Source organism: Microtus pennsylvanicus, chromosome 17 (assembly GCF_037038515.1).
Source record: "Microtus pennsylvanicus isolate mMicPen1 chromosome 17, mMicPen1.hap1, whole genome shotgun sequence".
In the NCBI taxonomy this organism is placed as follows: domain Eukaryota; kingdom Metazoa; phylum Chordata; class Mammalia; order Rodentia; family Cricetidae; genus Microtus; species Microtus pennsylvanicus.
In genome coordinates this window covers 28,659,886-28,804,064 of record NC_134595.1, presented here as the reverse complement: position 1 = coordinate 28,804,064, position 144,179 = coordinate 28,659,886, and the positions used below count along the sequence as shown (strand labels likewise).

The 144,179-nt window shown below is 48.7% G+C and overlaps 1 protein-coding gene across 1 annotated transcript; it reads left to right on the top strand.

Moving 5' to 3' along the window:
* The first annotated feature begins 78,152 nt into the window (after positions 1-78,152).
* Twist2 (twist family bHLH transcription factor 2) lies at positions 78,153-129,322 on the top strand. The gene is made up of 2 exons (XM_075951396.1): positions 78,153-78,843; positions 128,662-129,322. Exon 1 carries the CDS (start codon positions 78,326-78,328, stop codon positions 78,806-78,808), a length of 483 nt encoding a protein of 160 aa, XP_075807511.1. The 5' UTR covers positions 78,153-78,325; the 3' UTR covers positions 78,809-78,843; positions 128,662-129,322.
* Positions 129,323-144,179: the final 14,857 nt, after the last annotated feature.

Below are 144,179 nucleotides of genomic sequence, written 5' to 3'. Positions count from 1 at the left end.
TATAAACATGCCTCAAAGCTCACAGGTGCTTGCCCAAAGATGCAAAAAAAATACCAGGGACCTAGGCCTATGGAACAGGAAGAGAAGCTCCTGTCAGTCAAACAACGGACTTCCGGAAGATTTGTGCAATTGATCTAAGAACTCCATAAACCTCCTGCTTCTTTCTTCTCTATGCATTCATTAATTTCACAGTCCACAGGCTCTCCAGACTCTCGGGTCTAACTCGTGTCTCCTGGCCTCTCTGTGCTGTGACTCACAGGTCTCTGGAGCATCACTGTTGTCATGTGGTCCCCCCTTCTGCCACAATGCTACGTCTGACCGTGGTTTCCACTCACCTGGATGAAAAACTACTAGTCCCTTGGCTTCCCCACTCCCCTGGATTCTCACTGCTATGCCATTGCTTCAACCTCTACCTGGAGGTTCTCTATGGCTCCTTATGGCTACGTGGCATTTTGAGTCCCATCATCTGCCAACACTGGCCTCCTGGTCCCATCCATCCTCCTACACAGTGCCCAGCTCCTGACACACAGCTGCCTCAGGGACTTGGAACAGCCTCAGGGCTCTTTGATCTGCTTCTTCTGGATGCTTCTGGTTCTCTTCACACACTACCTTCTCCCCGACTGCCTATCAGATACTCAAGGCCTGGGGAGAAATCGTCATTAAGTTTGACCAAGACAGAGACAAGCCATTGGCAAGTGCTCTCAGGTAGCTGCTTCGAAGCAGGGGACCAGCACAAACACACAGCAGCTTAGCTCTTTATGTCCTGAGATAGCCTAGGGATCTGGCTGAATGGTCTAATTGAAGAGGGACCCACTACTGAACTCTCTAAGGAGTAGGGGAGTCTACTTTACTCCCCATATTTTAGCTGTGCTGAGGTAGTGATGATGAAGATGACTTCCCAGGTCCAGAGCATCTCAGAGTGATGAAGATCAGGATAACTTTCCAGGTCCAGAGCATCTCAGAGTGACAATGAAGATGAGGATGACTTCCCAGGTCCAGAGCATCTCAGAGTGATCTCGTGTTCGCACTACAGTATGCATCCTACTTGTGAGAGGACAGGCAGGGACTCATCATCACAGCCGGTCTGAGTCTCAGGGACGACAGCAGCCTGTGCTAGCTGCACAGATGGAACTCCACAAGGACAGCCAGAGAGGCCAGAACCATGCCTACCTGGTGACTGTGTTGGGTTGCATAGAGTAGGTGGGTGGGATGAGGGGATAGCCTCTGAGAAACAATGGTTGGTTTGGCTTAGGCTCTGCTTCGCTTTAGACCAATGTCTGAAAAGTTAGTCTGTGAAGTTGCTCCTCTGCAGTGAGGACCTCTGAGCTGCCATGGAGACCATCAAGAAGCCAGGTGCCATCTCATTTCTGCCCATACATTGCTCCTAACTTCACTTCCTGTACCTCACGCTCTCCATTCATAGACAAGGAATGTTCATTGCGGGCTCTTCCTGACACCCGGCATTGCAGAGTCTTCCTGTTCACCTGACACTGAAGATTCTGGTGGAGCAACACTCTCTGAACCTCCCAGGATGGGGGCAGCCCTAAGATCACGGCACGAGTGGCTGACAGTGGGAATGATACAGCCTTGTTCCTGGAAGATGGGGTCCAGGTTCTTGCGGTAAAATTCTGTGCTGGTGCATAGCTTGTCGAGCGTTTTACATCTTTAAATGAAGCATAGCCTGAGGGCAGGGGCTTCTTTGTCCGCCTAGGGGTTAAAGTCAGTGGACGGATGTTGTAAACAGTGACAGAATCCATATGAGCGCAGAGGCGAGGCGTAAGGCATCAACTAGCCGTCTTCCACGCATGAGGTGTTTTCCCCACTTCTGGCTACAGCCCCAGGCTCTCTCCGGCAGTCTCAGGCCGTGGTTCTGCATTTACCACATGGACATCTGCCGGGAGGTAAAGCAGCAGTTACCAGTCACCCACATGTCACACCGTAAATCTACACGATGACTCTATGAGGCACAAGAGTCCAGCAGCTTTACGAGGTGCCACCTCTGTGATTAATGGAGGCAGGGGGCTATGCAGGCAGGAATGGGGGAGAGACAAGAAAACATTGGCATGAATGCATAGGTACACATGTATAAACATGGCCAGACATGCATTCACATTGACACATACACAAACACACACGCATATGCACTCACATAGATATGTGTGTGCATATATGCATACACCTATATATGCATAAACAGTCAAACTCCTACATCTACACATATGCAGACACATACATACTCATATACACACTTACATGCAATCATGCATAGTCTATACAAGTGTATTTGTGTTCTCAGTGCACATACATGCATGCACACATTTACATACACATTCACATAAGCACACCCAGGATTCTAGCCCTGACCACGTTATCCCAGGGACAATCACTGCACTTCCATTCAGAATGTACTTCATGGACTATGGCTTCCCAATGATGGAATATAAACTGTTATGCTTGAAAGGTGTCAGTGAAGACCCAAACGTTTGCCTTTATCTAGCTATTACACTTGTGATATTCAGCTTCCTCTGTTGGAATTTTGTTTGCCGTATTGGGTCATTGATTACGTGTATTCAGAAGACCTTACTAGAAATGGTGTGATAAGGCCAGGTACCCGAGTGGCTTCTGGAGCAGGGGGGCAGCCAGAGCCCCATGGCCACTGCTGCTTGACACTGTTGTCAGGTTTAATAGTCACAGCTCCTCTCCGAGCGTGACATTGCTTGCCACATTTTCCAAGTGCAGAAAATGGGGTTTAGAGCGTGTCTGAATTCACAGAAATGAACAGTGGCGGGGCTGGGAGCCAAACCACACTGGCGGGTGCCAACGTCTGCTTGGTCTACTGTGTCCCGCTGTGGGTAACATGCACCCGTTAAGCTCACAGTAGATCATGGCTCTGTGCCCAACAGATCCCTTCAAAAACCAAGCAGGGTTTACTGAGAATCACAGCTATCACGAGTAGGTGCAACTCCGATCGTCTTTCCTTGGTAACTTTAATTTTTCCCAGGGGTGCAGCCACACCACGGTGTGGGTTCAGATCCTCCAGTCTTTCGCAGTGTGTAGCAAATAGGAGCCTTTAGCTTGAGAACTTCCTCAGGTGTTCACCAGAGACCCCTGTCGGGTGCTTATTAAAGGAATGGGGGGATGGGGGTCATGGTTGAGCAGGTGCACAGCTGCCAAGTTCGAGGTTATGTGGAATGAGCCAGTGGATGCTTGATGGCTCTCGCTTTGTCCCAGGGCCTAGCAGGCCCACAGCTGGCCGGCACCTTTCCCTGACAGAGCTTGGGCCAAGCGCAGGAGCCAGGGTCCATGAAACAGAGGGGCTAGCGGGAGGAAGGAAGGCAGCATTTGTCTGGTGGGGAGGGAGTCTAAAGGAGGGGGTGGGAGGAAAGTCACCGTAAGCCCGTGCCTCCCAGACGCCTCTGCCTCTGCCTATGTTCTCCCTTTTACACACCAAACTTTCTCCTTCGCCATACCTAGGAGCAGTCATGTCCTTCCTTTTATTTCTTCTTTTTCATTCATCTGGTGCCAAAACCCGGGACCAGTCAAAACCTCTCCTTTTATAATTTTTTTTCATTCCATGGAATTATTGGTTCTTCTGTTTTGCCTATGTTCAGAGAAGCTGTCACCTCAGTCCATGACAGTAGCAGGAACTGTGGGAAATAATGATGTGTAGGGAAGGAGTATATACCAGGCTGATAATGCAGGCCTGTAGGCTGACGCAGGGAGATTGCACATTCAAGGCCAGCCTGGGTTAAACTTAGTGAGGCCTCATCTTGAAATGAAAAGTAAAGAGAGGTTGGGGGTGCAGTTCAGTGGTAGGGTGCTTTCCTAGACTGTGCCGGGTCTTAGATTCAGTCCCCAGTTACATGGGGGCAACACACACACACACACACACACACACACACACACGTGCACACAGACATACACACACACACACACACAAGCGGAAGCATGTCTCAGTAGCTGAAGATGACATCTGTCCACCCCTGGTGACCCCTGCCTTTGGATTTAACAAGGTGCTTTTTCAGGACTGGAACATAAACTTTGGGGTCTGCACAGGCTCAGATTGAATGAGAGAACACCAGATAAAACCAGAATCCCCCAAATCTGTGTGAATTTGTAGAACTTGAAGGCGGGGGAACTTGTCCCACTGAAAGAGATTTTTCTCTGTGGGAAAACAGAAAAGTGGAGCTACCTTGTCAGTTGATGTAGAATATGAAGTCGATATTGTGGTTGAAGTGGGAAATGGAAGCATTTGTGCTATTCACAGGTCCAATGACCTGTAGGCATCATGGGGCTGGGAAGGGGTGAGGTGAGACTGGGAAGGGGTGAGGTGGGGCTGGGAAGGGATGAGGTGGGATGGGGAAGGATTGAGGGGGGACTGGAAGAGTTGAGGTGGTACTGGAAGGGGTGAGGTGGGGCTGGGAAGGGATGAGGTGGGGCTGGGAAGGGTTGAGGTGGGCTGAGGAGGGGTGAGGTGGGGCTGGGAAGGGGTGAGGTGGGGCTGGGAAGGGTTGAGATGGGCTGGGGAGGGGTGAGACAGAGACTCTGTGTCTCTGACATCACACCGCCTGTTTCCTTTCCTACCTCCAGTTTCACGGCATGTGGGCCATTGAGAAGCATTTTGTCCAGACTGTTGTACAGGGTGAAATTGACCTAGACTTGCCTGGCTTCTCTCCTCCCACTATCAGCTGCAGTGACCAGAAACACAAGAAGAGGACTGAAAAACAAAAAAGGTGGCACTTGAGTTCCTGGAGGATTCCCGTACTGCCCTTGCCAGCTTTTCTCTTCATGTCACCCCTGCCCTGTGTCTGACCCTCTCCCCAACTCCCCTGATGGACAGCTTGTCCTTTCTGGGCGTTAAGTAAAGCCTTTCTCTCACTGACAGGTATCTCTCAGACACTGGTTTCTCCGTTTCCAAACTTCTCACCAATTCCTGTTCCAGTCTCCTCTAAGCCACTTATATGTCCTCTGGAGTCGAGCTTCTCCATCCCAAGCTGTCTTCCTGTCGGGTGTGGCTGGTTCACAGCCTCATATCACTCATCCCAAACGTTTACCCCAACTCTAGCGCAGCTTTGCCTATGGCACTGTTCCCCAATAAAGCCCCAAGCTAGGCGGCTCTTCAGATTGTTGGAAGGGTCTCCTAACTCAAGTGAGTCACCGCAGGCTCCTGTCATTTGCTCCCGGACACACACCGAGGCCATCCATCCTGGAAACTGCCACATCTCCCCTCCATTCCAGTCAAGGCAAGCGGCTCCTTTTGGAAGGCGTTCTGTTCCCAACAGTGTTGGCTGGTTTTATGTCAACATGACACAGCTAAAGTCATCTGAGAGGAGGGAGCCTTAATTAAGAAAATGCCTCCATAAGATTAGGCTGTGGGCAAGTCTGTAAGGGGTTTTCTTAATTAATGATTGATGGTGATTAATGGGGGAGGGCCCAGTCCATTGTGGGTGGTGCCATCCCTGGGCTGGTGGTCCTGGGCTCTATAAGAAAGCAGGATGAGCAAGCCATAGGGAGTAAGCCAGTTAGAAGCGCCCCTCCATGGCCTCTGCATCAGCTCCTGCCTCCAGGTTCCTGCTCTGTGGGTTCCTGCCCTGACTTCCTTCCATGATGAACAGTGCTATGGAAGAGTGAACCAGATACATCCTTCCCTCCCCAATTCCCAGCAACCACAGGGCGGCTCACAACTGTCTCTAACTCCAGTCCCAGGGGATCTGCCGCCCTCTTCTGGCCTTGTGGGAACCAGGTGCACAGGTGGGGCAGAGATACATACATGCAAAACACTCATACACATAAAAGGAAAGAAAATCTAAAAAAAAAAAAAAACAAACCCTGCATCTATATATCATATGCTTCTATATAATTTTGCCCTTTTTCTGATTTTCTCAATGTTTAAAACTCTGCTTTTCATTATCAGAAAGATCCAGGCTTCTTCCCCACCCCCTTACCTCAGATCCACACTGTAAAATAAATAACACGACATTCCATTAAATTAGCCTCCATAAAATGGTGCAGGGCAGTGTTTTTTTTTTTTAAAGATGATGAAAAACTTGAAGACATCAATGGCTTTTTATCAGAGAAATTCCCCTCACCTCTGAAGAAGACTGGAATTAATTTAAATAGCACCAGAAATAGAAAAGGAGGGCTCCACCAGCCAAGTTCCTTTTCAAACGGCAAAACCGAACCTCTCCAAGGTGGATGTTTCTCATAGTTCCCATGCTGAAAGAGGTGACCTCGAAGATGCACCCGCCTGTCTGCATCTGGACACATCACATAGCTGTCAGGTGGATAACTCACGTTGGGCGTGTTTAAAACCCAGCTTGCCCTGTGTATGGAGCAGGTCCCACTTAGAAGTCATTTCAGTTTCAAAGGGAGATTACAGCCCTTTGAAATTCCCTTAAAGGAGAAATTCCACCTCTGCTTTTTATTATCCGATTGCATTAGTTCTTATATTAGGATAAAAAGAAACACATTCTGCTCTTTAAACAATAGCAAAGGGAAACATCACCCCTGGCAGCCTTTCTTTCTTGGGGGAATTCTAATCCATTCATATCCTCAAAGGCACTTTCATTCTTTGGGGAAGATTTGAGGGCCAATTAATTGTAGCCCCTTGGGACCCACCCATGCCCTTGAAGTTTTATCTTAGCAAAGACGTTAGATGCTATTTAAGAAGCCCGGGGTCCAAAAGGCATAAGAGTGGTGGGGGAGACCAATGACTCACCTGGGTGGATGGCGTGTAGAGTCCAGGTCCTGCCTGCTCAGTGTTGCAACCATCTCACCCAGACCTGAGAGGTCTGTGGCTATCCCAGCCCCCCTTTCCTGACCAGCAAGGGTACGTCGGCCTGGCATATGGGCATAGCTGGAAAGAGCATTTCCAGCCTGGAGCTTCGGTTAAAGGTCATCCTAACCCAGTGCTAATGTCTGTGGAGCCAGGGTTGAGCTGTTAGCTTGAGCGAGGTCTCAGCCGATGCAGCTTGAAGCAAACCTTTTGGAACTAGGAAGCTGGTTTTGAGCAGGATGCTCACAGGATGGCTGCAGGAACAGAGAGTAGTTCGCTGAGCTTAGTATTCCGCTGGTGGAAATATGCTTTGCTTTTTAAGTGTGCAGCCTTCTAGAGACTGTATGTCACCTAGCAATGCTTTACGTTTTCACAGTAGTTTCTAGAAATATTCAAGCTGAATATCTAGAGTGCAAACCATGCCACGGCGGGCATGTTCTCTGCCTGCCTGCATCGTTGGCATAAACTCTATGTTTCACGACTGTGTTTTGACCTGGTCTTCCATCATCACAGACTTCACTTTTCTCAAAAGCTTGGTTCCCTACTGTCTGGACCCTTTCTGATGAAAGTCTGTCACACTAACTCGGCTCCGGAGACTCACATGTCATTCATCATTGCCAAATGGCATCATTTGAGGAGAGAGAGAGAGAGAAAGAGAAAGAGATTCTAGATAACACAAGCCCCTATTTTCACAGAATTTTTTTATAAGCTATAGGGAGAAAACAAAACAAATAAGTGTACATTTTATTGGCTTTTACCACAGGGAAAGTCATCTGAGTCAGGCAGCGTCTTCGCTCACTCCTGGAGCTATAACAAGAGTCTTCAAACTGAGAACTTTTTAAATGGCAATTGTATAAGTCACACCACACAAGATGGTGCCAGCTGTTAGTGGCTGATAAGGGCCTTCTTGATGTATCTTCACATGGTGGAAGAACAGAAGACAAAGAGGTCCCCCTGGTTCCCATGGTCCTTAGTGAAAACAGAAACCTCTGTTCCAGCACTCCAATGGACCTGCTTGCTCACAACTGAGTCTGGAATCAAGTTTCAACATGAATTTGGGGGGACACAGACAGACGGAGTATAACACGCAGCTTCCAGGGGCCTTGAAGTAGAAGAGTATTAGGGGTACTATAAGGCGCATGCGACCAAGCTTTGTGGATTCCTTAAAGATGGTTCTAGAAGGAATAGGAAGACAAAGGGTGTTGAGGCCAGAGTAAGTACTGTGTGCGTGAGGACAGGCAGGCCAGTGTGGCTGTAGCAGAGAAATAATGGAGGTGAGGGGAGGCAGGGATGGGGTCCGGGCCCTGAGGTTCCATCACAGATAAGACCCAGTAAAATCACAGCAATGCCTTTGTTTATGTTTTCTATTTTAGTCATTTATGTTAGGTTTTTTTTTGGTTTTGTTTTGTTTTTAGAATTTTGTATACCAAGTTTTGCCCATATTCACCCCCCTTCCAGAACTATCCTTAGATATACCTCTTCCCTACCCACACAACTTGTGTCCCTTTTTTTCTCATCCACCAAATCCAGCTTGTGCTACCCGTATATCCACGGATGTGTGACCTCCCACCAGGACCTGGTTGACCCACCAGTGGCAACTCTCAGAGCAAACTGACTGTCCCTCTTCCAGCAGCTAACAGCTGTCAGCAGCTTCCTAGCTAGAGGTTGGAGTTCACGTCTGTCTCCCCCTCCATGCTGAGGGCTGGTCTGGTCTGAGCTGGCACAGGTATAGTGCATGCGGCCATAACTGCTGTGAGTTCATGCCCAGCTGCCCTGCTGTGTCTGGAGGACACTTTCTGCACGAGCATTCACCACCTCTGGCTCTCACAGCCTTCCTGACCCTCTTCCACAACGATCTCTGGGAGACAAAAAGATGCAGGATAGATGTTCTAGTCAGGATTTAGCTTTCTGGGGTCTTTTGTTCTCTACACCTGGGCCAGCGGTGGGTCCCTGTCCTGATCAACTTCTGAAAATAGATGCTTCTCTGATGAGGGCTGAGAAATGCGCTAATCCATGAGTATACCATTGTTCTGAAATGTTCACCCAGTGTATTTCGATTCTATTTACCTCTTTACCCTTACTATGTCCCCTAATTCCTTCTAGATCTACCCCACCTCCCCAGCCTCTCCCAACTTTGAGTCTTCTTCTTCTTTTCCAGTTTTTCAAGACAGGCTTTCTCTGTGCAGCCCTGGCTGTCCTGGAACTCGAACTGTAGACCAGGCTGTCTTTGAACTCAGAGATCCACCTGCTTCTGCCACCCGAGTGTTAGAATTAAAGTCATGTGCTGCCACCGCCTGGCTTTTCTCTTCAGATTGTATGGATCCTTCACCGTTTGCTCTTTTGTCTTTTAAGAACAGAATTTGTGCTTCTTAGATGCTTCTAGGCATGGGGCCATCCACTGGAGCGTGATGACCTTGACTTTTATTCTCAAGCAGGACAAGACAGAGCGGAGAAGCAGCATGGGTGTGACTCAGATACTGGAGGGTTCATCCCAGGGCTATGTTAAGAGTCACTGAGGCCTGTTGTGGGAGCTGCGGGCCTCTTCCCACAGCCTGGTTCCCTGGGCACCTGGCTAGCTTATGCCCTGAAATAATTACACAGAAACTGTATTCTTTTAAACACTGCTTGGCCCATTATATCTAGCCTCTTCTCGGCTAACTCCCACACCTGGACTAGCCCATTTCTAATAATGTGTGTAGCACCCCAAGGTGCGCTTACGGGGAAGATTCTAGCTTACGTCCATCCTGGGTCGGAGCTTCATCGCATCTGCTCCAGAAAGGAGAGCTGTCGAGTCTGAGCTCACTTCCTCTTCCTCCCAGCATTCTGTTCTGTTTACTCCACCCACCTATGTTCTAACCTATGAGGGCCAAGCAGTTTCTTTTATTAATTAGCCAATGACCTTCCTCCATCAAAGGCCAAGACTGTAGAGTGTGGGCACCTGTGTGCTTGCATGGACACGCAGTAGTGGGCCAGGCAGGACAAGGCATGTGGCCTTGGTGTCTTCACCTAGGATACCAGGGTTAGAGTATGTAAGGCTATTATGGAGACAGTTTAGGGAAAGAATTTGAGACTCACAGCCCAGTGCCAACAGTAACACAGCAGGGCTTAAGATTCTAGAGTGTTCATGACTTAGGTGGCTAGAGGTGAGGATAATTCTTCCCAAATCTTAAAGACTATACCAGGATCAAAGCCACAGTTTAAATACAGTTAGCAATTAGAGAACTCACCAGAATCTCGCTTAGTGGCTCATTCTATGTAACACTCCACTGGGCTTTTGCTATAGGCTGCAGTGTTGGGCCTCATGAGCCAGGGCATGAGGCTCAGTGTAACTTCCTGAGCCAAAATTGAGTTTGGAGAGGAGTGACTCAGCACAGCCTGACCTAGGCCTGCCTCTGCCCACCCACCACTGACGTGGCAGGATATTATTGGCTCTTTCTTCCTTACTCCACCTCACCCCATCCCAAGATTCCCGCCCACTACCTCAGCCCTATATAAGTTCCTGCCCTGATGCAATAAAGTGAGATCCTGCATTGACAGACTCCCAGCTCAGTGTGTGTTTCTCTGGGTTGTGGACGTGGGACCGGCTCTGCCTCAGCCCTATCTGCTGGAGACCTCGGCACTGTAGGCTGAGTGACAGGGGATTAGGGTAGGTGTTCAGAGGGTGTCCATGCAGCGGGCACTTGGGATGCTATTTTTCAAAGCTTTGGTCCACCCACAAATGGGTATAGAATAAGAAACAGAAATCCCCCCACCTCTCATGGTTCTCACAGCTTGTTGGCTGTGTATTGTTTCTGAGTCAGCAGCAAAATGTGTCTCTCTCATTCCAAGGTGTCAGAAATGTTAACTCCATCTTTCCACTCTCCCTCTGCTCCCTGCAGAAACACTGAAGGCTGTGGGTATCTTCGCTTCTTTCTGGGACATTTAATTGTAGACAGCCTGAAGAGGAAACTTAGAAGGACCTTGAGGACTCTTCCCAGGAAGGCTCACAGAACCCCTCCATTCATTCACTCTGTATTCTGCCCTCTGTTGTGGTCATGTGGATGGAAGGAGGCAGGCTCATCAGAACCTCTTTGTCCTTCACTGTATCCTGCTCCTATTGTGGTCATATGGTGCTGTCAGCCACAAGCATCACACAGTAAAAGTACAACTGACAGATCACTAGGCAAACTCATGGGAACAGTGAGGAGCCTGATTTTCAGAGTGCTGGAAACACCTGTCTTTTGAATAATCACTGTCAAGTCTGTAGAAATCTTTTGAAGCCATGACTCTTCTCCCTTCCATAATGGGACTCTTCCCGAAGTACCCCAGCAGTGTATAAATCATTCATTGAGACAACTTCTTGTATGGGCAACCGAATGACCTCCATGTTGTGTGAAAGTATTCATTCAGCCAAATCTTTGTTCTCATAGTCAAATCTACACAAAGCTAGTCCCCCACAATTGCTTCTATGGACAGGACTTATTGACAAGAGAGGGGCCCTGAGCAGGAGGCACTGATCAGAGAGACATCATGTTTGCTCTTACAGACAAATGGGTCTGGTGGTCCTGAATTCTTTAGCAGCAGCCTCAGGAAAGTATAATCTACTGACCTGTGTTTTACCCTAACAAGCTATTAATATTCTGTATTTACCCTTCACTTTAGTTTCAATTAACACAAGATCAAAGCACAGGAAATTAGCTGTTGGTACCTCTATCCCTAAAATATCCAGGAAAAAAAAAAAAAGCTTGGGTCACTAAACCAGCCCCAGAGAAAAAGATTCCTACTCACCTGGGTGCCAGCAGATGCTGCATCCTGATGCTTAGCCCAGGGGTCAAGCTCCATCTTGATCCTCCAGGTATCTGCTGGGGGAGCTTCGCAGCCACACCCCTTCTAAGACATAAGGCCTTGGTCTCATTGTTATTTACCAGAGAATGGTTAACTAATTCTGTGTGGGCATATAAACTGGAGACGTTGTGGGATGAGGAGAACAGAAAGGAGCATCAAAAGAGGAACATCGAAGAGAAACATCATAAGCAAACATCGAGAGAGCATTGGAGAGAGCACAGAAAGAATAAATAGTACATGATGAAAGGATTCATGTGAGCTAATTTATTTCATTTACCTCAGACCTTTTTAGTCAGTTTTCGCCTGCTAGAGCGGTCCTTTTGAATTCTGAGAGGTTTAGTAGGGCTCAACTTCAACTTAAACCTGGATAATATGGATGGGAGGAGGAGGGCTCATCAGAATGCCCCCCCCCATCATTCACCATGTATCCTGCTGCTATTGAGGTCACATGGATGGAAAGAAGAACAGGGTGTTCTGGTTCTCCAGCAGCACCATGGAGCACAGAGCCGCTGCTGCTTAGCAAACCTCAGCCATGTCTACCTTGTGACCAGGGTGTCCTGGTGGGTGGGTGGCCTCTCCAGCTGTGGTCTTGCTTAGGACAAATTCCTATTGCAGGGTCTCCCCACTAAGTGTGGGTGCTTAGAGGATGCTCACTGAGCTTACACATTTCGACTTTTCATTGATAAATCTTTGAAAATGGTAGCTGATCTTGCCTATGCTTTTTTTTTTTAAATCAGTTTGTCCTTATTTGATTTTAATTTCTGTACTATATGGGCTCAAATGCCAGAGTGGCCTTATATCAGGGGACAGCTTGGCCTTTGACTGTCCTCAGTAGGCAGCTGGTCCTTGGTCCGTACACTCTCAAGAGCCCATATGTTCTGAATGTCAAGGCACTCTGGTTTGGGTGCCCAGCTCTTGACGCTAGAGAGCAGTGCTGAAGGGGACAGCTCCCTGCTGGGCCTCTACAGATAGCAGCCTTGGGCCCTCAGAAGCCAGGGTCAGGTGCAGCCAACAGCTGGAGTCAAGGGCAGACAAAGACTCGCTGTACTAGCACTGCCTCTGATGAGCTGGGAAGTCCCACCTGCCCCTCCCACACGAGAATGATTTCCTACCCTTCATCTGAGCACTGTTCTCACACGGCCTTTCTTGGCAACATGTCTCTGTCTAAATCCATGTTCAGCAATACCAGAATCTGGAAATACATATCCCAATACATATCCTCTGAACCATGATGCTTACCTATTAGATCAGTGCGTCTGACGTATCCAACTGCCTGGGGTGGAGACCAGAATGGGAGACAGAGGGATGTTTGAACACTTGGAACTGGCTAGTCAATGAAGCTTAGACATGAGCCACCTATAACTGGGGGTCTAGGGAAAGTGTGTTCAGAACAGCGCAGGACACAGCTAGGTATTGGTTAGTAATTATGGTCAACTTCTTGGCCATAAAAGGCTATGCTAAATTCTTCATATGCCTGTCTCTTGGGACATTCAGCAGACACTTCAGGGCTTAGTGTGATAGAGCCTTCAGTCTCCGCTCCATTGAGTTAAATCCAGTTCCACTCCTCCCTGTGTCCCTTTGTCACCCATACCTGAAACCTGCCTGTCCTTCACAGAATGGACGGCAAGACACATGGAAAAGCCAGTGTGAATGTGACCCCTGACCTGTGATCTGACCCATGGAGGATGGCACCTTTTCTAGGGTTATTTTGAAGCTTCCCTCCCTTCCTCCATTTCCATAGACCCACGATCAAAAGTCCCACCTCATATACATATTTCCATACTATTTAAAGGCATCTTTCTTTTCCCGCAGCTATCCCCAAAGTAGATGGTGACGGCTTCATCTTACGCAAGTTGTGGGTTCGAGTAGTCCAAGGTCGCATAATCCCCTTAGGTCACGGCAGCTTTGGAAGAAGTTCTCCGCTAGCAGAAGCTCCCACCATCATCACATGAAGGAGCACGTGTCGAAGGTCTCAGCACAGTAGCAAAGGCTCCTGTTTATCTGTTTCCTCTGTGTGCAGCAATAGTGCTCAGCCCCTGAATGGAGAACAGGGTGCATTCAAAAGGATCAACTCGCCTTTTCCACGCTCAACCCAAAACCAGAGGTGCAGGGGGGGTGCTGGGTGGAGCCAGGGGTGGCGACTGTGTAGACACGGACCAGAATTCCTGTTGGTGAGAAGGAGATCCTGTTCTGCTCCCGCAGACCACTGTGTTTGGAAGATGATGCGTCTCTGCCCCCGGTCTGTTGATGACATGTGCCGTGTACTCTCTCAGACCTGTCATCTGTGGTCACTTCTAAGGAGGTCAGTTCTTGAAGGACTGTCACCCCTGGCCTCCACGGACATGTACTCAGAATGCATAGCCACCCTCCCTGTCAGGATTATGTTAAATGTCATTTGTGCGTGGGCGTCATTGTGTGCCCCCAGTGGCACCTCCACCTTGGGCTCCAGGCGTTCCCAGTCCTCGGGTCCTGAACAAGCCCCCATCCTTAGCTTCCACAACATCAATGGCAGGAATAGGAAGGAGCACAGTTATGTTTCTATTTCAGTGACAAGACACTCTGAGCATGGCTCGTTATAAAAGAAAGCATTTAACTGGACTTTTAGTTTCAGAGAGTTATACTCCATGATGGCGGAACAAAGGCATTGCAACAGGAATAGCCAAAAACTCAAACCCTGATCTGCATGTAGGAGGTGGAGGGGGGTACATTGGAAATGGTGCAAGTTTTTTAGAACCTCAAAGCCCACCCCTAGTGACAGAGCTCCTCCAACAAGGCCACAGCTCCTAATATTTTCCAAACAGTCCCACCAATTAGGGACCCAGTATTCAAACATATGCATTGGGGGGGGGGGTCATTCTCATTCAAATTACCACAAGTCCATTCAGCCCTTGCCCTCATGACTGTTTTAACCCAGCATGCTCTGCTTGCTTGCTTGAGTCCTTTGCCATAGGACAAGCTAGGACCCCAGACATCGTTAGCCTTTCTGCAATCCCCACATGGGGGCAAAGTGTCCCTTCTTAAACACCAGGTGTTCCTAGCTTTCCCAGCTCCCTCTGCCCACACAGCACTTCGATCAGCTTCTAGCTTGTTTGTTGTCTATCCCATGAGCTCAGTCTGCTCGAGGACTCCCATCTGTCTATTTCCTGCAGCCTTCGGGGCAGCGCCTGGCACAGGCGGCTTTTGGAAGCTTTGAGTGTTTAAGGAGAGGATGCATGCCCCCTCTTACTGATGGGATGGCGTCACACTTCGCTAGCCGAGAGCTCTCACAAGCCCCGCCTTCCTCATCTCATGTGACTTCTGCCCCTTCGGCTGTGATGGCTTTTCTGTCACATGACTAGATTGTGTTGTTTTAGGGCTCTGGTGCATACTGTCAGCTTCCACTCCACCCTGAAGTGTCGTCACGACTCTACACACAGCTTGAGGGCTGCATGTGGGAAATAAAAACCTGTAGTTTTTGTTTTCAATACTTTGGTGTGTTCTGTTGGATGTCACCTCATTCCCTTGTTTCTGTCTCACTTCTGCTCCTGGCAGGGAGCCAAATGACATCCTTTTTATGTCACGCATCTTCCCCCAAGTTTGCAATTTTCTTCTTTTTATTCCATTTAGTGACTTGTAGTTTTCTTTCTGTGATTGCAGCTTCTTATATTTCTTGTCTCTATGAATTTTCTAATTTTTTATTTCCATTGAATATAGAAAACTTTTGCTTACTCTTTCTGCTCTCTGTCTCTCTCTTTCTCTCTCTCTCTCTTCCCCATTCTTTTCTAAGATTCTCTTTGGCACTCCAACTTGAAGGTCCCTGTAGGGTGGGAAAAAATGAGACCCATACTCCACGGGAGCTGAAAACAGTGACCTGGAGGTTCAGCTGAGAAGGAGGTGTGAGGTGGACACGACTCATCAGTCCTGACCACAGAGTCCCTGTGAATGCCGCATGATGGAGGAAGGGACTGTGATGGCTGCCGCTCGACTGTGTCCTGTGCAGTTTCTGTGTGACAGTAGAGCTGAGTCCTTTGTTGTTGCCCTGTGAAGAAGTAGAAGAGGAGGAGGAGCCACCACCCCTGAAGTGGAACAAGAGCAAGAGCAAGGCTGATCCTAGGAGACTGGTACTCTGAGGCTCTGTGGGCTTGTGCTTCATCTGAATCCAGAAGAGGAAGGTGTCGCCAAGACAAACCCTTGCAGCAGCAGCAGCAGCAGCAGCAGCAGCAGCAGCAGCAGCAGCAGCAGCAGCAGCAGCAGCAGCAGCAGGAGGTAGCTGCATGAGGTCCAGAAGGAAGGAAGATAACAGTCACCCTGTGCAGTGATCTCACAGAGCTCACATGTCCAGGACCACGGTGCTCAGTCTGCTCTGATCTCCTCCCAGCATTTAATCCTTTTCAGAAAGGAGGTGTTCTGGAGATGGAGCTCAGTTGGTAGAGCACTTGCCTAGCACAAAGCCCTGCTTAGACCCCTAGTTCTGCATAATAGCCGGTATGGTGGTCCATGCCTGCAATCAGAGCACTTGGGAAGCGGAGACAGGGGGCGGGGGGTTGTTAGACATTCAAGGGCATCCTTTGGGCTATATATTGAGTTTGAGGCCAGGCTCAAGAAGAAAAAAGAAAAAGAAAAACGAGGAAGGAAGGAATCAAGCAAGAAAGAAGGACGAGATGGGTGAAGGGAGAGACAGAGGGAGGAAAAGGAGGAAGGGATGGAGGAAGGTACAGAAGGAAAGAAGGAGGAAAAAAGAAGGCCTAAAGGTTGCAGGACAGGGGTTGTGGTTTAAAATTAGATTCTTAGGCTCAGAGACCCCACTAGCCACCTTCTTCTCCCAAACAGATGAAGACCGCCTGATGGCTGAGCCCAGCGTGCTGCTGCAGAGGAAGAACAAGGCTGTAGTCCTGGGCACAGCTCTTCACCTGCTCATACTGCACTGGCCGGTTGCTTCCTGCCAAGCCTGCCGCTTTCTCCGGTGTCACAGCCCCTGATCTCTTCATTAACGTTCATGACCAGCAAGAAGAAGGGCATCTCTGACCTCCACCTCCTCCCACACCAGTCCCATGGCCAAGTTCTAGTGCCAGCCTCGGAAACATGGACATTTCAAAGGCTCTAAGTGTTTTCAGGAGGGTTCACAGCCCATCAAGAAACCGTGTGCAGTCACCAAGAAGTGTCTCCTGTATGACTGTAAGAGCCATTTCCTCTTCACAGACTGGTGTGGCCACTGGAAGCAGTCCCTGCCCACGTCACGTCTTATCTGTGTCTTGAATGCTTCATAGCCAGACTGAGCTCCCTGGACACACATCTGCATGCAATGGGACCATGTTGGACATTCTCTCTGGGGTCAACTGTGAACAAGAGTTCTAGTGTTCTTGCGGACACTGACCGTGCAATGACTAAATCAATCAAAACCCTGAGGAGATCTATAGGTCCTCACCAAGCCCATCCTCGAGACTTCTGGAAGTCCTGAGGACCTAGAGTTATTGTCTCAAGGAGACCTATCCAGATAGGTCTGGGAATGGCAAGATCCTATGTTTAGCGACAGCAAAAGAGTATAGCAAGTGAGTCAGACAGCAAAAGAGGGTCAAAGGAGATCTTGGGAGATGTCCAGGGGGAGACAATCTCCGAGAATCCCAGTGAGCAGAGCATGATGGGAAGAAACCAGAGTAACCATGAACCACGCCACAGGTGTTAGTTGCGCCCTGCTGGCTTCTCTTCACCCGTTCTCTGCATCGCTGGCTCTTCACTCCCTCTCAGAGCCTGCAGGTCAGGGAACAGTGCTAGAGACATAGGTGCAAACTAGCCCTGGCCTTGTGGGATCCGAGGCAGGAGGATGCTTACCAGTTACCAGGAGGGTTCCATTTGGAGGTCATGGAGAATGACGGAGGTAGGAGATGCTCCCAGAATGGGAGGCAGGAAGGCATCTTTGAGGGGCAGTAAAACAGGGTCTCCAAGGATGGAAGTGGAAAGCTCTCTAGGGAGATCCAGGTACTGTGAGTCAAGAGAAGAAGACAGGAGAGGCCAGATTTTAGGCACACCTGCTGAGGAAGAGCACGCAGGCTCTCCCCAGGCACGACAGGACAGTTTTTGGGAGCTTCTCTATTGCTAGGAGGCTATCCTGGTAATGGCAGTTGGGGATATAAACCCCAGCAGGTGAGGAGAGGGTGGAGCTCCCTCTCCTTAGCCCATCCCAGGTCTCCTGGAGACACCATGTGACTAGAGCATTGCTTCCTGATGTCTGGAGACCCGATAGACTGGGCTCTTGTATGGGAGTATAGCATTGAGCGTGAAGAAGAGCCAGAGGACTCTGGACATGGTTTGGGTAAAAAGCTGACAGAATCTGGGAGTGATTGGGCAGTAAGACAAAGTGGGATTGTCTCCCCAGTTTCTATCTCAAGCAGCTGACGGATGGATAAGAGACTGTTTAAACGGACAGCCATGGGCTGTGGAGTCTGAGATGCATTTGTCTTCTCCAAGTGAAGATCAATTGCTGAGGGTCAAAGGACACTAGCTCTCGGGGCTGGGATTCTTCTCAGAGGCAGTTGAAGAAGTGGCTGCAGGGACTGAGAAGAGGTGGACGAGGGCAGCACGGAAGTCCCTTCCCAGGGGCGGCAGCTGATGTCAAAGGCTGCAGAAGTCCTGAATTGTTCTTTCCTCTAGTTCAAGGACACCAGGCTCATCCAGAGAGTCACCCTGAGCCCGGTCCATTTCCCCCGGAGCCCGACCTCGTCCATCTGGGAATGCAGCAACTGCTGGGAGAACAGGGGTGTTCCGAAGTACTGTTAATGGCCTTCCTTGGTGGCCAGGAGCCCTGAGGCTGAGCATGGTCTTAGTCTGACATGGGATGTCAGGAAGAACCGAGTTCTAATCCTCAGTGAGTCAAAGACCAGTTCAGAGCCTTGTCTTATTCGCTAAATTGTTGTCTTGACCCCTCCTGCGTGAGTCTGCTATGGCCTTCAGCATCATCTGACACCCCCGGGGACAGCAGACCCTCACGCTGCACCCAGATGGCCCCTTCTCAGCACTCTGCAGCCAACCCTTCCGCAGATTCGGAGAGCTCAGACTTCCTACTCAGGCAGGTTGCCCTGAGCATGGACATCAGGCCTTGCAGCTGTGTGGGCTGAGTCAGAGTCCCGGCATCGAATGTACATCTCCGAAGAGCATAGAGCAGTGTAACCAGACAATGCTATCTTGGGTCTCATTGGTCCTGGGGACTAAGAGGAGGCTGCTGATGGCAGAAGAAATGACCAGAACAAGGATTAAAAAGAGACATGAGCCAGGCCAGGCCAGTATAACCAGATGCCTGTTGACCAGTGGCAGTCTTTAGTGGTCAGGGGCTAGACAAGAAGAGCCAACACCAGGGCTTAGAGAGCCTTTTGGAATACGGCTGTAACTGGAGAAGACAAGGCCAAGGTTCATGTCTGGAGTAGAGGAGATCAGAAGCACTCATCTAGGGCTGGAAATGGTTCCCCCAGCCAGGGGCTGCAGACAGGAGGGGAAGTTGCTTGTTATCAACCTATTAGCTGGAGGTTTACAGAGACTATGATCCTGAGTTACACAGAGACTCAGAAATCACATCCTAAAATTAATTTCCAAGCCCTGTGATATATAGTTTCCCAAACCATGATCTTCCTCTGTGAACCAAGTACCGTTTCTTCTTCTGTTCTCCTGGTGAACCTTCTCTGAGTCCCCGAAACTAAGGATCCCCAGAGGTTTCTCCTCAACTGTCTTCTTGGATCTCAGGTGGGAGGGTTGGGAGGCTTGAGCTACAGGATCGTCTGAAGGTGTCGGTACCCAGGAGGTGTTTACTCCTGCAGTTGGTTATCACTTCCAAAAAGGAGCTTCAGCTGTGGCCAAGCTCAGCTTGAATTTTCGTTATCTGTGGTGCCTCCTCCACAAATAGAAAGTGGAAAGCTTCAGGCTGCTCACAGGCTCCACCCACGGGGGCCTCTGAGGACAGAGAAACCTCCATCAACACAGCTGGACTTTCGTCACTAGACTTCTTGAGTGACTTTGATTTTTTTAAAAAAAATTTTCATCTTTTACAAGCTGGTCTATTTCATCTGAGATACTGAATGTATTTCTATAGTGCGTGTGTATGTACATGTGTGTACTTGTACACACACACAAGTATATATGTGCTGTGCATATGTGTTTTCACACTCACATGTGTGGGTGCGTATGTATGTGGAGGCCAGAAGTTGATGTCAGATATCTTCCTTGATCATATCATATTATATCACACGATCATATATACTACATTATATATTGAGGTAGGGTCTCTCACTGATAGTCCAGCTCTCCAGTTAGCTCTGGGAATTCCCTGCCTCTGCAATCCTCATGCTGGGATGACAGCCCATCTTTTGCCCGTCTGATATTTTCATGGATGTTGGTGATCTGAACTTCATGCTTACACGGCAAATGCTCTAACCTCCAAGACAGCTCCAGTCCGGTTGGCATTGTTTGTTCAGTATGCTAGCGTTATTCTTAATACCTTCACTGGCTGCTGTTTTGGGGCTCGGTGGTAATGTTCTGCCTTCTGTGTGCTTTGAAATCTGTATGCTGCTGCTGCACAGAGAATTCTGTGTCTGTAAGTTAAGCTTGCTGGTGCTGTAGTTTCTCAGTCTCTGTGGGTTCTGCCCTTATGTTCTGCCATTACTGATAGATATGTATTGAAATCTCTTTGATAATTGTGATTTGCCTGTTTCTTCCTCCAGGTCTGTGTGCTTTTGGCCTACAGGCTAAAGGACCCATGCATGGTTTCTATGAGTCCATTATGTTCCCTTATATGGGGCTTCTTAGATTTCTGCTACTTTAGTGGCCCTCTCGTGCTTACGGTGCCTGCCTGTAAGTTGCTGTTGCCTGTCTCCAGGCAATGCGGCCTACATTTCTTTGCTCCTGGGGTTTATGCTAACAGGGTCATTCATTGGGCTCATGCAAACGTTATAAATCCTATACCATGTTGACGGTTCAGTCAATTTTTAAAGGAGGTCAGAATAAACTAAAAGGAATGAGATTTTGCTTCTATTGTGACCATGGGCCCTGGCACCCCCATTCCTCTGTAAGGATTTGCTTTTCATTTGGTGCCATTTTCTTTCCTACTCGATTTCTTGAATATTTCCTATAGGAGGATCTGTTGGTGGTAAATTCCTCCGGCTTTTTTTTTTCCAGAAAAAAAAAAGGACTGATTTTGTTTTACTTTCTTTAGTCATCTTGACATTAAAACCAGCTCTGAAATCTTCGCCTGACAGCTGCTTTGTTTGTGATTTGAACGCTGCTCCCCTTGTCTCGTGGATGTTTCTGAGAAATTTACGCTCTTCTCACATAGTTCCCTGTATGTAAAATGTCATGCTCTACTTAAAGCTTTCCCCAGCCACCCTGGGGGTGTGAAACTTCACAGTACAGCTTTCTTAGTGTGAGGTGTGCTCCCCTTTGGTTGAGCGTATTGGCTCTTCGAGTTTAGAGTCCGGTCATCACGTATCTCCGCTTATGTACACGGTCCTCTCTCCTTCCCTTCCGGGACTTTCATGCCACATGGCTCAGGCCTGTGGAAGTTCTCTGGCCCAGCTTTCACTTTTTTGTGTGTGTGTGCTTTGTTTTGGGAAGTTCTCGTCGCTGCGTATTCAAGTTCACTCATAGTTTCTCCTGCAGTGAACAACCCACGGCTAATCCCTCCCTGCCATGTTTGATTTCAGATGCTACAGCTCTCCTGTCTAACGCTCACTCCGTCTTCTGTGTAGTTTCTGAGTCTCCACTAAAAATTTTTGAACATATGGGGCACAGTTATGGTCACGTAACTTCTCCATCTGTCAATCCAAATGTCTACATGAGTTCTGGGTTTGTTTGGGTTGACTGAGGTTTGTCCTTGTTACAGGTCATATTTTTCTGTTTCTTTGCCTGCCTGGTGATTTGTTTTTGATTGGATGCCAGATACTGTGAATTTCATCTTGTTGGGTGCTGGGTGACTTTGAACTTTCTTCAAGATGTGATGGAGTTTCTTCATGGTCTGGAGTCCAGCTTTTGATTTGTCAGGTGGGACCACTGCCGCTGGAATCTAGGGTTCTCATTCTTCTCTGCGGGGGGTAAATGCTGAGCACCCTGAATCCTGACCTCCAGGTCTGTGGGGTGGGGGTGGGGGACATCACTGCAAGGTTTATGTGAATGCCAGGTACAATTCCCTCTCCCTTAAGGAGACTCTTGGACACTTCCTTCCCTTGCCTCCACTGCTCTCTGATGGGGTGAGTCTCTGGCTATCTCATTTCCAGAGTTCTCTCTCCTCTGGGACTCTGCCTGGTCTCTCAATACTCTCAACTCTACCTTCTCAGTGTCAGAAGCCTGGTGGACTCAGGCTGGTGCTGTGTGCTGGAAAACAATGCAGTGAACTGGGCTATTTGGGGACTCATCTTCCGTTCACCACCCCCTAGCGACTACTGGCCTTCAGCGTCTGGTCCAGGAAAGGCAAGCATGTTGCGTCATATGGTTAATCCGTTTTGCTGCTTATTTCTGTTATAGGAAGAGCGTAGACTTGGCCCTGTTGCTCCATATGGGCCAGAGGGAACTGACAAGGTTTAGAGCTGTTTGGAGGTTCCTTTCATCTATACCGGACCCATCTTTCATAATACCCTGAAATGGCCCAGGCACTCGACAAATGTCAAATGTATGTAGGCTACATGAATAAATGAGTAGATTACTTTAGCTGGGAAGTCTCAGTACAAGTGTAATGTAGCTTCCCAAGCTTCAGGTTTAAGTGTTATCTTCCATGCTGATTTGTGCATGGGTCTATTTCCCATAGACCAAATTACCGAGGTCAAGGAAGCTTTTGAGTCTCCTTTCGCAGCGATCTGGAGGCTTAGTAACTCTGTCTTGCATACATGAGGCTTTCAGTGAGTGTTTGCTTAGGGAGGAATTCCCATTGAGACATGATTTATCAATGCTTATCGTAAGTTTGGGCTGAAACGTGAACACAATAAATTTGTCTTTAGCCGGGCGGTGGTGGCGCACGCCTTTAATCCCAGCACTCGGGAGGCAGAGGCAGGCAGATCTCTGTGAGTTCGAGGCCAGCCTGGTCTACAAGAGCTAGTTCCAGGACAGGAACCAAAAGCTACGGAGAAACCCTGTCTCGAAAAATCTAATAAATAAATAAATAAATTTGTCTTTGAGCCAAGCGAAGTCAGGATTTTATTCTCAGTTCTGGGGCTATTTGGTTGACAGCACGGGGCACAACCGATCACAGGCAAAGGGGTGCTTGGGAAATGTACCCTCACTAATGTATGGAATGTCTATAGGTAAAGGAAGAAAAGAGATTGTTAAAATGGGCATGTGAAAAGCTATTGAAAATCAGTTACATAAAATTCCAGCATAAAATGCGTAAAAGACAGAGGCACGATTCCACCATGCAAAGACACCAGAGCCTGCAGACACTCTGCTCCCCACTGTCACTAGGGGCATGGCACTTTTAGGGCTGTCGGTCCTGTGACAGGCAGTCCAAGGTCAGGGTGACAAGCAACAAATGCCGGAATGCCAGCAGAAGCAGGTGTCAGCCTCAAAAAAAAGGCAATCATATCTTCTTTAGGACATGGAGGGCATTCCCAACCACAAGAGTGATTGTGTCACTTAATGAAGACACAGTGGGACAAGACAGGGGACATAACCCCTCAGTTTCCACCAAGGTAGAGGAGCAGCGTGTTTGAACAAGAAACACTTCATTGTCTCTTCCTTTCACGGTAATTTTGCGGTTTTCAAGTTACCCGGCCTTTCAGGAGACGGGTAGTTGAGCCATCTCTCTCAACTTTGAGCCTACCTTTGAGAGGCAGGGGTGCAAGGCCCCGCGGGCTACCGTACTTGACTTTTCCTTCCCGCACAGTCAAGTACCTGCCGCGAAAACACCCCTTGTTTCATTGTTCGGGGAAGTCTGTTGGGCGATCTCCAGCCGCGTCCCCCCACCCCCACCCCCAACCCCACCCCGCCCCGAGAGTTCTGCTCTTGAAGATGTGGGAGCCCCACCCCCACCCCCTAGAGCATCTCCAGAGACAGGACCCCCGCAAAACTCCGGGAAGAGAACAAAGCCCCCTCCTTGAAGGCGGCGCTCAGCATGGTGCTGGAAGATTCCAGCGTGCATCGCCCCCTTGTGGTCTCGCTGCAGATGAAAGACTTCAAAGGCGAGCGGGCAATGTGTTCTCTATTAGGAAAAGGCTCGGCTGCCCCTCTTCTTTCCACATGCGTGAACACACGCAGCGACAACCAGTCAGAGAGATGGCACACCACTCTCCTCTGCAGTAAGAAAATAATACTAACCTTAGGCTTAAAAAAAAAGATGGGGATTGCAAAATCACAGGGTGTCCAAGCTGGAAAAAAAAGGTCTAAGACGGTCTTCATATTCAGGAGTAGGGTAGACTGAAGCCCTAGACAGGTAGAGTGGCTAGCCTTAGATCACACAGCCAACAACTGGTGGTTTGGGAAGCAGCGTTGGCTACATACGGCCACAACTAGCCCCAGGAGTTGAAGAGCCCTGAACCTTCAATGGAGACTGAACGACTCCAGGTCGAGGGCATCCTGAGATCTAGGAGGCTCTGTAGGCTGTCTGTTACTATTGCTGCCTATGGCTCCTTTCACCTTGAGCAGGCACCATCTCCCCCAGGAGCCAAGGTTCAGATCCTTCCGCCCAGCACCCAGACAGAGAGGCTTATAGGATGATAGATAGGGATGAATGAGGCCAGCTTGTGAGTCCCAGAGTCTCACGGGCCTCCTGTCTCTCAGATGCTTTGGGTAACTTTTCCTTGGCTAAGGTACTAGTCAGAAGGTGCTACTTGGGGGCTCAGGAGCAGGTAGCAAATTTTCTTGGGTTTGTGTTATTATTTAGTATGAGGTTAAAAATGTCATTTCTTTTTATTGTGATTGCGTATATATATATATATATATGCATATATATAGATAGATATGTATATATCATGATATTTCCCATGCTAGTCACTTTCAGGTGCCCCATGCAACACACTGTGTACCGCATTCACAGTGTTATGTAGCCCTCACTGCTCAGAAATCTTCCCAAGTTGAGCCCATTTCCATTCAACACTAACTGCTGGTCTCTTGCTCAGTTCCCGGAACCTGCTGTTCTGCTTTGATCCTGTGAAGTTTTCTCGGGACATCACACACAGGTTGCCACATGGTCTTTATTTGCCTCCTCACACTCCGATCTCTTGAGACACTGTCTTAAGCATATGTGCTCACTTTAAAGCCCAGGCTGACCTCAAACTTGCAGTAATCCTCCTGCCTTAGCCTTCAGAGCTCTGGGATTATCAGCACGCTCACACCCATGGCCGGTGGTATTTACTGGTGGCGTTTATCATTTGCACGGGGTTTGTTGCATGGAAGATAGTGTCTTCTTCGTGTTGCAACGTGGGAAAAAGAAATTCATCAACCTCTGGGCAGACATCTTCTGTTTATTGGCTCTCTCTTTGGTCTTTGGGTTGCTTCTGTGGCAGCAGCCACTGTCCTGCTAGAGTCTGTATACCTGCTCGTCAGGGTGCATGCTGGAGAGTCCTATTGCCTTGGGTCTGTGTCCTTTGTGGAGCAAGGTGTTTGGCAGGCAGGGCTTTCTCACACCATCATCTGTGGTTACAGGTATTTGGGGAAACCTAGAACTTCTTTCCCTACCCAGGGCTCTCTTGACCAGGCTGTGCCTGAGGCTACAATCCCCAATCAGAAGAGATTTATAATCTGGATTTGAACTCAGAATGATCAGGAAGCCGAAACTCCCTCTCTTTAGGATAGATCTTAAAAGGCAGAAAACATGCTTTTTGCGGGGGAAGGGGGTGGCTCTCAAACTAGCAGATGTCAGAGGGAATTTGCAGGCCCGGTGTGGTTACCATTGAGGTCTGAAAGTCCAATGTGGCCCCAGACGGCGGCATGTTCTGTGTCCCTCCCTAGCTCGCTCTCCACTTGGTTGAATCTCCAGGAAAAAATACAAAAGCCACTCTCTGTAACTGCTAGGTTTGTGCTAAACTTCCCCCGCCACTTTCCCAGGGAGCCCCAAGGCACCAAAGATGAGGGCTTTGAGAACACCCTTGCTGGTTGGAGACGGTCATTGCAGCTGTCAGGCTTTGCTTTCCCTGTGTCTACAACCATGGTGTTTGGAACCTTTACCGACTGAAGTGCTCTCTCCCTCGACAGCGCTCCTACAAGCCTGGCCACTTCTCTTAAAGTATAATTACAGTGCAAAGCCAAACTCAATCATGTACCCCCCTTGCTCCCTGCCTCCTGGAAGGTTTTCTTTCTGAATCCTGGGGTGCAGGGAAGGGGGGGACAGGGGGAGCTATTTTTCCACCCAGCCAGGCTGTCTGTGTCCTTCCAGATCTGCCAAATGTCTCCTTCCCTCCAGTTTACAAAACGGCCAATTCCCAGGTGCCCGGGGCAGCCCAGGCCAGGCTCCGGGGTCACAGGGATAGCAGCAGGAGCCAATTCCACACCATCCTGATGCGGAGTGTCCGGTCACAGAAAGGCAGCCGTAAAGTTCAGTGTTGCCACTCAGACCGCAAATAGGGGAGCAGTGATATAAAACGAAGCCAAGCTCACACAGCACACAGTTTTTACGAACTCCAGCAAATCCCTTCAGAAAATGAAAGTGCCATAAAGAGATATTCCCACTGGAGTCCAGAAGATGTTGTGTGAACGCGGTGGCACCCAACTTGGAACTTTGAAATTCCCAATCTGTCTTAAATGGTTTTGGATAATCAGGGCAGGATATTTTTTTTTCTTCTGAACGATCTTCAAGTTTTTTGCTAAGTGCTGTTCCGCTTAAGTCTCTTAAAACATAGTTTTAAAATGGAAAGTGTGCTCTGGAAACAAGTCCACAACTTCTAATAAACTGATACAGACCATTTTCTAGTTAATGGAATTCTTTTTTTTTCAAATTACTTTTTAATTTTCACTTATTTGAGCCGTTAGGAAATAAAAAACTGCTAAATTGAACCAAAATGAATTTCTTGTTTTTCACAGTTGAGGAGGCAGCAACGCCTTCCCAAGCAATTTCACATTTAATTAAAAGTTAAAACTAATTTAAAATTATGCAGGGAAAGATACTATTTAGTCACAGTTTTCTTTCTTTTTATAGGTCCTGGGTAAAGTTTGGATTTTTTGAAATCTTAAATGCAGCCATTGAAATAAATAAAAACGCTGAGAAAGTTGATAAATCTAGTGTCAGCCTTAACGTAATTTCATTTTCGCAAACTTGCCTTAAAACAAAACAAAAAAGAGCACACAAACCCTAAAGCTCTGGTTTTAATGAAACCTCTAGTCCGTTGCCCTCACACTCGGCAGAAGTGTTGGCAACCACGTACATCTTCCTGGAGAGATTTTTTTCCGGGAGGTGAAGTTGGATTTGCCCGCTGTCTCCGGAGATAACACCTCTGACGTGGCATGGTGCGTTGTTTTGTTTGTTTTGATTTTAATGAAAATCCCTGTCTCAGGGCCCTGTCTTTTCCTGAACTTGTTGACATAAAAGAGAAGAACACAAGGCCTTTCCATCTGCAATTTTCTTAGGTTATAAAGCACCCCTGGATCTGCTTTAAATTAGTCCTAGGAATCGCTTCCTAGGTCTGCAGTGTCGCCGCCGTGGTAGGAATTGATTTCTTTGCTCTAATCATTAGGCAGGTGTAACTTGTACACAATGCCCGTGGCTGGGTTTTTACGCAGATGGACAAACGCAACCAACACAAAGTTAAGAGTTTTTCTGAATCACAAGCCCAGTGTTTAAACAATGGATGGGTTTGACTCATTAACTTGTATAAAAAAAAAAAAAAAAAAAAGACGTTGTGGAAAAGCCGAGCTTGGCCGACTGAGTTCCTGCCCAAGCCTCGCGACGGGAAGTATATTGTATAATTAGGAAACAATATACAGCAGACAGCTTGAAGGAGCCAATTTGAAGCAATATTCCATGTGACAGTCACTGTTTGGAGGATAAAATGCACAAAGCCAGCCGCAGCCTAACTTTTTGTGGATCAGTGGCTCTGGAGGCCCGGAAGGAATCTGTGCCCGTAGCTCAGGCCCCATCCGCTGCCTGTTCCTAGAGCTGAGTTACTGATGAAGGCTGCTGTAGCCTTTGATTATGTTGCCCTAGGGTCCCCAGCAGATTTATAGCCATGACATACCTGAGGATCCTCTGCCCACACAGCTGACCTTGCCATGTGGTCTGTCTCCCTTGTCAGCTGTCTCTGAGGGACTCGGATGTGTGGATTCCTATTGATTTGTCCCTTGAGCCCGGTTCTGCCCTGTTCTGCTCGGTTCTGCAGGATCACTGTGCCAAAGCTCTGAAGGTGTGTGACTTGCCCTTAGGCTGCCACCAACCAATGCCAAAATTTCCGTGAAATTAGCCAGGTTCCTGGCTCTCCTTTAATCAGTAGCTGACACCTCCTGCCCGCTGAATATCACAACGAGCTAGGCTACAAACAATGAGCCATGGACTCTTGAAATAATTACGGGCCAAACTTCTCTGCTTAGTAACAAACATAAAATCTGTCACTAGTCTGTATAGAGGGGCTTTCTATAACAGGAACAAAAATATCGACACTGTCTGGTTTATGCTTTGTTCTAGCTGTGGGAATCTTATTTTGACAAAGAAACATTGTGTCTTTTGTTTATTTTCATCCAACTGAAGGAAGACAAAATATACAACAATCTTTTACCCGAGGGCAATTGGTCCTGGGCTCATTTCGGAAAATGTTGAACCTATGGACTTAAAAAAAGACTATGCCTCCCAGAATGACAGCCATTAAGTCGTAAACACGGCTTAGATGTTATTTTCCTCCAGCAAATAACCATCATTTTCTAGAAATCTAATTCTTTAGGTAATTAAACTTACTTACTTATTTGAGGACTTAAATGGGCTTTACCGTTTTAAATGCTCTTAGTATCTGTGTAAAATTCAATATTTGGGGCCGGGTGTTGCATTCTGCGGCATACTGTAATTTTACCCGGCTGTGTAACACACGCTGGTGCTCTTGTAATCATAGTGTAAAAAGGTTGGTATGCCCAGGCAAAGTCATGGGGGTGGCTTCACCAGGCTGGGGCTTTTCTTGCCCTGGAGTCCTTCAGCATCCACAGGCGAGTGTCAAGGTTTGATTTCTTACAAGAGCGGCTATGAGAGAGGGTCTCCCAGCGTGTTTATTGATACAGAATGTTGGAGCTGACAGACGGGCCTTTGCGTATGATCAAGCGACTTTCTGTGCAAATCTTATGGAATGTGGCATTCCAGACTTTAAAGGGAAGGAGAGGTCGTCATGGCAACGGCACATGGGGGCTGGAGATGGGGGGCTCCCCTTGGGAGCTCAAAGGCCGGCAGAATTTTAAGCATTTGCAACTTAAAAAAGAAGAAGAGGAAATCTGTGCAGCTCTGCCAAATATGTCTCCAGAAATGGAACACGGTGAGAGGGCCCTCAGAAAGACCCAAATAAACAGAGCTCTGGGCCCCCACGGTGGGGCTGCAGAGGCCAAAGCTGGCTGAATGCACTGTAGGGCCTGGTTTTGTGCTGCTGCTGAAGGTTCTAGAAGGAAGAGACCTGGCGAGAGAGGACAGTAATTGACCAACGAGTGTCCTCGGCCTGTTCACCCCTGACCACTCACACTCTGGTGTCTCCAGTTGGAGAATGCGACGTGGTCCTAGGTGGGACCTGAGGCCTGGCCGTGTGTATCCCTCTGTCCCCTCCTGGACTGTACCAACCTTTGGCCACGGCTCCCTCCACGGCCACAGGCCCGTTCAAGGTATTCTGTTAATGGCTAGAATTGCAAATAACAAAATAAAGAGAATCGAATGTAAAAATGACCATAACCAATGTGATTTGTGGTCACAGCATCTATGAGAGAGAGGATAGCAGACAGCAGACAACGGCTTTTAACCTCCTGGAAAGGGTCCTTGTCAGAAGCCCCCCAGCCCAGCTACTTCAGTAAGCCAAGGAGATAGCATTCTGACAGCGGCGGCTGGAGGAAAGGTCACCTATATGTCACCACAGAAGCCAGACAGCAGCCTCCCCGCTTCTGCAGGGCTCAGAGGGGACAGCACCAGGGATGGACGTCCGTCTGTATCACATACAGCTAGGGATCTGAAGGCCACCCGCCAGCCTGGAGCAGGCAGGCTCCCCTTAGAGGAGATTTCGCAGGAGAGGGGACAAGAGCGGTGGAATTCTCCAGATGTCAGTCAGCAGGGTTGATGGGGGGAGGCAGCGCTGACTGGGTTTGGGTAAATTTGCATATGGACATGTCCCAGACGTGACCACCATGGAGGCATGTCACAGGTCTCTAACAGGCAGACTCCAGTTACTTAAACAAAAGCATTCCAGTGGACAGGGTGAGCAATGGGGTGAGCCTGCAGAGATGGAGGCCTCTCTGGTATGGCTGCAGGAGAAGCATTTAGAACTTGGAGGGCCTGGCTGGGCTCCTGCCCACGATGCACACATGACCCTGGGCTACTTTGCCTCTCAGGTTCTGTCCTCTTTGTTTAAGGGTTCTGGTGGTAACCTTCTCACCTTTGAGGAGAGGCGAAGAAAAAAAAGTCAGTGGAGGTGAGGGCAGGAAAGGGACTGAGAAGAGTCAGGAAGTGACCGTCAGTCTTTTCCTGACAGCAAAAGTTCCATGTGTTGTCATGTGCGTTCTTAAGAAAATACAGACTGTGTAGTATTCCATTGTGTAAAGATGTACCACATTTTCTTTATCCGAAATAATAACATCTTGAAATTTACAGGCAAATGGAAGGATCCAGAAAAAAAACTTATTGAGTGAGGTAACCTGGACCCAGAAAGACAAATATCACATACACTCACTCAGGCTTTTAGACGTAAAGCAAAGAAAAGCCAGCCTACAATCCACAACCCCAGAGAACCTAGACAACAAAGAGGACCCTAAGCGAGACATACATGGATCTAAATAGGAAGGAAGAAAAGACAAGATCTCCTGAGTAAATTGGGAGCATGGGGATTATGGGAGAACATGGAAGGGGAGAGGGGAGGAAAGGAGGAGAGCGGAGAAAAATGTATAGTGCAATAAAGACAATAAAAAGAAAGAAAGAAAGAAAATGCAGACCGTGAAAAGGCGCCCTAACACAGTGAGGACTGGTTAGCAGACAGACCCACGAGGATTTACACTGTGATAAAAACATACAAAACTCATCATATTGACTATTTTAAATGCCCAGTTGTGGGGCACCAAGTCCATTTACACCATGCAAGCATCACGACCATCCATAACTCCCCATCTTATAAAACCAAACCCTGTTCCCACTAAGCCCTACGGCCACAGTTCCCTCACCGTATTCCTGCCCCTCCATCCGGTTATCTGTCTCTGTGAACTGAGGACACTAGGAACCTCACCCAAGTGGAACCGCTCCACGCGTTTCTTCCCGTGACTGGCTTGCTTCCCTTAGCTTCACGACCTTGAGGCTCATTCACGTTGTTGTCGGCACCTGTCGGTCTCATCTTCCTTTCTAAGGCTGAATGGTATTCCATCACGTGTGCATACCACATCTTATGGTTCCGTTCCTAAGTGAGAGTGTGTGTGTGTTTCACCTCTGGCTCATGTGTTAGCATACGGGCTCAAGGATCAGCTCTGGCCTTTGGGCGTTTACCCAGAAGTGGGATTAGTGGGTCATAATGGTGAGTCTGTGTTTGGTTGTATTCATTCATTAGTTAGTTTGTTTAAATATTTATTTATTTATTTATTTTTATGGGAGCGGCCCTGCTGTGCCATTATACACTCCCTCAGGTCTTGTACAAAGATTCCGTTTCTCCGTGTCATTGCCCACTTGTGTAATGTCCTACATCCATATACCTCTCTGTCCCAAGGGTATGAGGTCGTAGGATGCCCTGGGGTTGTTTCCCTCTGACACTGGCACCTTCTCAATCCCATTAACAGATCACGGACTGCCTTTTTTGGAGACATATCCAAATCCCATATCTACATTTTTTTTCTTAAAAACAGTCTCACCATATAGGCTTAGCTGGCCTCAAACTCGCTATGAAGACCAGGCTGGCCTCAAGCTAACAGAGATCTGCTTGGCTCTGCTTCAAGCCGTGTGCCATCACTGAGCGGCTCCCTCACGGACTTTTAATCGGAGTTTGTTCTGCTCTGTCTGTGTGGGCACATCTTCCCTCATAAGCGAGTGCTCACGCTCGTGGTTCCAAACTGTTTTTCTGCCCCTGACTACACCCTTGATCCTGAACAGGGCGTGTGACATGTCTGAACACCTAGACCCTGGCTCAGACCAGACCCATGCCCTGCCGGTGGTGAGGAGGCTACCCCTTGTCGTCCACGTACGGCAGTGGGCAAGCTTGTCCTGTGAAGACTGAGTTCCCCAGCAGAAAACCTTCAGGACCTACCCGGGGCACAAAGCACCCTATGACACTGGCAAAAATTGCTCAGTGAGACCATTCTTCATGCAGCCAGTAAACCAGGGGAAGCAGACCCCAGACTCTCTGGACATGCCGATGGCTGGCGTCCATGTGGGTGTCTGAGTGAGGGGTCGCTGACGTCATCCTGGGGCCTGGCATGTGGTCTCCACCATCCCTCAGTTCACTTGACCTCGCTGACTCCGGGGCTCCTGGAGATGGGCTAACTCCATCTGAGGATGGCTGAGAAGACTGAAACCTTAGCGAGACTACGTCACTGTATATCCACACTCGCTGCCAGACTTGGACCAAGGGACGTCACTCTCGGGGCCACCTAGTCAACATGCAGCAGCTTGTGGTGACCAGGCCCTTACTGTGGTGGTTACAGGACTGTCGACTTCTGTGTACATAAAATAAAAAAGCCTTTTACTGAACACAAATTCTGTCTTAATGAAAAAAGTGTGTGTGCTTGCGTGTGTGTGTGCGTGTGTGTGCGTGTGTGTGCGTGACTTTTCCTAGTGTTTGAGTTTCGTGTCTTTCCTTATTCAAAGGCATATGTTGATCTCTGCAGTGCTGCTTTGATGATGATGTCATGAAGCAGCCTCTGAGGAAGCTACTCGCTGTGTGGCTACCCTAGGCTGTGGAGGATCCCTTCCTCTCTGAGTGAGTGCCTACCAGAGGCTTGGAACTGAACCCTCTGGTGCATGCCACTCTGACAGCTACCACCACCAAGCCCTCCTACCCAGCTTCGCAGCAGGGTTCTCCCTTGGGAGTTAAAGCTTTGCCTTTGCATCACGACTCCATTGGTTCTCTTAGCTGGAGGCCTCTGCATGGCAGCGAGTCTGTGCTGTCACAGAGGGTGTGTGCAGAAGGCTCCAGGGAGGCAGACGGGTGGCAGAGAGCTTCGCTGGTGGCTCTGCCTTCTTCCCAGTGCCCATCCTGCCCAGCACTGACTGTGTGACGGGCAGAGAGAAGGCTGGTCCCCAAATGCATGGACCACGTCGGCACACAGGGGGCCTGCTTCTTGGCTGCTCACGTGTCTGCATGCTTTCCCTGTCTTTCCCCGGGATGGTAACCCCTGCCCCGCTGCACTTCTCTGCAAAGTGACTTCCAACTCAACCTGGGTGGGCATCCCGGGGACGAGGGGCTGTGAAATACACTCTGGCAGGAGCCGAGAGCTTGGGTGGCTCCGAGGGAAGTTTTGTTGAATTAGTGTCGCTGGCGCTGTGCACACACATTCTTTCGGCTGTTCCTACACTTGGAACAAACAGCGTAAGTGGGCTGGAAGGGAACCTCCAGGCACTTTCGCCACATGGACTTCCTAAAACGAAATCTCCCTTTGGAGGACCCAAGCCTGTGTCTTCCTGATTCCAAGTCTGAGAGAGGCTGGGGAGGTGACGGAGCAACGGGATGTCACGATTGCCCTGGCAGATGGACGATTGTGTTTGTTGGCCCCAGCTGAAAAGGACAAACTTCACCAAGTAAAAAGGAGATGTAACATAAAGATTTAAATATAGATTCTATGTTTGAGCTGCCAGACACCAGTAACCACTGGCTGGCTTTTCACTTGAACCAATTCAAAAGACTTTTGATAAGGAAGTGTGTCTAAGTCTGGTTCCAGCCAAGCTGTGGTGCCCTCTCTGCCCCTGTCTTCCCAGTCTCCTCCCTGTCTAGAAAGAGGCCCTTCCTCCTGGAGGACATTGCTCCTGCAAGAGCCAGTTCCAGAGCTGCCATCAAAGCAGGCAGCTGTGCAGTGGGGGAGGAGAACAAGTAGGGTTCCAGATTCTTACTTTTAAATTTTATTTTGTGCATGTGTGCATGCATGCAGGCATGCACGTATGTATGCTTGTATGTGTGTGTGTGCACACATGTGGCCCACAGCATACGTGTGGAAATCAGAGAACAACCTGTAGGAACTGGTTCTCTCCTTTCACCATAGGGGTTGGTGACAAGTGCCTTTACCCATTGAGCCATCTTGTCAACCTTAATACTGAGTTATCAAAGTACCTCTTACAACTTGGTAATTAAGAAAACAATAACGGGAGCATAGCTTTAGCCAGGCAATCACTTCTAAATATGATCCCGGGGAATTCCCATGAGAGTGTGCAACCACTCAGCTGGGCGATGTTAATTATAATGGCTATAACAATAAGAAACCACCCAGAAGCTACAGAAGCGTGGTGCCTTGGGATGGCTGGGCGTGTGTAGATGAAACATAGAGGCGTGGATGCTGTGGGTTTCCGTTTAAGAGGCAATCTGTGAAAGAGCTAGTCTGCAGACTGTCGATGTAGCTCAGTGGTAGAGCACTTACCTAGCATGGGTAAAGCCTAGGGTTCAAGCCCTGTTCCTGCCAGAAGTAATACTGTGTGCTTGTTTATAAAACATTTTAAATTAAAATATAATTTATCACTTTCCCCCTTCCCGTTCCTCCCTCCCTCCCTTCCATGCTCCCTCAAATTGATGACCTCTTGTTCTCTATTATTGTTATATATATAAAAAGATACACAAATATATAGTTACAAATTATACTCTCTAAGTATGTTTAGTGTCTACGTGACAATGTAAATGAAACAAATTAAAGTATATTTAACTTTTTAAAAGGTAATAAATAATTTTTTAAAAGACCTCACTTTAAAAGTAAACAACGCACAGCAAGCAATTGCTGGACTTTCTGTGTCAAGAACTGTCAGGACCCCTCCCCCCACCTCCCTCCCACACCTCACAGCTTCTGCAGTGTGAGTCTGGTCTCTCAGTTGGCTACAGGTGAGAAATTCCAGCCTCATCAAGTAAGATACTTTGAGCAGGGAGAGAGAGCCATCCACACAACCTTGGTGACCGCTTCTCGTTACAGTTGCTGTGTTTTATTACAGTGACTGTGTTTAGCACCTTACCATGACTGGTTTAGAAGCTAAACTTACTGCAGGTGTATGTATAGGAAGGGCAAGCGTCTGGTGTGGTCCTGTCTTTGACTTCTGACATCCACTGGGGTCTTGGGTATAGACGTCCCCACAGATAAGAGGGCTGATAAGTAAAGGGGCTGTGGAAGGGATGGTGGACAACAAGACATGGGCAGTGGATGCCTCTGAAGTGTGAGATTGAAGGAATCTTCAAAGGCGTGTCTGTATTTACTGTAACACACACACACACACACTTACTGCTTTTGTGTTAAAAAGAACCACTTAAAAGTTAAAAATCAACCCACTGTGTGATCCACCTCCACTGCCTCAAGGTATGTGATGGAGACGCACAGGGAAAGCTGACGCCTGCTTGTGCACGCTCTCTGTAGTCAGGCTGTAGAGTCGGCTGGGGTGCCTGTCCTCGGATGGAGGGAGAATATGCACCAAATACACATGGTGGGCTTTATTCAGCTGGAAAGAATAAAATTATGGCATTTGCTGGAAAATGGATGAAAATGGAGATTATTCTGTCAGGTGATCTCATGTCATGTGTTCTGTCATTTGTGGGTTCTGGTTACACAGAACGTTGTGTGTATATGTGAGAGAGAAGGAGTGAGAGATGAAGGAGAGAGAGAGAAGGAGAGAGAGATGAGGGAAGAAGAGCGAGAAAGGAGGGGGAGAGAAGAGGGAGGGAGAGAGAGGGGGAGGGAGCTGAAGGAGGGAGAGAGAGGGGGAGGGAGAGGTAGAGGGAGAGAAAGAGAGAAGGAGGGAAGGAGAGAGAAAGAGGGAGAGATGAGGGAGGGAGAGAAGAGGGAGGGAAAGAGAGAAGGAAGGAGAGATGAGGGAGGGAGAGAGAGGAATAGGAGAGAGAGGTAGAGAGGAGGAGGAGGAGGGAGGGAGAAAGAGGGAGGGAGGAAGGGGAGAGAAAAAGAAGGAGGAGGAAGGGGGGAAGAAGAAGAGAGGAAGGATTGCTTGTGGAAGGGAAAAGTCCTGGGAATGTGGTCAGAGTATATGGGGCACTTGAGAAGAACTGTCTATATGAAGCCCAACACTGAAGAGTGAGCATGCCCCAGCAAAGGAGCTACTGTTACTCTCAAGACCCTTAGCTCACATCGGTTGCTGTGCAGGGGATGCAGTCAGTGCTGTCTCAGTCCACAAGGCAGCCCAGGCAGCCCATCCTGGTTGTCCGCGTGCGAGTCTCTCGCCTCAGGGACTTGGTGTGTTCCTCAGTGTTTTGTTCCTTCCCACACCACTATAAATGGGACTTGCTTTCTTAATAGCTTTCTGAATGGCTCACAGTGAGTGTGTGGAACACATCTGGCTTTTGTATATTGATTTTTGTCTCTTTCAACGTTCCTGAATCCAGTCATTCATTTGGATGGGTCTGTTTGTTAGACTCGAGGGTTTGTCACGTGGAAGACCAGATCTTCTGCGAGCGCATACTTCTCCCTTCCTGATTTGGATGTCACGTTATTGTTTATTTATTTAAGCCTCTGCCTTGGGTTTATAGTGCAGTGCTAAGCGAAGTGGCAAGTGTGGATACCCAGGCTTTCTCCTGATCTTAGGAGATAGCATCTAGCCTTTTAACACTGGGTATTATATGAGCAAGTGGACAGGTAGTTTTAGGGTTGATACAGAAGACAATGAAATCTGGAGTCTGGGAACTAAGCCCCACAAAGACGCTGAGCTTCAGCTGGTCTTTAGCACAGCCAGGCACACCGACTGTGCACTTACTGGTGCATAATTATTTTATTCTCTGCTATCTTGCCCCATCCTACCAGGGTGTGAATTATTCCTCCACCCAGCAAGTCCACACTCTGTGTGTGCTGTGGGCTGTTGTCTCTTAGCAGCTTCCTGGTGATCGGATTGTCCAGCTCTCCCAGCGCTTGTGTTCAAGTGACTATTATTTTACTTAATAATGTCCCCAAAGTGCAGCTGTAGCAATGGCTGGAGGTTTTGTTTAAATCCTATTGTTACCACTAATTTATTTTATTATCTCCTAAAATATGCCACATTTTAAATATTTTGTTATTAGTATTTATGTGTATGGTATGTGCGTGAGTGCGTGTATGCATGCGTGCATGCATGTGTGTGTGTGTGTATGGGCTATGGAACCTCTGCGGAGGTCAGATGATGACTTTCAGGAGAGTTGGTTCTGTCTTCCCATTGTGGGCTCCAGGAACTCATCTCAGGTCACCAGGCTCACACAACAAGCACTTTTGACCATTGAGCTATCTTGCCAGCCCACAATCAGACTTTGGACTCGGAGGAACTTCCACCAGCAGCTTGTCAAAGTCCCAGGAAAGCTGTGGCTCTGAGCCATTTTTGTCTGGGACAACTGTGACCGTGTGCAGATGATAGAGTTTCTAGAAAATCCTGAGGTTGGGAATTTGGTTGCTATTTGAGAACCTCCATCTGACTGTTGCGTTGACTATTCTCTGTAGCTAAGAATTATGGGCTCAGAGAAAACCAACCCCTCTATGGACACCACTCAGATGTTTGGTTACCTTATTCATGCCCATGGCCCTCTCTGAAGCCCAGGGTATGCATGCCGTGAATTGCCACTGAACCTAGAAAAGTTGTATACGGCAGGACATGGCCTGTTCCGCATGTAACATCCGTGGCCACGTCCTGCAGATTCTCCAGTGTTACTGGAGTGTTCGAGACGATCAGTGCTCCTCTTGTGCCTGCATGGAAGCAGACATAAGCTCAGGTGAGCAGTACTGGATTGGAAGGTAGCTGATGCCAAGACTCCAGAGGCCAGGGGCTAATAATATCTATTCCTCAATCCCGTTCTGGCCTCTCTGCCAGAAGATGGGAAGTGACTGAAGATGCAAATAACTTAGAGGAAGCAAAGTCTGAAAACTCATCAGCAGGCAACCTGGGAGATAAAGAAATGGGATTACAACCTGGTGCGAGAGAATTGTCTGTATTCTGTCAATCATCTTTTAAATAAATGCTGATTGGCCAGGCAGGAAGTATAGGCAGGAAAACCAGACAGGAAGTAGAAATGATGTAATGAGAACAGGAGAATTCTGGGAAGGAGGAAGCTGATTCCTCCCAATCCTGCCCAGACCACCGAAGCAGCAGGATGTGATCTGCCTCACTGAAAGAGGTACTGAGCCACATGGCTAACACAGATCAGAAAAGTGGGTTAATTAAGATGTGAGAGTTAGCCAGTGAGAGGCTAGAGCTAATGGGCCAATCAGCTTATAATTTATGGAGACCTATGTGTGATTTTCTTAGGGGCTAAACCACTGGGGGTATTGGGCAGGACAAAAACCCCAACAAACAAGCAGCCTGGCCCCTCATGTTACAACAACCGAGAGATAAAGATGTGGAGGACATGGTGGGAAGCCTGGACCTGTATGTCACAGGAGCTCCAGAGAGAACAGTAGCTGGTGGGACTGGGGAATAGGACATGTCTACAGAGAACATGCTGGAAATGTCTCCAGACTTTGGGGGGTGGGGGGCACAGACACTGAGACTTTAAGATCCTTCTGAGTTCCAGAAAGATTAATAGGAGTAGGTGCACATGACGGCAGGATGTAGCAAACTACAGAGCACAGAGGGGCAGGAGAACGCCTTGAAAACCTTGGGAGGGAAGAAAAGGCAGGAGAATCTGAGTGAGGGAAGCAGCAGGACAGTTGTCAGCACAGCCCGTGGAGGAATGAACAGGACACAGTGAGGCAATGTCTGTTGTCACCACACAGGCCCACAGTGATGACAGACAGATGAGCTGGGGAGGGCAGAGGCAATCACCCCAAAAGAGGGAAGGAACGTGACTATGCAACAAATATCACACAGTCACGAGTCTGTCAGTGGTCTTCACTGGAATCTGTTGGTTTCTCACAAACACCCTGTCTGCTTCACGTAAGAATCACCAATAAGATGAAAGAGTTAAAAAAAAAAAAAGAGGGCTGGAGAGATGGCTCAGTGGTTAAGAGCATTGCCTGCTCTTCCAAAGTTCCTGAGTTCAATTCCCGGCAACCACATGGTGGCTCACAACCATCTGTAATGAGGTCTGGTGCCCTCTTCTGGCCTGCAGACATACACACAGGCAGAATATTGTATATATATAACAAATAAATAAATAAATATTAAAAAAAAAAGAATAATAGAAGCCAGGCATGGTGGCATACACCTGCACTGCTAGCACTTGGGAAGCTGAGACAGAAGGATTGCTATGAGTTTTGAGGCCAGCCTGGACTACAGAGAGGATATTGGTACTACGACGGCCTAGGCTGCTTAGCAAGTAGCTACTATAGTCTTGCCAAGGGAACTTAGAAAAGAAAGAGTTTATGTGGGGTGACGGTTGACAGGATGAGAGTTCGTCAGGCAGGAAGGCACACCAGCAAACTGTAGGCATGCCAGCAGGAGCCAGGAACAACAGTTCCCATTTTCACCTGCAGGAGCTAACCAGAAGTGACACAGGGCTTTATCTCAAACCCCAGCACCAGGGATGAACTTCCTCCAACAAGGTCATCCCCCGAAGCCTCTCCAACCAGTGCCACTAATGGGGACTAAGTACTTAAATATGTGTACCCATAGGGGGTACTCTCATTTAAGCCAGTATATCATCTCAAAAGGGGGAAAAACCCTCTAAAAGTAACGAGAATACGGACGGCAGTATGAGCAAATTAAAGCGTATTTACCCTCACTGATGAGACTGTAGATAAGACAAGTAAGCTCTAAGCCTCATCTTTTAAAGCTCCATTGTCCTCACTGGGCTGAAGTGGGAAGAATTCCGGTGCCCTTGTGGGTTCTTGTGGAAGGGGTGGGGACATAAGCCAATTGAATGTTTTTGGAAAGTGATTTCGAAGTGTAGATTAAAGGCGATCACTCAGCAATGCCAAGCCCACTCGTCTTCTTTGGGGAAGGAGGGGTGGGGGGGAATAAGGAAAGTGGAAACAATTGAGCCTGAAGGCATTCGTCACCACCTCATTTATAAGAAGGAAGTCTGAACACAACCAAGTGTCCATCACCAGATGCGGGTCTTCAAATAAATACCAGAAAATTAGCGATGAAACCTTATACTGCCCATGTAAACTATTCCCCAAGAGTCTGAAGTAATAGCAGAAAATGTCCCCGTCCTGTTAGCTGAAAGCGGATAAGGCTCACACAGCCCATTTAAGGGGGCAATGCTCACGGATATTTGGGGTGATTACTTTTTTTGTTGTTTATACTTGTCTGGGATGTATGCCCGTGGGTGAGTGGGAGCCTAAGGAAGATACCAGGTGTTCTGCTTTATCACTTTCTGGGTTGTTTCCTTGTTGAGTTGTCACTCACTCAACCTAAAACTCACCCCCTCCCCATTTTGTGCTAGACTCTAGGGATCTTCCTGACTCCACTCCCCTCCCCATAGAGCTGGGGCTATAGAACCATGACCAACTTTTTACATGAGTGCTGGGATTTGAACTCAGGACTTCACGTTTGTGTAGCAAGCCCTCTTATCTATGGATCCATCTCCCCAGCTCCTGGTGTGGTTTCCTCTGAGTGATGGATTATGCCAGTCTTCACTGGATAACTGTTTCTGTATTCGCCACATCTCCTAGCATGGGGATGGTCACTTTATCAAAGTCACAAATGATTGTTTAAGATATTTAGAGTCCCTGGCAAAAGGAATCAGAAAGACCTGGGGAACACTCTGCACTTTAAGACTAACAATCAGTGTCTTGTACAGAAATGGTATTTGAAGACAGAGGTGTCCATGGGGAGAGACTGTGAGCCAAGGACTCTGAGGACAGAGTTTGTCCCCAAGCAGATGTTTAGTGAGTGGGTTCCAGATGAGCACAAGCGTCTCCCTTAGCTCTGTGCCCTTGGGCCACGCAGCTTGCCACCTTCTTTCCTTCCCCAGAGGACTCAATCTCTACTCAAAGAATCACGATGGGGCACCGAGGCTGCCAAGAGGAGACCAATTAGCACAAAGTAAATATTTCTTCACCAGGAAAGTGGACCAGGGCCACCAGAGCACTTCTCCGAGGGCAGAAAGCACAGGGTTTCCTGCATGCCGGGCCAGCTGCAACCAGAGATGAAAGAGACCAGAGCGTCTCTCCACAACCTCCTGGGTTAGGGCCGGCCGGGCAATTAGACCTCGGCATTTATTTATGGAGCTAATTTTGTGTGTACCGCTCCTATTTCCGTCAGTAGATAAAAAGCAGAGATAGTTGGCTTGGCACGGGCCTCCAAACTCTGAGAGCCCCATACGGGGACCGCTTGAAAGAAGAAGGGTCTTGCAGGGAAAGGTTCTGAATTAGGGTCGTGGAATTCCACTCCACCACGGCTTCAGACTCCCCTTTCCCCATTGCGCCTTCCTCCGGTGGATCTAGGGAGGGGATATTTATAGGGTTCCCACCATTTATGGGAGGCACTTCTAAGAGAAAAAATAAGGCGTGGGCAGCATGCTCCCCTAGTAAAAGCTAATGGTCAGGGCTGTTTACTCTCCTCCCCCCGCCCCACCCCCACTCCTCGCTCCAGCCTCGCAGCACACTGGGTAAGCTTCACCCCTCCCGGGTCCAGCGACCTTCCAGGAGGCGATCAGTCTTTAGGAACTGGAGGCCTGCCTGCCCTTCCTACAGTAGGCAGGTGTTCCCTCAGAGGCCCTCTCTGAGCTGTCTGGTGCATCCCTGCAGGGTCCCCTGACTGCTAAGTCACAGTCTGGACAACCTAGAGAGAGCATGGCCCTCTGTCATGATCTGCTCTCACAGCCGCTGTTAACACAGGAACAGAGCTGTTTTGAAGTCCACACGCTGAATACCAGCGGGTTAGCCCAACTGGTACAATTAAAGGATTCTTTTTTTTCCCTCTATACTGCCTCTTGAAACATGAACTAAAATACCAGAGGGGGGGGGGGAGCACCTGATATGTTTTCAGATTTAAAGTGGTTAATTTTAAGACTTTAGAAGTGGGTTTCCTGCTCCAAACGTTTGAATGCCAGCGTCCTTTAGAAGTGCTTGGACCCGTTTTTAAATGAAAAAGCACTCGGAGTGATTTGCTACAAAGTGATTTGTTAATGTGAAGAGCTGCTGGGGCGGGAGGGGGAAGCGCCCTGTGTGGGCACAGCACCAGCCAGTGTTTCAGGGAGTGGAGTCAGATCCCATAATCTGGGAGATAAACACAGCCATTCTGCAAATCTCAAAAGCTGCCAGCATAGGCTTCGCTATATAAAAAACTAATAGGGGCTTCCAGCATAAGAGTCTTAACTTGAGAGAATAGGCAGGGATGACAAAAGAAAGTTTTATTTGAGTTCTCAGAGACACAAATCAATTAGTCCAGGAGATTAGCGAGGTTAGCTTGGTCTTCCCCTGGCACATGAAGGAATCGTTTTTTGTCATTGACTCGACTCCAGCCTACCTTCTGAAACCACAAAGTGTCTAGCTTGCTCTCTGCATTAGCCTGCCTCTGAACAGCCCTAACCAAGGTGTAGTGGCTTCTGCTGCAAACAGAACCTTCTCTTTAAAATGTTGGGGCCCTGGAAGAAACCTCTGTTTGGTGATCTGGTAAATTCGGAGTTGTCACCACTGGGAGCAGTCCTGACCAATATCTCTGTTTGCCTGGGGAAGGAGGAGGAGCTGTCTGTCTGGCAGTACCTGCCACCTGGCTTAGGAGGCGTGGGTGCCAGTGCCGAGTGGGCATGGACTTATCTACCCCCTGACCCTATGGGATTCCATTGGCCCTGCAGAGTTGGCACTGACTCTTTAAGCTCATTCTTCTAAGTGCTCTGCCAGGGTCTGTCTGGTGAACTGCTGGGGGGGGCAGGCGGAGGAGGCTGAGGTCTCCCACAGAATCTGACTTCTTAATCCTACAAGGCTGTAGCCCTCTGGAGTGTGGGGATTGGCTTCTGAGCAGAGGTGTAGGAAATGGGCCACCTGCAGCAGAAAAATCCCGTCCTAGGAGATACCAGATTGAACAGCTGTGGACCGCACATCTGGGGATGATATTGGGTGGCATACAGCACACTCCATCATACTTCCAGAAGGAGCTTAGTCCGGTGTACCAAGGTTCCTGACGGAGGACAAGGGGTGATGCCTGTTGGGGTGGAAGCCACATAAATCTCACCAAGAAGGCATAGGGCTCTCCCCACCCAGAAGTTAAGGGAGCAGGGAAGAGAGTATCAGTAGTGTAGCTGGTCCACAGAGGCAGCTGGTCTGTAGTGGAACCAAGCCATTCCCTCAACCCCTAGAGGTAAGGACACTGGTGGATGCTCAGGGGTGACGAACCTCAGTCCTTGTCAGGAGCCAGTTTCCTCCTAAAATCATTACAGGAACCATCACCCTGGGGAGTCTGCAGAGAACCCCACACCCCTAATTGTGTTAAGAATGGTTCTATTGACAGAGCCTACCCCACACCCAAATTGGTTGTTAATGAGAGCTATCTGTTAGCGGAACCCACCCCGCATTCCAAACTATCTGGAGAACCAGGTGTGTCATCTCCTAGTTGTGACTTCCAGGCCTACTGTGACTTGACCGAAGATAACCTCCTGCCTACGTGACCAACGAGGACCATGTGACCAACGTGAACCACGCGGCAAGAGCCCAGAACCCTGTGCCCCATCCCCCCAACTCCTTACCCTATAAAAGGTTGTATCTCGTCCCTAATAAACGGAGGCTTTGACAAACTTTGCATAGCCTTCTTCCTGTCTCCTAGCCCATATCTTCCAGGTAGTGCCTCTCCGTGACCCTGGAATAACTGAACTGCCAGGCGGGCTACTAACCCTAGACTAAGTAGCCTGCCGAGGCAATCGACAGTGGCGCCCGAACCAGCGACGCGGAGCATGGTCAACTATCGGACGACAACGCGCGGTCCCGGGAAAACAAGAAGAAAACAGAAGGTTCTGCGGCTGTAGAACTCGGACAGATCTGCAGGACAAGGTAGGCGCAGGCTCACCGTCGTCCAAAAAGATATGGGACTTTCAAGGGAAGAGAAATTCATACAGGAATTTAATCAATCACTCAGGGAGAGAGGAGTAAGAGTAAAAACAGAGATTCATGTATTTGCTTTATATGTTTGCTTTATGTGTTTGCTTGTGGACTCAAAAGGGAGTCCCTCAAGATGTGAGAAGTTAGGGTACAATCCACACAGTTATGCCTGCCAAGCAGGCTGGCTGCTAGGGCTAGAGAGCCTATGTCTTTAACCCCCTGCCATATGGAGCGAAAGCTGACAGGCAGGTTTGCTATACAGGAATCTAGACTCAAAAAGCTACAGCTTCATTTAGGACAGTAAATATGCTTCTTTTCCATTTTAAAAATCTTGCTTCTTGGTCAAAAATCTTTAGTTTGTAGGTATATAAGTTTATATCTAAGGTAGATTAATTTCAGTACTGTGTTTCTGTAGGAAAGTTTTAAAATCAAAGATTGTGATATATTCAGAGGATTTTTAGAATTGTTTAGGCTATCCTGAGTTTTTATTTCTTTTGTATAAGGTTGGAGATTGTTCTTTTGAGTTCTATATTGTTCTTTTGAGTTCTGTGAAAAGTTTTGCTATAATTTTAATGAACATTTACATTAAATCTGTGAGAAATGTTGCTATAATTTTTAATGGACATTTACACTGAATCTGTAAACTGCTTTCAGTGAAATTGTCATTTTTGCTGTGTTTCTTCTGCTTTCGCAAGAAAGTAGGGGATCTTTCAAGATTTAAAGTTCTTATCCTACAAGTTTTTCCGTTTGTACGGCCCGCTCTTGGGTGGGAGTCGTATTGTTTCAGCTTGAGGTCCTTTCCTGCTGCCAGGTATGGCTTCAAGGTGGAATGCTGAGACTCAGGCCTCTTAATTAAATTTATCAAGGGCCAGAGCTATACTCTTAACAAGCTATAGAGATGACAGGACCCAAAACTTCTGTCCTGCTTGCTTGGAATTACTCCAAGATATTTTGTGGTATTCATGGATATTTAAAAGGATGATGTCTCATTTATCCTAGGTGTAAAAGAGGTACATCTGGGTTATTTTCAGATTCTAGGCTATGATAAAATGGTTCTGCTATGGGCATGGCTAAACACGTGTCCTTGTGGTATGGTTAAACATCTTTGTATTTAGGCCCAAAAGGGGTATTGCTAAGTTTTGAGGTAGATATTTGCCTAATTTTAAAAAATAGACAGAATGAGGGTCCCTCAGTGCTGGGGAGACACTCACTCGGGTCTAGGGATGGCCTGCCTAGAGATCATCCTTGCTGAGGTCGCACACGTGGCCTTGGTTGGTGGGGGAGGAGTTCGACCCCCAATAACCAGGAGAAAGAATTTTTTGAGGAAAGGGGCCACACCGCAGTGGTCCAGGAGGGTCATTAATTCCAAAAATCCTGTGGTGGTTGCAGGAGGACAGCTCTCCTGCCTCGGGACCACTCCCAAGGTCCTAATCCCCTAGTTCCTAAAACAGTGCTGTGATAATCGCAGCTGGAAAACCTGTTTTTCCAGGTCAAGGCTTTGTCTTCAGCTGGTTCCTAGGGCTGAAGCGGCTAGCCCTGGATTTTTGATTCTTCTCTTCCTGCTGGGAGAGTCAGGTTCATCCAGGATTTTTAATACTAGGTATGATCCAAAAGTGGCTGTGCCAGTATGCACTTCCAGCACCAGTTTACACATCCAGCAATAAAAGTTTTTTCTTTACCCACATTTTCTTAAGCATAAATTGTTAACAATAATTTTTAATCTTGGTCATTTCTACAAGGGTAAGATAAAATTTCGGAGTTTTGGTTTGCATTTCTCTGAGGGCTAAACGTTGTTATGTTTGAGCATTTTTAAGTGTCTCAGTCATTTTTAAGTTCGTCTGAGAGTTTTCAGTTTAGGTCTATAACAAATATTTTTTGGGATTAAAATTTTTAATAACTAAGTTCCTGAGTTCTTCATATATTTTTGGAATGGATTTATGATAAGTAAAGATCTTTTCCCACTATATAACCTTGTTATATACAAAAGTTTCTCAGTTCAGGAGATTTATGGTTTCTTCAAATGTTTATGCCACTGAGGCTGTCTTTGAGATGTGACAAAGTATACTTCAAAAAATTTTTCTCTATGAGGTTCAACATAATTTTTATATGCTGAGGCCTTTGGCTCATTTAAACTTAAGTTTTGTATATGGAGATGGATATAGATTTATTTTCATTTTTCTACATGTTGGTGTCTAATGAGGCCAACATTATTAGTCAAAAAATGCTTCATTTTTCCATTTTCCTATCTACAAGTCAGACTTAAAACTTAAGAGGAGGATAGCTTAAAAACTTTTAATTAGATATACAATGGTTAAAGCCCTAGTTATAATATTCTTATGAAAGACCTTGAGCCGCTAGGTAAAATTCTTACAAAAAAACAGTTTCCAATAGAGAGCTTAAAGAAAGCTGCCTAACAGGTACTCAAGCAGGTAAAAAATATAAATCAACAGGTAAAGTATACAATAATCAACAAATACAGTATATTAATTATAATTCAGCTATGACAAGTGTATATATTAAATGTAAAATTTATTCTACAAGAGTTTTATAAAAAATGCTGTTTATGGCTAAACCTTCTCAGTTTTGCCAGTTAAGATATTAAACTCTTAATTTAAAACAGTGGCCTGTCTCATACAAAAGGGCAGGATAAAAGCTGGAAAATGGCTTTACAAAATATTGACTATAATCAATGTTTCTTATACTAAACAATAGATTCATTGATAATTTTAAGATTGATTCCTGGACAATTGTCTTTGCTCAATTCAAAGACAAAAACAATAATTTTTTCCAAGATCATTGCTACAATTCACACAACTGTATTTTGCTAATGTTATAGCAAAAAATCCCTTAAAGGATTTTATGCTAAATTTTACAAATGGTTTTTCCAATGAAAGAGCTGCATATATGGATAATAAAAAAAAAATTGTAAAGCGTAACAAGGCTCCTTGAAAGCAACTCATAAAAGGTTGCAAGCAGATCCTAACGCAAATGGATCTGGTGTGATAACACCAAGCTAACCTTTGCTAAAGCAAGGTGGAAAAGCCCTTACAATACATTATAAAAAAAACCCGACCTATTTATATTTGGGGTCGAGGATATGTTTATGCTTTTTTCACAGAAAGAAAATAAAAGCTGGATCTGATGCTGTCGTGGCTGCAGACATCCCACAGAGGAGTTCCAGAGGAGACTGGGGAGAGGTCCTTGGTCAGGCCTTTCCTGCCCCCAAGGAGAGGAGTGCCTGATAACAGAACCTGCTACACCACTCTGCAGGGTATCAATTCTGCCCCTAGAGAGTCCAGGGAGACCTGCCTGAGATAAGTGCTAGGATGTGCTTCAGATAGCTGAATCCTGCTCACCTCACTCAGGAATCCCACCTGTCCTGAAGCACTAATGCTGAGCTCCTTCTGCAGTTTGAATTCTGGTTTGCTTTGAAACTAAGATGCGGACTAAACATCAGACAGTTTTAATGTTTGGGACACAGAACTCATTTTAATTAAAATATTAACCTCTCTTCACTTAAGAAGGGGAAAGATTAGGGTTCCTGTCACTGTTGTTCAGAGACTGGAACTGGTGGTATTTGATAACAACAATGTATGTCATTGTGCTCTTACTACAATTGACCTGATATTTGTAACTGCTTATAGATGTTGGGAAAGGATTGACACAAGCTGTAAAATGTTTGGGTTTACTGCATATGCTAAAAAATTTAGATTTAGATCCCTTTTACACTGCCCTAATTGTTGGCAGGCAGCACTCATAATCTTATTGTGGAGTAGGCATTTAGGAAGGAGGATACCTAAGGCCAGATTAAAAGGTGAATACTGGGTTTGGAAAACGCCCTTTTTTCTTGTCTGGAAGATGGAGTTATTGGTGCCCAAAATTATATCATTATATTCTGTTTGAGGAGCTACTCACAGCCTTTTCATTAATGATAGACACAGGGGCCCAATGACGGGAGTTAGTGTGGATCCTCGCCTGAACAGCACACCATACAGAGGCTGTACTGGCCGGCTCAACAATGGCATGGTGCCAGGCACGAGGAGTGCCCTCCACATGGCCTAAGACAGGGTGACCTGTGATCTGTTTATTTTAAATCTCGCTAGATACCTTTCATTTGAGGAGCTCCAAGGACGGGTGACTTGTGGCAGGAAATCCCCCAACCTAAGACAGGATACTGGGAATCCTAAGACGGGTAAGGGGGATAAAGACCTGGTCCCCACTAGACCTAAGAATCATAAGGCACCCCTCTGTTCCCAGGAGAGGTAAATTGCTTCACCATTCGAGAGGAGGGTCTTTCCTTGTCCCAGTCCCTTCTCTTTTAGATCTGACACCTTGGTTGGACTCTGACCTGATGCCCTTCACTTAATAGCTGCCTGTCTTTATAAAAGAAAGGGGGATCTGTCAGGAGCCAGTTTCCTCCTAAAATCATTACAGGAACCATCACCCTGGGGAGTCTGCAGAGAACCCCACACCCCTAATTGTGTTAAGAATGGTTCTATTGACAGAGCCTACCCCACACCCAAATTGGTTGTTAATGAGAGCTATCTGTTAGCGGAACCCACCCCGCATTCCAAACTATCTCGAGAATTAGGTGTGTCATCTCCTAGTTGCAACTTCCAGGCCTACTGTGACTTGACAGAAGATAACCTCCTGCCTACGTGACCAACGAGGACCATGTGACCAACGTGAACCACGCGGCAAGAGCCCAGAACCCTGTGCCCCATCCCCCCAACTCCTTACCCTATAAAAGGTTGTATCTCGTCCCTAATAAACGGAGGCTTTGACAAACTTTGCATAGCCTTCTTCCTGTCTCCTAGCCCATATCTTCCAGGTAGTGCCTCTCCGTGACCCTGGAATAACTGATTGCAGGGCGGGCTACTAACCCTAGACTAAGTGGCCCGCCCAAGGCAATCGACAAGTCCTAAGTGCTGCCTGGGGCAGGTGGGCGTCCTGCCTCTTCCCTTCTCCCATCTTCAGACTCCAGCTGATGAGAGAATGAACAGGGTTTCCCCACCAGCTAATCAGAGCAGGGGACTTCCTGTAATGCTCTGGGCAGGTGGGGACCAGGCAGTGACTTGATTAGAGCAAAGGAGCCTTAACTGCAGTCCCCTTCCTCCCTAAACTCTTGGTCTCCTACTTGACAAAGTGGCATGAAAGGGACTTTTGCCAGCAGCTGATGTCAGCGGTTCTGGAGAGCAGCTAAGCAAGCATCTAGAGCAGTGGTTCTCAGCCTGCGGGTCGTGACCCTTTTGGTAAACCTCTGTCTCCAAAAACATTTATATTATGATCCATAACAGTAGCAAAATTGCAGTTATGAAGTAGCAACAAAAATCATTTTATGGACGGGGGTCACCACATGAGGTATTAAAGGGCTGCAGAAGGAGGAAGATTGAGAACCACAGTAGTAAATTTGCATCTATGGGGACTTGAAAATTTATTGTTTTTTGAAATTTCATGTGTATGCATGCTTGCCTATACATATGCAAGTTCATCACATGTGTGCCTGTTGCCCATGAAGATCTGCAAATGGCGTTGATTACAGATGGCTGTGAACCACCATGTGAGTGCTGGGAACTGAACCCAGGTCCTCTGCAAGAGCAACAAGTGCTCTTTTTTTTATTTATTTTATTGTTTTTATTGAGCTATATTTTTTTCTCCACTTCCTTCCCTTCCTCTCCCCTCCCCTTCTACCCTCCTGGGATCCCCATGCTCCCAATTTACTCAGGAGACCTTGTCTTTTTCTACTTCCTATGTAGATTAGATCCATGTATGTCTCTCTTAGGGTCCTCCTTGTTGTCTAGGTTCTCTGGGATTGTGAATTGTAGGCTGGTTTTCTTTGCTTTATGTCCAAAAGCCACCTATAAGTGAGTACTGATGAGGGAGTGTCATCTATCTCTTGTTTCATTGGTTAATTAATAAAGAAACTGCCTTGGCCCCTTTAATAGGACAGAACATTAGGTAGGCGGAGTAAACAAAACAAAATGCTGGGAGAAAGAAGCCAAGTCAATCAGTCGCCATGATTCTCCCACTCCAGACAGACGCAGGTTAAGATCTTTCCTGGTAAGCCACCTTGTGTGCTACACAGAATATTAGAAATGGGTTAGATCAATATGTAAGAACTAGCCAATAAGAGGCTGGAACTAATGGCCCAAGCAGTGTTTAAAAGAATATAGTTTCCATGTAATTATTTTGGGTATAAAGCTAGCCGTGCGGGCGGCTGGGTGCCAGGAACATAGCCCTGCCACTCTTATTACTACAGCATACATATTATATTTGTCTGTTTAGGTTACCTCACTGAATATGATGTTTTCTAGATCCATCCATTTGCCTGCAAATTTCAAGATGTCATTATTTTTTTCTACTGTGTAGTAATTCATAGTGTAAATGTACCACATTTTCCTTATCTGTTCTTCAGTTGAGGGACGTTTAGGTTGTTTCCAGCTTCTGACTATGACAAACAATGCTGCTATGACCATAATTGAGCACATGTCCTTGTATCAAAATTGAGCATCCTTTGGGTATATACCCAAAAGTTGAATTGCTGGGTCTTGAGGAAGGTTGTTTGCTAATTTTTTGAGAAATCACAATACTGTTATCCAGTTTGCACTCCCACCAACAATGGAGGAGTGCTCCCTTTACCCCACAACCTCTCCAGCGTAAGTTGTCATCAGTGTTTTTAATCTTGGCCATTCTTACAAGTGGAAGATGAAATCTCAGAGTTGTTTTGATTTACACTTCAAAATGCAGATGATGGCTAAGGATGTTGAGCATTTCCTTAAATGTCTTTCAGCCATTTTAGATTCCTCTGTTGAGAGATCTCTGTCTGGGTCTGTAACCATTTTCTTTAAAGTATTATTTGTCCTTTTGATGACCAATTTCTTGGATTCTTTGTGTATTTTGGAGATCAGCTCTCTATCCAATGTGGGGTTGGTGAAAATCTTTTCCCATTCTGTAGGCTGCCGTTTTGTTTTGTTGACCATAACCTTTGCTTTACAGAAGCTTCTCAGTTTCAGGAAGTCCCATTTATTAATTGTTTCTCTTGGTCTCTAGGCTGCTGGGGTTATATTTAGAAAGTGGTCACCTGTGCCAATGTGTTTAGTGTACTTCCCACTTTCTCTTCTATGAGGTTCAGTGTGGTTAGTTTTATGTTGAGGTCTTTGATCCATTTGTGCATGGAGATAGATATGGATCTATTTGCATTCTTCTACATGTAGATATCCAGTTATGCCAGCACCATTTGTTTTTTTCCATTTTATATTTTTTGCTTCTTTGTCAAAAATCAGGTGTTCGTAGGTGTGTGGAGTGATATACGGGTCTTCTGTTCAGTTCCATTGGTCCTTCTGTCTGTTTTATACCAATATCAGGGCTGTTTTCAGTACTGTAGCCCTGTAGTAGAGTTTGAAGTCAGGGATTGTGATGCTTCCAGAAGTTCCTTTATTGTACAGGATTGTTTTGGCTATCCTGGGTTTTTTGCTTTTCCATATGAAGTTGAGTACCGTTCTTTCGGGGTCAGTGAAGAATTTTTCTGGTATTTTGATGGGCATTGCATTGAATCTGTAGATTGCTTTTGGTAAGATGGCCATTTTTACTATGTTAATTCTACCTACCCAAAAGCATGGGAGATCTTTCCATTTTCTGGTGTCTTCTTCAATTTCTTTCTTCAAATATTTAAAGTTCTTGTCAGATAGGTCTTCACTTGTTTGGTCAGAGTTGCTCCAAGATATTTTGTTATTTGTGGCTATTGTGAAGGGTGATGTTTCTCTGATTTCTTTCTCAACCCATTGATCATCTGTGAAAAGGAGGGCTACTTATTTTTTTGAGTTAATCTTGTATCCTGCTGCAGCAAGCACTCTTACCCGCTGAGACACCACCTTCTAGCCTTCCCTACTCCACTCAGTGGTAGTTCTAATGGGAGGAAAATGAGATTTGTCTACAAGCTTGAGCCCAGTTGTTTGGAATGGTTCCTGGCGTGGAGTGATGTCACAGCCTAGCACACATCTGGCCGTGGGGTAGCACTGTGTGTGGAGGAGTGGATGTGATCTGCAGTTCTTAGGAGGCCAGCACACAGTCCAAGCAGAGCAGTGGGACTTCCCAGCACATACAAACCGGCTATACACAGGAACCCAGCCACCGGGATGGGCAGCACCCCCAAAGCCTGCTCCAGTGTTAGGTCTTCTGAAGCTCCCAATGATGGCAGCTTAACAATGCAGACGGCTAGGCTTGTCCAAGATTTGATTTTGTCCTTTATATAAATTAAATCAAGTAGCATAGTTGTTTGCATGTTGCTCCACTGGCTTCACATTGGTGGGTTTGGCACATGTAAGCCCTCAGTGCTTCATCAGGATGGCCAGGGCTCTCTGTGAGCACGCACCACGACTCACGCAGGGCTGCACACCTGGTGGTTAGGGATCCTGTTAGCGTTCTCACTGTGGCGACAGACGAACTGGCGAGAGCAACCTGGGAAAGGAAGGCTATATTTCAGCTCTCAGTTCAAGGTGAGCACCCACCATGGCAGCTGGTCACGTGGTACCCAAAGTCAGGAAGCAGAGAGAGATGAATGCTGGTGCCCATCTCTTTTTCTCCTTTCCGTTCAGTCTGGAACCCCAGTCCTGAGGATAGGCCACTCAGATTTCCCCACCTTACTTAGCCCAATCTCGAAGGTCCTCACAGACAAGCCTAGAAGTTTATCTCCTGGGGATTCTAGATCCTGTCAAGTTGATGACATTAACCATACAGGGCTATCAGCTAAGCATGTCCACATATAACTGAACTTATCTGTCATTTTAAAAAAATGAATATAAAAGCTGGAGAGAAGGCTCAGAAGTTAAAAGCAATGACTGCTTTTCCACAGGATCCAGGATAGATTCCCAGCACCCACATGGCAGCTCAAACCATCTGTAACTCCGAGTTCAGGGGATCCAACACCTTCTTCTGGCCTCCATGGGCATCAGGCATGCCCGTGGCATACAGGTGTACGTGTGGATCAAATAGTCATATGCATAAATAAAAAAATAAAAATTTAAAAAGAAGTGAACATAAACAGCAAATTCCAAATTTCCTTTTCAACTAAATTATTAACTAAATATTCTCACTGAACCAACACTCCCAGAATGGTGTCCTTTTATTACATTAGCTGACAATCTGCATTTAAATAAACTACCAACTGACTTGGACATAGCTTTGTTGTCAGTGAACTGTGTAATTGCTGTGCGTGTCCATGTGTGGTTAAAAACAATATACATTTGTGTCTTGCAGTGCTGTGAACCAAGAGTCTCGACACTGCTCACCCAGGGTCCTATCAAGTGACTGGATTCTTCCCAGCTCCTTCAAGTTGCTGGTGGGATTCCTTGCAGCTACAGACCCCTGGCTCCTGAAAGTTGCCTACCATAGTCATCCGCAGGCTTCTTCCAGATCAGCAAGTGAATACCTTTGACCTCTGAGCCTTGTTACAGGGCACACCTGATTACCTCCAACTCACCTACCATCCTCTCCAGTTGACAGGTGCTGTCGGCTCCCAGAAAGAGAGGTTCTGTCCTCATCACGGCTTCCTAGAAGAGGAGCTCTGATGCTCTAAATTGAAGCTCTCTGACACACCCTTGGTCAGAGCCTGGGTGGCTACATTTCTGGTCTGGAGTATCAGGCCTCCACAGGAGCCTATCCGGCATTGTGGTTCTTTCCACAGCCCTGCCTTTCTGGATCCCACAGGCCTCTCACTCTCTGTTAGGGAATGTCCCTTGATATTCCCTTCAGACATGCTTGCCGGCAGCACACACTTGCAATGACTTTTCTCTGGAGCACATTTTCATTCCAGAGCATCATTCCAGGCATGGCACTCAGGTTTGTGTCCTGGCATCTACAGAGAAACCCACCTTCTTTCAAGTTGCTCCCTCCTGGATCCAAGTAGTGCTTCCTGTTACTGATTCCAAGATATGAGTGTGTGTGTGTGTGTGTGTGTGTGTGTGTGTGTGTGTGTGTGCGCTCACAGGCAACCTCAGGTATCATACCCCCAGAGCTGTCAGTCCTGTTCTTAGAAGCACGGTCTCTCATTGGCTTTGAACTCACCAGCTCAGCTAGCCAGTGAGCCACATGTCTCTGCCTTCTCAGCATGGGATGACAGAAACAAGGCTCACTCAACTTTTTAGAGCCGAGACTGGAGACTGAGCTGGGGTCATCTTGCTTGCAAGGCAAGCAGTTTATGGGAGCCACCTTCTGTGCTGATTATGACGGCTTTGCATGTGGAGTTTATCCCATTTGGGATTTCTTCTCAGATGTGTATGTTCATGTCTTTGGGCAAATTTGGATAACCACAGTCATTATTCTTGGAATACTTTTTTGGGGTCTCCTTTTCTTCCTGAGACTTGGATGCACACAGGCCTCCAGTTATCGTCCACAGGTCCCGAGACTCTGCCTGTTTGTTGTTTTTTTTTTTTTCAGTTCTTCACTGAGTCTGTCAGGTGGTCTTGTTGCTTTCTTCGTTTTATATTTCAGTAGTAATTTTCAAGCGCCAGTTAATTTGGGTTTTATTTTTATTTTGCACAGACTTCTAAGCAGTTGCTGTTTTCACTGTGTCCTGACCCATATTTCAGAGGCACCCATCCCGTAATGCCCATTAGTGAAGTGATACCACATGCTCTTAAAGAAAACGTCTCACACTGCAGCTTGGCAGGTCCTGAAATCTCTACGTAGACCATGGTGTCTGGTATGGAATTTAGAGATTCACTTACACACTTTTAGCATTCTAGTATCAGACTGGGAAATACAGGGTGTTGGTGTCTCTCCCAGAAGAATAGTGGCTTATGAGGGAAACTCCTTAATCAGTAGCATCTGATGAGTTGTGGGTCTTAAAGATAAAAAAAAAATTGCCAGGGTAATATCTTTTAAAAATGTGTGTGCGTGTGAAAGAGAAAGAGCATGCATGTGTGTGTGTGTGTGTGTGTGTGTGTGTGTGTGTGTTGTACATAGAGATCAGAGGTCAGCGTCTAATGTCATCCTCTGGAATACCACCCACCTCCGTTTTGAGACAGAGTCTCAGGCTGCCCCCTTCCCCCACCGGAGCTCACCAATTAGGCTAGACTGGAGGGGGCAGGGTTGAGCTTCCTCTGGCTGAGAACCTGCCCGCCCCACCCCCTCCAGCTCTAGGCAGTTGGCTGGTTGGCCACATGGTCATGTTCCACCTTCCACTGGCATCTTTTCTTATGTCTCTTAAGAGGACAATTGTCATTTGATTTAGGGCCGAGTAGCGCCATCTGGAGATGCTTCATTTAATTATACGAGCAAAGACTTTTCAAGTGAGGGCACAGCACAGATTATACCTGGGTATATCCTTTTGGGGACCTCCACGGTGGGGCCCGAACACCGGAAAGGGCGGGGCCTGCACCAAGACCTCCTTGAGAATTAACAGGCAAATTCAGAACCAACTCTCCAGCACTGCCCTGTCTTCACTGAGGATCTTTTTTGTCCAGCCCCACCCCAAAGACCTGGCAGGATAATGGGCCAGCTTCACTGTGGCACTGCCCGGTGTAGCAGGAAGTTCGCACGCGCCTAATACGGACAAGAAGCCAGTGATGGCCGCGCGGCCGCTTTCAAGCCATCTGGAAGCCAGAGCAGGAGTTTCTCAGCTGAGGTTGCCACATCTGGGTGCGGGTGATTCACAGAGATGCAACCTCGCTCTGGTTTCCATTTCAGCTGATGTTTACAAGGAGTTTAAGCCTTTGCTTCTCGAAGAGTCTTCCTTAATGTACACCCGCCCGCTCCCTTCTCACAGAGGCAGCGTCTCCCTGTAAAAGCGGAATAACGTTTTTCCACAACCCTAGCTTCAAAAACCGTCGAAGGGATTAACGAATTCCTTTTCGCAAATCAAGTTCAGATCTGCTAGTTCGCAGGTTTGAGATGCTGTTATTTTATTTGTTAATTAAAACCACTGCCCTGAAATGTTGCTTCCCTCCCTAATTTAAATAACAAAGGGAAACGGAGATAGAATCACATCTGTTGAGTCTTCTCAAGTATTTCTGAATTCGGGGCGGAGGGAAAACATGAGCCACCCAGCGCATGACGCACAGACCCAGAGAGAAGCGGCGGCTTGCCGACTGGCGCGCAGTCAAGGCAAAAGGAACAAACGCCTTTCTATTTCTGCTCTCAATTAAGTGTCAGCTCCCCAACCTTTTGTTGGGCTCTCTTTCATGACAAAGCTGAGTTTGGGTTATCCTGGTCTACGTCTGTATTTCACTATCCTTCCTTTCTTCCATGCATTCTCAACTCCAAATTCAAATTGGTAAATGCTCACCATACCAGTGCCTAAAGGCCAAGGAGCCCAGAAAGCAGGGGAGGCAGGGGGATGATGAGGATAAACTTATCGTAGATTTTAATTATATATGTGTGGTGGTGGCCTGTGTGTGGGGGTGTGCATTTGAATGGCAGTGCCTGGGGTAGCCAGAGGTTTTGAATTCTCCGAGAGCTAGCATTACAGATCGTTGTGAGCCACTCAGTGTTTAGCCTGGGAATTGAACTCAGGTCATTTGGAAGAGCAGAGTGTGCTTCAAATCACTGAGCCGTCTCTCTAGTCCAACAATGCCATTTTCAAAGGTTCTGAAGCAATGCAATTTGTGATTTCCTGTTGTCAGAAGGCACCGCAGAAGCCTCCTTCTCACTGTGCCCATCCGTCGTTCAGCAAGCTCACCATGGGCTTTTTTGATTGAATGTCACCATGTTATCCACACCTGTCTGGATACAGAAAGACAGAAATCTCCACAGGGCCGTGAGGGACCTCAAGCAGCCCTCGGCTCTCAGTTCTGCTGGATACATCCTGAGTTTCCCACATGAGGAACCGTCCTATCAGACACGAATGCTAGCCCAACGCTCTAGTGGTTCATCACCTGTGTCTGAAAGCTTGAAGAGCAGTTCTCCCCGGAGATCCACATCTCTGGGGTGACTGCTGTAGGTTTGGGTTGTGTTTGGCCAGTTCTCTGTGTCCTTCCATATCAGAGGAGCTGGAGCAGAGGGGAACACTGGGAGAGTGGGGGGCTGGAGGGTACAACAGGTCCATGCTGTCTTTAAGAGACTCTGTATTCTATGGGCAGAAAGTCCTGCCAACATGAAAGCCTACTGAGGTGCAATAAGATTGGTCCATGTTTGTCCCTGCTCTGCCACTGTCTTCAGTAAAGATGTGTCCATATTTGGCTCTTTCATCTTCTCACCAGGTCCCTCTAAGGACCCTGGAGTCCTAACAGCAGGGGTCAATAATCCTTGTGTTGTGTGGTGATGTTTGATCCACCTCAAGTAGCTCCCAGAATCCTTCTGCTGTGAAGTGATGTTATAATCCACTTCACAGAGCTCCCAGAATCCCTCTGCTGTGAGATGATGTTATAATCCACCTCATGTAGCTCCCAGGATCCCTCTTGTGTTCTGTGATGTTATGATCCACCTCACATAGCTCCCAGAATCCCTCTGTGTTGTGAGGTGGTGTTATTGTCACATGCTGAACACTAACAAGTGGCAGGTAGTTAGGGACAGTGGCCTTCTTGCCTCTTTCCCACTGTGCTCATGCTTCTGACTCCTTGCCCTGTCTCTTGGTCAGGCCCCAGCCATGTTTTGGACTCCTCTCTTCACAGGCTGGAGTAGCACCATTGAAGCCTTCGTATCTCCTAGCCTAAGTCCTCCATCTACCACACCAAAGCAATCCTGCTCATTAATCTTTTATTTTGATGCTCAAAATTCCCTGACAAAACACCCATCTCTCCTCAGACAGACCATGCCCTGCCTCCCCCACCTGCATCTCCTCACATCTAGGACAGTGTCCTCTTCATCCTGGGATTTCTCTCCAGCCCCCTTCCAGCATGCACTGCTGAGCTTTCTACAGAGCCTCACCTTGTCCCTGTTCCCTGGACTCCCTACCATGTCTTCCCACTGACGTCTTGCTACCTGGGACCCAAGTATACCCATTTCCCAGAGGAGTCTCCTCATACACAGGGTCACGCCATTCAGGGCACATGGATGAATTGAAGGTATCTTATGACATGCCTTATTTTTCACCCCCAACTAGACTGGCATCTCAGTGAAATCAAGCCTGTTTTCCTCTCTTGGCTCTTCCCACAGCACTGTCTGGCCCTGTCTCTGACAGACTGAACTCTTTTCTCAATGTTCTACTGACAAGACCCTTAGCAGGAAACTCCTTAAGGGAAGGGCCACAATGTCTGGCTCCCAGAACACTTATCTCTTTTTCTAACTAGCCCAGTAATTGTAAACTATGCTTCTCGAACTTTCTGTATTCTATGGGTTCTTCCAAGGACTAGGCATGGGGCCCAGGCCAGCGGTGTTCTGTGACTCCACCTCTCATTTCCAAGCCCCAAACAGAGAAGGAGTCCTGGTCCACTCCATTCTCAGAGCAGGTAAGCATCCAGGGCTGAAAAGCATCCTGTTTCATGGGCCAGCTTTGATTCTGGATGTCACCCGTCTCTTGGGTACTTCATCAACCCTCCCTGAAAGGTTCCAGGCACATAGAGGTGGCAGAGTACGCTGGGCTGGGTCTTTGTGCGTGGATGGACCTGGGAGGCTGGCTTGGCTTCTACCATCCCTCCCGCTCGCTCTTGGAGTTCACAGACTCTTGGAGGTTACAGCGCGTCCTTGGCAGGAGTTCTGAGCCAGCTGCAGGCCAAGTCAGCGGCGTTTCCTCCTCTACAAGCTCTGCTGATGTGTCCTAGGTCCCTGTGGAAATCAAAATCAGCCCCTCCCTCTACAGGCATTTCGCAGTGGGGCAGCCTATGAAAGCGCGCAGAGCGGCTCTTCTGTCCATGCCTTAGCCTACTGCTTCACGGAGCTCCCTCGGGCAACGGCTCCGAAGCCCAGGCTCTGCGTCTCCGATCAACCACAGGTCAATGTCAGTACTAGAATGAGGTACCAAGCCTTGCCTCTCTAGCTCCAGCCGCCATGGTCTGCTTGGACACCCATGGCTGCCAACTAGCTGCAGTCTGAGTACCCAAGGCAAACCAGAGGGGCCGACATCAGCTGAGCGCTAGGCTTCCCCAAGAATCTGATGATGAGAAGTTGGGATGAAGCCAGACATGAGTGCCGGCTGGAGCAGGTAGAAGAACAAGTCAACAAGATACCTCTTGGAGCTTAGTAAAGGGGGTTTAGACTTCAGGCAGAACTCACATGTGAAGTAGGGCAAGCGCAATGGAGAAGGAAGCAGTGCTCACATTGTGAACATTGTGATGCTGTCTGAGGCTCGAGGCAGGAACACCAGTGGAGGGAGGACCTATGCTTAGTGGGGAGGATCCAGATTCCCTGCCGGAATCCAGGCTGTTGGCTTGTTATTTTTGTTTGCTTGTAGGATTTAATTTTTTTTATTTTCCCAATCTTTTAATAAAATTTCCTTTTCCATGTCGTCTTTTTCTTGTTTCAAGGGTGCAGAGAGTATTGGAAGCTGTATGTTATTTTTAGCATATTCTCACTCCATGATTATCTCATTTCACGGTCGCATCTTTGTCCTTCTCTGTTCCATCTCCACACAAGAAGCCAACACTTCAGATCTGGAGTCAGAAGGCTGAAGAGTCAGCTCAGGGGTTAAGAGCACTTGCTGTCTGACGAGGGCCCAGGTTTGAGACCCAGCACCTTCAGTGTTACTCAGGACCACCTGTAACTCCGGTTCCTGGAGATGCAGTGCTTTCTTCTGCCTTCCGCAGGAACAGCATATACATGGCGTATATACATACCTGCAGGCAAAACACTAAAACACAGAAAAAAGAGTAAGCCCTAAAAATCTCTGTAGTTAGTATTTTTATATTTTATAGGCAAATATACTTAGTTTAACAAAAAAAATACATGTCTGTAGCATGATTAACTGGTTTCCACAGTAGAGTTTTTATCAGTAGACTGTGTCCTAAGATGTTCCCCCAGTGCCTAGATACATAACCAGATACATAAATGTTCAATAAATGATAATGATTAGAAATTGAGTACAGCAGGATGCTAACAGCAGTAACTAACAATAGCAAAATATTAAAAATTGTAAACTGTTAATTTCTGGAATTTTCTTTCTAATATTTTTAGATTTCAGGGAACCGAAATAGAACAGCACTGCTGTGGGGAAGGACAGCTTCCTGTGTGTGTTCTAGATCTAGGCTGTGATGGTGAACTGAGCTAGGTTACCATGGCTGCCTACTAACGGGACCAATGACACTAGCATGTCAGGACAGAGTGCACTGTCCCGTCTCCTGCTTCTCAGAGAACGCACTGAGCTTGCTCTATCCTGTCAGGTCACAGGGATCATGAAACCTTTCATGGGTCTTGGGAAGTCCTGGCCTCATACCCTAGCAAGCCTTCCCTGTTCACTCTGAGACCTCAGGGTGAGGTGCTCAGGGTGAGGTGCTCTGGGAAGTGGGGGGGGGGCAGGGCAGAGGACCTTGACCTGGAGAGAAGGGCAGAGGGCTAGAACTCTGCAGAGAGAATGAAGGGCAAAGCGATGCGCAGTTCTTAGATTCAATGTCTTGTTTTGCTTTTGCAGGTGTGTGCACGTGTGTGTGTGTGTGTGTGTGTGTGTGTGTGTGTGTGTGTGTGCACGTGTGCGTCCCAAGGCTAACTCTGGATTTGCGATACTCTTGTCTCTGTTTTCCAAGTGTGGGGATCACAGGAAGGAGCCACCAAGCCCAGCCCCTAAGGTCCTCTCACACACGACATGAGATGAGTCAGTAGTACAATATAGACACATGCATTTTTCCTACTTAAAATTGTGATGGCAGCCCGGCGGCTTGGAGAACTCAATCTGTAGCAGTTCTAGCTGTGACAGGCTCCACAAGTTGGGAAACTGACTGGATCGCCCTCTCAAACCTTCCCACAAGACGTCTGAACCGGCTCACCTTCTCTTTAGAGGTGATGGCACTAAGCAGTGACCAGAGGAAGTGGTGCATGAGAGACAATACTGGACAGGCACCACCTCGACTTCCTAATTCTCATCCTTCTACCCACCCATGCCTCCTGTCAGGAGCAGCACTTCCTCCTGAGGAGGCTGGCAGCGCCTGGGCAGGAAGGCAGAGCCTGCAGCTTGTTTCTGATTTTCTCCCAGCTGCCATCCACCTCTCCCACCGTCTCTTCAAAGCAGACTTTTGAAAAGAACGCTTCATGGAACATCATTCTTTGCCCAAAGTGGAAAGAGTGATGTCATCGGACCCTGAGCTGTGATTTCACTCCAGCTCAGTGGGAAGGATAATATAGCTCCCTGGAAACAAAGCCCACTAAACACATACATGTGCACACACCACACACACACACATACTCAGAGAGAACATTGGCAAGCCCTCTACCATTCAACTCTATGAACACGCTTGCAGCTCTCCCCACATGCTGGCTTCCATGAAGAATGTACATCTGACTTCATTCCGAGCCGTGGCAGTTTGACAAGCATCTACATGTGGTGAGTGTCCTGCTCCATTTTGTTGCTGTGCAAACATGCACACATGTAGCATAAGATGCTCGCTTGCTTGACCATCGGGAACCATAGCAACCTTGGTAGACGATGCCTGATGTCTCTTGGGCACTAACTGTGGACTGGAGTCCATCAGCGGCACGTTTCAAGGAACCGATCAGTGGATTACTTACATTTCTCGTTGCTATGCCAAAACTGAGAAGTGTATCCTAAGGAAAGAAAGGTTTATCTTTGGCTCACATTTTGAGGTGCAGTTCATCACGGCAAGGAAAGCAGGGCAGCTGGAGTCTGTGACTAGACTCCTCAGACTGGTCGTGTTGTGTGCACAGGCAGGAAGCAGGGAGGAATGACTCCCGGGGCATTCAGCTGGCTCTTGCTTTCTTTTTTACATCTGGGGCCCTCGCTCATGGCGTGTTGCCTCCCACAGATATGGGAATTCTTCCCTCTTCAATTAAACCTTTTCGGAACGACCCTCCTAGACACACTTAGCGGTCCACCTGTGTCCAGGGTGATCTAAATCACACATAGCTGTCAATGAAGACTGACTGTAACAACCAGCATCTGTAACCATCCTATCAGACTGATACCGTACAGGGACCTTAAGAGGACTGTGGTTTGACTTAGTCACGGAAATCGCTACAGTGTCATCGAGCCCCGGGGACGGAGTAGGGAGTTGGTGCACACATGGCCTGAAAAGACTCTCTCACAGAATTTTCCAACTGAACACTTCAACTCCTCTGTGTGGGGGACAACTTGAGGACACCAAAGCTAAACTCTGCACCTCCATCTACTCCTACTGAACCTTCCTTCACTCAGCTACATTCTCCAGACCTCCTGGTCCCTCTGCAGCTTACAGTGTGCAGCATCTGTGCAGAGGCGAGGACTCTATGCATCTGATGAGTCCCCATGACAACGTCCCTTCCCGAAAGCCACATTCATCCAACTTCACCGTGAGGCAGCCCCGCTCTCTGCAACCCAGGCGGAACAAGGCAGTGCCTTTTGCCTGGTTGTTCTCTGATATCATTTCAATTGAATCGTCAGTCTCTCCTGAAGCAAATGAAGTCTTTCTTCCTATTCCTTCATTTTCGTATCAGACAAAATCCCACAGTATCAACACTGGAGCCACTCAAACTTCCTCCTCAATGAACAAACCGGCCAGGATTCTCACTGACAAGAAATGCAAAGCCTCCTTCACCCCAGGCCCGAAAATAATCTCTATTGTTACAGAAATGGAGCTGAAGGAGTGAGCATTAGGAGAGCCCACCAAGGAAGATGTCAACAGCACTTAAAATGGCCTGAGCCCAGTTCTCAACCCTCACAGGACAACACAGCCCCAGGGTGCCGCGTGCTGGGCCAGCCACATCCTTGGGGAGTGTGGGGGGTTTGTGGGTGCGAGAACCGGTCTGGATTTTAATAAGGCTCCCCACACATCCATCAGAACTGTTGTCACATTCTGTCACAAACCTCATGTGGGGTCCCTGAGGGGGTTTGGTTTAGCAAGAAAATTAAGCTAATACGTGATTAAGCAAATTCAGGCAGTGCACAGGGCTGCACAGCAGGGCTTAATTTCCGAAGGCAGAGAGTAGCATCATGAGGACAATACATCCCAAGCCTGAGCGCTGTACCTGGTGCTCACTGCAGGCAGCTGGCCAGACGGCTGCTGTGTAGTGTCCTGCCATAGCAGTGCGGACTGAGAGCTGTGACAGTCTCTTATCAGTGTTGGCTCTTCGGGGGGGTGGGGGCGGGGGTGGGGGCGGTTTGGGAAGCACTAGGCCACGTCCATCTATTCCTGGGCACCATAGCTCCTCTTTGAGCTCAGCTCTCCACCCTCCCCCACCTCAAGACCCTCATTCCTATGCGAAGAGACCTCTTTCCATGCAAGGCTGTATGTTCATAGGTTCGGGGGATCTTAGGCGAAACTTGTTCTGCCTCCCCAGGAGCATTGTCTAAGTTGAAGTTCCTGAGAGAAGGAGATTGCAGAACTGAAGTTCTGTCCCCACAGGCCACTCTGGAGTCACTGGGAAAGGGGGGGGGTGTTAGAGGAACCCTGGAAGACCCAAGTCATCAAGGTCCCTCCTTGTCCATCATCTCAGTCATCAGGAAAGCTTGCCGGTGTGCCCTGCTGTCTCACCTGTTTATAGAACCAAGGCTAGAAAGTGTCGAGTCACAAGATCACAACTCTATGGACACTTGTCGCAGAAGTGAGATCTGTGGGGCCTGAATGTCCATCTTTGTCATGATTTTCTAACAGGAACGACCTCGTGAAGGGAGACCGAGACAGGTGAAGTGGTGGGTCACAATGCTTCGGTTTAGAACAGTTGGAAAGTGTGCAGTCTGGCTGCCTGCATCCTTCAGACCCTGGTCCTCACTGGACCTCTTGACATGAGTGGTGGATGCCAGAGGCAGAGTGAAACGGAGCGCAAGTGGCCACTGTGTGCATGCTCCCTGTGGCGGTGCGGTCCCCAGATGTTCAGAGCTGCGGGACCAATTCCCTCCAGGAAAAAAACGGCATAGCTCTGCCAAATAAACGGAGAGAGAGCCAAAGCAGGATTGACTAAGTGTAAATATGTCCATGACCCCAAAAGATAAAGTGTCCTCAGAAGCCAAGGGTGAAAGGCGATTAGAAACCACAGCCAGCCCATGCTGTCCCTCCACCTGGAAGGAAAAAGGCACATCCGTGGCTCCCGGGCTCCACATTAGAGTCACCGTCCAGCCTGTATGTACTTGGGTCCAAATAAACAAACAGGGAGATGTGTGGACTTTGAGCAGCGGTTCCAGTCTAGACCTACGCTGGAAAATCTCTGTCTCTCTGCTGTCCCTATAATGACTGGGCCTTTCATACCCAGGTCCCCGGATCAGCCAGCCCCAGGACCACTTCTGTAACCAGACAGTGACTGATGAGGATAAGCCACTATCAAGGTGCTCAGCAGCCATTGCTCCCTGTGAAACACATGAGAGGTGGGCGAGTGTAGGAAGGAGCCCAGAGGCAGATCCTACACGTGGAATTTCCAGCACATGCCAGGCACTGACTCCAGGTATAAGGAAATCCAGCTTATATTGTCCAGAAATGTCCCCCAGAGTGAAGAGAGGACTTTATTATATCCACACCAGACTGTGTGACTCATAGACTCTGTGGGGTGGTGTCTGCGAGAAGAATTCTCAAAATCTTCAAGATGGCAGTTTCTCACAGGTCCCATGCAGAGCTGATGACACATGGTCATCAGGGGAGCCAAATTACCCATAGTGCCAGGCTCCGGGAGGGGTGCAATGGAACATGGGTTCTTTGGCAAGGCAGAAAGAAGAGCAGGAACCATATCAGTCCACAGCTGAACTTGAAGTTGCTAAGTCTAGGTGTTCAGGGTAGAATGGTCATCCCCAAAGGTCCATCTACATCCCAATCCCCAGTTAATCTATTTGAATAAAAGGCTGTTGCACACGCCATGTGACCAAAGAGCCTCAAGTGAGGAGATCGCATGAGTTATTTAAGTGTGTACAAAAATGGGATAACCTCTGCCCTGGTAGGAGCTGCAGAGGCAACAAATGCAAGGGGAAGGCCGTGTGAAGACAGAGGCAGAGACGAGAGGGAGGTAGCTGCGTGTCAAGGCGCCACCAACAGCCAATGGCCGGGAGAGGCCAGATGTGATGCATATGAACTGTGAGGAGCCACCATGACCAGTGCAGCCTGAAGAAGAAAACATTTAACAGGGGACTTGCTTACTGCTGCAGAGGGTTAGTCTGTTATCGTCACGGCAGCATGGAGTGGTGAGAGAGAAAAAGCTAAGAGCTTACATCCTCACAGGTGGCTGACAGAGAAAGAGATACTGGGCCTGGTGTGAGCCTTCTGAAACCTCAAAGCCCAACCCCAGGGGCACACCACCAAGACCACACCTCTTCCAGCAAAGCCACACCTCCTCTAACAAGGCCAAACCTCCTCCAGCAAGGCCACGCCTCCTCCAGCAAGGCCACACCTCCTCCAGCAAGGCCACACCTCCTACAACAAGGCCATGCCTCCTCCAGCAAGGCCCCACCTTCTACAACAAGGCCACACCTCCTACAACAAGGCCAAACCTCCTCCAGAAAGGCCACGCCTCCTCCAGCAAGGCCACACCTCCTATAACAAGGCCATGCCTCCTAATCCTTTCTAAACACTTCCACTAACTGGGGACTAACATATGAAGCTGTGAGAGATTTAAGCTATCACTGTGTGTGGCACTTTTCTCATTGCTCAGACAACATACAGGACAGAAGCAACTTAAGGGAGGATTTGTTTGGGCTCTCGGTTTCACAGAGCAGTGTTCATCAAGGTGGGAAGGGCATGGTGGGAGTTGTTCAGTTCTTAGTGATGGGCTTTTGTTTTCACACGGAAGAATAAGAGAGCCCAGAATTTGAGACCTCACCTCACACAGACAGTTAGATAAGACAAATTGAGAGTTGAGGTGCAGCAGAAACACGGAACAAGTAAAGTCATAGGACATCTAGGCCCCAAGTCAACCTGGGCAGTAGCAGTCTTTCAGGGCGGAAACATGGAGCCCAGTGTCTACAGTGAGAGGTGCAGGTGACTCTCAGTAGATCAACTCGGCCTCCATACCAACAGCCTGTCCACGGGGTGTGGTAGCTCTTGTTCAGTAAGCAAGCTACAAAGTGCCAAGAATCTATAAAAGATAAATCATCAAGAGAGTCATCAGGAGCTGGGTGGTGGGGTTGTACGCCTCTAATCCCAACACTCGGGAGACAGAGGCGGGCAGATCTCTGTGAATTCAAGACCAGCCTGTTCTACAAGAGCTAGCTCCAGGACAGGCTCCAATGCTACAGAGAAAGCCTGTCTCAAAAACCAGAAAAAGAGAGAGTCATCAGAGGAATCCTAGCCAGAGCTGGCACCATGTGTCAGCCAGCAGACAGGACACAGCACACCACAACATAACAGGGCAGAGGACAAGAGAGACGGAACACACGACAGATAAGGTCTCCCAGAGAAATAAATACTACATGCAGGGGTGCAGATCAGAATGCAAGGGTTGTGTTTCTAATCAGCAATGAACTACCCTGACAAGTTTATCAGAAGCTGAGCACCTCAGAGATGGGGGTGAGTCGCTCCACTAGAAGTTGAATCAATGTAAATAATAGACTGAGGGTGCAAGAGCGTGAGCATTGTCAACTGCTTCCCTGCCTGTCTTTATAGTCTCAAGGGCAGAAAAGGAAGGAGAAAGACAGACAGACAGAGAGACAGACAGACAAAGACACACACACACACACACAGAGAGAGAGAGAGAGAGAGAGAGAGAGAGAGAGAGAGAGAGAGAGAGAAAGAGAGAGAGAGAGACTTGTGTGACCATAGTTTATGCTTAATCAAAATTAAAGACAAACAACCAAATAAACATCAGAGAAGCCTATGATACCCAAGGTAGAATCAATAAATACAAAAGAATACAAACACCACAACTAAAACAGCCTGGACTGTGGTTTGTCCGGATAAAGACAAACAAGGAAGGTGAATGAACAGGCTGAAGGCTTAGTCCCAGCAGGCTCTTGTCTGTAGGGTGCTCCTGGCTGCACACTGGGGACAGCAGGACCCTGTGATAATGCAGGGGACAGAGTCTCTGTCCCTCCCCCTCGCCTCCTCCTGTTCCTTGTCTTTCCCCTTCACTTAACTGACCATTTTCCTACATGTGAGCATAAAGAAAATATCAAGTCCTCCACACGGAGGGTGCTGCGAGGCAAGCTATTTCCTGTCTCCAGGAGTTACTGCTCTAAAGGACAGTGCCTCCTTGACTCTGCCAGTTACCCCGAGGGTCATAAAACACAGAAAGCCTGGCTGAGAGGCCACCCCCTCCAGCTCCTGGCACCCACCACCTGCTCCCTCCCCCCGTGGAGTTGTTATCTATCTGGAATCTTCCACACATATGAAGCACGCAGTTACGTGTACGTCTGTGGGCTCTTGCGCCCGACTTTTTTCATTGAACACACGGTTTTCAAGGTTTGCTTTCATTATAGCCTGCGCCAGTCCCTCACCCCTTTTCCTGGCTCGATGGTTTCCCCTTGCATAGCTATGCTGCATTTCGTTGACCTGTTCCTCTGTCTGTGGGCCTGTGAATGCTTGCTGTGATTGGGTGCTTCTGAATGGTGCTGCCATGCATGAACACACGAGCTTTCGCTAAGCACTGTTTTTGATACTTTTGCATAGGTATGCACCCAGTAGTAGGGCTTGCGGGTCACATGGTCATTCTGTGTTTAAGCTCCCGAGGACCGGCCGAGCTGTCAATCACGGTAGCTATGCCATGCTTACTTCCCTGACCAGCACTGTGTGGAAACGCCAGGTTTTCCAGCTGGCTGTTTTATGCCCTCATTTATTTGCTAAGGCCTCCTGAATCTAAGCAGGAATGCAAAATGGGCTGGTTGTGTGGGAAGTAGTTTGACAGTTTCTTCTAAGGCTGGGCAGGCACTTCACAGGACCAACCGTTCCACCCCTGGAGACGAGAGATACCATATGTATCGGAGAGAACAAACACAGATAAAAAGCATGTCAGAGACAAAAGTCGTCTCAAGTCGAGGAATGTGTGAACTGGCATGCCAATCAACGGAGCCCTCAGGAGAGACACAGAGGCCTCAGCTGCTCACATGGGGTGAGTGTGGTGGTCTGGATGAGAATGGCCCCCGAGGATTCATAGGCTTGCACGCTCAGTCCCCAGCTGATGAACTGTTTGGAATGGTTAGGGGGTGTGGCCTTGTTGGAGTGTGTGTATCCATTTTGGAGGAGATGTGTTGTTGGGGGTAGGCTTTGAGGTTTCAAAAGCCCAGACCAAGCCCAGTCTCTCTCTCTCTCTCTCTCTCTCTCTCTCTCTCTCTCTCTCTCTCTCTGTGTGTGTGTGTGTGTGTGTGTGTGTGTGTGTGTGTGTGTGCCTGTCTGTCTCTGTCTTCCTTTTGCCAATGCAGCTTTCAGTTACCACTCCAGCACCATGTCTGCCTGTGTCCCTGTGTCCTACCACACTTCCCACCATGATGATAATGGACGAACCCTCTGAAATATTAAGCAAGACCCCAGTGAGATGTTTTCTTTTGTTAAGAGTTGTCTTGGTCTTGGTGTCTCTTCACGGCATTAGAACACTAAGACATTGAGTAAATGGCAGAAACTTTGTTCCCAATGCAAGAAGGTGGGCATGAAGCCCTCACCTATGGTTATCTGGAGCAGACATCAGATCAGAGTAGGGCTTGGGGAATTTCCTGAAGCCCCACAGTGCTCTTTGTCTGTCAGATCATGAAGTGGGTCAGATTTCTCTCACATAAACCATATCTTTGAAAACTGGTTGATTTTAAGCCAAAGTCTCAGAAGCCCAGTTCCTCCTTCTACACTGTGAAGGGAATTGAGCTCCCGCTGTCCACCACAAAATTGGGCCCTCAAGACCACAGGACAGCAAGAGGAAAATGCGTCAATTCTCCCATGGCTGCTCGTTTGGTACCAGGTATCACCAAACCTCGTCATCAACTTCCTTTCACTTTCCCCTCTCCCTTCGTCTTCCATCTTCCTCCATCTCGTCCTCTTCTTTTCTCTTCTCCTCTTTCCCCCTCCTCTTCTTCCTCTTCCCTTCTCTCTATTCTTTTCACCGAATTGACCATTGTGATAGTTCAAATGTAATTGACCCTCAGAATCTCACAGAGAATGGCATTATTAGGAGGTGTGGCTTTGTTGGAACGGATATGGTCTTGTTGGAAGAAGTGTGTCATTGTGGGAGCAAGCTTTGAGGTTTCCTATGCTCAGGATACCACCCAGTGTCTCAGTTGACTTCCTGTTGCCTGCAAGATGTAGGACTCTCAGCTACTCCTCCACATTTGCCTGCACGCTGCCATGCTCCCTGCGATGATGATAATGGATTAATCTCTGAAACTGTAAGCAAGCCTGAGCCCTCAATGAAATGTTTTCCTTCTAAGAGTGGCTTTGGTCATGGTGTCTCTTTACAGCAATGGAAACCCTAAGGCAACCACGTTCCCTAAGTTTAAGCTTAAAGGAAAGATCAAGTTATTTGAAGGGCTCCATGCTTGCACGGCTGTTGCAAAATACTGGCTGTGGAGTCTGTGTAGAAGATCATCCACTCCTAGTCTTGCATTAAAACAGAAGAAACAGGAAACTAGTGCACATGCCTCCTTCCTTACATAGCCAGTCTCTGCAGGCCTCATGCCTCTCTTACTCTAGCGTGCCTCCTCTGGAGTGGTAGAGGGTTGGCATTCCAGCCCACTGACAGCACTGGAGATGGAGATATTGTGTGAGGGAAATCGCCTCGTGTGGCCCAGAGAGTTAATAAGGTTCTCATCATGCAAAGTTGGCATCGACGAGTGTTCCCGGTGTGTGAGAGCATCTGTCAAAAGATGGGTAAAACCAGTTTGAATTTATTCTTATATTTTCAGGAGGGTGTGTGTGTATGTATACTTGCACACGTGGATGTGTATGAAGTGTGAGAGAGCGTGAGCATGTTTGTAGTAATAGGAGCGGCAGAGCTGCATCCCCAGCACCCCGGTTGCCTGGCTAGCTTATGCCTCGAAATAACAACACACAAACTGTATTCATTTAAACACTGCTTGGCCCTTTAGCTCTAGCCCTTACTGGCTAATTCTGATATCCCGACCAACCCATCTCTAATAATCTGTGAGCACCGGTCTTACCGGGAAGATTCTAGCCTACGTCCATCCTGGGTCGGAGCTTCATCGTGTGTGTCTGCCCAGGAGCGGGGCATGGCGTCTCTCTGAGGCGTCTGCTCCCGAGAGGAGAGCTGTCGAGTCTGAGCTCACTTCCTCTTCCTCCCAGCATTCTGTTCTGTTTTCTCCACCCACCTGTGTTCTAACCTATGAGGGCCAGCCAAGCAGTTTCTTTATTTTTTTAACCAATGACCTTCCTCCATCACATGTTTGTGCAGGGGAGTGTGGGTGTACACATGTCATGACGCTAGTCAGGGGACAACCTCAGATGTTGGTTCTTCAGTTCCACCCTGTTTGAGGAAGGGTCCCTTTGCCTTTGTGTCTGCCATGCTAGCTGGCCCCAGAGCTTCTGGGAGTCCCTGTCTTCACCTTCTATTTTGCTGTAGGATTCACCTTACCATGTCTGGGCTTTACAGGGAATCCAAACTCCCGGCTTCACTCACAGCAATGCTGTACCCATTAAACCTCTCCTCAGCCCTAGTTTGACTTTCTTCCCAGAAGTTAGAGAGTGTCCCAGGAGTCAGGTATGTGTTGGAGTTTAGGTGTGAACAGTTTCTGGAAGAGGAAGCAGGAGGAATCGTGAGAGGAAGAGCACAGGGAGCTGTAAGGAAGCCTGTGGCGGGCGGGTGCCATCATTCCGGGAGGAGTTTCCGGTGTGAGGAAACCCAGTGCCGTGGATGTGGCTATGGGCCTGAAATTGGGATACTCACAGGCTGCTACTAATTCTTCTCCCCCGAGAGAAATAAGAGAATAAATCAGTAAGACAGAGTCACGTGAGTTCCTAAAGTTTTTCTGAAATAAAGATGTAGTCTAAGATCAGGGGTGAAGGCCAGTGGTGTGATTCTATCCCCAATACGAGAGAAAAAAAACAAAGGGAAATGAATAAATAAAATAAGATGGATTGTTGGATGAAAGCACCTGCTCCCCAGCCTGATGACCTGCGTTCACTTCCCAGGTCCACATGGAGGAAAGAAAGAACTGACCTGTGCATGTGCACTGTGGCATCCATGCACACACACAAAATGGCAAAGGTGTGAAAATGTAAAAATAATCCAATATGCATGACCTAAGGAGGTTAAATGTCACCACAGTTCTTTCTAAAGCACACACACACATAACATGCACATACATGAGTACACATGAACACCACACATAGAAGCAGAAAATGCACATACATATGAACATAGATATGCAAACATACATGCACACATACAACACAAGCAAACACATGTGCACACAAACACACAATCACTTGTGCCTGCAAACACACACATAGGCACCTTAACCAAGGACGTCCAGTTGTGTCTGTCTCCGTCACTTTGGAGAGGCCTGCAGGGCATGCTTCGCTGTGCGGGTGACCTCCATAAAAGAGGAATTCGCCTCATGCCTAGAACTGTTCCCCTACAAATGTCTTTGGTGTGTTTTTATGTTTGAGATACAATCAGAGTTTTAACACACAAATTTAATTCCAAGTTCAAGGCTTTCAACATGCCAGATAAGTAGTGAGGGCTGCTCCGGTCACATTCCCAACTTGTGAATTTAACATTTTCTGACGACTGTTTTGAAACATGTATAAAGTTTTAATTTAAGGTCTGCTAAAGCTCAAAATTGTCATGGGGAAGAGAGGCCATAATTTGTAATTATAAAATATAGGGGATGATAAATTCAAATGACCTTTTCAGGAACGTTTATGGCCAGGCCACCTTGGAGCAGGACTTTACGAGGTTTGGGCATGTGAGGCCACCAAAGCCCCCTGCACATATTCAGAGTAGAGAGGGTCATACTCTGTTCCCTCAATGCCTTTGCGTCCCCAACATGGGTTCCCATTTCTGAATGAGGAGGGGGCCTTCATTGTGACTGAGTGAAACTTCTTATCCACATTAGGCTGTTCATTTGCAGGGGGCACTGAGTCCCCTGGCATTGAGTGGACTAATCCAAGGTCACCGCAGGCAAGGACAGTGGCAGAATCAGGTCTCTTGTGACTGCCTTTCTCTGTAGCCAGCACTGTAGCTTGTCCTTGTTAATTTGTTTCCTTACACACTGAAACAGCATGTAAGTTGCATGCCTTCCTGTCCCAACTAGTTTAAACCAAACCACAAAGATACTGTTGCTGTCCTGTGCAGGATGAATGTGACCTTGCTCTAATCCAAGCCAAGCTTCAGCATCCTTGTCACACCAGGAGCAATCAGTCCCTCATCCTCCATACCTCGTGCAAATACACGTGTGCATATACCTACAGAAACACACTCCCCTCCAACATATACATGTGTGTGGTCACACATATATGCACGCATAAACGCGTGGGCATATGCTGTATCCCTCACCCCGACAGGTACACACAGGTGCACATGCTCTCTTTTCTCCCCCTTGCACACATGAGTGTGCACACATGCAGCCGTTCCTTGGCTGTCTTCTGCAATAGCTTGCTACTTGGCAGCTGCCTTCAAAACCAAATCGATTATGGCCATCACTTCCTTGGGACATCTCTTTGCTTCCCACTGCCACCAGCAGGAAATCTAAACTTAGTATGTGTTTCTGTGTCAGCCTCAGGAGGCTTGCCCACCTCTTTCCATAGTTGGTAAACCTACACACATTGTCACCAGCCCAGTGTCTCTTCCTAAGGACCTTCTCACCTTCAGGACACCAGCCTGACCTCCTGTCTGTGTTTCACAGCCCTTCACCCTGAAGTCAGTTCTCACCTTGGAGGTTCAGGCTTCTCGGTTCAGATGTGAGATCTCCACACACAGGGAAGCAGCACTGAGACACAGAGGAGAGGCCAGAGATAAAGTCATTGAGTCTTCTGCATCTAGCTAAGCCTGAGAAAGCCCAACACACTCACATAAATGAGTCAATACATTCTTACTTCACTAAGCAGATTTGAATGGGTTGCTCTTTGACTTTCTGAAACCAAGGATACCAGGCCCTGAGCTCCTGCCACAGGTACATTCTTTAGCCAGTGGCATGGCTCCAGATGCAGCCAGTCTTACCCACTGGTAAGTGCAAGGAACCCTTTGGGAACTGTGCAGAAGGGGCAGAGTCAAAAGCAGCGCGTGAAACATTATACCCAGCCACCTTCACCATAGATTTCCTGGAATTGGCCCCCAGAACGCAGTACTGGGAGAGCTGGTCTATTTATTAGTCATACCAGGGTGGGCTGCTTCTGTCTGCCTTCAGTGTTCAGACCCATTCTCCCACTAGAGCTGTGCAGCATGGTGCTGGTGTGACCCCCATTGGTGCTGGGGTCCTCACCCATTGAGAGCATCCCGAGAACGGGCTGCTTTCTCAGCAACTGCTCAGTGACTTCGAAGCATGCTTGGTAAGAAAGCCTGGCTACATGCTTGTCCCTGCCCTCTTATACAGCATTCCCAGAGCTGTGGGCCAACGTCCTAGCACCACCAATGGTGAGCACCGAAACTTGTGTTTGACTGACATTGCGATTCATGGATTTGATTGTATTGTATATGCTTCCATCCATGGTCATTATCCCAAGACCTTTTTTATCTTGCCTTGCTCTGGCTTGTGGAACCATGTCTAGACTCTTCTCCCTTTAACATTATCAAGTAGGCTGGGACAGATTCCTGTCCTCACCTTCCCCTACAAAAAGATGCTCCAGTCTGATGTGGTAAAGTTTGGCTCCAGACCTTGACCAATGGTCCATTCCTGCAGATAGCAGAAAGGTCAATCATCTTAGGTATTCCATGGGTCAGCACCAGGATGCCCATTGATAAGAAAATACAGGATGATCTCCAGTTCCTCTAGAATCAGCATCACTACTTACCTCCTCTCAGATCATATCTGTGTCTGTTTCCTTTGTCTCTGGAAACCCTGACTCCCAAAGACATGAAACAATTACAGTTAAGGCTGCAGAGAAGCAATGCTGATCTTGTCACTGGAAACATGAATACTGACAGTATCTTAATAGTCTTTCTTATCGTCCTGATGGAATGCCTAGCAAGAAGCAACTTAAGGAAAGAAGGGCTTCTATTGGCTTATGGGTAGGAAGGCAGAGCAGCTGGAGTGGGGGTGGTAACTGATTCCATCAGGAGGCAGCGAGAGATAAATGCCAGTGCTCGGCTCACTTTCTCCTGCACCATAGTCTCATCCCAGCCCCTGGAATGCTGCCACTTACATTCAAGGTAGGCTGTCTCTTCGGTTCAACCTCTCGGGGAAAGGCAGGTGTTGTCAGAGGCTGGTGTTTCAGCTGATTCTAAGTTCCACAAACCAGGGCAGCATCAAATTAAGAAGAAAAGGGAGAAGAATGGTAGGGAGGGCAGGGATGTTTCTAGCCTTGACAGTGGACGAAACCCCTGGTAACAGCAAACACAGTGCTGCCGTAAGGTCACAGCACACACCCATCTGAAGGAGTTTTTAAAGCAGAATCTTTCTGACCTAGAGCGTACCTTGGACATGAGTTCTAGTCCTTTGAGGTATGACTTCAGTCTCTGCTGCCACTGTCATGGGGACAGGATTGGCTCTGAGGCTTTCTTTCTGGAAGACATCAGACTCATCCCTAGGAGTCAGTCATTCACTGGGAGACTTTCTTAAGCCTGGGATCTTAGGGTGAGAAGTACATGCCTTTTCAGCTCCCCAGCCAGCTGATCAGATGCTCACGCGGGGAGCGTTCTGAACTACGCAAATCCATCTAAGAAGGGCGCCGACAGTGGCACAGGGTATTGTCAACAAGCCAATAGCATATGATCCCCCAAACAGTTCTAACACCCAGCAAAGCAATCTAAAGACTCCTACGGTTTACAGACAGGCCACCAGCTTGACACAATTCTCAAATGTCCACCTCCGGAATTGGGGCTCCCATAGATAGAGTGTCATGTTCACTGGCCCTGTGACAATGACAATGATTCAAAAGAAAGGTACCTGGGTTCTTTTGCTGTGCAAGTCACTGGCAAGCTGCTTCCGAGAGCAATGAAAGAGCCAAGAAGGCATCTTTAACCTCTTGAGAGATGTCGCAGGGTCTGTTGCACAAATACTGGCTTCTGTCGTCTGCTTGAGCTTTGCCTCACTCAACTCAAGAGGAGGTGACAACCCACCAGCTCACCAGCAGGTACACACAGGAGCCCTGCTAAATGCCTGATCTCATCTCTCATAGCTTTACTTGGAGGAGCCTGCAGGAGCAGACAGGTATGCTTACTGTACCTGCGATTCGAAAAAAGGTAGCAGCTGTAGCGTTTGAATGTATATTTATTGCTTTCTATACAGCTTCTGAGGGATTGTAAAAAACATTTCCTGAGTATCAAGCACACATTTTATTATCCCAATAAAGCCTAGGAGCTGTCTGATAGTGTCCTAGCATTGAAGACCATCTCCAGGTGACAGTTCTTTACTGTCACTAACACCTAGCCAGCAGCCATTAAGTTCACTGTGAAAACAGGGCACCTGGTGCAGAGAAAACTATAGAAGAAGCTTTCCAAACTTCAGGCTGTATTTTTATTTAATAAATCGAGGTTCCGTGAAACAAAGCACACATTTTTACACACATGAAAAGAAGCGTTGACATGATTTTCCACATTCGATAATGAATAAATATACCAAGAACTGCATGCGTGCCCATGAACCCTTATTGCGTGATATTTCACACATGTCTGAGTGAGCCTGGGTGGTCTGGGGGGGGGTATCCACACACAAACACATTTTGTTCCTGAGTTATTAATACTTTGGTTTTATTAACCTTATTAAAAACTTGGTTTGTAAAAGGAAAAATTTCAGGCGATATCAATAGCCAGAATATTATTTCCCAATTCGGTTCCTTTTTCATTAGCGTTTCATTTTAACCAACCTGAGAGAAAGAGAGACTGAGTGTCACCTTGCCATCGCCCGGTTCACAACACTGGAGAGACTGTGGCATTCTCTCTCTCTCTCTCTCTCTCTCTCTCTCTCTCTCTCTCTCTCTCTCTCTCTCTTGTATTTTTAAGTTTCAACTAAAGCAATGACTGAGAGAGAAGGGTGTTCCAAATTCCACCAGCAAGCATTTTTCTCCGACTCTATACAATTTTGATTTGTTAGAAGTGTTTAAGATGGAAAAACCCCACCCCACACTGAAGAAGAGCAAAGACCTAAGAGAGCTGCTGGCTGGGAATCCACAAAAGGCTGGCCACCTAGGCCTCTGATGAAATGCCTAGCTCCTGGGTCAGTGGTTCTCAACCTGTGGGTCAAGAGCCCTTTGGGGGTCGCATATCAGATACTTACATTACAATTCGTAACAGTAGCAAAATTACAATTACAAAGTAGCAACACAGTAAGTTTGTGAGTGGGGGTCACCACAACATGAAGGAAACCCCCATCTTTAGTGGCAGCTCTACGTTCCATGCAACGTCCCCACCCCTCATCCTCAGGCTGAACTGAGCCCTGGGTTGCTTGAGACCTGTGAGGAGGCTTCTCTCTTCCTCCTCGGCTATGACCTCCGCCTCGTGGAGAAAGGGAGGAGGGGAGAGGAGAAGACAGAGTGAGAAAGAGAAACATACAGACACAAAAGGGGGGAGGGGGCTGGGCTGGACACTGGAAGGCTTCTGTCAGGGAAAACACCCTTTGGTTTTAGGGGCTGGACAATACCACCTGATTTATTTAAGCCAGACCTTAAAGGGGGTCCGAGCTGGGGGTGGCGTGGAAGGGGGACTCCTCACCCTGGGTGATACAGGGTGGCAAAATTGACCTAGTTTTTCTGTACTCTTTCACCCGGAAGTCCCCAGAAAAGCCACCCCAGTCAGGCAGGAACCTGAGGTCTGGGTGTTCTCTTTTGCTCCTAAAATTAGCTGTAAATTTTTAAAAGAAGAAAGCAGGCTACTTTGGAGCATTGAATAAAATGTGGTCTTCCCAGAAGGCAGGACAGAAGGCACGCAGCCTGGGTCCGGCTGGGCACAGTGACTCTAACTAGCCTTTGAAGCCAGAGAGCGTTTAGGGAACCGTCCTCTGCCAGTGGGCCTGCTCGCCATGGAGCATTGCTCCCGGTGCTGCTGGTGGTGGGCGCTGGATGTCCCCAAGAGCAGGGAACCAGGTCTTTGGTGAGAGGGCAAGAGGTGTCATACACAGCCCTTCCAGCTTCCCAAGACAGTGGTCTCAGCGCGCGGGCCCCACCTCGTGGCCCGCCCGCCTGCCCCCAGGAGCTGCTGAAGCTGAGGAGTCACTGGCCCCAGGTTCAACTTCAATAAGACCTAGCCAGCCCTTGATCACAGGGCTCCTCTGACAGCCATGCTCAAGCCCGGCCTAGTTGAGCCCGGGTCACCTGGGAATAGGTTCAAAGGCAAGGAAGCTGTAAACCACCTCCAGGCCCCAGCTAGAGCGGCCTGGCGAACAAAGAGACCCCAAGCACTTCAAACGCGCTGGCGCGGAGCGTCCAGATGGCAAAAAGGCCATGGTCGGTGATGTCTGTTCACCAAGGCCTGGCCCAATGTTCTGCATCCCTGAGCCCCCCTGCCGAAGCTACCCACCAGTGCCCAGAGCAGGGGACTTCAGGAAGGGCCTGCCTCTCCCTATTCTCCTAGTTCTGGGTTCACCACCCGCTCGCAAACGAAGCAGAGTGCAGAGACAGAGGCTGAGCCCTAAACCCGGACCCAGCACTCTGGGCAGGGCCAGGCAGGCGGGCGTGGCGGGCACCCGGCGCTCCCGCAGAGGCTCGCTGTGGTACTTAGGCTTAAGGCATTTAGAGGTAGGTTCTGAAAAGGTGTCCAAACCCAAGTTCAGCCAGAAGGTCGAAATTAAAAAGGGTCCCCCAACTCTCATTCTGGCCCAAGACGGGCGGCGTCTCTATGGATCCTAGAGGCGAGACTGTGGAGGTGGATATCTCTGCCGACACGCGAGTGTCTGCCCTGCCCGGGGTCGTGGCTCTCTGCTTGCCTGCACAGCTCCACTCACTGCGGGCAGGATCGCGTTGCTGACGGTGAGGTCTCAGTGCGCGCGCCAAGAGTCTCCCAGCTGCGTCCTTGGTCCACGGGGCACATCTGGGCTTGGACTCGCCTCCTCCACCTCTCGTGGAGATCCTGAACCCGGGCAGGGAACAAATCTGCTCCACGAGGCTCAGACAAAGCCAGGGCCGGTTGAGTCTAGGATCAGCACCGCTGATTAGCGGCCCACGGCTTAGGTAGCAGCGCAGACTGCACGCGCGGACCCGGCCTCCGAGATGCCGGCCATAGTTAGGGCCGAAAAAGAGGAGACAAAACTGAAAGTGCCGCCCCCCCTTCTTGGGGGGGGCGGCCGGCGAAGGCCCCAGAACTTGTCCTGCCCCTGGCCACCGTGGCCAATCAGCGCGCCGCCCTCGTTCCTGACAGCTATTTAGCAACCCAGCCGGGATAGAGTTTCCAAAAAAGTTAGAATAACTTCCTCTCCCGGAGACCTCGGTTTTGCACAAGCCGGCCTCGAAATTAGAGACTTTGCAGGCGACCCAGGAGCCTGTGCTCCGCGGTCGCGGGCTTGGCGAGTGGCGTGCGCTCGGCGCCCCCCAGCCCCACGCGCGCCGGGCGGGCGCCATGGAGGAGGGATCCAGCTCGCCTGTGTCCCCCGTGGACAGTCTGGGCACCAGCGAGGAAGAGCTGGAGCGGCAGCCCAAGCGCTTTGGCCGGAAGCGGCGCTACAGCAAGAAGTCAAGCGAAGATGGCAGCCCGACCCCAGGCAAGCGCGGCAAGAAGGGCAGTCCGAGCGCGCAGTCCTTCGAGGAGTTGCAGAGCCAGCGCATCCTGGCCAACGTGCGCGAGCGTCAGCGCACCCAGTCGCTCAACGAGGCCTTCGCCGCGCTGCGCAAGATCATCCCCACGCTCCCCTCTGACAAGCTCAGCAAGATCCAGACGCTCAAGCTGGCCGCCAGGTACATAGACTTCCTCTACCAGGTTCTGCAGAGCGACGAGATGGACAATAAGATGACCAGCTGCAGCTACGTGGCTCACGAGCGTCTCAGCTACGCCTTCTCCGTGTGGCGCATGGAGGGAGCGTGGTCCATGTCCGCCTCCCACTAGCGCCGCGCCACCCACCTCCGGACCCGCACGCCAGGGTAGGTGCTGCGTGTGATGGGCACCCACTACGCACGGGATGGTGGGCGGGGGGGGGGGCAGAGCATCCTTCATCGTGGAGATCCCTCAGGCCACCGCACGGGAAGGGTTGAGTTTCTCCACCCTGCAAGGATTGGCGGGAGATGGGAAAATTCCTCTGTCCCGGAGGCACGTCCGAGGCCTTTTGCCAGGGGCATCAGTTCGGAACCCTCGGGCTAACGGCTCCCAAGCAGGGTCCTAATACACTTCTTGGACAAATGGTCACACTTCCCATTTTTGGTGGTTGGGTGTCTATGGGTGACCCCGTGGGGAGCAGCTGTCAAAACGTCTTCTTCAGGATGCCTTCTGGGTTGTGGCCCACTTGTTGCTTCGCGCGCATTCTGTGGCGCCACAGAGTCCACGAGTGGTGCAGGCAACCAGCTCTTTCTGACTGTAGTTCCGGCCCTCGCCTCGGAATGTAGAGCGTTCGAGCCCTATTTAGCCTGCCCATTAGGTACAATGATGTCGCCACGGAGTTTACCTGAGAAGGCAGGGAGGTTTTTGTCCTGCGCTGGGGCTCCAGGGTCACAGCCATGAGAAGCAAATTGCTGGGCGCTAGGAGCGCAGGAGACCCCAAGCACTCAGGCCTGGGTTTGAACAGCGACATGGAGTCGCAGGATGCAGGCAGGCAGGTGAAGCTTATTTAGAGTTGGGCGCCTAGCCTACCAGTCTTGAACTTGAAAAGACATAGAGGGGTCTTGCCCGCGCTGCAGTAAGCAACCGCAAGGGATCCAGCGGGGTAACAGGTCTGAGCATGGTGTGGTGGTGGAGATGAAGAAGCAGTGAGCGCTAGGCCCTGCCTGGGGAGAAAGGCACTGGACACCGCCGAGCCCTGGAAGGTGTGTTGCTCTCTGGAAGAGCATTTAGGACAGGACGTCCTGCGCCAGCTGCTTAGCAGACTCTCTAGGCAATCCCAGAGGCAATGTCTTCCAGGCAAGGCTGAGGGGCTCGGCTCTCTGGAGGCCTTGCTGCGATCTTTTGGGGGACAGAGGTGTAAAAAATCCTTCCTTCTTAATTTCCCTTCGATTTTCCCCCACACATCTTGTAATATTTCTTTTTTTGTAATATTTCTTTTAAATGAAAGTCTCCACTTCACACAGAAGAAATTTAGATGAATCACGATCAGCATGGCCATCCATTGTCCTAAACATCTATTTCTAATTTTATCATTTTATAATATCTTGGAAGTTGCTGTTCTGGCTACAAAACGCTGGTCTCATACAATGGGTTTTCTTCCTTCCTTCCTTCCTTCCTTCCTTCCTTCCTTCCTTCCTTCCTTCCTTCCTTCGTTCTTTTCTTCCATCCTTTATTCTTATCACCAAAAATTGTTTTGATGAAATAACCCCCCGGAATCATGACCATTTTATAGTCCTTAAGAAGCGCTTTTAACTGAGTCACTTGTGGGAATCTTCCCCTGTGTCTGTCAAAAGCAGATGGGAATTGTCTCAGTCACGTATTTCTCTAAGAAAGCAAGTTTGGGTTGGCCAAGTATGCGAAGCTACGGAGGGATAATACACTAATTCTGGTTTTTGCTGCCTAAATTATGAGCATCCATTAGTTAACTTCCACTCACGCTTCATCCCGCCGTGATTCACAGCACGACTGAGGAAGCAGGAGCAGATGAAATACGCCATCTTTTTTATACACACACACACCACATTTGTTTAAGGAGAATGTCAACAGTATTATTGCTAAGATAGCCCTTCGGAAAATTATTGAAAGTCAACACTGGGAGATAGATATTACCCTGATACAAGAATTTAGTGGAGACACTGAAAATTCAGTTTAAGATAATTCCTCTCTTCAAAAGCTTTGACCTAATCACACACTGCAATCAAATATGCTTTAAAACCCAAAATGCAGTATCTGTAATAAACAAATGAAAAATGTTAAGAGCTTATTTGGACAAAAAGGCATTAAACTATCAGATAACACATTGAGCTGGAAAGCAAGATACAGACATGTTTACTTTTATATAATCAAAGACAACGACTAGCCAGGTAAGCTGGTGTCTGAACTCACAGAGGGTTCTTTCCAAATGCATCCTCGTTTGATACTCTGATGCTGGACCTGCCTTGGTCTAATTTATTACCCTTTGTTAAGGAATACCTTTGTGTTCTTGCTGTTAACCCATTCCTCTTAAGGAGCACAAATACATTACTTTAGTCTCCTGGAAATGTTGCTAATTGCAATTAGTTATTTCTTTGTAACATTTCCAAGAAACATTCATTGTCTGCCTGGGGGCAGAGTGTCTCTAGACATTTCGGTAAAGTGTATATACTTTTAATGTTTATTGTGACATATTTCCTTTAACAACACAAAGCCTAAATTGTCCTTGACCATGGAGAGAAACATGGCCCAGTCCAGGAAGCCCAGCTTATACTAAAGTTTATTCTGTCTTTCCTTGGCTGGGTGTTCAAAATAGGTGCCAGGAGTCTTTCTAGTCAGAGGGACTTGATTAACTGAAAGAAGTCTCCGAAGAGGCCCCAGAGTGTTTTGATATGCTGTAGACCCCTGAGCAGGGTCACTGTCACCTGGCCTGGGACAGGGAAATGCAGCCATTTCTCGTCCATAATTTATTCTACGGTCTTCATCATGATTCCCTCCTATTCTGCCAACTCTGTATGGGTTTTCATCTTCAACCACTGCACTTTCTTCCTTCATTCCTTGCTTCCTTTCTTCCTTTTTTCTTTTCTTCCCGAGCAAGTTTTGCTCCTATGGACAACATGTGTGTCCCCCAACACCTTTCAACTAATGTCAGCTTCTCCTGAGCTCTGGAGGCTTGCTTCGAGGAGATGTTTGCTGCATCCGGGGAGCTAGTTAGTCTCCAAAGAAAACTCTTCCTGGAGAGGAGCGGAAAAGCAGAATTGCTGCGGGGGGGCTTTTGTTTGTGGAGTAGACCAGACCAAACAGCTGAGTTACCTGAAATACCAGTGAGACTGTCTTAAGGAATTCCCTACCGTGAGAGTTGCTGGGGGGGGGGAGCTGAACTTCTTAAAGAGCAACAGCATTTCCCTGCCTTCGATCTGGATGGCGTGAAGACTGGAAGAGTGGTATTCTGAGGTCCTTTGAAAATATTGTCCTTTAGGGCGATTGTCTGAAAATGCCTCCCTTTCAAACAGGTTGTAAGCCTGGAAGCATTGCGTCGTTCCCGAGTAGAAGAGGCACAGATGCGGGGCTAATTTTGCCTGGCAAAGACATCATGAGGTCCACTCTTTGTGTGCAGGGCACTATAACTCATAGCTGGAGTTTAAATCTGGACTTTTAAAAAAAACTGATATTTTAAAAAGCCACGTTGAAAGGCTTCACTGTGTGGCAGGTTTTCGGCTTAGTATCAGCATCCATCTAGTCTCCCTGATGTCTTTAAGAGCCCAGTGAGTGGGGCAGGAGTGCGGGAGTGTGTTTGTTTCTTTTCTTGGGGAAGCAGAAGCCTGTTCCAGAAAGCAGAGTGAACACAAAGCTCTCCCCCAGCTGTGAGTTCATGAAGTAGGCTATAAAATTCAAAGAGATGGATAAATTACTGTAGCCAAGAAACGGAGAGGTGACAACAGAAGGAACAAGATGGGAGGGACACACGCGTGGCTGTTTTCAAAAGTCAAGACAAGGCTCAGAAGTCAGACACTGCTTCAGAAGATATTGGGCATGGTCACCTGAGCCTACACATGTCATAAAACTGCAGGGCACTGAACAAACACACACACAAACATACACCATGCACACACAGGAATAAAATGATAACACCTGAAGGTCTAGGGGCTACAAAGTTTAGACTTTGAGAAGACGCCATCCTCAGGAGAAATGAGTAAAAGCACAGAACCTCCTGAAAAATTAAAATCATCACAAAGTTAAAACATTTTAAAGTATTTATTGGCATATAATCATTTTCCATACACTGGGTTTCATGAAGACACTTTCTTTCAAGTATATCACATCTTTGGTTATATTAATCCCCTGTATTCTCCCACTTCTCCCAATTCCCCTTCCCAGTAAAAAAAATTAAACATATTCTATAAAAATTAATCTCTGGGCCGGGCAGTGGTGGCTCATGCCTTTTATCCCAGCATGTGGGAGGCAGAGGCAGGCGGATCTTTATGAGTTCGAGGCCAACCTGGTCTACAAGAGCTAGTTCCAGGAGAGGCTCCAAAGTTACAGAGAAACCCTGTCTCGAAAAACCAAAAAAAAAAAAAAATTAATCTCTGAATTTAAATGGTCCAGTTTCATAAGGAATCATTACTATGTTTACTAAGTAATAAACTAAAAATCTATACAAACATACATTTTCCTTACTTGTGTTATTGGACTTCTGTATAGAACTTGAGGTCTTGATATAGTTTCAGTATATAATTAATTCGAAGTTTCCAAGCAAAGAGTAGCATTCCAGAAACATCAATTCCAGCAGGAGCTGACTTCCAGACTAGTAGAGAAAGCACATTGCAAATAGATTTGTGGACAATGTTGTCTGAAAGGGAAATGTGTCTACTTTTGAGGATGCTAAGATCCTATTGGCTCAACATTATATTCATCAAAGTCATGTAAAATTCTTAAGGCTATCATCTGGGCAGTGGTGGTGTACTCTTTTAATCCCAGCACACGGGAGGCAGAGGCAGGCGGATGGATCTCTGTGAGTTCAAGATCAGCCTGGTCTACAGAGCAAGTTCCAGGACAGGTTCCAAAGCTACAGAGAAACCCTGTCTTGAAAGACAACAAACAAACAAACAAAATGTTTAAGGATAATTTAGAGTGATTCACCAAATAATGTAAAGATTGAAGTTGCAGAGTTTGTGTGTGTGAGAGAGAAAGAGAGCGAGGGAGAGAGAGAGGGAGAGGGAGACAGACAGAAACAGAGACACAGGATGAGATTTCAAATCATGAACTTTGTCTTGAGAACACATTCATGTTTCCATTCTGCAGCAAGCCTTCCGATGTGGTTTAGCTATGTTTAACTTGCTTAATTTGTGTTTATTTGGATGAGAATGTGATGTTAGGGCTGTAATTTTCATGCTGGTGTAAACTGAGGCAGAGTGGAACCCCTCCTCCCCAGTCCTCCCCCCCCCCCCCCGCCCCGTCTTGGTGATTACCAATGGTTGTCACATCAAAGGGAACCTTGGGTCAGAAGCTGAAGAGGTTAGCATGTGACTTTCCTCCAACACGCAGGAAAGCTTCGGTGCTCCTGGGAAGCTGTCGTGTGAACAGTGTTGGAGCAGTGTGGAAGGTTTTGTTATTGTTCCCTAAGTCTTGTTCTGAATCTTGCCAAGTCCTGTGATTATGAGTGAGACAGAGCAGGGCTGAGAACCCCAGGTTCTGGGTCTATGGAGCTGCTCAGGGCTCAGCCCCTTCCCTGATGCTTGCCTTCATCATGTGACCGAGGGAAGATGGGACAACCCAATCTCTGCCTCTTTGGAACTGTGACTTCATTTCTGGGATCTCAGGAGAAGCATCTTTGACCTAGTTGAGCCCTTGAATTCTGTGGTCCAGTTTTCTGAAGCTTTCATGAAGTACGGTGTGGAACTCTGAGCTCGAGATCGGGCCGCAGGTTCTAAACCTGCCTGTCTAGCTCACATCCTACCTAAAGAGCATGTCCATCAAAGGTACATTTCGGGGAAAGATCTGCTGGAGTTCAAGTGTTTCCGGCTTATCTGGGGTGTGACTGGGATGGGCTGGATTTGAAGGAAACCTCGTCTCTCAGTAACCATCTTCTCGGCTCAGAAAGAAGGCAGGCCCACATGCTTGCTGTGTGCCGTTTCCCCGCTGTCCCACAGGCAAGCGCCACCCTCTTTTCTTTTCTTTTCTTTTCTTTTCTTTTCTTTTCTTTTCTTTTCTTTTCTTTTCTTTTCTTTTCTTATGTCTCTTTTTGTATAATTTTATTCTTACTTTATGCATGTGGGTTATTTGCTTACATGTATGTCTGTGTACCACGTGTGTGCCTGCTGCCTTTGGAGGCCAAAAGAGGGCATCATATCCCCTGGGACTGGAGTTACATATGGTTATGAGCCACCATGTAGGTGCTGAGACTCAAACCCGGATCCTCTGGAAGAGCAGCCAGCACTCTTGACTCCTGAACCTTCAGTCTAGCACCCGTGTACCCAGCCTTGCTGTGAGCCCTATTCAGAAGGTCCCAGAAAGTCTTGTTTGCTTGGACAGCAAGAAGGGGCTGCCTTGTAAAATAAACAGACTCCAGAAAAGAAGCATAGCCCGCATCTGATAAGCTGGTGCTTTGCTGTCCCGTGGGTGCCTTTGTGTGCTCCGCTCAGAGCTAGCTCTCCTTGAGTGGAAATGCTCCTAGCCAGTGTTTTCTTTCCGCCCCAACTAGAGACGAAGACTCTGGTCATCCCTCTGAGGTCTGTAAGTGGACTGGTTTAGCTGGGTGTGCCGAGAGATCAGTAGTCAACAGCCAGTTGCCTACCCTAGAAGATAAGAGTGTCAATGGTCTTTCTCAGACTCACACCCCAGGGGTTAAGAGGGGTGACCCCAGTGAATCAGGTCAGGTCATTGGCAGGCCTGGCAAACTCGACACTGACTGGGGCGCTTTCCGGAAACTTGTGCAAACTTTTAATCTTATTCTCAAAGAGCTTGCTTCTCTTGATAAATAAAAGTGCTGTTACCATTTCTGTGAAAAAAATGTCTAGATGTCTGCAAAGTGGGAGAGAAAGGAGGAGGGGGAGGCTTTTTTTTTTTTAAAGATTGAGCATCAGCATGACTCTGTTGATATGCTTGGGGTTGATATGTGAACTGCATCTTCACTGGGGATTGCTTTTCCTGAAATCAGTTGGTTTTGAACCACAGACTGCGTGTACACTGGCTTCTACCTATGACAATCCATTAGTGCAGGCCCAGCCACCAGGGTTCTCCTCTTCAAGAGCATCTGTTTCTGCTGCTACCTGTAGGTGGGGGCCTTCTAGTGAAGGATCTGGCTACTGAGTCTTTCTGCCTGGCGAGCATCCTTCCTTCTGGAAATTCTGTCCTTCTTCCTCTGACCCAGGGCCCTGGATGACTCTTAGTTAAGATGTCGACTTCGTAAAAATGTTTTACTGAGGTCCAAGTGAGGGTCCCCATCTAAAGGCAGTAGAGGAATATGCAAAGCCTGGTCTTAGGTCCCCCAGAGTGACAAGGCCACACCGGAGTGGCAAACATGCCCTCTGTAAGGGTCCTGTCATTCCAGAGTCCTGGGAGTTCATGCAGTGTGGACTGCTCTCTCAGACCCCAAGATCCACATGCGTGCTTGGAGGCCCCTCTCTTTAACCGGCGGCTGCTCTTGCTTTCGAGAATTTTTTTCTAACTAATAGAACAAAATACCCCCAATCAGATATCTATATCTGTATCCAAGAGACTTTTCTCTTCCAAAACTTGCTTTACCTAACCCCAAACTGCACAGGGGACCAGAATGTCCCTACCTGCGGTGTGGCAGAACAGCTAACTCCCTCAAGTGCAGCTGAGTTATGGAGTTGATCTTTCCTGGGCCGCCAAGGGCACGGCCGTGTCACGTTCGCAAGCTAGACTGTAAAGGTAGCGTGGACTTTGAGGGGGTGTTTCTCCAGGCACCAAATCACTGGTGATTTCAGAACTCCCCTCTGAGCCATCTCTTCAGTACGGAACAACTTCCCTTCAGCACGGCCCCAGGGAACTTTGTACAGGTTCGTGGGCCGTTTATGATTTGTAGTAGGAAGGAAACTAAGATATAAGCGGGGGGGGGGGGCGGGTAGCGCTCAGAGTGCAGTGAGATGGGTTCAATAGGGAATCGGGGGTTCTAGGAAGAAAGCAGAAGACTTTAGGGTGTGCAGACTCCCCCCCTGCCCACAGTGTCTCATCCTCTCAGCCCAGAACTCCTCAGAGCAGCTTCTCTCAATCTGTGGGTCATGACCCCTTGGTGGGGGGACGCACGACCCTTTTACGGGGGTCCCATATCAGGAATCCTGCATATCAGATATGTACATTATGATTCATAACGGTAGCAAAATTACTTTGAGTGAAGTTGTGAAGTAGCAACGAAAATCATTTTACAGGCCGGGGTCACCACAGCGTGAGGAACTGTGTTAAAGGTTAAACTGTATTAGGAAGGTTGAGATCCACTGAGATTGAGGAGACAGAAGTCTATCAGAACAAGCCTGCCCCACCTGCCTTTCTAGAACAATAGCAGTACAACGCCTCAGCAGTCCTGTGGGCACAGGCTGGTCCAGGCTAGACCACTACACAGGGTCCGGTCCAGAGCCTTGGCCTACTGTTGGCTCCCTGGGAAAACTACAGCAGTCGTTTTGTTTCTGAGGCCGCGCTACCAGAACCAAAGACCTCGAGATGCCAGAGAAGGCTGAGGTCCTCAGAACAGGAGATAGGATCCTGGGAAGAAGGCTTAAGTGGCCAGGGGCCTGAAAAGACCCTTTGTAGACAATGGAGGCAGTGAGATTAAGCCCCCGAGGGCAGTGTACAAAGAGCTATCCCGCTCCCCTGGCATCATCTCTAGGGCCTCGAAGCCTTGCGCAGACCCTGTCCCTCTCTGAGTGTGAACCCAGCCGTCAGCCTCCACAGAGCTAAAGAGAGGAAGCGGGAAGTAGTTATTCAGTTTACTGTTCTCTCCCGGATTTAATAACCGTAGGTACAGTTCCACGGTCGCCGATGCTTCAAAAGCCACTGCGTTTGAGAGCGACTTGTAGATGAGACCCTGCCAGGTGCCGCCGAGACACAGAGAAAGCAGACCCAGACCACCCGGTAGAGCAGGGTGGCAGAAGGTGCCACACAGAGGCTTTCCTAAAGTTGTCTCCTGGTCTAGTGGCCCGTGTTGCGCAGCTCTCAGTATTTACAGCGCACATTGTTCAATGCTAATTATGTAGTTTCACTTTTTCTGCCCAGAGAGAGGGAAAGGGCAAGTGAAGACAAAGCAGATCTCCCCGAGTGTCTGTCCCTGGGTACCGCCTGGGCCCCTCCTGCGTGGTGCCTGCCGAGTGCGGCCTCCGGGAATGAATGCTTGCGGCTGTGTGTGAGCGGCGTGACTCCACACAATGGATTTTGCAATTAATTTAGGTCACTGTTTCCAGAATAAATCACATGTAATTCTTTCCCTTCAGAAACTTCTGACGTGGTATTTTTCTAATTTGGGAGCTTTTAATTAGACAGAAACCAAAGTCTGTTCCCTTTGTGGGAAGCAGGCTGGTTCCCCGGGGGCCTTCTCAGGCAAAACCGTTTGCCTTATATCTATCTGATGGATCGAGAATGAGACAACCAAAGTCAGGCATGGAGTAAGGGATCCTTATCTGCTCCTAGGTGTGCAGTTTTCTGAGGTGTCTCTGTGTATGTAGGAGGGCTTTTTGGGTCTCAGTTTCCCCATTTGTAAAATGGTGGGAGTTTTTGATAGCCCTCCAACTACCAAAAACTCTAAGTACCAATCTCGTTCAGCAGCTCCATCACGGATACATGACGTGGAGCCTTGAAAACAGGTGTGCCCACGGAAGCCTGTGTATGTGTAGAGATGTTCACCACAGCCGGAAGGCAGAAACAGCACCCGTGTCTATCAGCTCAGGAGGGGATGCATAATAGGACTTCCACCTAGACACAGGAAGAAGGCCAGACTGCTAGGGTTCACCTTGAAAAAATGCGAAGCTCAACAGATGAATTGAAAAAGGCCACATCTTGTGCAATTCCGTTTACACGAAGTGTGTATAAAGGCGGAAAACTGGTTGGAGGCGGCCAGAGGCTGGTGGCAGGGAAGTGAGGTGACGGCTCACAGGTGTGAGATTTCTGCATGAAGCGAGGAAAATGTTCTGGAGTGTTCTAGTGATGGTATTTCCACAACAGGGATGCATTCGACCCTATAGTTATGGAATATTTAAAACTGTTTCAAATCACAGATTTTATATTCTGTGTATTTCTCTTTTGCCACCCCCACCAACTCCCATGTCAGAAATGCTGGGAGCATACTCTCATTTGCCTCTGACTGAAGAAAGATGTCTGCTCACAGCTCCCCCAGCCTGACTGACTTCCTGAACTCCAAGGGCTGGGGTAGAGTAGAGCACCCGCTGACAAGGGTAGGGAACATTTTGTATGTTGTTAATGAGGTGGCTGAAGGTGGCCTTACCCACCTTAGTGACAGGACAGACCCACATGGACTAGTCTGTCCACCTAAAACGAAGGCCACTTCAGACTGGTGTATAGATAGAGACCCTCCAAGCCTTGGTGCCAACAGCAAGAACAGAAGATCCCTACCCATCCTCTGTGTAGATGCTGTCCCCAGAAGGGAGGCACACCAGGAAAGAGACATCATGTCATTCAAGGCAATTAGGTTTTCTTTCCTTTGCACCTTTCTTTTTTTTTTCTTTCCTTCAAGACTGGTTAATTCTGCTGTGTTCCAAGTGTGTCCTTGAGACATCGTCACAGCCACCCAGCCAGCCAAGAGGAACGGACAGGAGGGCTCTGCACTTTTGTAGACAGGGTTAAATTCTTTTAAAAAAAATTATATTTACTATTTATTTATCTACTATCTACTTCTAATCTATCCATCCTTTCATCCATCCATCAATCCTTCCATCCATCCATCCATCCATCCTTCCGCCTGTCCATCCATCCGTTTATCCATCCACCATCCTTCCATCTCTCCGTCTGTCCATCCATCCATCCATCCATCCATCCATCCATCCATCCATCCATCATCATCTATGTACTGTGCGAGTGTGCCACAGCCCATGTGTGGAGGTCAGAGGACAACATGCGGATGTTGATTCTCTTATTCATCATGTGCGTTCTGGGAACTGAACTTAGGTTCTCAGTCTCGATGGACAGTGCATTTACCTGCTGGGTCATCTCGCAGGTCCGCAGTCTTGATTCTTTACGAAAGCCGTCACTTTGGTAGTACCACTTGGTGGTACCAGGCTCTGTAGTGCAGTGATGGTCGTAGAATCTGGGTAGGAAGGACTTTCCTGCACATCCCCAGGAGGCTGCCAGCAGACAAACTCACCTCGTGTGACACTGCTCCCCCCACCTCCATGCTCCCCCCACCCCAAGGGAAGGAGAGATCCGAAAGTGTAGGTGGAACAGGAGGAGTGGCCTGAGACCCTGGTTAAGTTCCGATGTTGGCTTGATGAAAAAACAGGGTCGTTCTACACTATAGACACTGCACCCCCTCTGTACCTGCCCAGAATCAGCTCCCCTGCATCTGTGGGACTCTGAACTACAGATGGATGCATTTGGTTTGCTGCACACTGCTTACCTGCGCACACACTTGTTTTCTTAGGGACGCTGCCCGTTTCTCCATCCACTTTAGCTTTTCAGTCACTCAGCAGAGACTCTGTCACTCCCGTCCCTGCTCACATGCATCTATGTACCATCGCTCTCCTTCCGTGACTTCCAGAGATGCCCTGGACATGAGCCAGGTCAGCACACTTGGGCTGGCAATTCCCCCTCCTGCTTTGCCCTAGTTCATCCCTCTCCCCAAGCGGAGGGCTGGTGGGAAAACAGCCACTCAGTCAGCATTCCCCTCAGCATACTATTCCCCTCAGCATACTTGTTCCCAGAGACCTGAAAACAAAGTCAGACTTGCTGGGGAGTCCCCAAGGGGCACATGGATTTTGTCCTATGGCTGCACTCGGTAGGGATAATCTCCTGTCGCACCATAGACAGATACAGTTGGTACATTGAAGCTACTGTCCTCCAGGTCCCCACAGTGTCTGTTCAGGGTGGAACTCTCTGGCTCCCAGTTTCTCTAGCTGCCCATCCTAAGTGTAGCAGGTCAGGTCCCAAAGAGTGACTTCTACCCCATCAAACCTTAGCCTTCTATAGGCCAGAAACTGTGTCAATCACGTCTAAAACACACCTGAGGTCTACAGACAGCTGTGAGGAAAAGCTGCCGGAAAGACAGAAGGTGTTTCCTCAGCATTTCTGTCCAGGAACATCCCCTGTGGTCTACTTTACAATTGGTCCATTTTCCCAGTAGACAGTGGACAAACAATGGTGACTTAGAAAAGATCAGCAAAAGTAGGCATTCACAATAATTAAAAAAAAACTAATAAAAGTGCAAAAATTTCAATGATAATACAGGAAAATGTAAATTAAATAGGCAGATGTTATGATTCATTTAGATGAAACATATGGTCATTCTCAGAATTGAGAAAGGCGGAGAGCAGGCCTTGTTTCCCATCCATCCCTGCCCTGGAAGATAATCATGCAATTTGCCTTACAAGAGATTGGCGTTTTTAGGTTGGGAATATCTGTTTTCAAAGCGCTTTCTGAATTATCCGCACTACGGCTTTTACACTGGTGGTGGAAGTCAGGGCCTTGGAGCGTGAGGCAGGTGTTCTGCCCTTGAGCTGCACCCCAGCTGGAGAACCATATGGACCAGCAACACTGTTTCTAGGAATCCTACTAAGTCTGTGGTTCTCAGCCTGTGGCTCTTGACCTCTTTTGGGAGTCACATGTTTACATTTGGGAGTAATGTTTACATTACGATTTATAATGGTAGCAAAATGGCAGTTACGAAGTAGCAAGGAAATAATTTTATGGTGGGGGTCGTCACAGCATGAGGAACTGTCTTAAAGTGTTGCAGCGTTAGGAAGGCTCTAACCACTGCTCCAAGTGAATAACGGCAGGTTTGCCCAACAACAAAAAAATCCACACAGCCTTGTTCCCACTGGTGAGTTCTGAGATGCCCTGGATCACAGTCTAGCCGCACATCGGGACTCTCCACATCCACTCAAGAGACTTATGTTTGGAACAGAAGCCAGTTAGTATGAAGGGACTGTTTACAGCGTGGCAATCGTGTAGTCCCAGACTGGAAATTCTAAGCATGCTCCAGAGAGAGCTACCAGATGGTGGGGGATGGGGGTGGGAGGGTCACTGAACAGATACCCCAGGGGATATCTCCCTTTCCTCCTGTTTTTCCTCACAGCTGATTTCCCTGTCTGCGGGGACACAGCTGAAGTCCCTGGTGCCTGCAGATAGTATGAGACTCGGTGCACACCGCTTCCTCCTACCCAAGGCACCATAGGGCTTCATTCATAAATTTGACACAGTGGGGAAAGTAATAATCATCAATAACAAACACAGAACAGTCATGTGAACCCCCCTCCCCATCTTAATTTCTACTATACAAAGTAGCAAACCCCTCTGGCTGCCATACATTGAAGTAGCCTGAAACCATGAGCAGTGAGCCCGGGATGCAGACCACCATGCTTTATAATGGCCCGCAGATACCTTGTATCACTTTCGCTATCTGGGAGCACAGACATTTCTTCCTACAGAAGAGGCTGGCCACCCTCTTTCCCCACCTCCACGAAGCAGTGCCCTCACCACACCATCTCAGTGCCCCCTCCCCAGGGGATAGGTTCTCACTAGAACTTGCTCTCAGCATCCTCTGCATCTACTGAAGTGGTCCAGGAAGGTGGCTCAGTGATGGAGCGTGGCAGAGCATGCTGCAGGCCTTGGATGTATTCCCAAGCCGACAAAAATTAGAAAGTGGCCTTTTGAGAAACATTGTCACGTTTTCCTCAATCCACGGACGACCCTGTGCAAGTCCTCACACAATGACTGTGGGGTACATCTGGGGCATTCCCCTGCCTTAGGTCATCAACATAGCTCACAGTCTCCCCTTAACCACAGGGGCTGCAGTTTGGACTACAAGGCTGCACCTTGAGCTCTACCTGCCAGGGCCATCTGTCCCTAAGTCTTTGGCTGGTGCTCAGCTGTAGGACAGAGATGCCATGACCCCACGTGCTCAGCTTCTCACTGGCAGATGGACCTCAGAACTCTGGTTTATCTCTGCAGCCTCTACTCTTCTGTGTGCGCTAATCACTGCAGATTGTGAGAGCAGGCCAGAAACAGGAAACAAGCACACCTAAATGAACTCACTGACCACTCCCCTGAGCCATGCTGGGAAGAATGCTCTAAAGCCACCTCAGTCCAGGAGCAGGAAGGAAGGCGCTCACCTGCAGGTGTTTGTATTGCCAATCCATAGGGTAACAAGTTAGGCACCCAGCACCCAGGACCCAGCCTGGTGTGGCAGGTGCTTAGGACCTGGGAAAGCTGGTGACACCATGTGCACTTAGCTTCTGACTGGGGGCTGGGGCCCCCTGGGTGTGCCCATTTTCTTGGGGCCTGTTCTCTGCAGCCCCTGCATAGAATAAACCACCAGCTCAGCCTCCCCCACCCCGGGGGGGAGGGGCTGAATCGTCTCCTTTTGGAGTCTTAGTCGCATTCTAATTTTTTTTATTCCTGTTTTCTTTCACACATTTGACGCATCCTCCTGGCAAATTCTAGGGCCACCCTTGCCAGATGACCAAATCTCTTTCAGCGTAATGACTGACATTTTTGTGAGTTTCCATCAGCAAGGCGGGAAGTGGCCAGAGGTGAGGGACAAGCTCTCCCACGCTCACAGATCCCCCCTCTGCCGTGCTCGCCACCATAAATATGCTAAGCGCTCCCAGGCCTGTACCTTAGTCCTTGATCCAAAACCGCGGGTTCCTTTTGTAGAGACCTCAAGGAAGCAAGAAGTGAACGGCTGGGGTCAGTCCCCTGCAGGGGCCTCATCCATGAATCAGAGCTCTGGGAGCAGGGTGACTCAGAGCAGGAAAGTCTGACTGATCCCCGGGGGTGCAGGGTGGGAGGTGGCTCCCAGCTCTAAGGACGCCCCACCCAACCCAAGAGCCAGGTCAGCCTGAAGAAGGGAGATCAGGGTGGAAGACTGGACCTCACTGGAACAGAAGCTGAGCATGGCAGAATGACCAGTGGGTACTCGGGAGCCTGCTATCCCAGTGAGCAGAGGTCTTATGTGAGGCGCCTTGAGGTGCTCTGATAATAGACTACTATAGACATCTGCTCTGGGGTTGTCGATGTCTGGTCTACACAGACACATAAGCCACCCCTCCTGCATGTACCTCCGCAGTCCTTCTACCTAGACCCTCGGAAACACTGGCTGCCCAACCCCTTTCCTGAGCACCGAGTACCAGAGCACCATGGTGGTGAAACATCCTCCTGTCTTCTCCCCCCTTCCCCCCCCACAGCATCCAAAGCATGGGATATGGATGAGTTTCTGCCTTTTACCAAGCAAGATAAAGGCTTCTGGAGTCTCCCAGCATGCAAAATTCAGAGGTCCTGGCTGCAAGGTGGCCATGAGTCCCTTCTCTTGGATGGCTCCCGAGGACACAGCAATCTTGCTCTGCAGAGTCCCAGGGTCCAGAGTGGGTGCAGTAGCATAGATGGTCAGCACCGTTATAATGCGTTTCAGTTCAAACAGGCCCAGGGATGCTGGGGCTTCCTCATTCCACAGATAGGGAAACTGAGGAAGACTGCACTTCAAGCAGATTGCCTAAAAAATCCATTTTTCCTCCTGTAATGTGTCCCGGGTTCTGGTTTTACAAACGTGACACAACTTCCCCTCCCAGCTGTTATGTGTCGTCTTAAGGGTGAGAACCTGCCTGCGTCACAGCCGGGACCTCGCTAGCATTTCCTATCATCTTGTCAACTGCTTCCAGGTGACCCAAAGTGTTCACTGCCAGGAGGAGATAGAATGTGTGGCCCAACACTGGTGTCACCCCCTGTGTCCATGGCCCTGGAGATCAACCCCCCCAAGTCTGCAGATTGGGCTTTTATACTCACAGGGGTCAGGGGAGAGCAGAGCATAGAGTAGCTGGTGTGTGCCGTTCGGGGCCTTGTCTTCATGCTGTGGCGTGAGAAATCAGCTCCTTTCCCCCCGCCAGAAGCTCTTGAAAGCCTAGGCAGCAAATCCCCTTTCCACGTGAAGGGTGAATAACAATTCGCATGTCTCCTTGACAGGAGCCACATCCCACTGTTGTGCCACGTTGTGCCACGTTGCATTTGTTTCTCGTGGCTGTGACAAATGCCTGGTAAGGCAGCTTCAGGAAGGAAGGGCTCGTTTTGGTTCACCGAGAGAGGCTGCACTCCATCACCGGGGGGAAGGCATGACGGCTGGAGCAGGAGGTGGCTGACTTCGTTGTATCCGTAGTCAGGAAGCAGAGAGATGAATGCAGGTGCCTTGTCCCCTTTCTCCTTTTTATTTAGCCCCCCCCTCATCCGAAGAATACTGTCACGGCACTTAGGAGATGTCTTCAACACTCAGTTAGAACTGTCTGGAAAAGCCCTCGCAAACATGGAGGTGTATCTCCTAGGTGACTCCAAGTCCAGTCAGACCGACAAGGAAGATGTCAAGAGTAATCATCATGCCCCTCCCAGTTGCGGAGTGTTTCCGGTTTCCCTGCCTTGTAGTGTTTAGCAGGGATAGGTGATCTCCTTCCTGACCCTCTCTGTCTGTTCCTCATGTTGTCTGCTTGTACATAAGCTGACCTGACTCACACTGTTCCTGGAGCAATAGGAGCTATGTGTCCCATAGGGTGTGTGTAGCATTGCCTGCTAAAGGCTGGTTCCTTTACCCTCATGCCCACTGCCCAGCAGTTTGGCCAACCTGACTGACCTTCCTCCATCTTCCCTCTGCTCTACATTGAGCCTTACTTCTCTACTGTGTCCAGTGCCCATGAGAATAGGGTGGCAGGGATCCAGGGGCTGGTCCCTAAAACATGGCATTCTCATGGTCTGTGACATTGATGTCCTGCCACTTAGCTAGAACACCCCTCTGGCCCTCCAGCACCTCTCCAGCACCTGTCTCCACCCATGGGGGAGCTCTAGTCATCCTGGTTGGCACTTATTTTAACTGTCTGGGCTTCCTGGTCATAGAACAGCATCTAGTGATGGTCAATGGCCATGACGTCTGGGTGCCTCTGTCAGAGTCATTGTGAGTCCACGTCTAGCTGTCTTCCCCAGGCATTGAGACGTGGACAGGAGAACATTGGAAAGGTCAGTGCATGCACAGAGAGTGGCTGAATCCCATACACAGGCTGGACATGTGTATGTGTGTGTGCCTGCGTGCATGTGTGTGTGCGTGTGTGAGTGCACGCACACACACACACACACACACACACACACACACACACACACACACACTCATGTGAAGCTCCACCACTGGCCAAGAGCTGAGAACTAGGCACTGATGAGGCAGAGCCCTCTGTTAGGTGGGTGGAGGGTTGTGGCTCGGGGAAGGCTAAGGGAGGCTTTGGGCAAGGTTGTGGGATCAAACAGAAGGATGGGCGAAGGCCGCAGAAGATGGGCCAAAGCTGAAGATTAGCAGGAGCAGCAGTGTCAGAGACCCCGTCTGGAGCAGCTCAACAAACAAGCAAAGGACAGACGCAATAGAACCAAAGTTCCCGGGAAAATCCAGGCTGTGAAGACATCAGGCATTGTCCAGTCACCTTCCTGTTTGTGTGGTGACCACTGAAGGATCACCTGCCCCTGGAGTCCGCGTGTACTGCCCAACTGTGGCTTCCTACGCCTGGCTCCGGACCCCTTGAAGGAAAGGCCCCGAGATCTTATCAATCACAACAGTCCAGAACAGAGCACAAGGAAGACCTGACATCACAGGCCCCACGCTTCCAGCATGCTCTCCTGGGAGTCGCTGTCCTACGGTGGCACACACTGGGCTTTGTCGAGTTTCACAGTCCAGGCAGTATTTGAAAAGAAAAGTGCCCAAACTTGTTTACTAAGTCCAGAAGCACATCAGGGACTCTCAGCAGGGCAAGGGGTTCAGCCCACAGCAGTCAGAGGTACAGCCACACTAGCTACCAGTCGTCTTCCAAGCTACCCCTCAGGAAACCCAAATGGCATTTTCTGGGGTTTGAGGGAGATGGGTGGGCATCTAGGCAGTGCGGGGGTGACTGCCACAGACTCAGTGTAGCCTTTGCTGATGTCACACCCTAGAATTGTCTATGCTAAAGTGAGCTTCAAGAGGCAGAAAGTAGGTCTCCAAGTGGCCAGCAGCCATTGGGTGTCCAGGCCACAAACCAGGACAGGATCAATCTTTCTGTGTCCCATAGGGTGGTGTCGAGGTTTGTGTCACCCTAGTGTTTGGGAATGTTTGGGATAAAGAAGGAGAGGGCTTGATGACTTAGCCTGGCCTAAGGGTTCTGGTGGGATTAGCACCCTGAGAGGAGGCTGTGGGGACTTAAGGAATGGCGAAATGGCAGGTCGGCAGGAGCAGCTCACGGCTAGCAAACGATTTAAGGATTTCCTTGCAAAAGATGAGTCTGGGGAGGACAAACAGAGAGAGAACATCAGGAAAGCTGCCCTTGGAGCAAGCAGAAGGTCTGCGCGGGGTGGGAGTTGACTCCTAGTGCAGCGAGGAGCAGTTTACGGAAGGAGTTTGGGGAAATAAAGGACTGGTTCAGATTGCTGCTGTTGCTGTCTGTGTGCCGCTGGGGAGACAGAAATTCACATTCGCTAGAAGAGCAATCTGGGCTCTCAGCTAAACTGACAGAGGGCAGGCAATAAAGGCAAAAACAGTCTGCAGCCATGAAGCCTTAAAACCGCATGGGAAAATCAGAGAGCAGTGAAAATGTCACACGTGGAACGGGAAGAAACACTCACCGGTCGTGGGTCTGATAGAGTTAATACCCAAGGGGCTGGGGAGATCCCCAGTAATCCCCAGCACCCACATAAAAGTCTGTGTGTCGGGAAACACGCCTGTAACCCCAGCACTGTGGAGCAGATACAGATCTCACAGCTGAGACGGGGAATTTCAGGTTCGGGGGAGATTGCGTCTCAAACTGTGAGGCAGAGACTAGAGGAAGACACCTGGCTTCATTCTGTGTCCACACGGGTGAGTGCACACATGCATAGGCACACACATGCACACATGTACACACACGACACACACATACACATATGTACATGCATAAATACACATACACCCATATAAACGCACAAGTACACACAATTATACACACACACACTTATGTGGGTTAATATTCAGAACATATAAAGAGTTCCAAAGATTCAACAATTAAAATCAGACAATCTGAATCAAAAATGAGTCAAAAATGGGGATAGGCATTTTCCCAAAGATGAAAAAAAAAGACCAGCGAGCCCATGAGATGCCCCACACCATGGGGGACATTCAGAGAAGTGCAAATGCAAACCACCACGAGATTCCACCAATTTCCTGGAGGAAGCTTCTAGCAAAGCAAATAAAAGAATCATTAGCAAGTGTTGGAGAGATGACCTGGTCATGGAGGAGCCTCTTCAGGTACCCACAGAAGAAGCAGCTTGCCATGGCAGTCACCACAGACAGATACCTGCTGGCAGGTGGATGGATGGGTGTGAACCAGCATCCAAGACAAAGTCATCCAGCTACACAGGAATCACCCCAAAGCTTTTAGGCACGGACATCCAGGCACAAGGCAACATGTCCCACGATCCTTCCTTCCTTAGTGTTTTCTGCTGTTGTGAAAGAATAGGATGCAACTCAGTTGGTTGTTTCAGTGTCCACAAAATGTGGAAGTGAGGAGGGATGATGCTCGTGAACCTGGGGTGCCCGCAGCAAGTGTAGAGTGTGCCATGTGCTGATGTCATGGCTCTGAACTTGTATACGGTAGTGAACCTGTCTCCAGGCGGGCTCCAGAGACAGCAACATCAAATGTGGTATTAGACCTCAGCTTCCCTTGAGGGAGCAGAGAACCACATCTTTCTAGTCCCCATCCTCTGACACCAGGTTTGAGGAGCATTCCCTACAGGTCCACTTCACAAATCTCTCAGAGACAGAAGGACCCAGAGCCCAAGGCTCCACCAGTAAGACCAGTCTTTCTATACCCTCTCCAGTGTGGACCCAGGCCATGAGCTCATGACGGGAAGGTTTCTGTAGACAGGGGTAGCATGGTTGCTTGTCTAGCTATCAGGAGTGTTGTGAGCATGTGATGGAACCCATGTCTGCTCCCTGAATATTCCTGTCTTCTTCGTCCACTGGTACATGCTGTTGATATAGAACAGCACACAGCACACCCAGCGCCCAGTCACTGTGGAGACTCAACCTTCTCCCCTGGAAATCTGTAGCCGGGTGGTGGTGGCGCACGCCTTTCATCCCAGCACTCGGGAGGCTGAGGCAGGCAGATCTCTGAGTTCGAGGCCAACCTCGCCTACAGAAGCTAGATCCAGGACAGGTTCCAATGCTACAGAGAAATCCTGTCTCAAAAAACAAACAAACAAACAAACAAACGTTGCTAGAAAACCTGATATGCATACGGCATACACCTAAGGACACTGTCCTGACCTACCAAACCCCACACTGGCTTGGCCCCAGGGTTGGCCTACAGCACAGACCATGACCTAGTGAGATCTTACCATGACAGCCTATAATACTGCTTCCCTGGGCTGAAGTTCAGATGGGTGAAAGTAATGGCCTTCACTTGGGCTAGCCTTGGCATTTAAGGGCACAAAGTTGACCCTGAACACCTAGAAGTGACCCAGGAACTCTGACTGGAGACGCTTTGGGAGATGTGATGCCAACAGGTCAGAAAGGCAGCTGTTGTGGAGACCCTGCCCGTGACTCTTCTGCCTCCCAGTGACCATGGCAGGGACATCTCCTGTTCTGTTTTTAATTATAAAACACAGTATAAAGTTTACCATCCTTACAGAGCTTTAGGTATCTGGTTCTCTGGCACTGGTCACGTTCATCCTTTTGTTTTCGGTGTGTGGTTCTGTGGCACCGACCACACTCATGCTGGTTTTTTTAAAGGTGTATAGTTTTGCTGCACTGCATGCTCACTCTGCAGTTTAGGTGTGTGGTTCCGTGGCACGGACCATGCTCACTCTGTAGTTTAGGTGTGTGGTTCCGTGGCACGGACCATGCTCACTCTGCAGTTTAGGTGTGTGTTTCCGTGGCACGGACCATGCTCACTCTGCAGTTTAGGTGTGTGGTTCCGTGGCACGGACCATGCTCACTCTGTAGTTTAGGTGTGTGGTTCCGTGGCACGGACCATGCTCACTCTGCAGTTTAGGTGTGTGGTTCCGTGGCACGGACCATGCTCACTCTGTAGTTTAGGTGTGTGGTTCCGTGGCACGGACCATGCTCACTCTGTAGTTTAGGTGTGTGGTTCCGTGGCACGGACCACGCTCATGCAGTTTCTTAGGTGTGTGGTTCCGTGGCACGGACCGTGCTCACTCTGTAGTTTAGGTGTGTGGTCCCGTGGCACGGACCATGCTCACTCTGTAGTTTAGGTGTGTGGTTCCGTGGCACCGACCACGCTCATGCAGTTTCTTAGGTGTGTGGTTCCGTGGCACGGACCGTGCTCACTCTGTAGTTTAGGTGTGTGGTTCCGTGGCATGGACCATGCTCACTCTGTAGTTTAGGTGTGTGGTTCCATGGCACGGACCATGCTCACTCTGTAGTTTAGGTGTGTGGTTCCGTGGCACGGACCATGCTCACTCTGCAGTTTAGGTGTGTGGTTCCGTGGCACGGACCACGCTCATGCAGTTTTTTAGGTGTGTGGTTCTGCAGCCCCGACCACACTCATGCTGGTTGTTTTTGGGTGTGTGGCTTTGTGGCCCCAATAATGCTCACTCTGTAGTTTAGGCGTGTGATTCCATGTCATGGACCACGTTTGTACTGTTTTTTAGGTGACTGATTGCAATCACAGTGTTAGAACTATCAGTACCACCCATCTCCACATCCTCATCCCCAAAGTTAAAACTCAGTACGCATTAAAGACCAACTCCCCATCTCCTGCTCTGGCTCCTAGTACCATTCTACTTTCTGCCTCTGGGGACCTCATAGGACAGAAATCCTGCGATATTTATCTTTTTGTGACTAACTTATTTCATTAACATATGCTCCAAGTCCACCCAGTTTACAGCTACGACAAGATTTCCCTTTTCAAGGCTAAATGATGTTCCATGTAGTACAGCCTTATGTATATCCACAGGTCTGTGAGTGGACACTTGCCTGCTTTTGACTTTTTGACTTTCGTGAATACTGTGACTACAAGCAGAGTTTGCAAATATCTCTTCATAGACCCCTCTCTTGCACTTCTTCACGCCCACAAAGCTTGCTATATCATGGGGTAACACAGGGAGATGAGCCAGCTGGGTCACCGTAGCACCAGACCCCCACCCCCCGCCATAACACACTTTCCAGACCTAAGTGGACTCTCATAGCTACATTCTGGGTTTTGTGCTGTTCTCTCGGCCACACCAGTCCCCTCCTTGTGGTCAGCCGTCCTCACGAAGGCTCTGTTCCTGACTACGGGGAAGCATAAATGTAGTCCATTAGGGAAGGTATCAGCTGGAGGACAGAGAACCAGGGCCCATCACGGCCTGAGTGGACTCACCATGTTCTTGCCACTAGAAGGCTCCAGAAACAATGCAGATGCTACGAAACACAGTTGTTGGAGTCCCCTCCTTTAAATTGGTTTGATCTAACTGGGCAAGCCGGGGAGGGAGGCGGGACAGCTGGAGTCTGTCACTCTCCTGGGCCTCAGAAAACTCAGTTTTATTTTCCTTCTCTGTGTTGAGACACGGTGGCCGGCAGCCAGCTCCTATAGGAGTTTTCATGGCAGGAAAAGGGGGTTTCGCTTTCAGGATTCGGCAGAAAATGGGGTCACCTCAGGACCCCTGTGACTGTGCGGCCCATCGGGACGACGAGTTCCGGCAGCTTCCTCGCTGGGTGAAGGTAGGCTCAGCCAAGAGATGAAAGAGAGGAAATTTGGAAAAGTCCGCGATGCTGGCCAACATTCCCAGAGAGGGTCCCTGTGACTTTGTACTCCATGTAACTATGGGATCTCATACCATCTCCAAGGGCTGGGCCTCCAGAGGCCACAAGGCTGCAAATTCCTGGAGACACAGGAGCCCTGCTCCCTCCACTAAGAAACAGCGTGAGTCAGGCCATGCAAATTCCCATGATGTCAGTCACTGGCTGAGTTTCTGGGAGCCCTAGGTCCCTGTGCCTTTCTCCCCTGTCCCCAAGTAGCCAAGCAGAAGCGAACAGATGGAAAGTTACCTCAGATCCCTGGCAAAGCCCTCTGGCCTTGCACAGCCCTGGCTGGGTGAAAGTTTACTTTAGAAGATTCTGATGCAATAAGGAAGAGAAGACAAAGGAGGTGGCTGGTCACGGGCTTTATGGACTGTTGGGGCTGGAGGGAAGTGGATCCAGGAAGGGCCCAGGCTCCAGATCGGCTTCAAGTCTCCAGCCACATACCTGGCTGTGAGGGAGAGTTATTCTGTAAAGAGAGAAACCTAGACAGTGGCGATCTGTGCCCCTTAGAGACCACGGTCCTTACCACCAGGTAACCCATTATTAAGAGGCACAAGCCAGTTGTGGGGGTGTTCACTTGCATTTCCCGCACTGCAGCGGCGAGGACAGGAGGATCCATCCCTAGGGCTCACAAGTCAAGCAGTCTAGCCTAACCAAGAGATTCAGTGAGACGAGATGGGATCTAGTCTCACAAAATAAGAGAGAGAGCAAGTGAAGAAGAAAAGTCCGCCCTACCCTCCTCACTTACACCTGCACACACAACTGCACGAATTTATGTACACACAGAAACAGCCCCAACTCAACTACTTAGTAAGGTCCAAACCAGCCTCAGAAACAACGAGACCTTATCTCAACACTAAATATAGTGGTTAAGAGCACTTGCTGCTCTTGCAGAGGATTGGCGTTCTGTTCCCAGCACCCATGCCAGGCAGCTCACAATCACCTGTAACACCAGTGCCAGGGAACTCAGCGCCCTCTTCTGCCCTCTACAGGAAACTGCACCCACATCTCCATATGCGTACACATAAACCAAAATAAAATATTTTACATACATATGTAAGATGCATGAAGCCTGCGAAGATGGTGAAGGGGAGTACCATGGATGGGGGAGACGTCCAGCAGGACAAACTTGTATCTAGCTAAGTCCTGCTCCCTTTACCCCCATGCGCCCCGTTATTAGGCAGCAGCGGTGGCCGAGACAAAGTCCTCATCTATGAAAGGTCAACATGACAGAAAGCAGATGAGAAGAAAGGTGTGCGAGCCCACAGAGCGTACCGTGGTTCACTCCAAGGTCACCGAGAGACACAACAGAAAATCACAAAAAACACAAAAGAAATCAGCTTCCCCAGAAGCTTAAATTCTAGGACATTTGCAAGAAAAATGAAAACTTTCTCAAGAGTACATCATCAGGAAAAGGAGGTTTTATTTATGGATGTAAAGGTAGTTTGACACTAATATATTTGCAAAGTTTGTAACATACTTTGGTCAAATGTGCTAAGGAACATCAATCTATTGGTGTTCTTCTGATCCCTTTTGTCAATTAGCATGTCTCAGTCATGGTTTTTATTGCTCTGAAAAGACACCATGACCACAGCAACTCTTAACAATTAAAACATTTAGTCGAGGGGTCTCGTTTACAGTTTCGGAGGTTCAGTCCACTATCATCATGAGAGTCATGACGGCGTGCAGGCAGACATGGTGCTGGAGGAAATGCTGAGAGTCCTGCATCTTTCAGGCAGCAGGAAGTTGACTGACACACTGGGTGATATCCTGAGCATAGGAATTTTCAAAGCCCGCCCCACAGTGATGCTCTTCCTCCAGCAAAGCCACACCTCCTAATAGTGCCACTCCCTATGAGATTATGGGGGCCTGATTACAGTCAAACCACTACATGGCACTTCTATGGTCAGAAAAGTGCATAGGTGTGGTGGGCTCAGTGGGTCCTGAAGCTGTGTGTGGCAACAATGCTTCTGGAACAATCCCTCTGCTGCTTGAAACCTCCTAACAGGAGCCTCTTCCTGTTTCAGAGCTCGCAGCTCTGTGTTGAATCAGCAGGGGTGTCTGGTGAGACTGTTTTTGTCTTTTAAAGTAATTCCACGGGGGATGGCAAGGGAGAAAGAGAATCGACAAAGCACACTTCCTTCAAAAATGCCACAGTGGCTTCGAAGGCCTTGCACGCTAATTTAAAAAATAATAAGATGAAGTAATTCCACAGAAACGAAAAACGGGATGGCTGAAGAGTACAAGAAAAATAAATATTTGTAGATGATGAATTGTCTGTCAGGAGCCCTGCTCCCCACCCTATTACCGCGACGAGAGTTGCTCTTCCCAAGGATGGAGTTCAGCATCCTTTCACACACATCAACAATAGCCCCCTGCTCCCTATAGTGAACCAAGAGATGCCGGCCACAGAAACTAAGAGCAGGACCATCTAGAGAGATGGCTCAGCCAGTAAAGTGTTTGCCTTGTAAGCATGAAACCCTGAGTTCAAATCCTCAGAACTCACAAAAACAAAAACATAAACAAGCAACAACAGCAAGCCTGGTGGTGGATGGGGATGTGCCTGTAATCTCAGTGCTGGGGACAGGAGCAGGTAGAGATCTCTAGGGAATGCCAGCCTTACCTACTCCTTGATGCCAAGACCAGGAAGAGACCCTCTCTCAAAAGAAAGGTAGTTGGTATCTGAGGAAAGACCCCCGAGGTCACCCTCTGACTTGTATGCATGCACACACATGTGCAAGAACACAAGGCAATACATCCCAAAAGAAGGATTAGATATGACCTTATATATGCCTAATGAGAAATATTGCAGATTTCCCTACACAGAGAAGTCTCAGCTGGGGAGTGCAGAAGCACGTGGCTTTGAACGATCGGTTCTGCTTACAATGGGGGGGGGGGTTGGAAACACGCCGCTAAGCATGTCATTTCTTTACTGATCATATATGTAACAATTTCAAAGCTGCAAGGCTCTGATCTCAGGTAGCTGTGAGAGTTGGGACAACAGAAGTATCAAGATTTGGGCAGAGAAGTAAGGAGGGGTCTTCAGCTGCTGATGCTGTTTCGGGGTGCTATGTAAAACATCTGGGTACATGCTGGGGAGCTCACGGGAAAGGGATGATGTGAGAGGGGTGCCCCCAAAAGCAAGCCAGCACTTGTCACATGCACGGGTGAGGCAAAGGGGTCGGTGCAAGCCCCTGGGTAGGAAGGGCTGCGTTATTCTCAGTATCATGAGCTCGTGCTCAGTAGACTGAACGGTGAAGGCAGTAAGGGAAGGCAGAACACCAGAGCCTGTGGTCGAGGCTGGTATATTGGGGGTCCTGCCCAGAGACATTTCCTAGTTCTTGCCTCAGCTCTGTGTCAAGAATGGGCCACCATGTGCCCCGTCAGAGCTCACCTTCCCTGGCAGAATCAGCTCCATGCTGCACCTTCCCTACAGCCCTCCAGTGTCAGTTCTGCAGCAGCCAACAAGGGCATCCTCAGAGCACCCTGAAAAGCAGAAACAGGCAGCCCCTGCCTGCCCCACTGATCCAGAGGGTCCGGGAATTATTAAGGCCCCGGGACTCCATGGATCTGCTCAGTGTATGGCAGCGTTCTGGGGACTGTCAGAGCCCAGCTGGGAGGGATCTGGGTCCACCCTGCCCTTGGCTTTCCCATAACAAATAACAGCAGGGACGCAATATTTTTCCCAGGTGCTCTCCACCCTGCTCTGGAGTCTGCCCCTTCAGGAGATGCCACACAAGGAGCGTGTTCCGAACAATAGTGGCTATGTGGAGTTAAGGCTCAAACAGTCTCCGGTAGCTGCCTGTGACCGCTGGGACAAATTTAGTGGAGACAGAAGGGTGTGGGCCTCATAGTGGGGGAGAGGGGGTGTCTGTGCACCTCTCTTTATAGCAGACCGTCTTCTGGAGCTGACTGCCTTTGAGTGTTTAAGTGTGAATGTTGCAGACAGTGGTAAGGGTGGGTGTGTTTAATGTAGGAGCATGTGACCTCACTCTAGGGGCTGAAACACCCAGTGCATAGAAAGTGAGGTCATGATGCCACAAGAGACTTTCATATGATCAAGCTGCCCTGTGTGCTTTAACTCAGAGAAAGATTCCCCAGACACAGAAAAGCCTGAGTTGACCCATCCTGGGGCAACACAACCTGCCTGGCTTCCTCCTGGCTTCCACTGGGAGCTGATCTGACTTATCTGACTCGAGCGTCTTAAGGGCTTATGATTGGCCCTATCTTGGCGAAATAGGCTATTGAAAAACCTGAAACTGGGGTCCCCAGTAGTGAGGAAAAATCTTAGCCCATTCTCTTAGAACTGAGCATGCTCGACCCTCAGAAGCCCCTTCCTCTATAGGGCAACCCTCACCCAGGCATGCTCTCCCTGCCAGACCTGCTGCTCCAGGGCCTTAGGCATGCCTTCCTTCCTCTGCCCCGTGGTCCTTGCTCTTTACCCATATGCTCTGCTGGAAAGCATCCGAGGCTCAGTTAGTTGTGGACAGGAGGCTTGCTGAGAGTTCTGTGTGCGTGTACAGTGTTGGGGAGCTGTTCCATCAGAGAGTGCTCCCAGGAGGCCCTCCGAATATGCAGAAGGGAGGATGTGGCGTGGGTGCAGATGGCATGTGGGAGGGATTTGCTAAGGACAGAGATGGTTTATGAAGGACTAGCAAACAGTGTGACGGACAGACGTGGGTTCTCTCGGGAGGGGCATGCTATGTATGTAAAGAGAGGGCCTCAGCTACAACCCGGGTCACTGACATATTAGACAATTACTCATAATTAGCATCATTTTGTGTGAGTGTGAGGCACTGGTCAGGCTCACCCAGGCTTCATCTCTCAGCAGCCCCAGCTGGGGGAACCTGTCTTCTATTGCCTGTACCCGTCGCTGCCCCAACCACCTGCCCACTCCCTCCCTTGCTCATGTGTTCAGTCATGACCTCAACCTGCCTGGGCTGGGGAGTAGAGTCCCAAAGAAAAGAGACTTCTTGGGGGCTCTTTCAGGGGTTAAGTTCCAGGAACATTGCTGTCTCAAGAGAAGAGCATGTTAGAAAAGTCTGGGTCTCAGCCCTGAATCAGACTAGGCAAGTTGTCTTACTGAGGGATCTTCTGTTTCACCCCAGCTCAGCTCAGTTTGAACCCCGGTCTCAGTGATCCCCATCCATTTACCTGTACAGGTCTCATAAGCATCCTGTACCTACATTCCTGGAGGAACATCATGTCCTTCTGATGGAGTACAGGTACCTGCACCCCTTGTTGAAGAGTCATATAGAAAGCAAGGATGTGGGGACTTCGCAGGTTCTGAGACCTGTCCCACCGCAAGGCCAGGTCTTGGGTGAACTCAGCTATGTGGTGTGGCTTGAGGGCATGGAGTCCCTGTCCCGCTGCATCTCAGGGGCAACCTGCAGCACCTTGCATTCTCAGAACCTCTGAGGCCATCAAGCCGATGAAGGATGGAAAACGCATCATCAGGGTTTTCTGCTTTCATGCTGTGGCCTCACCAGAAACAAAAACCCGGTGTCCCTTGCTGTGCCAGGATGCCCTGCCTTACAGAACAGACAGTCCCTGGGAAGCATGAAGGAACTGAAGCCTGTTGCTCTCATCCCAGCTCCCTATGGCTCCCACTGGTCTTGTGACTAAGTGTGGCTTCTTTCTGTGCCCTGCCTCCCAAGCAGGAGCTAATGGCCTGGGAAAACACTCAGAACCACACTCCTGCAGGAGCAGAGTGCTACAACCTACACCCTGCTTTCTGCTTTATGATGAGGGGGCTGTGGGGGTCTGTTTGGAATAGTGGGAGGGAAGAGCTCAATTTTGAAAGTCCTCCAAGGACGAAGGTTTTTCAAAAACAAAATATAACCATGGTTTCCGAGTTGCTCTGCCAGAAGGCTGGGGCACCCAGGATCGGATTTCCTAAGCCAGGTGTGTCCTCCAGGATGAACTGCTCGGGCAAAGACACCAGCCAGCCAGTGAATGCCAGAGATTCACAGGAAGCAAGCAACTTCCAACATTGGTCCTTCTAGTTAGGAATGAGAGGGATGTAGACTTTCCTGCCATGCCCTTTCTCCTTTGCTCTGCCTCTCTGCTGATCCTGAAAACTTGAGCAAGGGCTTGCAGTTCCTGAGTCTCCACCCTCTAGGAGTTCTTTGCTTATTATGCTACTTTGTGGGGCTGATTATGCAAACCAGGGTTTCACGTGGGCTAGGCAAGTGCCCTCCTGCTGAGCTGTACCTCAGTCTCCACTGCCAACTGTGTTCCCTGGAGCAGTGTTGGAAGCACCTAGGAGACAATCTGGGGTTCACTGACTCCTGCTTTATTGTCTGGACTGTACGGCAGCTCTGACCCCTTTCCTCCTGTGGAAATGCCCTGTGAATAGTGTGTACTCCTCCGTAGGAGTACAGGTCTACATGCGTCGGTGCATCCATACAGGATCTGCACATATAGGGGAATTCATGCACACATGTATCTATATACACATGAAGGCAATGTGAATAGACCTAGCAAATAATGCACAATAAACTCTGTACAGACGTAGATCTGTGCACACAGTAGGAGCTGTGCACAATGGAGATCCATGTACACAGTAGGAGCTGTGTATAATGGGGATCCATTCATACATTAGGAGCTGTACAAAGACAAGGATCTGTGTAATGGGAGCTGTGCACACATGGGAATCTGTGCATGGGGGGATTCACACACACATGGAAATAAATGCACATAGAGAGAGTCATGAACACATGAGGATCCATACACACATGGATGTGTGCACACAGTAGGAGCTGTGCACACAGGACTCCATGCCCCCAGTGGGAGTTTTGCACACACAGAGCTCTTTGCACACAAAGATCCATGCGTGCAGGGCATCTATGTACAGGGTGGGTGCTTTGCACTTGGTGGGAGCAGCAGAGCCCCAGGGTCACATACCAGCTCTTTTTTTTCCATTTGACTCACTTCTAAAATTCTCTGCTGATTTAAAATCCACTCCTGCTTGCTTCTGCAGCTGCGGGTCCCCGAGGAGCCAGGCTGGCTTACTTGACATTAAACAGGAAAAATCAGGCGAGAAAAGACAGAGTGGGAAGAGCGAGAGGATAGAGGACGCAGAGCTATATGCACCGCGAGGCAGAGATTGCCCAGCGGCTTTCAGCACCCCTCGTCCCTAATTCCAGCAAAGCCAGAAGGTGTGGGATTTTGAAGACATATCAGGGAAAACATTTAGCACTTGAAACAAAGAATTTTCTAGAGGCCTGGCTGGGGAGGAGTTTGAAGCCCACTGAGGGAGCTGGATAAAACATATTCTTGGCTCCATGGGCATTTGAGAGGGCCCTGGGGAAGAACGGGGATGCTCCGCCTTGCAAGGAAGTAGAGGGGCTTGTTTCTGCCTTCCCAGCTGTGAGATGCGAGTAACTGTGGCTTTTGCATCTTCAGGACTCCAGTGACTGACAGCTGATAAGGCTGCCAGTTCTGGTTTTGGTCTGTCTCACCCAGCATTAATGGCCTTCAGCCCCTCCACCACCCTGTTTATCCGACACCCTCCCAGCCACTTCCCTCCTTTCAGGAGTCTTAGGGTGAAGCTGGGCAGCCTAGCTCCTCGCTAGAAGTAAGGTACTGTGGATACTCACAGTGCTTGGGGGAAGATGTGGGGCCTTACCTTCATCATCACCCATATCTCCTCATCACTGCCTTGGGGTCCTGCTACCCAGGGCCACCTTCAGTTCTCCTTGCCTCCTGCTACTGAAGTGAGATCCTGTGCCCCATCCCAGATGGAGGGGTGGGAGGTCCCACCCAGCCCAGGGACTCTCCTGTGCTTTACCTGGCATCCATACTGACCTTCAAAGCTGGCTTCTGAAACTGCCCTCCCTAGCCGCGCTAAGGATGCTGAGGGTTAATTTCAAAACAAGATTCTAGGCCTGGAATGACTCATGAGTAGACTTAAAGGTTGTGGTTCCATTGCACAGGCCCCAGGGCAGAGCTGGGGGAAGGGAATGGATAGTTCCTTCTGTCTGTTTGGGTGTTTGATATGTGGCTAAGATAATAGAAATGTCCCCCATAAGAAGGGCCTCTTCCCCCAGAGCTAGCAAAGTGCTAAATGAACTGGGTTCTCAGCAGACTGCTCAGTCCTCCCAGAGGAGGAGCCCTGTGTGAGCTGCGGACACCAGCACGTTTTCCCCCACATCCATCACTTAGTAGGTCCATCTAGCTCCCTGGGAGACAGTAGAGGTGGAGGCCAAGAGAAGATAGGAGCTTGTTTGTCATTCATTTACAACATAGATGTGCTTGGAGGCACATCTTCCCCCCGGGAACATCATTTCCTTACTCTTTGCTCCTGGAAGTCTGAAGATCCTGCCCAAATCAAGCAGATGGGCAGAGGTTAAGCCATCCTAGCCAGACTGTGTCTTCTCACTAGGTCTCTCTGGCTTGGTCTTCAGAGCAGTGCCCACTTCCTGTCTCACATCGCTGGTTCTATGTCCTGGGTGGTGGCAGGGCTCTACGGAGTCAGAAGTCCAGCTCCTGTACCTAGTGGCCACTTCCAGGGATTTACGTGGTACCTCCCCCCAATAACTGCTAGCCGACTCGGCCTGCTTCATGCAGTGAATGGAGGAGAATGGAGATACGGCCTCTGTAGCTTTAGAGCTGCCTCAGTCGTGGCTGGAGATTAGTATCTATGACTGGCTCACTTCTCACCTTCCGGTGCTTTGAGCATCTCCTACTTGCACGACATGTAGGTATCCAGGTCTACATACCGTGCCTCCCCGCTGTCTTTGGGGTTTGGTACCAGTTTAGATTCCATCACTGTCATTGAGAATGGTGCTGTGGACTCACTGCTGGGGTCCCTGGAAATCCAGCACGCCATGCCATGAACCGCACCGAGGCCTCCAGGGAAGTGGAGGGGAGCACTGTGGGAAGTGGAGGGGAGCACTGTGGGGAGCCAAGAGGTTGTGTCATAGAGGGGGCTGATCTGTGGGTTTCAGGCTAAAAGTCACATCACTGGGTGTTTCTCCATGAAGACAAACATTTAGTGAGCTTTATCCTAACCAAACAGAACGGAATCCGCATTCTAATGCCTGTCCAGACCGTCTGTGACTGTGTTCCAGGCTGAGAATGGAGAGGCACTATGGACCCATGACTGCAGCGCCTGTGGCTGAGCTCTTCCCAGGGCTAACTGTGTCTCTAACCACACAATTCTTCCACCCTGACCTCCAGGTAGACCATTTAGGGAGACAGTGTTTTCTTTCAAGAGCCGTCAAATAATTAAAATGCTATCCGTGGTTCTCGGCTCTCCGCCCAAGACTTGCAGGGGAATTCTAATTCTCAGATGCTGTAGACGCGCAAGGGATGAGAATCTATGGTTCCAGTGCTCTCTCTCCCCATCGTGAGCTCAGCTTATCCCTCATCCCAGGGTGGGAGGTGTCTGTGAGACTCCGTCCTGACGTGATGAATATCTGGCCAGTGGCGCAATGTCGATGAGTTGGGGTCTGAGGAGGTTGGCAGGGAATGGGGAGTAGGGATGCGAAGGGAGAAGAGGTGAGCATTTGTGCTCTGATGCCAGTAAGAATAGTCACACAGAAATCCCCAACACTGTTTCTACAGCTTCACCCCGGTCTTAGGTTTCTATTGCTGTGGAGAGACACCTTGACTGGCAACTCTTATAAAGGAAAACATTTACTTGAGGCTTCCTTACGGCGTCAAAGGTTTGGTTCATTATCATCATTTTGGGAAGCAAGGAATCATGCAGACAGACATGGTACTGGAGAGGAGCTGAGAGTTCTGGATCTTGATCTGTAGATAACAGGAAGTGAGCTGTATCCCATCCTGGGCATAGTTTGAGCACATTAGGCCTCAAAGTCCACCCCCACAGTGACACACCTCCTCCAACAAGAGCACACCTCCTTATAGTACCACTTTCTATAGGTCAAACATTCAAATACATGAGTCTATGGGGGCCTTGCCTATTCAAGCCACCAAACCTCCACTACTGCACCAGTGACCAAGAGGGGCAGAGAGAAAGCTGGTTTCTGCTGTTATTGCCCTGGAACACTTGGAACAGAGTGATTATGTCAGGGGATCTCAGAACATGCTTGAATATCCCATGGCTGTCTAGTCTAAGGGTGTCAGGGACACGAGAAATACAGCAAAGGCTAATCCATTCAAACTACTTGTAATTTTCGTGCATGGACGAAAGAGACCCGCTCATCAAAGCCTGGGACTATGAACAATGGCCAGAGTTTTCCAACCGGAACAAGCCTCCCGAAGCCACACAGTGACACCAACATCATCTTGGGTGGACACAGGTGAGCCATCCCCTGAGGATGGAGAGAACACAGAGGGAGGGCCTCCCAGCCCAGCTGTACCTGATGTCTGCTCTTCCTCTCTTCCACGGCATCTTGATGAAGCATGGGTGAGGCCTGAAGAGTCCCACACCATCAAAACCCAGACATGGGCCGGGTGGTGGCGGCGCACGCCTTTAATCCCAGCACTGGGGAGGCAGAGGCAGGCGGATCTCTGTGAGTTCGAGACCAGCCTGGTCTACAAGAGCTAGTTCCAGGACAGGCTTCAAAACCACAAGAGAAACCCTGTCTCGAAAAACAAAAACAAAAACAAACAAAAAAAAAAAACCCAGACATGGCACTGTTAACAGCCAATGAACTCATGAGTAGAGAGATCACGGACCCTCAGGGAGAGCCTTCCCCTGTGATTCTGCCAAGTAGACATGGTATTAAACCCACTTTTAATGACTTACCGCTCTGCCTGTAGATGAACGCATCTCTGGACACCCATCAGAGAAGCTTCCTGCTGTAGGAGGTGGTGATGAACACCCAAAACTGGCCAGAGTGTCGAGAATGGGAGACGGTGGCGATCTCAGCTCCAAAGGCACCTGGGTCACACCCCCTCCTCTCAAGGCTCACAGAACATTGTGGAAGGGGCTGGTGGTGGAGGCAGAAAGACACTAAGAGCCAGGGGCGGTAGACGGTGACAAGGAAACTGTGTTCCCAGATACACAGGGCAGTTGCATTTGTTTCCAGCAGTTGAGACAGGACACAGCCTGCACAGATGGACGCCAAGCCAAACTCCCAGTGCGGAGAGGTGAGGTGCACATGAAGGAAGTCAAGTCTCTTGCTGAGGACACATGGCTGTTGATAGAGTTGGTAGGGTCATTTTTTTTTCTTTTTGAAGGATATGGCCTGTGGCAGTTTGACTATGCTCAGGGATAACCACAAATACAAGACTATTTGGACAACGTGAATTAGATTCAGTGAGTTGTTTTTTTTTTTATTTTTTAAAGGCATAATTCTGGATGGATAAGGAAAGAGGGTGCATGTGGGAGGAGCTTGGGGAAAGCGTGAACCAAAATTTGTATAAAATTTGCAAATTTGTATAAAATTTGCGAAGAGCTAATTTAAAACTGAGGAAAGAAAAGATTAACAAAACATAAATGTCGCTGTGCATCTTTCTGAGATTTTTTTTATCTGCATTACTGTATAACTTTCACGAATGTTTTAATAATGAGGTTTTTCAGGGTTCATTAAGTGTCCGTCTGCCACACCTTAACATCTGGGGCTCACCCACACATGATTTGGCCGTATGAGTTTGCAGGCATCAAATCCCGGCACCAGGCAGTGGTTTCTCAGCCTTCCTCATGCATGTGACCCCCCGTTCCTCAAGTTGCGGTGACCCCCAACCATAAAATTATTTTATTGCCACCTCATAAGTGTAATTTTGCTACCGCTATGAATCATAACGTAAATATCTGATATGCAGGCTATGTGTTACGTCACTCCCGAAGGGCTTGCAACCCACAGGTTGAGAACCACTGCTTAAGTTTGATAATGCCTCAGATTCTGTCTATATATTATTTTCTGTTTGACACAGATCTGCGTTTGAAACTTAGCCCTTGTAGATTCCAGGGAACACCCACAAGTTGAATTTCTTCTGATTTCTTGGATCCCCTTGATGTTGGGTGGGGCCATGTGACTGGTTCCAACCAATGAGCCTTGGGAGGAAGTGGTGCTGGTGTATCCTGCCTAAAGCACGGAAGAACCGGCATGTGTCACTGTCTCTTGCTGTCCCAAGTTCCTGAAAATGACGCATGGTGAAGCCCATACGATTCTGAAGTGCAGCCTGAGCCCCACCCTGACTGTGTAGAGAGAGCCGAGCCGCGCCAACCCCAATCAGCCAGAATCGAAAGAATGCCACACTAAACCTCTCGATTCAAGGGCTTGTTTGTTGTTGCAGGGAGGCCTAACACACTCTGACAGAACCGCACTGCTGAGAGGGAAAGCAATCCCAGAATGCATTGCTGTCTCCCACGTCCTCCCGAAAATTCTTGCCAGTACAGAGATGATCGCGTTAATGAGATGCGGGGCCTCCAGAAGAGATGGATAAAATGAGCCTTTTAAGATCCTCGCCCCAAGCGCTCAGCTGTGGAAGGCACTTCTTACTCCAGTTTTCACAAATGATCAGATCGTGCCAGGGTTTGGCCAGGACTTCATGTGAGCCCAGGACGTGGCTCGGAGAGATCAGGTTTCCTTAAAGTCACAAGATTAGAAGGCAGAAAAGCTCTGGCCGTCTTGCGCTTTCCATAAGTATTATTTCAAGTTTTTATCTGTGGTACAGATTTATTACCTTATTTTCAGAGTCCTGCCTCGGGTGAGGGTTTTGTTGATTTTCTTCCCCCTCTTGGTTTACTTTCATCCGTTTTTATTTGATTGCGGGGCAGTGTTTTGTTTAAAGTGAATTCAACCTGAATTCTTCAAAGCCGCGCAGGACATCTGCATCACATCTACTTACTGACCAAGCTTGATTAAAGGGAACCTGGGAGGGAAGGTGAATTTTTGGATCAAGGCCTTAGAGTAGATGGCTGAACTTGCTTATAAAAATGACATTAAAACCATTTTTGCATATTCATGGGATCCGTCTTGGCAAAAGAATTGACTATAGAATGTTAATACGGAGTTCAACTCTTAATTAAAAACTTTTAATGGGCAGTTAGGGCAGGGTTGGTTCTGACGTAGAGCAGCCCTGGTTTTCTCGTGAAGTTTGTAGCAAATGCATGGATACCCCGGGTAGTGCCTCTGCTCTGTTGGTTCCAAGATTTTGTTTGGTATTTCAGGCTCTGAGCGTTGCTGCTGTTCTGATAAAAGTCACCTCAGGCTTCCAAACTTAAGAATATTGTCCCTCTCAGTAGGACAAAAAAATGTGAAGACATGTTTTTGTGGATCTAAGAGTTCCATAAATGATTTCCCAGGCCAAGTCCATCAGAGACAAAGAAACTGGGGGGGGGGGGTGTCTTAGACAGTCAGTGGCCACTTACGGTCTTCAAAAAAACTGCTGCTCTCCTTGGACATACACTTCACCTTCCTAGTGTCAGCAGACCTGTGGATGTCCCTCCCAGAGGGACAGAGAGGGGAGGGATGCGGAAGCCAGCCAAGAAGAGGCACTGGGTCTGACTGACTGATTCAGGTTCCGGTATCCACAGTGACTTCCTGGTGGTGAACTAGTTGGGACCATGAGAGTTTCAAGTTCTTGCCCCAACTCATGAGCTCAGTAAATAATGACGAGAGCAAACGAGGCATAAGTTACCCTCTTAGAGAAGAAATGTGTCGGTGTGTGAGTGTGTGTGTGTGTGTACCATGCATGTATATATAAGCCTATATGTGTACATGTGTGAGTGTGTATATGTAAATGTGTGTGCATGTGTGTGCATGTATATGTATGTGTATACATGCTTGTGTGTACATATGCCTTTACACATGGTGTTTCATATATATATATGAGTTCACACATGCAACACACACACACACTTATATCCGTACATATGCATATGTGCTTGTTGCCTATAAACAAATTCTACCTATCTAGGATTGGAAACATTTGAAAGTGCTTTTGTCTGTCCACGTAGCATTAACAGCCACATACATAGCAGTTCTATTATAGTAGGGGCTCTATGCCATCAAGAAATGATGTGAAGTCTATTGACATTTTTTGGTCAAAGCACAGAAACCTCTTTTATTGAAGTCTGCAGAAGGATGTGTGGGCACTCTGCAAATATTGTTCCATTTCTCGTGAGGGACTTAAGCACTCACAAGTCTGGTATTCTCTGGGGGTCCTGGCAGACCTAGGGATGATTCTATAGGTCACTTCTGTGTGATACCAAGGCATGAAAGTCCTATGGTCTGTTCTTTGACAACCTCTCCCCCTTGGTCCTTGCTTTCTCTACCAAGAGCAGAATACTATATTTGTTTTGTATAGTGAATGCTTTCTATTAAGTGATGGCTTCCAGGGAAAATTCTGCTTGCACTCAGACGTTTGTGATCTCTGGTATTACGTCATCTTGGAGGAACAGGTACCTAGAATCCCAGAGAAGCCAGCGTATGTGACCTGGGGCAGCACTCCTCTTTCATGGGTGGCTGGCCTCTTTTGTTAGAAGCTGCTCTGGGACTCATGGGTCCTACAGAGCTCTTAACCTGTAGTGACATCAGTCACGTGCTAGGTGTCTTCTCCTTGGCTTCCGAGAATCTTGCACTGCCCGTTTTACAGATGAGACAAGGATTGCAGAGGCCCAGGGGAGGGTGGTCACACCCTTATGTATGCCATCAGGTAAGATAGACAGAAGAAACACTGACGGAGATGCTGTAGGAAGGAAGTTGACCCTTTCTGTAGGTGGGCATCCTGGACAAAAGCCAATGTGATCTCCCCATGGGCCAGAGAGGCAAGACCACCAAGGATGTCATTTGTTTGGTCAGTAGGGTACCTGTCATCCTTGGAACCATGTCTACAGTTCTTTGAGGAGTGATTGCCCTGAAAGCCATACCCACAGAGCTAGGTGGGTGTTCCAGGAACTGACACTAAGGACATAGGGTATCTTACTTGCTGTTACTAAGTACATGGTTCTCATTGTTCTCACCTTGACTCCCAGAGTTCTAGAAACCGGGATCGTTCTGTATCCATCATTGGTTCCCACCAAGGCCTTCTTCTCTAGAAACCAGGATCGTTCTGTATCCATAATTGGTTCCCGCCAAGGCCTTCTTCTCTAGAAACCAGGATCGCTCTGTAACCATAATTGGTTCCCACCAAGGCCTTCTTCTCTAGAAGCAGGACTAGGGATGCATACAGATGTGCTACCATCCATTCTTCTCACTTTCTACTTATGAGCAGATTCACTGTTTAGGAAAATGCAGAGTCATCGTTTCCCTATTTAAAAAACACTTGGAAAGCAAAATAAATGCATAAAACTCATTTCAGCAGCTCAGCACTTATGAACATGGGATTTTAATTCAGGAATATTAATTCATATTTAACAATTATAAACATTTTTCTGGATGTCTCTTCTTCATGCAAGTGCTGTGAGGTGACAGGGCATTTGCCCAGGGAGATACTCACAGAACCTTTCCCCAGCTCTCCTGGCTCTGTGTCTCTGAGCACTGTGCGAGGCTTGCTGGACGCCTGCTTCTGCCTCACTGCTTTTTCTTTTTCCGCTTGGCTAATGGGGCTGTGCACTAACTTGCAGGACCTCGGGGGTGGGGGGTCATGTTAAAATGTGGACTCCAATCACCTCCTTGGTGAGAGTGTTGCATGCCTTCAGCCAAACAAAGCACGGGGCTTGACACAGAAAGAGGACCAAGTTGTCAGCCACCAGGGTCCGGATACATTCTCTGTTGCACCCATTCAGACTGTTCCTAAGTCATCTTCCCCTCTCTGTTCCTCCCTCCTGCTCGTACAGTCCAGCCTTTGGTCCTGCTTCATTTTGTACTGCGGGCCCAACCCTCTGGACAGAAGGGGCTACTACCTGCCTGCTTGAATGCCTCTTTAATGCCTCTTGCAGTAGGTTCCTACCTTACCTCCTACAAGAATGCTCCTTCCCAGACACTTTTCTCAGCTTGCTCTGTGAGTTCTATCATAGGCAGGAAGCATAAAGTTGCAGAATTGGACCCTGGAGACCCAGGTTCAAATCCTAGTGCAGCAAGTTACCCAGATTGGGTCTGTGTGAGCTAATCAGTGTGGCCTCTTGACTCCCCACTGGCCCAGTTGAGTCTGTATACCCAATATTCTGGTCCATTAAGGGATCTCTCGTCACTGGGGCACATGTCTTCTGACCAGACCTAACTCTACATAACATATCAAATACGCCCATGCCTGCAACACTCACCTCCATTCCCATGGTGTTATATAGGGTCCCATGTCTCTCTGGTCCCTCACCAAAATGATATTGGCTCACCCCAGATCCTCACCCTCGTCTGCTTGACTAGACCTCATTTCTCTGTCCTGGACCTTCTTGCCCCGTCTTCAGGTAGTGTTGCGGGTTTTCCAGACCTTGCCGTGCTCCAGTGCAACTGTGTGTCTGGAGGAATGTATCTTGACTGTGCTCCATACCACAACACTGCAGTCCTGAGTGGACTTACATGCCTGCTTCATTGGGATGCTAACGGCATGTCTGCTGTAAATTTGCTGTACTGTCTGTCCCCCAAGTGCGCAGCGAGCTGGTTCAACATGATCCCAGCTGTGGTCATCTCTGCATGCTGCCTGCATACAGCTGTCCTTCAGATTCTGCTGGGCTGGTGCTGTCGCAGGGGGCGAGCAGGTGTTCCTTAGCTCCCCCTGAATGCATTTGCTCAGTTAACGCCCCAGAGTTTGCTCTTACGTGTCAGGCGTCTTGCCTGTGAAATAGTGTTTCCGGCCAAGACTTGTGGTCTGGCTGCCCGTCTTAGCCCACCTGTGTCCCGTGTTCTCTCTGTCTCTGAGATGACAATGTTTGACTAGATGGTCCCTGAAGGAGTCTCTGTCCCCACCAGACTGGGATGGGGCAGTTTTTCATCCTCCTTTCCCTCCCCTGGGCTTTATGTGGGAGCTGATTCTGTGACATCTGAGGAAGTCATAATTCACTGGTGAAGTCGTTCCTGCATGTGGAAGCCACGGGGCTTGGAAAGGGGTCAACTCCTCTCTGGTGATCTGACTCACTGGGGTTCTGAGGCAGAGGACTGCCCCCCTTTGCAGCCTCTCAATGGCCTCTGAGGAAGAAAAGTCAGGTGTCACCGAGCAGGAGGCTGGCAGTAAAACAGGGGTGTATGGATGGACAAAGGGACAGGGCGAGCTCCCAGGATGTGGGGTCATCAGTCGGTGGTGGCTAGAGAGTGGTTGTGCAGTGACACTGGGAGAGACGCCAACTTCTCTGGTTGTTTTGGACCATGTGGTCAGGCCATTCCAAAAAGTCAGCCTGGAGTCCCTGGAGGAGGGAGTCAAGTCCAATGAGAAAGTGAGTGTGAGGGAATGAGAGCAATGGTGGGGGTCCCGTTTGTCACACAAGGCAAAATCAGGCCATATGCATGCATGGTCATGGCACTAGAGAGAGAGAAGAGGCGGGGAAGACCTGTCTGGCCACCTATGCAAGCCTTCCCCCTAATCCTCCCTGCAAATGACTCTCCTGTGTGGGCTCAAGAGTGCCAAAATATTGTCATCCAGAGATCTTCAAAATACACAGAACCTTCACCATCACAGGTGCACTGGGGTCATCCTTCCCAAGGCCACCCCATCTGAAGCAGAACCAGAGCAGCCAGTTCCAACATGGCGCACGTATTTCTGAGCCCCACCCTGAACCTGGGAGGGTTTTGGAGACCGCCATCCTCCTGGGACTCTGAGAGCTTCATGCAGGCAGGAGGAGATGCAATATCACCCATGGGTTAATGACCCATGGCAGTAGAGAAGTGTGACATCGTAGAGGGTTAAAAGACCCCCTCCTCTATCAGTGCCACTCCCCGTCTCTGTCTGGCCAACTTTGCTGAGTGCTGTGGCTAGTGTCACAGTCTCCTCATTATCTGATGAGATACACAGCTGAGCTCTGGCCCAGCTCTCCAGGAGCCCACAAAGGAGACCACACAGCCACGGCTTCAGGTAGGCGAGGGCTACAATAGCCCTTTGAAGGGTAGGAACCTCCTGTGAGGGGCCCGGGCACAGCCACCCAGAGGAAACTATAAAAACAAATGAATCCCAGAAGGCCCATTGCTTTGCAATTTTCATTTGCCTCAGAGAAAGAACAGCCTGTCTCTGTCCCCACTCCGTGGCCCCACAGACATCCTTCATCCTGTAGAAGTGCCCCCTACCCCCATCTTCAAGCTCCTCCCATGGTCTCTTTCAGAAGCTCATTCAGACCCACCGGTTTTCAAGGCCAGTCTTGGGGCTCTACACTCTACCTATATGACCTCCCCGCTACCCAAGTCACCCAGAGAGCGCTCAGAGGTACAAGTGGGCAGGCATATCGTCTGGGAGGAAAGGGGGCCCAACTGTTACACACCCACACTTACCGTCTAAATCTCCATTGGTCACTCCCACCCAGCACCTGGCACCCAGTTCCTAGTACCCAGCATCCAGCAAGGAAGCTGGCTCATTCCTCCTGACTTGCCAGAGCCCTAAGGATCCAGGTTAATGTGGCTTGCGGCTCTTGAGAGGCAGCCTGTTTGTCCACTGTTATTTGCTGTCTCTGACCCACCGGGCCTTGCTCTCAGCTGAGTTGGCTGTGAGGATCTGGAATGGAAGAAGATTCTACCGTTAGAAGGAAAACAAGCGGCTTCCTCCCTGGCTGTGCACAGGCATTTGTCAAAAGGACAGCTTTCTGGGGGAGACAGCGACAGGGGTGAGTGTGTGTGGAGGTCGGGGCTGGCAGCGAGCCTGAGGCTGCCCAGAGCTGGTTCCCCCTCAGAGGCCCAGTGCTCTCCTTGAAGCTCTCACCCAGTGGGGAATTAAGCCTTTCAGCTAAGGGAGGTGACTCAGGGCTTATCTCCAGCATCTCAGTGCATGCCGGTTTCAGATGAATGATCCCTCAGGGTGGCCAGCAGTGTCCACCACGTGGCCCATGCGAGGCTGCGTGAGAAACCATGGCCTCTATGTCTAGGATCCTTGAAACTGGCTGGCACAATCTCAGGTTGGGGCCCACCGTGGGGCCAGCCCCAGACAAGGAACAGAGAAATGCCCACGACCTTGCTTCTGCAACTACTCTAGCTTTTCCTGTGATGTGGGCTGTCTCAGTCTAACCTGTGTGACTTGGGCTGTCTCAGTCTAACCTGTGTGACATGGGCTGTCTCAGTCTAACCTGTGTGACATGGGCTGTCTCAGTCTCCGTTCACCTCTCAACAGGGGTGGGCTGCTACTGGATATGAACGCCAAACTCCGCATGCTCAGAAGCAACCTAGAAGAGCTGGAAATTTTGCTCTGCACAGGTGGGGTCTGGGACCCCAGATGACAGCTGACAGGCTCCCGGGTCGGGCAGCAGAATTCAGACTCACTATGGGTCTGGTGTGCCAGTCTGAGGCCTGCAGCTGCCTGATGGGGCAAGGGACTCCTCTTACCCAGGGCTCCTTCCACCTCTCTGTCAAGGTGGGTAAAGCGCTCTGGCGGCCAGCTTTGAGAAGGCACACATGTCAGCACAGACCTGATCTTGGGGTCTTAGAGGTCCCCTCAGGGTGGGGAAGGGAGCTGGCTTGAGGGCGGAGTCAGCAGTGTCTTCTCTCAGCCTAATAACATCAGTCTGGTCTTCACCAACAGCTCTTCCGCTGTCCTTCCGTCCTTCTGTAGAAGGTGACGGCGCAGTACTCTGCAGCTCTTTTGTTTCCCTACAGTATGGAGGATGAGACCAGCAGATAGGACTTGTGTTCCCTGCCCGCCCCCCCCTCGCCCAAGCGTGAAGCGGCCACTGACCTAGTAAAGCCTGTCTTTCCACCATTGCTCATGGCTCTCCCTGAGCTGTTCTCAGTCCACCAGGGTCCAGGCCTACCACTCTCATGCAGTAGGAAGCTGCTGATCACCGGTCATGGTGGGAGGCCCTGTTCTGAGCTCTGCGAGCTGCTAGGTCCTCTCTGGTCTCTTCAATGTGTCCCCCCCCCCCAATATCAACTAAGTGCAAATCAGGTGCTCTTGGCAAGTGTCTTGGTTACTGATCTCTTGCTGTGATGAAACACTATGGTCTTAGCAGAAAGTGTTTATCTGGGGACGTATTTACAGCTCCATAGTCCACGGTGATCTTGGTGGGAAGCAGACAGGCATGGCATTGGAGCCTTAGCTGAGAGTTTTACATCCTGATCCTCCATGCAGTAGGCAGAGAAAGAGATGGGGGAAGGGGAGAGAAGGAAGTGGGAGAGAATGGAGGTAGAGGAAGAGAGAGACTGGACCTGGCCTGGGTTTTTGAAACCTCAAAGCCCACCCCCAGTGACACACCTTCTCCAACAATACCACACCTCCTAATCCAAATAATTCCACCAATGTGGGGAGCACTAAGGGTCAAATACAGGAGCCATTCTCATTCAAACAGCCACATCTGGTGTAGGGCCCCAGATAGAGAAGGAAAGAGCCTCTTCCCCTCCAGACTGTCACCATCATGGCAACCCAGCCAGCTTGAGCACTGGCAGGAAATGTCCCCATGACCCTCAGAGCTCCCACACAGTAATGCCAATCACTACTCCTGCTTAGTGTCTTTGCCCAGAGAGGGTGAACCACACTCCCCAGGCCTCCCCACTCTTGAGTAGATGTTGGGGTTCAGCCCAGGATCTAGCTGTAGACCTGTCACCTGTCACCCTGGCCTTGATGTAGGGATTTTCACTGTCCCTCCTTCCCCAGGTTCCCTGTAGCTTGCTATCCGTTGTGAATTCATAAATTTAACATTTTTGGTCATTTGGAATTGATTCTTAAAAATATTGCTGAGGCCAACACTTGTAATCCCAGCATTTTGAAGGCTGAGGCAGGAGGATTGAACGTTCAAGGCCAGCCTGGTCTGTGTGTTGAGACCCTACCTTCAACATTAACCAAAGCAACAAAAGTCTAACTTGGTTTGCTGATGCCTTAGGGTTTTTAATTCAGATGCGTGGATGAACATTTGGGTCTTGTACCATTGCTCTGGTGTCAGACTGGGTTTGGCGTTTTGTGGCAGTGAGGCTGTAATTGAGCACAGAGTATAGATGAGGAATCTCCATGCTACCAACCTAAAATGGCTGTAAAAATTAGACTCTAAGGCTGGGCGATGGTGGCACATGTTTTTAATCCCAGCACTCGGGAGGCAGAGGCAGGTGGCTCTCTGTGAGTTCGAGGCCAGCCTGGTCTATAAGAGCTAGTTCCAGGACAGGCTCCAAAGCTACAGAGAAACCCTGTCTCGAAAAACAAAACAAAAACATAAACAAAAAAATTAGACTCTAAAATAAATAGGCATGAGTTTAAAAAAAAAACAGGAAATGTACCCTTCTTGCTTACATTTGGAAATAGTTGAATTCACAAAGATAGAAAGTACTGTCCTTTGGCTTCTGTTAAATCCACTGTGAGCCGAGTTCAGTTGTTCACATGGAACCATACAGACCTTTGGTAAATGGACATTTTAGCTGGCAGTTAGTCATGGGTCCATTCTGGGTTCCCGAGGTTCTCCCCCCGCCCCGTCCCCCGCTGGGTTTGGTAGATAGAGTCTTGCAGCAATTAAGAGACTGACCTTCTGGGAGTGGCGGCTCACACTTGTAATCCCAGCACTTGGGATGCAGGAAGCTTGCAAATTTCAGGGCAACCTGGGCAGCGCTCTAGTGGGGGCGGGGGCAGCTCACAGATGGACCACCCAGCCCGAGCACCTGCTGGTGGCATTTCCTGCTGCAACCTCACGAAGACACAATCAGTGTTACCAGCACCCGAAGGGATCCTAATCTGAGGCTGCTCCAGACCCTGTCAGTCTCCCAGCCCAGCCCACAGTGACTCTGCAGGTCCCCCCTCTTTCTCGCCCTCCAATTGGTAGTGGGGGTACCTGTACTGTCTCTCGTCACATTTGTGGAGGCAGAAACTGGACACCCAAGCAAGGTCCCGTCAGTCCCATAGCTGTGACATCCAGTCTCCCCGGTGCCTACTTTGCCCACCAAGACTGAACTTCAAGAATTGTTGTCTGGTAGGGGACACAACTGGGAAACCACTGTGAGTCTGACTGGTCTTGTTTCCTTTTGGGTCTGAATTCCTGTAGGTTTTTCTTCGTCTCAAAATCCAGAAATTTCGTTGTTGGCATGGCCCCCTTTTCCTTCCAGATCCAAGTCCCCTTTTATTCTGAAGGCTTTGCTATTGACTGAGTGGATGGATGTTCCTCATCTCTCTCCTTAATGGCTGACACCCATCTCCAGGACAGGGAGGCTCCCCAGAAGTGTCTGACCTCAGGACTTGCTCCCCAATGTCTACTTTCATTACCTCCTTGATTAAAACCATTTCCTATTTTCAAAGGAAAAAAAAAGACCCTTGGAAGCTCCAGAAAGCTGAGGGGTGAAGTGTTTCTCTATGTAAGAGTCCTAGCTGTCCTGGAACTCACTCTGTAGGCCAGGCTGGTCTCAAACTCACAGAGATCCGTCTGCCTCTGCCTCCCAAGCCCTGGGATTAAAGGCATGTGCTACCACCACCCAGCTCCCGAGAGTCTTTTTTTGATAGTTTTGAACCTGCTCTTTCCCTTGCAGAGCAGAGCAGACCACCTCCTTCCCTGGGGCCTCCTCGTGGGTGCTCCTCATGGACATCTCTGCTCTTGACCCCATGTGTATGATGTGTCTTCTTGGATCATTGCTTGCTCCGAGTTAGGGACTCCTGATTGATGATGCTATTTCCTGCCTCTCTCCAACCACCCCATTGGTGGTTGGTGTGGGCAACTCAGAAATTGTGTCCAGACTCATCCAGAAAAGAATGGGCCCCAACTGGAAGATAGGACTCTCTAGAAGCCCAAGTGCTCCCCAAGTGGGGTGAGCAACGGGGCCCATGTGCACTGATGCCATCCCCAGTTTCCAGTCCAGCTGACTCCTACCCAGCCTGCCATTGGTTTTAGGGATAGCAGGGTGTCAGTATAAGACATAGAAAGCAGGACAGCAGGAGCAGGCTGACAGGGGCTGACCCATTCGAACAAACTGAAAGGCCTTAAGGTCCAGTGGAGCAAAGTTCATCCTTTTCTCCTTCTAGGGGCAAAGGTTCCAATTAATACCTTAACCCTGGACTTCCTCCTGCTGTAGATGATGGCTGCACCTGTGTTTCTGTGGTCACTTCCTCTTCCACCTCTGGGGGCACCACATGAGAAACCCAGATGTGTTATGTGCTTGTGTGTATGTGTGCGTGCATGTGTGTTTTTATACGTGTGTATATATATGTGTGAACAATCATGTGTGTATATGTGTGTATGAGTATATGTATGTGTATATATGTGTACTATGCTTGTGTGTATATGTGTGTTCATGTGTGCATACATATGGGCATATGCATGTGTGTGCATGTGTGTGCACACTCATGCATGTGTACATGTAGACATGCATATATAGGTATCTTTATGCATGTGGGCATACATATGTGCACATACATGTATGTACATGCATTATGTGTATGTGTGTGTTATGCATGTACATATATGTGTGTATGCATGTGTGTATTATTATGTGTATTGTATACATGCATGTGTGTGTTTATGAATGTGTATATGTGTGTACATGCATGTGCATGTGTGCATGACACATGCACATGTGTTTGTGCATATGTATATGTGTGTGCACATATATGAGTGTCTCTGTGTACGTGACTATGCATGTGTGTGTTCATGTACGTTTATATATGTGTGTGCATGTGTGTTTATATGCATGTTTATATATGTGTGTGTGCGCATGAGTGTTTATATGGGTATGCATTCATGTGTGTGCATTCATGTGTGTCTCTGTGTGTGCATATGCATGCATTGTGCATGTGTGTATGCATGCATGTGTGTATGTGTGTGCATGAGTATCTGTTTGTATGGATGTGTGTTTGCATGTGCACACTGTGTGCTTTTTCTGACAGTCCAGCTAAGTTTCCTCTGCCGCGGCATCTGGCCTGAACTTTCCTTGAGACAGTTTTCAGTGTCTAGTTTATATATGTGTTTCTTCTGCTGTCAGACTCTCTGATTCATCTCAGGCTTCTCAGCCACCGGCACCATTCTTTGCACATGCCAGACACTCAGGCCATGCTGGGGGGTAGATGAGTGTGCGCATGGATGGAAGGAAGGGAGGGGAGGGAAGAAATAGTGGAGGGGGGATGAAAGGGCAGACATGGAGCAGACAGACACTTTACAGCCAGAGTGGCATGCCTTCTTTAGGCCCTTATGATGTCTTAGTACCCAGTGGTCCGATTCAGGGGCCACCGCTCTCAGTCCAGCTGTAGCAGATCTGCAGCCTGCTTGGGGCCAGGCAGGGCTGGGGGGGGGGGGGAGCCACAGGAGGCCCATGCACAGGGCGCGGGTAGCCCTGCAGTGGCGAGGCCATCTTGAGCCCAGATGTTTTACATTTGCCCATGTCTACAGACATGTGGGGGTCAAGGTGACATCAAGGGGGTTAGGCTGGGAGGCTCTCAGTCAAGAAGACTAATGAACCTGCCACTTGCTTCTGCCTGAGCCCCAGGCCCCTCCGGCAGATGAAGCCAACCCCAATACGTACCCTACTGGGACAGCCCCTGCCATTCTGGGCTTTTCATGGACTATCCTGTGCTTCCCCTGGTGGGCTGGCTCAGCTCAGATATCAAAAGCTGCTGTAATTATTTCCTCCCACTGAGGAAGGCTTCCATTTAGCTTTCTCCCCCCGCCCCTATTAATTATCTAATTATAACCACATTCTCCAATAGAGCAGCCTTTGACTCTCTGCCCGGGACCACTTTAAAAGGCTTAAATATTTGGAGTACTCTGAACTTGAAAAAGGGGAGAGAGGGAGGAAGAGGGAGCTAGCAAGCACACGTGTGTGTGTATGTGTGTGTGTGTGTGTGTGTGTGTGTGTGTGTGTGTATGTGTGTGTGTGCCTAATTTTAGGGAAAATTTTAGACTTTCCAGATTGTTGTCCTGATTCCAGGGGAAAGCATTTGGGATTTGGGAGCTTTGACAAGCCCCTCACAGATTTCAGGTCCTGGGAACAGTATGGCTGAATGTCTGAGAGCCTTGCACACCAGTGCAGGCGTGGCAGTGTGGTGTGCTGCCCTGGATGGTCAGTAACAAGTCAGATGCAGCCCCTACTGTGGCCTCAGCAGACCTGGCTGCTCCCACCCTTAGTGAAGTCACTAAGTCCCACCCTTAGTGACTTCATCCTCCACACCGTTGACACTTTCAGGGTGCTGTTGATGCTGACAGCAGCTTGAGCCACCTCCTGTCTCCTCCCCCCTGTGGACCACGTGGCGGTAATGCAACCTTGGACTACGCGGTCACCCCCTCTCATTCTGACCCTCAGTCCAGCATCTAAGCAACTCGCTGCACATCCTCAGAGAACTCAAGGTGGGCACAGATGAGTAGTGGAGACCTGTTGTCAGAACCACCGGACCCCTCAAAGATGGGGACATCCCTCCAGCACAGGTGCTTCCTTCCCCAGAGAGCTGTCTTCTGTCCTGTCACCTGTCTGTACACACTGCCTGGAAGGCAGTGTGGTTCCAGACCAGCCTTCACTAAGAGAGGACCATATGTATGTGCATATGTGTACCCATGTATGTATGTATGTATGCATGCATGTATGTATGTGTAAGTGTGTTGCCTCCCAGGTGAACACAGCTCTGTCAGCCAGCATGACATCTGTCATGCTGCCCATATTGAATGCTGCAGGAAACGGCAGCAGTAGAGGCTGTGCTAGGCAACACCCAGAAGGTTCCCACACCACATCCTCGTCAGAGCGGAGTTGGTAAGCGGGATTTAGCGGCAGGCCTCATTGGCTCCATTTTCACTGATTCGCGGGACTTAAAAACCAGTTGTATGACCTTGTAGTGATAGTAGTGTTTTAACTCAGTGACAGCCGGGTGAGCAAGGAACACAACACAAGAAACACTACACACCTCACTGCACATGTATGTCACTCATACCCACTCTATACTTTATACACAGCACACATATGCTATGTACACATATCCCATACCACACACACATTATACACACATAGCATATACCATACACTGCATACAGACATCACATCTTATGCACTCACATACATATACCACATATATACTATATACACACACACCACACATATACTTTACACATACATCACACACACACTGTATATATACATCACACACTACACACATATCACACACCACAATGCTATACACACACCACATGTAGCTATACACACATCACAGATAACACTATACAGACACATCCCATACCACCACACCACACACACTATATATACATCACACACTACACATAAACAGTATCACACACATCACACACATTACACACACACATTTTCTCCACTCAACCTGTACACACGTGTATGCCCCACACCATGCACAAAAGACTGTAAATGAACTCCAGGCCTATACAGATGTTGAAGCTATGGTGCTTTTAGGTCTCAGCTTATACTTTGGGGGAAAAGGGTTGAGATGCTCATAGAAGTTTTATGCACATTAATGCAACTTCTTGGGACTCTACCATTATTTCATTTATATTTTATTTATTTCATATATATTATTTCATATACATAAATGATAATTATATATCATTATATAAAGTTTAAGTATAGATTCCCAAGAATTAGCAAAGGGAAATCCACCTGCCTTGATGGCCCTCCCCAGCAGCTGTCTGTTTTCCAGATCCTCACCCCATCTCTCCCAGCTCTGGGCAGCCCACCACCTACAGTGGCCTCCCAGCAGCCTCACCCACTGTGGGTGTCTCTCTCGGGGGCCAATGTGTGGCCCTGAGAAGAATATGGTGCTCTACTTCTGTGGAACAATAGTCTTTTGTTCTGTCACTTGTATTATTTTTAATAAACCCTGATTGGCCAGTAGCCAGGCAGAAAGTAGAGGCATGGTGACGAGAACAGGAGAATTCTGGGAAGAGGAAAGGTCAGTCTGCATTCGTCACCCAATCAGAGAGGAAGCAAGATGAGAATGCCTCGCTGAAGAAAGGTACCAAGCCATGTGACTAACACAGACAAGAATAATGGGCCAAAAAAAGGCATAAGAAAGAGTTAATAAGAAGCCTGAGCTAATAGGCTAATCAGTTTATGATGACTGTAGACCTCTGTGTGTTTCTTTGGGACTGAATGACTGTGGGACTGGGCAGGACAGAAACCTCAGTCAACACCGTGCTGTGTGGACCCTCCAGGGCCTGGGAACTCTGAGGTCTAGCCCTGCACCTGCCCAGCTTCTGCAGGGTGGGGCTGCTGAGAGCGGTAGAAATGATTCAGGGCCAGCTCTCCGTACCCGCAGCCCCAGGCTCCATCAGAGAACGGCCGTACTTCCCCAAATCTCACCCTCTCTCCTTCTCTTTCAGACCTGCCTGCACATCTCAGGCAAAAGTGGAACCGGATGCGTCCGCGGCTCTGACTTCTGGCACCTGGACAAGCTCGTGGCTCCTCATGCCCCCAGTGCCCCAGCTGAGTGTTCAGAGGGGACAGCAACGGCAAGGGACAGCGACCCAGGTTCACATCCTTCTCAGAGATACCCATGGGATGGGCACCAGCCTACCTGCCAGTGACTTTTGTGCCCTCATCTCCTCACCATTGGATTCTCCTCCTGGGTTTTGGTTTTGGGAAGGGGGATCTTTTTGGAAAGCTCTAGATTCAGAAGTGCATTTATAAGGATATGTTGGATTGTATTTCCCTCTAAGTGCCTTTTTAAATGTATATTTTTAAATAAAACAGAAGTGCATTCTTGTAGAACCTGTTTAAACTGGACCAAGGCTCTCAGAACAAGAACCCAAGACCCCTCCCACCCCAGACCTCCCGTGACTGTTTCGAGGAAGCCTGGAATTCTTGCTCGCACATTCCTGCTCTTTATCTCTCCATGGCCTGCCCAGCTAGCCATTTTTTATATTCCCCGTTCAGTGTATATGTTGCTTATTTGTTTATTTATTGAGATATTTTACCAGCTAAGTGACTGCCACGCGCTGTGTATACTGCTCCACACCCAGGAACAATAAAGAGGCCCGCACAGCCCTGCCGTTGCTCCTCTGTTCTCATCTCTACGCCTGAAACACCTTGTCACTCTAAAGGGGATGAGCAAGGATGAGAGACGTGCATTCGATTCTCCACACGGTAGTAGTTGTAGAACTTTCTAGAAGCCAGCAGTGGTGATGTGTGTTAAGGCCAGTGTCGGCAGACCTAGGCCTGCGAACCAAAGTGTATTGGTTCAGTCCCTGTGACAATAGAACGAACAAGCAAACAAACAGAAATGGGGAGCCAACTTGAAAGACAAAATGCTTACTTTGGCTAATGGCTTCAGAAGCTTTAGTGTGTGAGTGGCTGGCCCCATTGCTTTTGTGCCTGTGGCAAGGCTGTAAACCGTGGCGGGGAGGAGAGTATGGTGGAAAAATCTCACAGTGACCAGTGGTTGGGAAGAAGAGAGAGAGAGAGAGAAGGTGTCAGGGACCCACCGCTAGAGAGGTCTGGCCAAGTTTAAGGCCAGGAAACAGCAAAGGCTCCAAATTGTCACTTCTGAGCAAAACCTCGTTCATGTCCTAGGGCACGTGGCTTACAGTTTCTCCTTCCGGGGACAACAGGAGGCTGCCGGGATAAACATCCTTTGACCAGAGTTTGACGGCGACTGCTCTGTGTCACCAGAGGTGGCTGGAGAAGTGCCCGCATGAGGGTGTGTCTGTAAGACCGTGAAGATGATGGAGCTGGCGGTGACCCACTCCTGTGGGCTGTGGGGTCAGAGATCTCTGTATGATGTCCAGGTTCTGTCAAGGGTGAATGTCCTATGGGGAAGAGTACAATCCAGTCACAGGGGTTTCAAATCCTGACACCAACTTGTATGCTCTAAGTCCAGTGACATTTCCAGATGGTGAGGGCCACCACCCGTGCAGTACGACACAGAGAGGAGGCCAGGACAGTGACCACAGGGCAGACATCAGAGAGCAGAGGCCGGAGGGATGAGGCCAGAAGGCAGCACGGGCCAAGCCATAAGCAGATCACATGTCACATGTGGGGTGATCCTTGGGTTTGTGAAGCACCATCTATGAGATATAGGGTGCAGGGGATAGAGGGCCTTAGGGGGAAGAGCAGAAATGAAGGGTCATGAGGACAGGCTGGCAGTGTGAAGCCAGCAGACATGGGGTGACTGCAGGAACTGACAACTGATAGAATTGGGGGGGGGCTGGGACATGGCAAGAGGCATCCATCTCAAAATGGCATCTTCGTAAGGCTGGGCACAGGCTGCCCAGATTGGCTGCTGAGTGGTTAGAAGGAGGAGGCTTTTGTAGGGAGCTTCATGAGGTTTGACCTCTGCTCCTAAGGTGCCTTGAAGCAAGAGCAATACAGGTCTACTACCTGGGGCAAACGGGCAAGTATGTGTGAGCTTGTGGGGGTGTACATGTTTGTGTGTGTACGTGTATGGCTGTACATGTGTGTGGGTATATGTGTGTGAGCGTACACATGTGTATGTGTACATGTGCACGCACATGTTTAAGTGTGCTTGTACATGTATGTGCACGTATGTGTCCATGTGTGCATGTGTTTGTGCATGCATGTACACGGGCATATTTGTGTGCACATATGTGTGCATGAGTGTACATTTGTGTGTACATGTTTATTTGTGTGCCTACATGTGTGCGCACACGTGTATATGTGTACATATTTGTGTGCACATGTGTGTGCATACGTGTACACAGTTGTCTCTGTGTGGGGTACACATGTTTATTTGTGTGTACATGTGCATATATACATGTTTGTGTGCACGCATGTGTCTTTGTGTATGTCTCTTCATGTGGAAGCTAGGAGTTTGGCAGCTGGTGTTTTCTATCACTCTCCACATCATTTACTTATTTATTTATTTTAGTGGCATTTATTTATATTGCATACATGTGAGCACGTGTGTACAATGGCACACTCGCGCAGGTCTGCAGGAGTCAGCTCTTTCCTTCCGTCAAGCGGTGCTAAACCCAGGCCATCAGACATGAAGACAAATGCCTTTCCCACCAAGCCATCTCACTGACCGTGTTTCTTGAGGCCCTTGTCAATTCAGCTAAGCTGGCTGCTGCAAAGATCTGTCTGGCTCTGCCTCCCCAGGGCTGGGTGTTGGGGTCAGACTTACGCCACCACACCTGAGCTTTTTATGTAAATACTGAGGACTCAAGCAGGTCTTCATGCTGGCAGTCACTTTCCTGACTGAGCAATCTGGCGTCAGGATTCTTGAAGAGCACAGCTCTGGTGGAAGGGACGAGAAGAAGTTGGAAGGAGCCTTGGGGCCCTTGCTGGGAAGGGCTCCATTTCTTTGGCATGGGGTGGCAGAGCTGGGGCCCCTTCTGAATAACTGGGAGCAGTGCAGGCAGCCACCAGTGATCCAGGGAGAGCATGACACCCAGAGATTTTCAGTGCCGGGTCAGATTCCTCCTGACTTCATGGTCCTACAGCCCTCTGAGCTGGATTTCTGCTTACAACACAGAACGTTTTAACAAATGAGTGTCTGATGCTTCCACCAAGAGCAGAAGTTAGAAGACTGCTAGGAATGGCCAGGCTGACACAAGGAAGAACACAGAAAGCTTTCTTGACACATTGATGACTTGAGAGGCCATGGCCAAATGGGAACCTTGACAATGGCTCCGAGGAAAAGCACAGCCAGGTGTAATATTCTTAGAACACAGCTGTTTGTGACCCTGGGGTCATGAATACTCTCCAGGCTCTGGGAAGGCCTCCATGCGTCCCTGCGAAGAATGAGCAGAGATGGCTTTGTGACTTGATAAGATCCACAGCACAAGGAAACAGCAACCAGTATCTGTGAAGAAAGGATGGTGAAAACCAAAAACCTCCCCGGGGGCTGTTTCTAAAGTGAACGGGCAGGGAGGGGCAGAGTTTGGGGTGAACCTCTGGATGTTTGCTGCCAATGCTTGGGGCCACGCAGATGTCTAGGAGTGAGAAGAAATCCTGATAAGGTCAGCACCCACCTCTGAGCACCCCATGCAAGCCAGCTTGCCAGATGGAGGAGTGGGAAGGCCTGTCATTTCATCCTGACATGCTGAAGATAAGCCTAGGGACACCTTGCTATGCTCTGTCTGTGGGGACAGGATCCTCTCGACAGGGCATGCGCATGAGAGCTGCCTGTGCTGCTACAAACTGCTTATCTTTTCTTGTTCAATGGATGGAAGCCCCCCCCGCCCCCACCCCACCATCCCCACCCCACACCGTGGTTGAGTAAAGGATTCACACACCCCGGGGTGGTTGTGCTCCGTGTTTCGCTTTATAGACTTTCCACAAAAGCACTCCTTCCCTTCCTGGCCTTACATCTTGAAAACGTACTGCTCCCTTAGTTTTGTTCAGATTTTAAAGCACTGTTTTGATGCCAAGATTAACAAATGTGACTCTTTATCATATTGGAACTGACCCAGCAATTCACAGATTAAACAAAAGCAGACAAGGCTAAGGAGTTGGAAGGGACTGCGAATTTCTATTAGTTGGATGGTCCACTGACCTCCAGACCCAGTTCCTCCCACTGTCCGTTTTGTGGAATTCTAAAGGTGAGGGGGGATGAGAAGACCTCTCTCTGTTCCCATGTCTTCCTCCTCCATGTGGACAGTCACCACACAGCCATCTCTGTCCCTCCCACTCTGCTGATTGGAGGGGAGGGGATCGCTGGACAACCACTTGGCTGCCAAGAGCCCAGGCATGGGTGGCCTCTATCAAAAGGATGAGCTGGGCCAAGCAGGGTCCTCTAGGGGTTTGGGAAACAGAGGCTGCTCTTGTTGGCTGTGAGAACCGAAGCCAAAAGGATATGATTCCGGAGTCAGCAGCAGGGGTGGGGGAGGTGGTGGCATGCGAACCCTAAGAACACTGGGAGATAGAAAAACAGAATCCATGAGGAAGCAGAGGAAGTAGGCTGGCAGAGGAGCAGCGCAGGGAGGAGAGATGCACTCATCACCCAGGAGCAGGTGAGCGGCGTCTGCTGGCCCTTGCTGGCCTCTACTTAACAGGGCATTCTACTGTACATGGGATGTTTTTTGTCCATGTTCTGCAGCTATAACAAAATACCTGTAATTAGGTCATTTATAAAGAAGAAAAGCTCATTTGACTCATGATTCTGGAGGCTGAAAGTCCAAGTCTGTGGCACTGGTGCCTACTCAATTTCTGGGATGGGCATGCAGAGGTGGTACATGGTGAGACAGAGCAAACATGCTAGCTAGCTCTCTCTTTCTCTTTTCAGAAAGGCAGCAATGCCTCCATAGAGGCACACCTCATCCAGTCCTGTTCACCCCAAGACTTTGCATTCATGTGCGACTTTGGGAATTAAGTTTTTAACACAGGAACTTTTCTTGCCACCTGCAAGCCACACCTCTGTCAACCTCTTAAATCACATCTTGCTTCCATTGCTTCATTGCTTCCATTGATGGTCACATCAGGTCTGCTCATTCTCCACCCAGGGCTTCCTAGCCATCTGACACTCATCTGTTCTAGAGTGCTAGTGCAAAGGGGTTCACACACCTGATACAATTCTGATAAACTTGCTCCTCCAGGTCCCGGAGTGGGACAATTCTGAGGCCATCTGCTCGGTGGCTGCTGAGGGTCCTTGGCACAACTGCCCCCCACTGCCTGCAGTGACATCCACATCAGTGGGGTATCTTGGACCAGGTCTTCTGTCTTTTCTTTATTTTTCAAATCCCACTCTAATCTCACATTTCCTGGGTATTTTATAAAATAAATTACACTGAACAAAATTCTCAGCTCTGTCCCGAGGGAGAAGCAAAGCCAAGGATCCAAAACTCCTACTCCTAGGAACTTGGGGGACAAAGTTGTCAGAACCAATTCCTGTTCAAAACAAAGCTTCAAGAAAATTTAAACCCTAAAATATAAAAGAAAGTGGATCCAGAGCAGCAACAAAGTTTACAAAGTTTGCAAGCACCAGTGTCTCAAGGACAGCAGACTGTGCAGACTGGAGAGTCTGCGGGGAACAGAGACCTACCAAGAGGGAGACTCTACTTAGAGACTCTCTCCACTTCTCTGAAACCTTCTTGTCACCAAACCAGCCACCACATTTCCCACTCTACACCCAAAGTACTTTAACAGTCTTGGTGCTGAGCAGACCACAGAGTAAAATTGACCTGTGAGAAACCGTAAGCACTAACAACATGATTCATGTTTACCCCAAATTTACATGTCTTGGGTGATTAGAACTAAACAAAAATGGAATTATAAAAAAATATTCAAGCATGCTGTGGGAAATAAAAGTATAATTTATATATACAAGTATAATATAAGTATAAACAATGCAAAAAGGGATAAAAAAGCATACATACATCCTAACACAACAATAATCACACTAAATGTAAATGGTCTAAAGATACTAATAGAAAGGAATTTCCAGCTTGGATTTAAAACACAAAACAAAGCAGGACCCCAAACCACTCAGCTACCCTAAGTGTGCATATACTTCACAAAGGAGTTGCAACATAGAGTGGAAGGAGCTGGCAAGCTAGCTCAGTAGGTAAAGGTACTTGCGGCACAAGCCTGACCATCGGCGTCCAACCCCTAGGACCCACATAATGAGAGAGAGAGAACCAACTTCACAAGTTGTTCTCTGACCTCTATACATTGTATATGCATATGATATATATGTAACTGGGTACTCCACAGTCCCTTAATTAATTGTTTCTGTATTTATTGTCATATGCTATAAAAAAAAGAGTTTCTCTGATGAGGGGTGGAGGCACACTATATGTGGGTATAAATATAAGAACTTGGAGGCAGTTCATCACTATTCCATTTAGTATAATAATGTTATTAGGTTCTTCCTATGATCCAGGACCTAGCAAGCCATCTGGATTTTGACCCAATTAATGTACTAGACAGTGCTCCATCTTATTGAGGGGGGCTTAAATCCAACAGAAAAATCTTGAACCAGCCTTGCACTCCTGCCGTATCTTATTTGATCAGTGTTATGGGGACAGAGGACAGCTATGTAACACCCCTCTCTCCCCAAGACTCAGGGATCACAAAAGAAGAGGGAGCCAAGAGACTGTAAGAGTCCGAGATAGTGACATCTGCAATAGGACATGATTGGCTGGTTACAACAGGACTGCTGCACGCATGAACTTGCAGCAGCTGTGACTGCGTGCACAAGACTGGTGCACGATCAAGTCAGGTGCAATCCAGCATGGGCGAGCAAGGCTCATGACGTTCTACCTTTGGATGAGGAAGTGTTGGCAACTGGTGGCCGTTCGGGAGGAAATAGACCAGTTTTTAGGGATGCTCTTACACCCATGCACGTACTTCCAGCACTAAATAGGTTAGGTGGATTTTTTAAAAAATCACATGAAGTTGTGCGGGGGGGGGGGGGGATAGGGGAGGAACTGGAGGGGCAGGAACGGGGATTGAATTTGATAAAAACGCATTATATATATACTCTCAAATGATAAAAGAAATTAGAGGAGAAGATTTTAAACAACCAGTACAGTGTATTCACATTGCAAGAATAAAGATGAAATGGCAGGTGGCCTATCGATAGACGTGCAAAGCATTTGGCAGGGTTCAGCAGCCACTGGTGGTGAGAAGCGACGTTCTCAGAACAGCGGATATAGAAGAGATTTAATTAGGTAAAAGCATCTACCAAGTCCCCATATCCAGATTACATTTACTGCGGAATGTGTGTGTGAGAGAGATAGTGTCAGGCTGACTGCAAATTAACATGCTGGTGGTGGAAGGTTCAGCCACAGCTATATGCCAAGAAAAGGATAAAAATGTAAACACACTGGAAAGGGAGAAGTGAGACTGCCACCTGTAGATGACGTGTCCCTCGACGCCCAAATCCCAGAGTCTAGTTTTTAAAATTCTAGGACATTCATTGAGTTCAGAAGGTTTCCAGATATATGACCAACAGACAAAATTCATTGCATTTGTGTGTATTCGCAATGAACACAGGGTCACAGAGCTGACTGATGAGTGTCTTGTCAACCGGACACAACTGAGAGTCATTTGGGAAGAAGGAAGCTTGACTGAGAAAATTCCTCCTCCAGATCGGGCTGTGGGCAAGCCTATGAGGCATTTTCCAGACTAATGATTGATATGGGAGGGCCCAGCCCATTGAGGCAGTGCCACCTCCAGGCAAGTAGTCCTGAACTGTATACTAAAGCAAACTGAGCAAGCCCTGGAGGAGCAAGCCAGTAAGCAACATTCCTCCACAACCTCTGGTTCAGCTTCCACCTCCGGGTTCCTGCCTTGCATTCCTGCCTCAAATTCCTTCCATGACAAACTGTGATGTGGAACTATAACCTGAAATAAACTCTTTCCTCCCCAGACTGCTTTTAGTTATGGTGTTTATCACAGTGACGGACATCCTAGCCAAGACAGTGAGCTTAGCAATGCAATGCTTTTGCAACTGTTCAGAAAGTGGAAGCTCGGAGATGATGTCACTCTTGCAAAGGACTTGCACACTGAAAGCTACACAAGCTAAGGAAAGCGGTCAGGGGAGAGGGTCTACCACGTTTGTAGGTGCAAATGCTCAGCACGACACAGGTGTCAACGTCTCCCAAACTGATATGCAGATTTAGTGAAATTCCAAGCTAAACCCCAGCACTAGCCACTGTAGAAATAGGCAAGAATATTCAGAAATTCTTACCGAAAGGCAATGAAAGCTGAGAGTTTGCAAACGGAGAACAAACAGGAGAGGTTGGCACGCTGATTTTTCTAAAATTCACTCAGTGTGTATATAAGGAACCCAAGACTGTAACACTGCCTGAATGCCCACAAGAGCGCCCAGGATAGACCCGCGTAAAATACACCCAGAGGATTCGATATGGTGTGGGGACATCTCAGGGATGAAAATGGCCTCTGAGTGTGTGGCAATGGGGCAGATGCACAGCCACAGGCAGAGTGTGGACCACAGTCGGAAACCTCCATCCTCTCAGGATGGATCACAGACGTAAGTGCAAAACCACAGAGCACAAAGTTTTAGGTGGGGGAGAATCTTGGGATCTAGAGTTAGACAAAGAGTTCACGGATTTGACACAAAACACACAATCTACACAAAATTGATGAGCTGGAAACTGAAAGGGTTTGCTAAATGAGCAATTCCTTAAAAATGAAAAACTGGGGCTGGAGAGGGGGCTCCGTGGTTGAGATTGCATGCTGCTCTTCCAGAGGACTCAAGTTTGCTTTCCAATGCACATGTCAGGTGACCTACAACCTCCTGTAACTCTGCACACACACCCAAAAGCAAAAATAAGATAAATAATTTTCTTAAAGGAAATTAAAAATCAAATTACAGGTGACTCTGACTCCTGCCTCTTGATCCTGCCTTGAGTTCCTACCCTGACTTCCTTTGACGATGGACTGTGATGTGGAAAAATATAAGATGAAATAAATTATTTTGTATTTTTATTGAGACTCAACAGAAAAGGGATAAAAACTGTGAGAGACACTTCAAAGGAGAGACTCTATGACAACAAAGCATCATCAGCCACCGGGGAGAGGAAAATGTAATGTCTTTTTACTGTCATCAGAATGGCTATAATGGTCTGTCCTGTCCCTTTAAGAGACAAGCCCTGCCCACTCCCCCTTCCTCCCAGGCAAGGGGATCTTAGTTCTGCTTCCATCCTGTCTCTTCTCTCTTCAGAAAAGGTGGCTGCTGCCTCTTCTCCTCTCCTCCCTCCTCTCTCTCTCCCCTACTCGCTGTTTCTCTCTCCTCTGTTTCTCTCTCCTCTCTCTCTTTCTCTCGCTCTCTCTCCCTTCCTCCCTCCCTCTCCCCTTTCCCCTTCCCTTCCATAACCCACTAAATAAACTATACCTACTTTCTCTGCATGCCATCTACCCATCTGTTCACCTGCCATGGCTCCCGCTGACCTGCCGAGGTCTCTCACCCACTAGCCACCTCCCACCTGCCTGGGACCCACAGAGCCATTCAGTGGTGGGACCCGGCCACCCCTCAGGGAACTGAACCATTTTATCTAAACCATTACATGTATCTAAACCATTACATTGGTGCTATGCCTTGGGTGATGGGACCAGCTGCCCCCCATGGTCGGGAACTACGCCATTTTATCTAAACCATTACAATGGTTGCATACAGTGGCACCCTGGTCTCTGGAGGGGATGCCCAGGACCCCTCCAGGTTACTTCACACTGCCCATGTGACCATTAAAAGATACAGACACTTGAAAGCAGTTTGGAAGGTTTTGAATTCTAAATACTTCACTGCCCAGTGACCCAACAACTTTGGTCCTGGGCTTGTATCCTAGAGAAACCTGCTCGCAGATGCAGATGTCTTCATTAAGACAAATTGTGACACCAGCTGAGCCATAGTCACAGCAGCAAATATGTCTCCACCATGGAGAGAAGCCGCAAAGCACAGCTGGGTTAAGTCTCCAGAAAATTACAATGTGTGGAAGAGTGAATTCCAAAAGATTGCATCTGGACAGAGCAATTTTTATAGCAGACCCGGAGAACAGAGTAGCCATTGCAGGGATAAGGGAGGAAGAAAGGAAAGCCCTCCCTAAAGGATACTGTTAGAGGTCTGGGGACGAGAGGCCCAGGAATCAGAGCTATTGAGGAAGGATGGTAGACTGCTCTGCTTTGGCCACATAAGATCAGGTTTCTGGTCTCATTTTCTGTTGTTCCTTATTACAAGGTGTTCCAGTGTTGGGAACTGGGTAGAAGCCACGTGGGGCCTGCGAGTATTATTTCTAACAACTGCCTGTGAATCTATAATTTTTGATTAAACATTTTCGTTGAAACCAGCAATGCTACATGAAAATACAATTCATGAAGAGGGTACCCTCAGCTGTGAGGAAGTGCCTCTGCATGGCCATGATGTAGACATGAACTCAGTGAAGGGGCTGGAGAGATAGCTCAGTGGTTAAAAACACTAGGTCTTGCAGAAGACCCAGGTTTAGTCCCCAGCACCTATATGGTGGCTCACAACTGCCTGCCATTCCTGTTCTGGGGGATACAGTGCCCTCTTCTGGCCTCTGCCAGCACTGCATGCACATGGTGCATATGCACAAATGCAGATAAAGACCCATAACCCTAAACTAAAACTAGATAAAGGAGAGCAACCGCCATGGGAAAGCTGGGGCTGAAAGGCGACTTCAGTGTTGGGTGAACTCTGGCCTGGGTTTATGACTCCTCTCTGTGTGATCAGTGAAAGCCCCCACAACATAAACAACTCTCAAATTGTCCGGCCCCTTTTCTCCCCCAGTTCCCGTTCTTGCTAACAACGCTTTCCCCTCACTTCCCTTTGTGAGACCCAAGAGGACATAGCCTGAGCTTGCTCTTCTGTTGTCAGTTCCCATCCCGTGAGGACCTGGCTACCATGTGTGTGTTCCCTGCTGGGTCTCTGGTCTCCAGCATGCTGCTTAGCAGATGGGACCAACTCGGTTACTGGCTGAGTGGCTAGAGCTACATGACCCGGTGCTCTGCATCGTTCACTCCAGACAGCTTTGACAGCTCCAGCGAGGTTCTCGGCACTTGTGCGCTGCCCAGCTGTCCAGACTCAGACCCTAAGACCCATTCCTGCTCTAAAGAAGATTTATTCCCTTTGGCCGAATAGCGAGCTCGTTCTTATCTGGATGTAGACTGTTCACAAGAATGGAGGCTGGAGGACAAGCAGCCCTGTAAGAGCACAGTACTCACTCCATCAGAAGGCTGCTGTTCTAGTGTGCAATAACACTGTACCTGTGGCACTCAGCTCTCTCTCTCTCTGCCCTGGACCAAGTTATACTAGGGATAAGGTCCACCCTTGCTGCTCAGTCCTTGGGTCCAAAGGAGTCCCAGGCTGTGGTTCCTTTGTGGTCCCCCAGGTCAGATCCATAGCCAGAGAAGTCACATGGCAGGAAAGTCTCCAAGCTACTTCTCACTTGGAGAGAAAATACACATTTGAATTTGCCCTCCCTCTTGGCACGCTCTGTTTCTATGCTGGATAAGAGTGGCGTGTGCCTTGTCAACCTTCCCCGGCATGTGACTGAGGCAATGACCTCTGGTCTCCTTCTCTACCACCCAAGCTTTCAAGAAAAGGTTTAGTCAGCCAAAAGGGCCCTGTGTGGCTGGGGCCAGATGGATGCTATGACTTCCAACCTGGATGGTGGTAGTGCCCTTGTCGTGGGCTTCTGAAATCTAACTCTGGGGTGACTAGAGCACAGTTCAGTGGTAGCCACTTGCCTTGCATATATGAGGCCCTGGGTTTAAACCCCCAGAAGTTCTGTCAGTTTCTAGCAAACAGAAGCCATGCCAGATGTCCCTGTCAGCTCTTCTAGGAAACACAGGATTGGAGCCTGGAGCCTGTGCGTGGGCACACACACACACAGACACACACACACACACACAGACACAGAGAGACAGACACAGACACACACAGACACACACACAGGGAGAGAGACAGAGAGAGAGAAGGGGGGAGAGGGAGAGACAGAGAGGGAAAGGCAGAAGGAGAGAGGGAGGGAGGGAAGGAGAGAGAGAAAGAGAGAGAGAGACTAGTAGGAACTCTGACCATTATCTTGCTGACCTCTGGCCAGAGCTGCCTTGATCGGAGGCCATTCCCACTGCGTGAGGACCTGAAATGCTTTCTGAGGGCTGGGAGGGTTCTTTCCAGCATGAGTCACCGTCCGCCTCTCTTCCTTAATTAGTGCTCGGGGAGTTGCTGTAACTCTGGTGAAGTCCACAGAAATTAATCAAAGAATCTCTCAGACCTGAAATATAGTGAGAGCTGCCACCGGGCCAAATCCGCAGGCCCCGGGACCTGGACGGCCCAGCAGTGCTCCAGAAGTCATTCTCAGTCTCCCACAGGCTCAACACTCCCTGCCCTGGCACTTCCTTCTGCAGTGTTTGTTTTCTGGAAGGTTTTCCACTTGTTTTTTCTGACTATGGCAATTTCTCAATCCGCCACATACCACAATTCTCAATAAAAAACGGTTCTCATGGAACCCTGGTCCCGAGGGCTTGGCCAAGGACCGCTTCTTGGATGTGGTCCCTGTGTGTCTGCACTTTCTGGGATGCAAAGCACTGGAGGGCCATCCCCACTCAGATAACCCCCAGCCCTGCTAGCCTCCAGAGGATCAGTCGGCCCTACAGGTGCCAGAACCAGGGACTGGTCTGGGAGATGCCCAGCAGTTAGGTCCATTGTTTCAAGAGGCTGAGTATGAAGGAGGGCCACATCGGAAACATTCAAGAGAACAGAGCCACAACTGCAGCACCCAGCCTAAGACGCTGCCCCCATCACCTTTAGCAACCATCCCAGGAGGCCACTCTTCATCTCAAGGGCTCAGCCTGGCAGGCTACCCATAACCCACAGCACCTAGCCCAGAAGGCTCCGCGCCACACACAGCTCTGGCACTAGCCTGATCAACCATAGTGCCCAGCCTAGGCTGTCTGTCCTGGCACCCTCAGCCCCAGCAGATCACAGACCTGGGGGTATAGGAGAGCAAGCACAGTGACACATGGGCTGCCTTATCTTGCAGAAGCACTGGTACGGCCATGATGTGATTTCTCTGTTAAGCAAACTCCAGTGGAGTAGAGGGGAGGGGTCTGAAATACTTTCAAGAAGGAAGGTGGCTCCCACGGAGTCACAGGGAATGGCCAGGAATGCAGTCCCACCAAAACGACCTGCCCTCTCCCTCCAAAACACAGTGTCTCTAAGATAAGCCTATGTGGTCTTAGGATCCCCATGAGCCTACACTGTTTTCATGGCTTTGGCTCTTAGAGTGTTGAGGTTTCCAGAAGCTTTAGAAGGGCTTTCTGTACTGCAGGGCTGGCCATCGGCAGGTACCACCCACAGGGCTTGCCACACTGGCTCAGTGGGGGAAATGAAGGGCGTTAGTGATTGTATTCAACAAGGAGCCTAGAGAGAAATGGCAGACACCCACCTATTGGCTCACCTTGGGCGAACAGGTGAGCTGCTTGCTCGCGTGCTTAGTTTACTACAGGGACTTTTGCCGCAGAATAAACAAACCCTATTTTGGGAAGGGGGACTGGCTCCTGACATCAGGGTCATTAATGTCATAGACGTGGTTGTAAGGGAGGTGTTCATTTCCTACAAGAGCCCTGCTGACAGTCACAAGGCAGACTGAGTTTCCAGAGCAAGAGGCAGAAAGGAGACACGCCCAGCTGAGCCCCTGATCTTAGCCTTGCAGGTGACCAAGGGTGGGAAGCCTAGATGCATGGAACTCACAGCCACACTCACTGTGCCTTCTGCGCTGCTTCCTCCACTCTGGGCTTGGTGCTATTTCCCCAAGTGAATGCTTGTATCTGCAGTCCTTTTCTGATTTTTTTTATTTCATGTGTGTCCGGTGCATGAGTGTGTATACATGCCAAAGGATGCATGTGTGTGTGTGGGCCAGAGGAGAATGTCAAATGTCCCTCTCTATCACTCTCAACCTTATTCCCTCGGGACAGTATCTCTCACTGAGCCCAGAGCCCCAGGCTTTTCAGCGAGGCTGGCAGGCAGCAAGCTCCAGTGATCCACCTTGCCCTCTATCCCAGCATTTCAGTTGATATGTGCTGGTAAAGTCACTTTCTTGACAAGATCAGAACATGGTGTGGGTGTCCTCATCTCGGCTCAAACTCTGAAATTATCTTTAGCAGAGAGCACATTTTCCTCCCGGGGATGTGGGCAGTGTCTGGGTTAGCTTGGTTGTCCCCGGTGTGTGCTGTTGATCTGCCTGCAATGCTCGGGACATGGGTCTCACATCTTCAAGTGCCCTGACCTGGCTGCACAAACTGTTCGTTTGTCCCCAGTCCTCTGCTCCTCCCAGGGCATTGGCCTAGGCCGAGAGTGGAGTAGTGTCCTTGATCTGACCCCAGCAATCACGGGACCTTGTTGGAGGGAGATGAGCAGAAATGGATGGCCAAACGGCAGGGAGAAGAGAAGCTGTCTTCTGCCCTGTTCTATGCTTAGAGTTTCTATTGCTGTGGAAAGACACCATGGCCAAGGCATCTCTTAGAAAGTATTGAATTGGGGGCTGGCTTATAGTTTCAGAGGGCTAGTCCATTATCATCACGGAGGGGAACATGAAGGCATGCAGCGGGCATGGTGCTGGAGCAGGAGCTGAGGGTTCCACATCCTGATCCACCAGCAGCAAGCAGAGAGCCACTGGGTCTGGCATGGACTTTTGAAACCTCAAAGCCCACCCCCAGTGACACACTTTCTCCAACAAGGCCACACCTACACCAACATGGCCACCCATTCTAGCCCTTCTCAAAGAGTTCACCAACTGGGGATGGAGTGTGCAAATATATGGACCTATGGGGGCCATTCTCATCCAACCACCAACACACACGCACACACACACTCACACATCTCTAAAGTCCAAGTCAAAACATCGTTGGGGTGGAATCAGCAGAGGCCTGGAGAAAACAAACTGGGAAGACAGCAGCTCGCAAACTGTTAGTCAGTCAATGAACACACATCAAAATGTCAACAGAAAGGAAAACCGAGGCCAGGGCTGCCCACAGCCACTCTGACCACAGTATGGAGGACATGCGTCAGTCAAGAACTCCCTGACAAAAATGCCCTCTCGTTCCACATGAAAGACACATTCCTGGGTAACCGACCGATCAAGGAGCAGACGAAGCCTGTGGTAAAACATGTTTTAGGTTGGAAGATTTAAAAATTACACACCAAGATGAAGTTTCGGTCACAGCCGTGAGCAGAGGGATTTCCGGGGTTTCAAATGCCTTCTTTAGCAAAACAAAGAATAAAAAAAGAAAATGATCCAACAACGTCTGCCATCTATGACCTTCAGAAGGTCTGAGGAACCAGATGAAAAAAAATCTAACTGGAGTAGGGTAAGTGTTTAAAGACGAAGGAAGCTCAGCCAGCCACTACAGCCAAGAGCTCATCCAAACAAAATAAATTAGGGTATTTGGGGCTAATCTT

Bases quoted from the DNA above. Each gene is read 5' to 3' on its own strand.
- Twist2 (XM_075951396.1), top strand. From the start codon at position 78,326: ATGGAGGAGGGATCCAGCTCGCCTGTGTCCCCCGTGGACAGTCTGGGC.